This window comes from Diceros bicornis, chromosome 4 (assembly GCF_020826845.1).
Source record: "Diceros bicornis minor isolate mBicDic1 chromosome 4, mDicBic1.mat.cur, whole genome shotgun sequence".
NCBI classification, from domain to species: domain Eukaryota; kingdom Metazoa; phylum Chordata; class Mammalia; order Perissodactyla; family Rhinocerotidae; genus Diceros; species Diceros bicornis.
Window position 1 is genome coordinate 63,557,513 of NC_080743.1, and position 144,179 is coordinate 63,701,691.

Below are 144,179 nucleotides of genomic sequence, written 5' to 3' on the forward strand. Positions count from 1 at the left end.
CAAAATTTGAAATGGATCATCACTTGAAAGACACAATCTACCAAAACTCATACAAGAGGAAACAGATAATCTGAACAGGCCTGTATCTACTACAGAAATTAAAACAATAATTAATAACCTTCTAAAACAGAAAACACTAGGCCCAGATAAATTCACTGTTGAATTCTATCAAACATTTATGGAAGAAATTATGTCAGTTCTTTACAGGCTCTTCCAGAAAATAGAAGCAGAGGGAATACATTCCAACACATTCTTTGAGGTCAGCATTATCCTAAAATCAAAACTAGACAAAGACATTACAAAAAGGAAAACTATAGGCTAACATCTCTCATGAACATAGGTGCAAAAATCATCAACAAAATTTAACAAATTGAATCCAGCAAAGCATAAAAAGAATAATATACCACAACCCAGTGAGATTTATTCCAAGTATGCAAGAGTGGTTCAACATTCAAAAATCAATTAATGTGATTCACTGTCCATCAGGGAAGAAGCAGACAGCTGGAATACTAGGACCTCTACCCAGGGCACTTGTCCTCTCTAGTCCCATACCACCCATCCTGGTCCTGGTATGGCCCCAAATATGACATGGAGACCAGAATAGCTGGCTACACAAACAAACAAAAAAATCCCTTGTGAGTGGAGTCTCTTGGAGCAGCTTAGTGCAATCAAGCCTGTGGCCGCCCTACTTGGGCTGAGCTTTTGGTCAATGCGCTCCACCAGCCTGTGTCCCTCAGCCAGTTGCTCTCGGAAGCCCTGCCCCTGGTAGTTGTCAGAGTCTTCGTGGGTGAGGAGGCCATTGAGGTGCTGACTGAGGAGGATAGAGATGTCTTTTTCCCTTCCTGTAACTTCTGCCGCATCTGGGTCAGCTCTGGAGCATGATCTTGAATTAGGATATCATTATTTCCTAAGGCAGAACAGAAGAGAAAATTTAAAAATGCAAACAACTGAACAACAGATTATACAGGCTTTAGGGGCCAGCCCTGCGGCTTAGAGGTTAAGTGCCTGCGCTCTGCTACTGGCGGCCCAGGTTCGGATCTGGCGCGCACTGATGCACCGCTTGTCCGGCCATGCTGAGGCGGTTCCCACATACAGCAACTAAAAGCATGTGCAACTATGACATACAATTATCTACTGGGGCTTTGGGGAGAAAAAAGGAAAAGAAAAAAAAAAGGAAGAGGATTGGCAACAGATGTTAGTTCAGGGCCGGTATTCCTCAGCAAAATAAAAGAGGAGGATTGACATGGATGTTAGCTCAGGGCTGATCTTCCTCACAAAAAAAAAAAAAATTTCATAAAGACTTTAATGGAGATTTCTGTGAGAATATCCCCAAAGAGCCTTCAAAGTAGAATTCCGGCACATGTTTGGTGACCTGCCTGTGGCAAAGAGCAAGGAGAAGGTAAAACAAAGGTTTCCTCTGTATCAGAGAGTACTCCTGCATGATTCCTTGACATCCCATTCATCTTTTTCTTCTGTAAACAAAACCAAACGTCTTCCTAAACCTGCTACATAAAGATGTCCATTCAGTTCCTGACTTCAGCCATGTCCATTTCCATGTAAAAATACACATAGTGCATTACGGAGTGAAGGGATACAAAGCCAGACACAGCAATGTGAACATGTACAGCTGGTGTTAATCGGAAAGAACAAGAGAACGACAGAGCTGAGAAGATAGTTTTTTTTGTTTAATTAAAGTATAATCGACATACAATATCCTGTTTGTTTCAGGTGTACATCATAGTGATTCAAGATTTATATACATTATGAGATGATCACCATGCTAAGTCTAGTTACCGTCTGTCATCATACAAACTATTACAATATTATTGACTACATTCTCTTTGCTGTACATAACACCCCCTCGACTTATGTATTTTATAACTGAAAGTTTGTACTTCTTAATCCCCTTCACCCATTTCACCCACCCCCCAACTCCTCCCTCCTCTGGTAACCACCAGTTTGATTCCTGTATCTGTGAGCCTGTTTCTGTTTTGTTTGTTCATTTGTTTTGTTTTTTTAAATTCCACATACAAGTGGAGAAAAGGAACCCTCATACACTGTTGATGGGAATGTAAATTGGTACAGCGGCTACAGAAAGCAGTAGGGAGGTTCTTCAAAAAAAGATAGCATTTTTTTGAAAGAAAGGATGACAAGCCATAGTCAGTGAGGTGATTGTGATTAAAGGTAAATGAGGTGGTGATTGCACAACATTGTGAGTGTACTAAATGCCACTGAATTGTTCACTTGAATTTGGTGAATTTCACGTTATGTGAATTTCAGCTCAATAAATCATATTTTTGAAAAAAGAGTGAATGAGCTTCTGAATAATTGGAGTCCATAATTCACCAATTATTTTTCTCTAATTGTTTTATAAATATTTCTGCACATGTGCCTGCCATGTACATTTCTGCCTTCTACTGGCCCAAAGTTGCTCCTTGCCCCACTTCAGAGATTCCTACCCCCTTCCCCCCAGCCTCCCCACACACACTCCCCTTAGCTGAGCTTCTCAGCTAGCGCCCACTGCTCTGCCAGCTTCCCCTCCTCAAGATGCAGCTTCTCCCTCAGCACAGATTCAATGAGGTCTTGGTACTCTCCACACTGAGAAAAGACAGAGGGGCCTGCTCAGCGGAAAGCTGGCCATGCTGCTGTGGTCACCGTCTTCAAGGGAGGACGCAGGGTCCATCCCGGGACAGACATAACCCCAGCACCAGGCTCTACGCTGGGATTTCCACATCTTATTCCTCAGCCTCCCAACTACTACGCGGCATTTGGTTACTCCCCATTTTAGAGCTGAGGAAAGAGAAGCTCCAAGGCACAGAAAGTAACTAGACAGATTAACTGGTATTTGGCAAGGTCAGTATTCACATCCCCTGAGACTGACCCTGAGTCCTGGGCCACTTTACCAAGCCTTGCAGGCTCTTAAGGGAAACACTGAGCAGAGGCATGGAGTAGCGATTTCCTGTATGCTTGGGAAAGCCCCGGGGACTATACTGACTGTTGGTTCCCTTGAGCTCAGAATTTCAAGCACAAGTACCTCAAAGATAAAAAAATTTATGTGGATGCAATTCTGTAGAAAATAATGCATTAGACTATAAATTCCTGAAGGAAATATGCACGGATATTAATAAAGTTTGTGTTAAACTAAAAGTAGTAGAGGGAAGAATGAATAAATAGTGTTTATTCTGTGACAGGAACTGTTTTAAGAGCTTTACAGAAATCACTCGTGTGATTCATTGCAACCAGTCAAAGAAGTAGGTACTATGACAGCACTGTATTAACCGAGGAGGAATCTGAGGCTCAGAAAGATAAGCAGCTTGGATTGGAGCCCAGGAAGACTGGCCCAGAGTCTGTGCTCTTCACCACTGCACCATGTTACCTTGACACCCAGGCTTAAGTGATATCTTTCTTCATCATCTTCAAAATTTGTTTCCTACAGTTATGCTATGATTATATATGATTAAGTATATATATGATTATGTTATGATTATATAACTTAGTTTGTCCTTTCCTGAAATTTCATCTCTTCACGTTTTTAAATGGCAGGCTTCAATTTTTCCCTGTATCAGTCATTTTTAATCACCACCCCCACAGGGCTTATTGAAAAGCAATTGTAGGACATGACACAAATTCAGGCTCAGAATTGTCAAGACTCCTTCTAAACACTCCATTGTGCAGGTGCCCAGGTTCTCACAATGCCTTTCATCACTACAGCCCGCTCTTACTGAACAGGCAATCGAGCTTCCAATTTTGAGGCTGACCGGGGGAGGGAAGGGCCTGCCTCACACACTGGCTTGAGTTCTTCCTGGGGCTAGAGGTCTCCTCCACCTACCCTCATTCTCACTTTGGGCACATGTCTCACAGCCTAGACTCTCAAGGTCACCTGGACCTGCTGGCAGTCCTGCATCCCTGAGGGTTCACCAGCTGAGAGAGACAGAGGGGGTGGTACACAATCTCTGATTTTCACAGAAACAGCCTCAACCTCAACACAGGTGTCCGATGGCTTCCTTGGACTCAGGAAGAAGAGCCTGTGCCCTGGAAGCAGGGCTTCCCTCTCACCAGGCTGTTCTCTGTCTTGACGGAGTCACTCACAGATACCACAGTTTCAGTGAAGAGCAGCCTCATCTTTAAGCGCCTTTAAAGCAGGTCCTATCACCTGTTTTCCCCAGTGTGGACTATCACCCGCTTCCGTAGTGTAAGTAGCACAGTGCTTTGCCGCCGGGACCTCAGAGAAGCCTGAACTGATAGAGTTCACTAGTTCCAGACATTTAGGCCAACAAGGATGTGGGATCTGATACAGGACAGAAAGGATGCTGAGAGAAACAGTCTAGCCCTTTCCGGAGAGAAGCAGGCAATTGTGTGGCTGCACCAGCAATCGATGTCTGGAACTTTATTCTAATTCCATCCTATACCACACTGCAAACCTGAAAATGTTACTAAACTCTTTGTGCCTCAGTATCTCCATCCCCAGCAAACTGAGGGTAAAATACCCACTTCTACCTTTCCTGGATTTTGTCAGAATGAAATTTATTTGGACAAAGGGAATAGAAGATAAAGTCTGAAGAGTTTTTAGTTTCTTAGATGGAAGACAGTGATCAATCATCCCTTTGGTGACCATGGCCCTGAAGGACTTAGTGTATTTCTGCAGTTGGTTGGCCAGGGAGTAGGCAGTAGCTTGGGATACAAGGAATTTCTCTGTGAGGTCTTGGAAGTCCTGCTCGCTTTTTGCCAGCTGGGAACACAATTCCTGGTTGATTTCCAGGATTGTAATTTCTGCCCTCGGATCAGACAACGGGCTAAGACATACTGCCATGGTGACGTGTGGCAGAAGAGGTAGAGCCAGGGACTGGTAGAGAAATCCAAACACATAAGGTTAAAAGCAAGTGAAATCACATAGGTTCCATCAGGCCTGAGGGGTGATGATACAGGAATTCTTAACTTATTGTTGGAAACAACTTGATCAACACTTGAGAGTCTGTAACTGCAAAAACAAGGTTCAAGATGCCAGAGCTCAGAGCCCAAGTCACTGCCTGTAGCTCAGACTCAGACAAGAGTGATGATGGAGAGTAGACTCAGCGTGCCAATTGACGGTCTGGAGTCACAATAACAGAATTGGAAGGTGATGGGGTGTCATGGAATCTTAGGAGCCCCTGCCTTCCAGTTGCCTGGGCCACGCTGATACACAAGGCCACCTGGTTTCTTCTGAAGACCATTGAGCTGTCTACCCTTGTGCTGATACCACCGACCTATCTCTTTCCAAAAAATATCTAAGCATAATTCTCACTGCTCATTCTTGTGTCTATATAAAAACATCAAGGCAGAAATAGTTTCCTAACAGGTTTTATTTTTTTAAGCACTGTCATGAAGTCACCCCACCTTCTCTTTAAATTAAAACAGATCTTAAGGCTTTTCCACATGTGAAAGATGTCCAACTTCTAGATTCTCATGATGTTATTCTCTGGGTCTTCTCCAGTTTTTTCTACATCCATTTAAGTGTAGGACAAAAAGCAGAGTATAATACTAAGTGAATAATTAATTTTAATTGTTATTATTTATTTATTTTGTGAGCAGATCAGCCCTGTGCTAACATCTGCCAATAATCCTCTTTTTTTTGCTGAGGAAGACTCACCCTGAGCTAACATCCATGCCCATCTTCCTCCACTTTATATGGGACGCTGCCACAGCATGGCTTCCCAAGCAGTGCGTTGGTGCGTGCCAGGGATCTGAACCGGTGAACCCCGGGCAGCTGCAGTGGAGCACGCTCAGTTAACCACTTGCGCCACCGGGCTGGCCACAATAATTAATTTTTAAAAATGCTTTCTATCCCAACTCTCAATGTTCTTCTTGCTGCATCCCTGTGTTATGTTGGCTTCTTATCCCTCACTGGGGCAGCATGTTGGCTTTTCATCAAACTTAAGTGTGACATCCCTACCTCCTAAAAATCCTTCTCTATGTGTGGGTTCCTTTTTTGGTTGTTTTTTTTTTGTTGATGTTGTTTTTTTAATGTTACTATTAACAATTTACTATAATGTTACTATTGACAATTTCATAATTGTCACTTATGGATTTCATTCTAGTCCATCAAGAGCTCTTTCCAGCTGTCAAAACTTTATGTATATGTCCTTGCATACGTGTAGTGACCATCTATTTTGGAAAGACTTATAAACCTGGTGTTATCTTTTTATATTCATTCAATTCACTCACATATTGAACAGAATGGGATCAAGAGCAGGTTTTATGAAGCATTGCTTGACACAACTCTTTGAATTATCCTCATGCTATTGAGCTGTGGTTGTAGCCCACTAAGAGAACATGGCAAATTAAAGGTCAGGGGTCAGGCATGGTTGACGATCCACAGTGTATGTGTACAGTGGGATTCAGTGACAGAGAAGCTGGGATTGAGGAGAGAGGGACAGGCAGGGAGGGGAAAGTGATGCCCTGAAGGTCCTCCTCACTTTCTGGTATCTGTTGCCACCTGCGTCTTGTGAGCCTGAGACTTGGGAGACCCCCTCTGGCACTGGTCTCTTCAGTTTAGCTGCTGGACTTGCCTGAGCTGAGGGTGAGAGGGGTGTGACCACGTACCACTGAGCATTATGTCCAGGTCAAGGACAGAGGACTACATCAACCGCTTTTGAAACCCATCTTCTCCCCACCCCACGCCATCCTCCAACAACACTGTGTAATGATATTGGTGTGTGAGATCCATCCAAAGCTTTCAAGAAATCTATTTTCTGGTGTCTCTGGGACCTGACATTCTGTAGGAGAAGTAAAAATTTGTCAAATTCCTTCACTTTAAAAGTGATGAAACTGAAGGTTACAAAAGTTATGTAACTTACTTGAAGTCACACAGGGATGAGTTTTTTGCAGTGCTAATTATAGTAACCACAATGACAGTAATAGTTCATTGAGTGATATTGAGCCAGGTACTTTGTTAAGCACTGTACACTTATTATGGCATTTTATTTTCATCATAATCATTTGAAGTCATATCATTGTTCATTTAAAAAAAAGCAAAAAGACCTGAGGAAGAGGGACATTAAATAATTTATTTGACCAAATTAAAATAGAAAAAAATACTTTTTATTTATCAAAGCTAGTAAATGATAGCTTTGTGTTTTGGAACTGTAAGAGAAATCTGTTTTGTTTTTACCCTACATTTGTCCCATTCAGTACTGCTCCTTTTCTCTCTGTCACCTAGCTTTGCTTCTAGAGCCCTACTTTGTTCTACTAACCCATCTCTACACACGTCCAATAGCAGGAGTGATGGCTGGGCTCTTCCAGAGGCTCCCTGAAATGGTGATGGGTGTCAGGACGTCCGTTACAGTCTGGAGACAATAGCGACCCATGTTTGAGAATGGGTAGCTGCTTTCCCACCTCATTAGAGTCGGCATGATGTCAAATGACAGGAAGGGATAATTTCCCTTTAACTCCGGAGTCATGTCTAAGTGACTGTGATCTATTGGGCTGAACTGACCTGAACGTGAATGAACTTGCTAACTTTCTGATTTCTTGTTAAGTGGCTGGAATATTTATACGACTTTCTTACTTAAACATCTCTGTAGAAATTTGAATTAATGGCAGTATGATTTATTTTTTTAAGGTGAGAGGCTTGGAGAAGACTGGTCTCATCAGTGAGCAAAAAAGCATAAATTTAACTTCCATTCAAAGCAAGCTAGAATTTGAAAGTAGGGCTCTAACTGTTTTCAAGGTGAACTGGCAGGTGCCTCAGGCGTATGCCCCCAAGGGCTTGCGTCTCTGGTGTAAAATGAGTGAAGTTAAAATGGGGTCAGATGAGCCAGGTCCCCCTCAATTCTAGAGTTCTCCAACAGTTTCTCCTCTGCTTTAGAGACTGGATTGAAAATAACCTTGTTACTCTACTCTGTTCTACTTTTGTGTTTTGGGTAAAAGTTATACAGCCCAGTGTTTCCTACTCCCAAGGGGATAGTTTTCAGAAACACCTGGAAGAGTTAGTACAAATCAAGTTCATAGTCCTCATTTGTAGCAATTCTGATTCAGTGGGCTGAGCGGGGGCCTGGAATCTATTTGTTAAAGTTACTCAGACGTGCAGTCAGGTTGAGGACCTACTGATGTCATCAACCTTCTTCACAGTTTGGGGAATGATTATTTCATGTATATTATTACTTCTAATCATCACGATTGACTTGTGAGGAAAGCATTACCTTTCCCTGGTTTGCTGATGAAGAAACCAAGGCACAGACAGGGTTTGTAACTGGCCCCAGGTCCCCTTGTTGTAAGCGCTAGAGCCGGGTGTCAGGTAGAGTCCCCCTCCACCCCAAAGCCCCCTCCCACATTTTCCAATTCACTCTGCGTCAGGTCTTTCCAACCAGGTGCTTCCTGCCTATACCTCATTTCTACCAAAAACTTCCTGAATTTAGTGATTTCATCTGATAAATTTCTTCACAACAGGCTAAAAGCTTCGCATTCCGGCCACCAACTATTAATTTGAGACACATTGCTTCATGAAAATACAGGGCATGGAAATGTGCAGAGAATCATTGCCTTATTATCATTATTATTGTTATGGCATAATTTATATACCATAAAATTCACCATTTTGTATACAATTCAGTGACTTTTAGTTTATTTACAAGGTTGTGAAGCCATCACTACTATCAAATTTCCGAATATTTTCATTACCCTAGAAAGGAAACCCCGTCCCTATTGGCAGTCACTCCCTATTCCTCACCTTCTCCCAGCCCTTGGTAATATCTAATCTACTGTCTCTCTGTATGGATTTGCCTATTCTGGACATTTCTTCTAAATGGAGCCAAATAACATGTGGCCTTTGGTGTCTGGCTTCTTCACTAAGCACAATGTTTTCAAGGTTCATCCATGTTTTGGCAGGTATCAGTACTTTTTTCTTTTTATGCTTGAATAATATTTCATTTTATGACTATACTACAATTTGTTCATTCATCAGTTGATGGACATTTGTTGTTTCTACTTTTGGCTACTATGAATAATACTGCTGTGAATATTTGTGTACAAATTTGTTCATAACAATATGTTTTCAATTCTCTTGAGTATATATCTAGAAGTAGAATTGCTATATCAATATCAGCTCTATATATAACTTTGAAGAACTGACAAACTGTTTTCAAAAGCAATTGTACCATTTTACGTTCTCAGTGTATGAGGATTCCAATTTTTCCACATCCTCATCCACACTTGTGATTGCCCATATTTTTATTACAGTCATACTAGTGGGTGTGAAGGGGTAGCTCATTGTGGGTTTGATTTCCATTTTCTTGACTAATGATGTTGAGCATCTTTTCATGGACTTATTGGCCGTTTGTGCATCTTCTATGGAGAAATGTCCATTCAAATCCTTTTTCCATTGACATATTATATTGTCTTTTTACTGTTGAGTTGTGAGAGTTCATATATTCTGGATACCAGACATTTGTCAGATATGTTTCACAACTATTTTCTCCAATTCTGTGGGTTGTCTTTTCACTTCTTTTTTAGCATCCTTTGAAGCACAAAAGATCTTAATTTTGATGAAATCCAATTTATCTATTTATTTGTTGGTTGTTCTTGCTTTTGTTGTCATATCTAATCACTACCTAATCAAAGATCACGAAGATTTACACCTATGTTTTCTTCACCACATTGCTTTGAATAACTTTCCTAGGTTAGAGTAGGGGGACATCTTTGGATCTTGTTTCCTGTAAATTGATATATATCCCTCCTGACTGATATTCACAGGTCTGCCATCCACTTCAATGGAGCATCCATGTGCTGTTTCAGAGATCTGCGAAATGGTATTTATTAATATCCTGGCTTTGTTTCAGATGAGAGTCCTGGTCAGCTGGTTCAGCTTTTCCTTGACCTCTCCTGGTTTCAAAAATTGTTCAATATCTTTAGAGTTGAGCAGTTGGTTGAGTGTCTTTCTAAGGAAAGCTTGAGAGTCCAGGTTGTTCTAAAGCTAGTGGACTTCCTCTTTTCATTCCAGACAGAGAAGGCTGTGGGGGTTGGACCTAGTCAAGCCTTTGATCTCTGGTCTTAGGTGGAAACTAGCCCTGCTTCAGGGTTTGGAGATGGCTGTTCAAAGGCTCTTGTTCCTCTCCAATACTTTTTACATATACATAACTTCTTTCTAGAAACGGTGGAAAAATAGTTATTTTAGAACATCTTATCTGTTCTCTGCCAGTTGTTTTCTGGCTACAGATTTAAAGTGGGTAAAGGAGAACTCAGAGACAAATATGTTCTTAGTGTCTATTATTATTCAAGTGATTATATTTAATCCTAAGAACTATCTTATTAGTCAGGTTTTATCCTTTCATTATGAGAAAAAAAATTCAGAATAATTACAAAATTTCCCAAGATCACAAATCTAGTGAGGAGAGGATTGAACATTAGAAACCATTTCTGTCTGGCCTTCCAAGTCAAACTTGTCCCATTATATCAAACTGAATGACTGTACTTTTGGTAGAATAAGTCTCAGTATTTGTTGTTCTAGGGTGGTTATCCCAAAGTAGCAGAGGGTCATTTTAATATTATTTGAATTTTCAAATTTAACTATCTTTTTTCGTTAAAGTATACTTTTTAATGTTTGTTCTATTCCTGCTTTGGATTTCTTCTCAAGGGATTCTTAACTATCTCAAGGGATTCTTTATTAATTACATGTTGAATATCTGTTACCTATTTTCTATTATTTGTCACTGTTTTTAGTCTTTGTCTTTCCTTTGTCTTTTTTAATGATAATGCTTTTTTATTGAGGTATAATTTACCTAGAGCAAAACGCATAAAATTAAGGGTATAGCTCAATGAATTTAACATATGTATGCATTGCGTCATCACCACCCAGATCAAAATGTGGAACATTTTCCATCATCTTTAAAACTTCTGTTGTGCTACTTGCCAATCAATATCCATCCCCCAAAGGTAAACATATTCTGAATTCTCTCACCATAGATTAATTTTGCTCATTCTTGCACTTCATATAAATGGAATGATGTAGTATGTTCTCTTTTGCTCTGTCTTCTTTCACTCAATATCTGGTTTTGAGATTCAGTCTGAATTGGCTGTATGTCAGTAATTTGGTTTTTTTTATTGCCAAGAAATATTCTGTTTTATGACTATAGCACAGTTTGATTATCCATTTTTCTGTAACGGACAGATTTATTTAGAGTTATTATATACAAAGTAACTGTGAATATTCATGTCCACATTTTTTTGTGGAGATAGTGAATTGTTTCTCCTGGGTATATATACCTAGGAACACAATTGCTTGGTGGAAGGGAAGAAACTGACTTTTGCAAAGTAGTTGTATCATTTTACCTTTCCCCGCAAATACAGGCAAGCTCCTGTTTCTCTACATTCCCACACACTTAGTATTTTCAGTCTCTTCAATTTTAGCCATTTTGCAGGCTGTGTAGTGGTTTCCAACTTGGTTTTCAAAGCTTACTGGTCATTGGGGTGTCTTCTTTTGTGAAGTAACTTTTCTAATCTTCTGCTCATTAATAAACTAGGTGGTTTGTAATTTTCTTTCTGATTTGTATAAGTTCTTTATATATTTTGGATAAGTTCCTTCTCAAATACATGTACTGCAAGTAATTATTCCTGGTCTGTGCATTGCCTTTTCACTTTTTAAATAGTAATTTATGATAAGCTAAAGATTCAATATTTTATAAAATCCAGTTTAATCAATTTTTCATCTATGGTATGTGCCTTGGTGTTATGTCTAAGAAATCTTGGCCTAAGCCTTGGTCATGAAAATATTTCCATTTTTCTTTTGAAAGGTTTATAATTTTGATTTTCACATCTCCAATTAACTTCAACACATGGTGGGAAGTGTTTTTTTTTTTTTTTCAATTTTTTGTTTATTGCAGTAACATTGATTGATAACATTGTATAATTTCAGGTGTACATCATTATACTTCTATTTCTGCATAGATTACATCATGTTCACCACCAAAATACTAATTACAATGCATCACCACACACATGTGCCGAATTATCCCTTTCACCCTCCTCCCTCCCTGCTTCCCCTCTGGTATCCACCAATCCAATCTCTATCTCTATGTGTTTGTTTGTTGTTGTTATTATCTACTACTTAATGAGTGAGATCATTCGGTATTTGACCTTCTCCTTCTGTCTTATTTCACTTTGCATAATACCCTCAATGTCCATCCATGTTGCCAAAAATTGTTGGATTTCATCAATTCTTATGGCTGAGTAGTATTCCATTGTGTATATATACCACATCTTCCTTATCCATTCATCTCTTGATGGGCACTTAGGTTGCTTCCAATTCTTGGGTATTGTGAATAACACTGCAATGAACACAGGGGTGCATGTATCTTTACGCATTGGTGTTTTCAAGTTCTTTGGATAAATACCCAGCAGTGGAATAGCTGGATCATATGGTAGTTCTATCCTTGATTTTTTGAGGAATCTCCATACTGTTTTCCATAGTGGCTGCACCAGTTTGCACTCCCACCAGCAGTGTATGAGAGTTCCCGTCTCTCCACATCCTCTCCAACACTTGTTGTTTCCTGTCTTGTTAATTATAGCCGTTCTGATGGGCGTGAGGTGATATTTCATTGTAGTTTTGATTTGCATTTCCCTGATAGTTAATGATGTTGAACATCTTTTCATGTGCCTGTTGGCTATCTGTATATCTTCTTTGGAGAAATGTCTAATCAAGTCTTTTAACCATTTTTTAATTGGGTTGTTAGTTTTTTTGTTGTTGAGATGCATCAGTTCTATATATATATTGTGGAGATTAACACCTTATCAGAGGTATAGTTTGCAAATATCTTCTCCCAATTGTTAGGTTGTCTTTTGGTTTTGTTGATGGTTTAATTTGCTGTGCAGAAGCTTTTTAGTTTGATGTAGTCCCATTTGTTTATTTTTTCTATTGTTTCTCTTGCCCAGTCAGACATGGTGCTTGAAAATATGTTGCTAAGACCAATGTCGAAGAGCATACTGCCTATGTTTTCTTCTAAAAGGTTCATAGTTTCAGGTCTTACATTCAAGTCTTTAATCCATTTTGAGTTAATTTTTGTGTATGGTATATGGTAAGTGTCTACTTTCATTTTTTTGCATGTAACTGCCCAGTTTTCCCATCACCCTTTGTTGAAGAGACTTTCTTTTCTCCATTGTATGTTCTTGGCTCCTTTGTCGAAGATTAGCTGCCCATAGACATGTGGGTTTATGTCTAGGCTTTCCATTCTATTACATTGATCTGTGTGTCTGTTTTTGTGCCAGTAGCATGCTGTTTTGGTTATTATAGCTTTGTAGTATATTTTGAAATCAGGGAGTGTGATATCTCCAGGTTTGTTCTTTTTTCTCAGGATTCCTTTAGCTATTCGGGGTCTTTTGTTGTTCCATATAAATTTTAGGATGTTTGGATGACCTATCCATTGGTGTAAGTGGAGTGTTAAAGGCCGCTACTATTATTGTGTTACTGTCTATTTCTGTTTTCGTGTCTGTTAGAAATTGCTTTATATATTTAGATGCTCCTACATTGGGTGCATAGATATTTACAAGTGTTATATCCTCTTGTTGGATTGTTCCCTTGATCATTATGTAATGCCCTTCTTTGTCTCTTTTTACAGTTTTTGTTTTAAAGTCTATTTTGTCTGATATGACTATTGCTACCCCAGCTTTCTTTTCATTGCCATTTCCATGGAATTTCTTTTTCCATCACTTCAATTTCAGTTCATGAGTGTCGTTAGGTCTGAAGTGTGTCTCTTGTATGCAGCATAGAAATGCGTCTTGTTTTTTTATCCAATCAGCCACCCTATGCCTTTTAATTGGAGCATTTAGTCCATTGATGCTTAAATATGCTATTGATAAGTATGCACTTACTGCCATTTTTTAACTTTTTTTTTTCCTCAGTGTTTTAGTAGTCTTCTATACAGAATTGATGGTCTCTTTAGTTTGACCTCTGTCTGAAAGCTCTACTCTTTAACTCCCTTCCTCCCTCATTTTATGTTTTTGATATCATATCCGACCTCTTTTTTGTGCGATTGTATCCATTACCCTCTTATCATGGAACTAGATATTTTTTCTTATTTGCAGCCTTCTTTTTCCCCCTTAAATCAGTCCCTTTAACGTTTCTTGTAACACCGGTTTCTTGGGGACAAACTCCTTTAATTTTTGCTTGTCTGGGAAACTTTTTATCTCTCCTATTTTGAATGATAACCTTGCCAGGTAGAGTATTCTTGGCTGTAAGTTTTTTCCTTTTAGCACTTTAAATATATCATGCCACTTTCTTCTAGCCGGTAAGCTTTCTGCTGAGAAGTCTGCTGATAGCCTTACGGGGTTTCCTTTGTATGTAACTGTCTTTCTCTTGCAGCCTTTAGGATTCTCTCTTTATCTTTAATTCTGGACTTTTTGATTATGATGTGTCTTGGAGTGGGCCTCTTTGGGTTTATCTTGTTTGGTGCTCTCTGTGCTTCCTGTACCAGGATGTCTGTTTCCTTCCTGATGTTAGGGAACTTTTCATCTATTATTTCATCAAATAGATTCTCTGCCCCTTTGCCTCGCTCTTCTCCTTCTGGGACACCTATAACAAGGATGTTAGCATGCTTGATGTTGTCCCAGAGGTCCCTTAGACTGTCCTCACTCTTTTTAATTCTTTTTTCTTTTACCTGTTCAGCTTGGGTAATTTCTTCTAGTCTTTCATACAGCTTGCAGATCCATTCTTCTGTATCCTCTGCTCTGCTTTTGAGTCCCTCTAGTGAATTTTTCATTTCCAGTATTGTATTCTTCATTTCTGATTGGTTCTTCTCTATATCTTCCATTTCTTTGTTGACATTCTCACTGAGTTCATCTATTCTTCTCCCCAGATCAGTGAGCATCCTTAACACTCTTTGTTGGAACTCTCTGTCAGGTAGGTTGCTCAATTCTGTTTCTCTTATTTCCTTTTCTGAGCTTTTGTCCTCTTCCCTTACTTGGGATGTATTCCTTTGCCTTCTCATTTTGCTTCTTTCCCTGTGCTTGTGTCTGTGTATTAGGTAGGTCAGCTACGTCTCCTGCTCTTGGATAGGTAACCTTATATAAGTGATGCCTTAGGAGGCCTGCAGTGAGCTTTCCTCAGTTCCAAATGTTCCAGGAGTGACCCCTATGTGGGCTATGTCTGTCCTTCTGTTGTGGCATGTTTGCTCTCCCTGTAGGTGCCCAGAAAGGCTGAGTTATGCTCCTGGCCAGCTGTTGTAATGCTCAGCTGCTTGTAGTTGTTGTGGGCCCTTCAGTCTCTTTATTGTGTGTGGGGAGCCCCAGCACAATTGGCTGCAAGTTCTAATATTACATTTGTGTTGCAGTATGTCTTTTAAGTGAGTAGGCCCCCAGCGTGGCCGGTTGTTCGTCTCAGGGGCTTACAATTGCTATAAGCCTCCAGCCTTTAGTCTCTTGTCAGCTCTCTGAGGATTGCAGCTAGATGGGGCTGGCCTCAGGCATGAGAGCACCCAATTGTTTCAGGCTTTGGAAGGTGGGGCAAACCCCCTATGTGGGTCTTTGAGAAGCACAAGTCTTCTGTAGCTGAGAAGCCCCGCTGACCACAGGTCCACACGCACAGTCAATACAGTCTTGCCCCGTGTGCACACCCCGACCTCCTGAAGTGCACCCAGTTTCTCCACGTCAGGAGCCCCACTCACTCCAACACTGCCCCACAGTCTCCACCCACTCGTTGTGCACATCCTGCCCCACTGAAGTTGGTTCAGTTGCCAGGCTGCAGAGAATCCAGTCACCAATCTATGCAGGACCACAAGTTGCCTAAGGGCTTGTTGTTGGGTGAGGCCAGTCCCTAGGGTGGGCTGCTTGCTCTGGCTGAGCTGGATTAAATTGGTGCTCTAGTGGCTGGGGCAGACCCTGGGCTAGCAGGCCCCAGGGAGAACTCCAATGGCGTCTGTGTGAGCACACCCACACCAGGCCACTACCATGGCTGCTGCCAATGTCCCAGTCCCTGCAGAGGTCTCACCTCTCACTGCAATGCACTCAGAGCCTATCAGGTGAATCTCTTTTCCCCAAAGGGCTGTGCACCTTTCTTTATGGTGATTTTAGGTTGCTTTCTGAAACAGATGAGTTTGTGCATGGGCCCTTTAAGAGCTGGTTTTAATTTCTATGTGAACCAGCTTTTCTGGGGGTACTCCCCAACGTTTTAGTAGTGGGCAAAGTCAGATATTATGCCACTCATCTCGATTGTGCTGGGTCCACAAAATGCCCGCAGTGGGAGCACTCCCCTGCTCAGGGCCCTGCTCCTCCAGGGATGGCTGCAGACCTGTGGGCTGCTCCCGGGTGGCCACGAGGTGCTGCAGCTTGTGAAAGTGGAGTTTTTTCTCTCCAGAAGGGAGTTTCTGCCTCTTCCACCTCGATTAGGATGGTCCTTTGTTGCAGGAGTTCCTCTTATCCAGTTTTCAGTTCTATTTCGGGGTAATTTTTCCACGAGCAGTTGTAAATTGGCTGTGTCCGCAGGAGGAGTTGAGTTCAGAGTCTGCTTACATTGCCATCTTGACTTCTCGTCCTCTCTCTTCACAAGTGGTTTTTAATATTAAGTTATTTTTTAACAAATATTCATTCATTCTAACACCTTTTACAGAAAAGTCTTTCATTACCCCAGTTAAATATATTGTTGACTTTATTTTTAAAAATTCAAATAATTGTATATATGTGTGGGTAAATTTTTACTCTCTACTCTTTCATATTGATATATTTAGGTTATGTTTACTTACACCAATACAATAATGTCTTAATTACTGTAGCTTTAAAGTGAGTTTTGAAATCTGGTAGAATGTATCCTCCAACTTAATTCTTCTTCAAGGTCATCTTGGCTATTCCAGGTACTTTGATTTCCATCTATTTTAGAATTTTAGAATTAGCTTGTAAGTGTCCCCCAAAAAATACTGTTTCAATATTAATTGGAACAATGTTGATTTGATGTTCTAACAGTATTGAATCTTCCAATCTATGAATTTGATATATATTTTTCTATTTTATCGAGGTCTTCTTTAATTTCTCTCTGCGATAGTTTTCAGGGGTCTTCATTACATGTGTTCTTAAGCATTTAATGATTGTGGATGTTAATCTCTATTGTGTTTTATTGAATTTCACTTTTTAAGTATTCACTGCTAAAATGGAGAAATACAATAGATTATTATATGAATGCTATTGAGGTATAGTTTAGGTACAATAGACTGCACCACTTTAAAGTATGCAATTAAATGCATTTTGACAGATGTAGACGCTAATGAAACTACTGCTACAATCAAGACACAGGGCATTTTTATTATCCCACCACTTTCCTTGTGCCCCTTTGCAGTCCATCAGTCCCTCAACCCTCAGCCCCAGGCAACCACTGTCATTAGAGATGGGTTTGCATTTTTAACAACTTTGTATAAAAGGAACCATACATGTACTCTTTTGTGTCTGCATTCCTTCATGCAGCACAATGATTTTAAAATCCATCCACATTACTACATGCATCAACAGTTCATTCCTTTTTATTGCTAAGTAGTATACTTTTGTATGGCTATACCATATCTATTTATACATTCCCTCGGACATTAATAGATATCTGTGTAGTTTCCAGGTTTTGGCTATTATGAATAAAGCTATTATGAATTTTCACAACCAGATCGTTGTGTGGCTAGATTGTGTAAATATCTAGGAGTGAAATGCCTGTTCATATGATTGGTATATTTTTGTAATTCTGCTTTTCAAAGTGGTTGTACTATTTTTCATTCCCACAAGTGTAAGAGACTTTTAGAAGTTTTACATCATCATCGCATTTGGTATTTTCAGTCTTTTTAATTTTAGCAGTGGTAATGGACATGTAATGGTAACTCACTGTGGTATTATTTAATTTCCCTGATGACTGAGTTGAACATCTTTTCATGTGCTTTTTGGTCATTTATGTATCTTCTTTAGTGAAGTATTTCCTTAAGTCTTTTGACTAATCATTTTATTGTATTGTCTTATAAGACTCTATGATATATTCTAGAGACAATCTTTTGTTGGAGATAAATATAATTTCTCCTATTCAGTGACGTGTCTTTATGTCCTCTTAATAGTATCTTTTTTGGATATTTATGTATATGGATATGTAAATACATATATGATTATTGTTTATAAATATATTTCATTGTTATGTATTTATTTACATATATAGATATAATGGATATCCTCTATAAGAAATCATTGTCTAAGTTAAGGATGCAAAAGTTATTTTCCTATGTTTTCCTTTGAGGAGTTTTATAGTTGTAGCTTTTATATTTATGTCTATTATCCATTTTTAGCTATATTTGAGTATGATCTGAGATAAAGGTTGATATTTTTACATAAGGATATATAGTTTTTCTATCACCATTTGCTGAAAATAATTGACTATCCTTTGAATTGCCTTGGTACCTTTGTTGAAAATCAATTGACCACGTGGGTGTGGATCTATTTCTGAACTCTTCCTCTGTTCCATTTATTATATGCTATTTTTTTTGCCAATACCACACTATCTTGACTTCTCTACTTTTATAGGAGTTCTGAATATGAGCAATGCAACTCGTCCACCTTGATTCTTCTTTTGTAAAATTGCTTTGATAATTCAAGATCATTTTCATTTCCACATAAATTTTAGAATCAGCTTGTAAATGTCTATCATTTCTGCTGGAATTTTTTTTTTCTTTTTGTGAGGAAGATCGGCCCTGAGCTAACATCTGCCAACCCTGAGCTAACATCTGCCAATCCTCCTCTTTTTGCTGAGGAAGACCAGCCCTGGGCTAACATCCATGCCCATCTTCCTCTACTTTATATGGGATGCCGCCACAGCATGGCTTGCCAAGCGGTGCGTCGGTCTGCACCCAGGATCTGAACCGGCGAACCACGGGCCGCCACAGCAGAGCGCGCGCACTTAACCACTTGTGCCATTGGGCCGGCCCCTCTGCTGGAATTTGATTGGGATTGAATTAGATCTGTTGATCAATTTGGGAAGAAATGACATCTAAACCACCCTGAGTCTTTCAATCTACAGCAAGTTTTATCTCTCTGTTTATTTAGTTCTTTAATTTCTCAAAGTAAGGTTCTATTGTTTTCAGTGTACTGTTCTTATGCACATTTTCTGAAATTTGTCCCCCATATCACGTTTTTAGATGCTATTTTAAATGAAATTGTATTTTTATTTTGCCTTCCAAATGTCCGTTGCTACTACACAGAAATACAATAGATTTTTTATATTGATCTTATAGTCTAAAATCTTGCCAAACTCGCTTATTAGTTTTAGTAGATTTTTATGCAGATTTCTTAGGCTTTTTAAGATACACAATCACGTATTCTGTGAATAAAAATAGTTTCAATTCTCCTTTCCAATCGGTATGTTTTTATTTATTTTTATTGTCTTATTTCACTGATTAAGATCTCCAATGTAATGTGGATTAGCAGACTTTCTTGTTTTTTTCCCCTATCTCAATAGAAAAGCATTAAATAACTGATCATTGAGTATTATATTATCTGTAGATTTTTCATATATGCTCTAATGTAGATTTAAAAAGTTGCCTTTTATTCTTAGTAGGGAATTTTGTGTCTTTTTTTCCTCATGAAAAGGTCTTCATTTTGTTAAATACTTTTTCTACATATATTGAGTTGATGATATGATGTCTCCTTTATTCTGCTAACATGAAGAATTATACTGTTTATATTTTAAATATGAAAGAATATTTATTGAATTTATGGTTATTAAGGGTAATTTCTTTCATTTTAAATTGTTTTAACTGCTATATTGAGGTATAATTTACATGCAGTAAATTACAAGTAATTAAAGAATACAATTTAATCACATTTGACATATATTTATATACATCCGAATAAAGATAGTGGATATACCACCTCCAAAAGTTTCTTAGTGTTCCTTGTAACCCCTTCTTTGCACCCTTTTCCCATCCCAGGCAACCACTGATTTGCTTTCTGTCACCACAGATTATTTGCATTTTCTAAGGCTTAATACAAGGGGACGTATATAGTATTTATATTATTTTCATTTATCTTTTTTCACTTAGCGCAATTATTTGAGATTCATCCATATTGTTGTATGTACCAATAGTTCGTTCCTTTTTATTGCTGAGCAGTGTTCCATGGCATGGATATACTAAATTTCTTTTATTTATTCACCCCTGGACAGATTTGAGGGCTTTTTACGGTATTAAAAATAAATCTTCTATGAGCAGATTTTAATAGGCATATCCTTTCTTTGCATTTGGATAGAATGGCTGTATCATATGGTAGCTACTTTATAAGTTCAAATTTTTGAGAAATTGTCAAACTGCTTTCTAAAGTGGTTATACAATTTCACATTCCCTTCATCACCATATGAGAGTTCCAGTTCCTACGTGTAGAGCCACCAGAATCTAGGGAGAGGCAAAGAAGCCTTCTACCCTAGAGCCTTCTGAAGGAGCATGGCCCTGACAACACCTTGGTTTCAGACTTCTAGGCTCCAGGACTGTATGAGATGAAATTTCTGTTGTTTTAAGTTTGTGGTGATTTGTTATGGCAGCCCTAGGAAACTAATACACTACACATTTTTAACAATACTTGGAATGGAGCGTTTTCAGTTTTAGCCATTTTAATTGGTATGAAGAGCTATCTCACTGTGGTTTAAATTTACATTTGCCTAATGACTGATGATTTTCAGCATCTTGTCATGTTCCTATGTGCCTTCCATATATCTTCCTTGCTGAAGTGTCTATACAAATCTTTTATCCAATTTAATATTTGTTTGTTTGTCTTCTTATTCTTCAGTTTTATGAATTTCAGTATAGTTTGGGTATAAGCCCTCTATCAGATATGTGATTTACAAATATTTTCTACTAACTGTGTCTTGACCTTTTATTCTCTTACCAGTGTCCTTCGAAGAGCAAAAGTCTTCAGTTTTTATGGGTCCAATTTATCAACGTATTCTTTTGTTGATTATGTTTTTGGTATCAATCTAAGAAATCTTTATCAGATCACAAATATTTTCTTTTATGTTTTCTTTTAGAATTTTTACAGTTTTAAGGTTTACATGTAGGTCTATTATCTATTTTGAGTTAATTTAGTATATGGCTTGAGATATGAATTCTGTTTATTTAACTATTTTTATGTGGATATAGATATCCATTAGTTGAAGAGGTTGAAAAAGATCATCCTTCACCATTTGTTGAAAACACTGTCTTTTCTTCGTTGCATTGCCTTTTTGAATTTGTCAAAAATCAGTCCATCTCTCTGCTTTTTCTCTTGATTTTGCTACTATCTAAAAAGGATCTGTGAAAGGAAACACAGGGAGGGGGCCCATGTCAAGAATTTGTGACACTCATCTATGACAGTTGGCAGCTGGGACACTCTCTGGAGGAGATTCTCCAGGTGCTTTTTGACCTGACCCTTCAGGAGGTAGAAAGGCAGATGCTTTCATCACACGTTATCATGGTCTTCCCTTTCCCCAAGAGGAGACTATTTTGTCTACTGTTGATGCTCTAACTTACAGAGAACCCAGGCTGAGCTGGGAACAGAAATATTTAAGCTCTCTTCTGTAAGGAATGTATACCCTTCCTCTGTATCCCCAAGTGTAATTAACACAATGCTTTACCCACAGAGGCTCAGTAAATGCATTCATGGAGCTCAACTAATTTAGAATCCAAGTTATCTAGATAAGCAGAGATGTTATATTTTATAGAAATTGATATGATAAATAGAGGAGTGAAACAGGGAGTGTTAGTTTATTCTCTTTCTAAAAGAATAAAAGCCATTGGGTTTATCAACCACTTAAATATCAGAAAGCCAGGATTTTAGTCCTGGACCTCCCTACATTCTCACTGCAAACTTGGGAGTTGTTTTGCTTCTTTTTTACTTTAGTTATTTGATCTAAAATTTGAGGATAAAATACCAAGTTCTAAAATTCTAGGAACATGGCTTATATTTAAATTATTTTTGATGTGGGGAGAGAATCTTGAAGTCTGGAAAGTATTTAACTTAGATGAACCTGTAAGACTGGTTATCAGAGGGGAATGGGGGTCAGGGGAGGGAAAAATGGGTAAAGGGGGTCATTTGTATGGTGATGGATGGAAACTAGCCTTTTGGTAGTGAACACAATGTAATATATAGAGAAGTCTAATTATAATGATGTACACCTGAAATCTATATGTTCTAAACCAATGTTACCTCAATAAAAAATAAGAAGAAAAAAAGACATATTAAACTTGCCGCTTTATTTCTCCAGCTGGTCAGGACATAATAGCTGCTGACACATCAGCAGTTTCCTCTGGAGACCTTGGCAGTGTTGAGGGCTTGGAGCCAGCATGGAGCCCAAGTGTTGGCTGTACTCTGAGAGGCTGCAGTCTGGCTGAGGTTCCAGGGTCATTGGGCCAGGACAGGTCATCCAGCTGTTGGGAAAAGCAGAAGGGGAACCAGGACAACCACTGAGGTCATCCCTGGCCAGCAATGGCCAGTTCCTCCAATGAACCCACCACCACTACACTTCTCATAACTTCCTGGTTACTAGACTGAGAGCTCTCTGAAAGTTGGGATAATATTTTATTCATCTCTGTATTCACGACCCTAGCACCGAGTCAAGCACTTGAGGAGGCTCTCAGTGACATTTGTTCGACGAATTGAATAAAAGTGGCTGCAAAGCTCCAGTCATCTCAACTACATTCCTGTCCCAAATATCCCGTGATGGATGCTCTGCTTTCTCCCAGGATATAGCAAATCTGCTTCCTTAGACTGGGGTCCGCCCTACCCTCCCCATGTCCTAGGACACCCACCTGTGGTCAGCTCTGATGAAGAAGGGACTATTCTCAAGGATTCCTCACAACAGTTCACCCTGTCATTAGGAAGAGATGTCCTCGGCCTACTCTCCCATCCTCTGGGCTGCCACAATACTCCAGTTTGGGAGACCTACCACATTTTGTTGAAACTGTCTATTTATATTCTTCCTGTCACTCCTTTGATTTCCTCCGGGAAATATTGTCGTCTGAGCCCCAGATCCCCCAGCCTCAACCTTGGAGCTCCAAGTTCACTGTGGAGTAAGTTACTCTCCCAGTCCTCACCGCTCAGCTCAGGCTGCTCCTTGAGGAGTGGATGATGCTGTACTCATTCCTCAGTTTCCCTTGATTTGCTGAACTCAACTTGTCTTTATTCTCACCTCCTTTGTCAGCCACCTGCTCCACGAGTACCTTGCTCTTCTTTGGGTTGTTCTCATCCTCCAAACTTCTGATATTCTTTCTTCCATCTGCTCCCTCAGTTCTGTGTTTTCAGGGTGTGGGCTCAGCTCAGGCTCCCACAGGAGACACACAGAGAAGGGACCAAGGCCTGGTCTCACCTGCAGTTCCTAGGGCACATTTAATATGCATCTCAGTCCCACATGCACCCAGAGAAAAGTGAGCAAGAAAGGACTTTGGAGAATTTGCACAACAATGTTATCTTACTGATGGGGAAACTGAGGCCCAGAGAGACTAGGAGATTTTCCTACAATCCCTCACCATTTGATGGCAGCAGAGCCCCCACACAAGCCTTGGCCACAATCTTCCCTGTCCAAAGCAACTAACACACCCTCCAGGAACCCACATCTGAATTTCAGGGGACAAAGGATCAAGCATCAGGATTTCCACTGTTCAATCTAAAATATCTTAAGGACCTTTCTGGGGACAAATCTTTTATCACAGTTTTGTGATCCTATTATTTATACTGAGTCAGTTATCAAACCTGGCTGACACAATGGGGCCAAGGAACACGTAAGTATTAAATAAAATTTATCACAGCCAAAATTAAAATGTATTTATGTGATTATCTGTAAAATATCCGGCTCTGGTGCCAGAAGCTCATCTTCCTGAGAGCGTACACTCAGTCTGCCTGTTCACCCCATGTCCCCAGGGCCTCCACAAGAACATGCCAGATAAAACAGTCAGTAAATACTTGTCAAGTACATAAGTAACAGTTACCAAGAATAACTAACTTGTACTTGTCTTTTACTCCTAACCACGTTCCTAGTCAAATCTTATCCCAGGTCTGCGCTGAAGCAATAAAAGCACAGATTTAGGAAAAGCAGTCAAAGATTCAAATACCAACTCCACCATGGACCAAGTATGCTTTAGTGGATGATTTCATTACCTGCTTTGAGCATGTTTATCTCATGTGTAAGAGAGAAGAATGTCTAAGGTAAAATAGAGAAGCAGCATTGACCACTAGAGTGTTGGATCATTAAATGTGATATCAGGCAGCAGACAGGGCTCCAATCCCTGGGCACCAGCTGCAGAGCTAAAGAACACCTACTTCAGAGTCAATGCGGTGCTTGTCAAAATCCTCTGGGGATAAGGCCCAAGAAACTGCATTTCAGACTGAAATTCCAAGGAGATTCTCATGCAAGGAAAAGCCCCAACTTAAAAAAAAATGAAAAAACTCCTAAGATGGAGACTTCGAGAGCCCAAGTAGTAATAAGAACAACTCAGCTTTGAGACAAGCAAGTCCCTTGTCCAAGCTGGCCTTTCAATGGGAAATGTCCCCTTTCCAGGAAGAGTTCCCACCTGACGTGGGACACAAAGAGGACCCTGCCTCCCCAGCCTGCGCTTTCAGTACCTCCCTTGTCCTCTAGGTTTTCTCCTCTGCTCTAATCACCAGGGGGTCTTAGCCCTCAGAGGGGTCATTTCTTTAGGAAGACCTCTACTGTTTTATTCTCCTCTTGGAGAAAGAGATGGCAGAGATCAGCTCTGGGGTTCCACAGTTCTAGGCTTTCTCCTAAGCCACCTAAGTGAGCTGAAAGGTCATGACTGACAGAAATCAGGTCCTCAAAGAGGATCCCAGAGGAGCATGGGATCACGAGGGCAGCCCCTCATGGGGCACAGTCAGAAAAACAAGACGGTCAATATCAGACCTATTCGAGCGGGGAGGGCACACCACCACTTCTGTGAGCAGAGAACCTGGCCACGTCATTCCAGACTCCTGATCCACAGAACTGTGAGGCAACAAACGTGTGCTGTTCTAAACCACTGGTTTCGCAATCTGTTAATATGCAGCAATAGGAAACTAATTCAGATGCTCATCTCTACTCTAATGGATTATTTAATTTTCAGAAACATGTAGACTATTCTCTGTAATGCAAAAACATCAAAGAACCACAGTAAAGATCTTGTGTGTGTGTAAATCTTGTGCTCCTTCATGTGGCTGTTCCTGAGCCCTTGTAATGTGAAGGACACTATGGAGGGCATTTCAGGCACTGGAGGAATGTCTCTTAATGTTACCAACCAAACCTCTAAAAGAACAGAGTCTTTGATAAAAGAAAGTTGCTGAAAAATACGGCTGCCTTGATGTTTTTCTCTGCACGTGCAAGACTGAACAGGGAGAAATTCTCAGATTTGAGAAAGTGTTTGGAAGGATCAGCACAGGGAAGCCAAAATCTGAAAGGGGCTGAGAAGGATGGTCTCCTTCACGGGAGACCTTCACAGAGGAGCTAAGCAGCCTTGGAGCTCTGCTATCGGGAGCCTTGTTGTTTGTGGTCAGCAACTCTGAGGTTATGGTGGTCTGATAAATCTTCCTGACTTATAGGTGACTTTATTTTAGGGGACCTTATTTCAACGAGAAGAGAAGCATCACAGCCTCCTCACCTCCAGCATAACTAAAAACACCTTTGTTTTCAATAAGTTGATTTATTGTTGTTTTATTTCTCCTCTCACCCACTTTGGGCCCCTCCACCTCCTCCTCATGGCTCTATCTCTCCTTATCTCTCACCCACAGTCCTCTCCAGCTCCCACATGGCTGAGGAAGCAGTTATCCGGATGCCATACAGTGGGGCTGACTCTTCACTTAGGAGCTGCCTTTGTGGGGCCATGTTCGGATGGGGCCTCTTTAGTGACCTGACCTCTTTCAACTGTTATTTCACTTCAGCTCATCCACATGGATTTGGAGAAAAGTGGGTCATTGATAAGACGCCTAATGCATCTCTTCCTCTCTCTTCTCATAGAAGAGGCAGTAACTGTGCTCTTCAAGAAAATATTCTCCCCTGAGCACTGAGGGTATCCAACAGTAAGAGGAAAAGTGATAAACCAAAGCTGAACTGAAAGAGCTAAAGTCTCAGATGGTGGAATCTACTCTGGACCCTCCAGGTAGGACCCCTTCCCTGGGGTCATATGGGAAATGTATGTTTAACTTTATAAGAAACTGCCAAATCTTATCCAGAGGGGCTGTACCATTATGCATTCTCACCAGCAGTGTATAAGCATTCCCGTTGTTCCACATCCTGGCTACTCGGTGTTGTCGGTATTTTTCGGGGTTAGGCCTTCAACATATGAATTTGTTGAGGGAGGGACACAAAATTTCAGTCCATAACATTCTGCCCCGGCCCCCTAAAATTTATGTTCTTCTACTGTGAAAAATACATTCATTCCATCTCAACAGCCCTAAAGATCTAAACTCATTCCAGTATCAACTCTAAAGTCTAAAGACCAAAGTCTCGTCTGAGTATCATTTAAATCATGTATGAGTGAGACTAGAAGTACAATTCATCCTGAGGCACAGTTCCTCCCCCTGTGAACCTGTGAAACTAAAGTTATGTGCTTACAAAATACAATGATGGGACAGGCATAGGATAGACATACATATTTCAAAAGGGAGAGACTGAAAATAAACATCTGTGATGCTTTGAAAGATTGGAATGTCATTAAGATTCATAGAGCACCACACCCAACAACTTCAGAACACTCATTCTTTTCAAGTTTATATGGGACATTCACTGAGATAGACTATAGGCTCCACTGTAAATAGTGTCTCAAAAATATCAAAGAATAGGACTCAGAGTATATTCTTTGACCATAAGAGAATTAAACTAGAAATTATAATAAAAAGATATCTGAAAGATTCTCAAGTGTTTTGAAGTTAAGCAATATGTTTATTAAAAACCTACAGGTGAAAGGAGAATTTACATCAGAAATTAGAAACTATTTTGAACTGAGAGATAACTGAAACGTAACGTATCAAAATTGATAGGATGAGGCTGAAGAAGTCCTTAGAGGAATATTCCTTTCTCTAAGTGCTTATATTAGAAAAGAAGAAAAGAATTAAATCAATATTTGAGCTACCACTTTGAGAAGATCGGAAAAGAAAAGTGAAATATGCCAAAATAAGTACGAGGAAGTAAATAATAAAGCAAGGCATTGAAATAAAGTAAAAAACAAAAAATCAATAAAGAAAATCAACAAAAGCAAAAGTGAATCTTTAAAAAGATTGATAAATTTGATATACCTCTAGCAACACTAATCAGACAAAAAAAGAAAAAAAAAGAGAGGTAGGAAGGGAGGAAAGGACAGTGGGAGACAGACAGAAATTAACAATATCAGGAAATAGAAACAGGATATTACAGCCCTCAAACCACAGAGGATTATTTCGGGCCTTGAAACCTAAGCAAGGAACTCTTGCTAATGTTTGCCCTTTGATTTCAAAACTCATTGGAGTCAATGACTCCTTTTTACCTTCATTTTTCTCCCTTTTTGAACTTGAATGTCTATAATTTTTATCCAGTGCCTCTCCCACCAATTATATGTTGAGAACAGATCTCAGATTGGAGAGGAATTGTGCCCAAGAGTTGTACTTAATGCTTTACCTTCGGGAGTCTCATCAACATCTCATATGATTTAGTGATGAGATCTTTGGACTTTGAACTGATGCTGTCATGTGATGAGACTTTGGGAACCTTAAGAAAGTGTGAATATATTTTGTATGTGGGATCTTTGGGGGCCAAAGGGCACACTGTGGTAGGCAGAATTTCTGAAATGTCCTCCCAAGTATGTCTCACCCTCATCCCAGAACCTGTGAAGAAATTGAGGCATCACCCCTGTGATTATGATGTTATACATCAAAGTTGACTTTAAGAAGGGGAGATTGTCTGGGTGGGCCAGATCTAAGTACATGAGTCTTTTAATGCAAAGAGCTTTCTCCGGATGGTAGGAGAAGACAAAGTAAGAGAGATGTGAAGCATGAGAAAGACTCAATGCACCGTTACACTGCTGCTGATTTGAGGATGGAGAAGGCCACTTGAGAAAGAATGCGGTCTGTCTGGAGAAGCAGAGAATGGCTCTTGGCTTACAGCCAGCAAGGAAACAGGGACTTCAGTCCTTCTACTATAAGGAACTGAAGTCTGCCAATGCAGGAATGACCTTGGAAAAGGACTCTGAGTCTAGATGAGGGATGTAGCCAGCTAACATCTGGATTTCCACCTTGTGAAACACTTAGCAGAGAACCCAGGCATGGCATCCCAGATTCTGACCTACAGAGTCCAAGGCAATACATGGGCATTATTTTAAACTACTACATGTGTGGTAATTTCTACAGCAGTAGAAAACTAACACAGAAGCCTATTTCTATGCTGCTGAGTTTTTTTCTTGTCAGATACACATAATCTGATGTCTACAGGAGAAAAATATCATACAACTTGCAAGGAAAGTTCTGCATACACACTCATGTGACTTGCCCCAAGCCCTTGCATGTTGAGGAAAACCATGAAAGGTATTTCAGACACTCAAGGAGTGTCTCTTCAACCAATTATCTGAAAAAATAAAAAATGTACAATGCTTAACTCTAAATTAAAATTATCTGAGAATTCTCCATCTATTTCTATTTCCTATTTCAAATTTATACTATTTCCTTGTACACTGGAGCTCACCTGACAAGATTTTAAAGCAAGCACCACTTACTGGCACATACAAAATTCTTCCAAAACAACAAAAACCACCAATGTTATTCAATTTCCCCGAATAAACTAAAGTCTCAACAATGCAAGCCCTCCTCTTATAGTCATGAAAAATATGGAAAAGTTTCATTGTTGAAAGTCCCAACCCAACCAAACTTTAAACTTGAAGGTTTTGCTTTCTGATTTTCATTTTTCTCGTGCCCCACAGGGCCTCACTCCACAGGGTGGATGGTTTCAGTTCACTGGCCTCTCTCTTGGAGGAAGTCAGGTTAACCAAACTTCAAGTGTCTCCTGTGAATCAGCCCCTCACTCACAAAATCCGGAACAACATGTGAAGCCCACCAGCAGTGGCATTCCCAGCAAGAGTGATGAGTTTGCAGTGTTATCGGCTGCCAGGTTATCCAAGAGAACAGAGAAGACAGAAATAGAAGAGAACAGAGAAAAAAACAGTCTGGTTTTAGCCTTTCCAGGATGCCAGTTAGTTGGGCTAATTGTCCAGATTGCAATTAAATGCAAAGTCCTTTGAGCAAATTTCCTAACAAGGGGTAATTGTTGGCAAAAATAAATGGCAGGTATTGGTACTATGAATGTTGGCAAGAGGTTGGAGAAACGAATATTCTCATAAATGGTGAGACTGTAACTTGGTACAACTTTGTTGCAGGACGCTGAGGAATGGCTTAGCATAATTAGAAATGCACAGGTAGGGCCGGCCCGTGGCTTAGCGGTTAAGTGCGTGTGCTCCGCTACTGGTGGCCCGGGTTCAGATCCTGGGCGCACACCGACGCACCGCTTCTCTGGCCATGCTGAGGCCACGTCCCACATACAGCAACTAGAAGGACGTGCAACTATGACATACATCTATCTACTGGGGCTTTGGGGAAAGAAAAAAGGAGGAGGATTGGCAATAGATGTTAGCTCAGAGTCCGTCTTCCTCAGCAAAAAGAGGAGGATTAGCATAGATGTTAGCTCAGGGCTGATCTTCCTCACACACAAAAAAAGAAATGCACAGGTACTTCAATCAGGCTATTCCTTTATGAGGAATTTATCCTAGAGAGAGTACAAGAGATGAGGGATATATGTTTAACCGTGTCCCCTCCAGCGTTATTTGTAACCATAAACATTGAAACCAATTTCATATCCATGAATTGGGAAACATTTCAATACATATTGGTCTGTCCACACCATAGAAGGATATGCAGTCATTTTAGAGAACAAGGGAGATAATGAAAATGCCAAGTAATGGACTGACAAGAGCTAATGCATATTGAGTACTTACTATGTGCTAGGCACTTGAACTTTGATAAGGTCAAATTTACCTGAGCCTTGTGATCCTGGAAAATAGAGCAGATTAAGAAATCTGCCCCTCTTTGTGTCCTGGAAGATGGCTAACTGCAAAGAACAACTCTTTCCCATATGACTTAGATAAGACTCGGATACCTTTCTTATTTACTTACAGCAAGGCCAGACACAGACCCTCCCAATTCTCATTCTTTGCCTCATACATAATTAGCTGAACTGCCTGAACCTACTGACCACCTAGAACAAAATGGTTGTTAATCCAGCTCTGTTTAAGTGTCTCTCCTTCCTCCAGGCCCTGGAACTTTGACTGGTCCTCAGCCTGATCTGAGAATGGGCTGACCTCAGGGTAACACATTCCTTGATCTGCTGTCCAGTCAAGCCACCTTTTCATCTCACTTCTCCACATTGGTTCTTCTCCCCTTGCTTATTCCTCCCTATAAAAGAAAAGATCTTTTAGCCTAACCCTTGAGACACTTACAGATCTTACAGTCAAGGCTAGACTATTTCTAATATACCTTGTTTGGTTAGATATGAGTGGCAAACCATATTAATTTTTACATAATTATAAGACTAAATGAAATTTTTAAAATTTCACCTGTAGACATGGAAAACACAATGGAACAAATGAACCTGTGTGTCCCTTTTATAGAATAACCATATATAAGAATAATTCCAAGAGACTTCAAAACACAATAATTTATCTATACCCAAAGATAGTAACAAATTAAAAAACCATTTTCCTCAATCATGTGGTTAGCAGTATTATTGCTATTGTCTTTATTGTTTTGTACATATAATGTGGGAAAAAGCAAATGAGTCTTTATGGGATATTCTAATTCTATTATTCCCCATGTCCTTAAAGATGAAAATGCTTGGTGTTAGAGTAAGGAGATTCAGATGAAAGATAGATGTTCAATAAAAACCCTGTAGTTCTGAATTTGAATTGACAGTGTTTGTGAATCTCTGTGAATACATGACTACATATGAATATGAATATGAATATGAATATGCCTTTCCGAGCTCTACTAGAAATTAATCAATTGCAATGAGTACCTGTGGGATACACATTTTGATCTGGGAATCCTGTTTCCCACAAAAAGAAACCAGAGATTCTTAAAGAAATGGCTGAGCTCAGGTCAGGGGCAGTAAGTATTCAAGATGAGACAGAAACATCTTGTCATACTGATATCAGGAAAGGTCTCAAAGACTATTACAGTCCCATCAAAAGGAATAAGGCACCAACTTGAATTCACATTCACCGCTGAAAGAGAGGATAATTGGAGCATCAGTGAGGACCATAGTCCAATGAGTTGAAATACTTCAATGTGTTTGAATCCCTGAGTTCATAGTAACACAGGAAAAAAAATAAAAAGAAAAGAAACTAATTGGTGAACAGTGAAGGATGCTACTGGACCAGCTCATTTAACTGCAGTTCTCTTTACAGACTGTACCACGTGGTAACTCAATAATATTTAGGGGAACTTTCTCTTTCTACAAGTGTTCCAGGTAATAATACATGATGAGGGACTATCATCATTTTACTCCACATAATCAATTAATGATCTGGGTCTTGAACATAAAGGGCTACTAAGATCATTAGAAGAAACACACAGGGCCGGCCCCGTGGCTTAGCAGTTAAGTGTGTGCGCTCCACTACGGGCGACCTGGGTTCAGATCCCGGGTGCGCACCGACGCACCGCTTCTCCGGCCATGCTGAGGCCGCGTCCCACGTACAGCAACTAGAAGCATGTGCGACTATGACATACAACTACCTACTGGAGCTTTGGGGGAAAAAAAAGGAAGAGGATTGGCAATAGATGTTAGCTCTGAGCCAGTCTTCCTCAGCAAAAAAAGATTAGCACGGATGTTAGCTCAGGGCTGATCTTCCTCACAAAAAAAAAAAAGAAGAAGAAACACACAGGACATCATGTGCCTCCTGAGGGAAGAGCACACACCATTTTTGAGGAAGTCTTGCCAACATATCAAACATGGACCTGATCAGCCTCTACATCAGCCAGGTCCAATACAGTAGCCACTAGAAACATGTGGCTATTGAATATTTGGATTGTGGCTGGTGGTACAGAGGAACTGAACTTTAATTTTATTTTATTTATAACTCATTTAAATGTAAACTTAAAGGCTGAAGACATGCAAAATATTTTTTTATTAAACAGAACTTTACAACATTGGTAGAACTATTTCCCTTAACTGTAGTAATGTAAAAGATTAGTATTTTGTACTGTTGTGTGCTTACACATTTTAGTTTCCAATGTGGCTACTAAAATTTTAGATTACGGATATGGTTTCCATTTTCTTTGTATTAGACAGCACTGCTGTAGATTCTGCCACCCACTGAGAGGAAGTGTGGAGGGCAGAAGAATGTGTTAAAGTAAAGTATACCCGGGTACAAAACCAGCCAAATTCAGACTGTGGGGATGCTACAGAACAAGCAACTCAGTTTCGTCACAGATAATTGACAAAAAAATAGAGAATAAGAGTGAAGGCAAGAGAGGTAAAGGAAAAAACTGAGGGAGAACCTGTATATGCAAGAGACTTAAAGACATATTCAAGTGATTATAACTTTTGGACTTTATTTGGATCCTGATTCAAAGGAACCAACTTAAAAACAATAATGGGAAATCTGAACACTCTCTATTTTATAGTAAAGATTTTAAATGAGTTTATGAATTATTATAAGGTTATTGTGATAATACCTTCACAAAGAGTCATCATTTAGGGAAACATACTGTCATAATTACAGATAAAACATGATATCTGGGATTTGCTTTAAATAATATAGGAAAAAAGTGAGTGTGATTATGTTAAAACAAGTTCAGTCATAAATTGATCATTATTGAAGCTGGTCAATGAAGATAGGGATGTTGTGTTATATAATTCTATTTTTGTGTACTATTGAAATTCTGCATTTGAAACAGTATGATACAGAGTACAGGCCCACCTAGGATAATGGCAGCTGAATTTCTCAACAAATATTTCAAAGGGCTAGGGATTCACATAGTTGTAAAGAAAACACCCAATTCTTTCCTCCTGTATTTTTCTTTCCTGTGTGTCTCTTTTATTCCTTCTACAGAATACTTCACTTCTGACACTTCTGGGCGCCAAATATGTGGTTTTTGTTTATCCCACACAAAGCAATTCTCCACGACACCAGCTGGCTATCCTACAACTTAACTCCATTCTGACACTATCTACCTGGATATTGTGTCAGATCCCACACGTTAAGGGCTCAGTCCCACAAGCGTGTTCCCAGCCCACTTCAGATGCCAATCACATATAATAGGTCCCCAGGTTTCCCACAACTTCCATCTGACTTGCCTACAAATTGGAAGTTACCACAACTTCCTCCTCAGGTTCAATTAACCAATGATAAGCCAGATGAAGACATACATAGGGTGAGGTCTGGAAGCGTCCCGGGCATAAGAGCTTCTGTCTCCGTGGAGTTAGGGTGCGTCAACCTCCCAATGTAGATGTGTTCACCAACCTGGAAGCTCCATAAACCCCCTATTGTTGGGATTTTATAGAGGCTTCTTCATGTAGGCATGATCAATTATAAACTCCATTTTCAGCCCCTTTCCTCTCTCTGGAGGGTGAGGTATAGAGCTAAAAATTCCAAGCCTCTAACCACAGCTTCAACTTTCTGGTGACCAGCTCCTATCCAGAAGCCCGCCCACAGTCAACTCAATAGAACAAAAGATATTCCCAGTGCTCGTATCACTCAGGAATTTACAAGGTTTTTAGGAGCCTTGTGTCAGAGACAGCGTCAAAGACCAAATATTAGAACAAGAGATGCTCCTAGGGTTCTTATGACAAATTACAAGGGTTTCAGTAACTCTGTGCCAGGAAACAAGGGCAGATAATATTTTCTATCATCTCACAAGAGTTAAAAACATCACTTATAACTCTGCTCCCAAACAAGAAGGGGCCAGAGAACACTATGGACTCCAATTGGTTTGTATTGAGCCAAAACAGGGAGCCACACAAAAAACCTACACACAAGTGTTTATAGCAGGTTTATTGGTAATTGCCAAAACCTGGAAGTAACCAAGATGTCACTTTATAGGTGAATAGATAAACAAACTGTGGTAAACTCATATGATGGAATATTAATCAGCAATAGAAAGAAATGAGCTATCAAATCATGAAAAGACATGAAGGAATCTTAAATGTATATTACTAAGTGAAAGAAGCCAATATGAAAAGACTACATACTATATGATTTCAACTTTATTGATGTTCTGGAAAAGGCAAAACTATAGAGAGAGTAATAGGACCAGTAGTTGCTAGGGGGTCAGGGGGAGGGGAAGAGGAAGAATAAGTGGAGCACAGAGGAGTTCAGGACAGTGAACCTACTCAGAATGATACCATAATGGTGGACACATGTTGTTACACATTTCTCAAAAACCCTAGAGGGTACAACACCAAGAGTGAACTGTAATGTAAACTATGGACTGTAGTTAAAAACAATGTATCAGTATTGGCTCATCAATTATAACAAATGTAGCACACTAATATAAGATGTTAATAACAATTGGGGAGACTGGGAGGTTGGGGGGCATATGGGCATCCTCTGTACTTTCTCCTTATTTTTCTGTAAATCTAAAACCGTTCTTTTCAAACAGTTTGATATTTTTGAGTCTCCTATTTAGGGTCAATTTATGTCAGGTAAAAATTAGCCTTGACTCTAGAGCTAATGTATCTTTATGTTTAAGCCTTAACCAAATGAGAGACCAAGATCTCTACCAAAGGCTCTGTATATTTAATAAAGCCTATCTAGCCTGGCTAGCAAGAAATCAAACAACTCTCATCTCTGTATGAGCTCGGAAAATTCTTCATCTAAAAGCTACCTAATAATGGTTCTTTCCTGAGAAGCTTTTCTTTGGCCATCCTTGTGCAGTTTCTACTGTGGATATACAGAGTGATATTAAGCCAAAGACTGAAGAACACCACACAGATTTCTGGAGCTGTTTCTGCATAGCTCGCTCATCTATGGCACTCTGCTCTGCAAATTCTAGCCACCTCAGCCTATCTGAACTTTAATCTCTCATTCCTCTATACAGCAAGATTACCAAATTTTGTTTGGGTTCCCTCTACCTGCACCAGTCTTAAAATAGACTGCTCTCAAAAATCTGCAGCAGTCATAGGTCTCACTCAACTGTCTCCCTTCTCTTAGGTATTTCAGTCCTGCACTATCTGTTGTTCAATGCCTAAAAATCTTTGTTTCCAAAATTTTGTCCAGTTTTCTAAGTTTTTGTTTAACAGTATGTAGGTAATTATTGACTCTGTTACTAAGACATGGTCAAAAGCAGAAATAGTACTTTAGATTTTACTTAGATTTTTGGTCAGTCTCTCTTTGTTACGTTGCTGATTATGGTCTTGACTCCCCCTGAGTTTCTTTGAGGTAGGAATTATCACGATAGCATTAATGTAGTCTGAATGCTTGTTAAATTCAATCCCATTTCACTAGATTATAGCAATATGCCTGTGAATTCAAATATCCCTATGGTGATACATTGAATGCATACTGATTCTCACTCTACAAGAGTGCAAATAGTACCCAACTAGACTACAAAACTGAGATTTATTTATTTAGTGCAAAGAGTTCCTTATAAACTCTGCTGCTGAACATAGTTAGCTTGGAAGGGACATGTGTTCCAGCCCAAACACTTGAGGATATTTGACATCCATATCCCTCCCGTACATCCATATCTCTCCACCCCAGATCACAGGACCTCTCTCCTTTCCTATTAAGGTCTCAATTTTAGCATAGTAGATTTGCTAGGTCTCTGAAGTAAACCTCCTTTATAACTCTGACATTCACACCATTAGGTCTTCAGCATTAGATTTTCAGCAGTCTGCTCTTCAGTTGCAGGAGATGAGAGTTTCTTTCAGTGGTGGATGTGGAGCTCTTTTGCCTTCCACACAGTACCCTGACTTGACAGTTGGCTGACCTGTGCCTCTTTTTCTTCCTTAAGGAAGTTAAATACAACCATTCAATTCTTATGAGTATTAATGCCCCCATATCTCTCAAATGCTAAAGTGATTGTGTATGTCAGTGTGTCTACCTTCATCTATATTCTATCCTTCTTCACTTGGTAATTTTTATGCTATAGCATACCAAAGTTTGTCATCACTCCACTTCTCACCTGCAATGGAGTTCTTGTTTCCGTCTGGCAAGAAGGAGATCTAATTCCAATATCCTATCTATAGTCTACTTCTGGTACCAACCATCTTAGTTTGATATCCAATAGAAACAGACCCTTAGATAAGAGAGTGTAAGAAGTGTATTTGGGGATTGGTCCCACGAAGCACTGGTAGGAGAGTGGGGAAGTGAGATAAGGAGGGGAAGGAAGTCAATAAAGGATGTCTTATTGAGCAGATTACCAGTGTAGGCAACTCAAGCCTACTGGGGATATGTAGGAGACAATGTCAAACCTACCTCAGAGTTATACAGTTTGAGTTATTTTAGCTCCAATTACCATCAAGCAGTTACCAAGCATTGCTCCTTGGGCATTAATTCCTTGGCACTTTCAGCACGTTCCAGGCATAAGCCAAGCAAGAGAATGTCCACATACAGTAGGATGTCTTCGGCATGAACTAGAATGTTAAGTATTACCTCTGTCTAGCCACTACATAAAGCCAAAGTTTCCTGGATGTTATTGGTAGTCTCTTGAGGATTAAAAAAATGTGGTTCCTCTGATTGCTTCAGTTATACCAGATGTGGTAAAGGCTATACGCAACATGCCACAGGCCAAGGGAGACTAATAGACTCTTATTGACCTACCTGTTCTGAAAAGGCAATACTGGATGGAAACTAGAATATAAGTATCTTTCTTTACCTTTGGTTGGGATAATTCTAAGGTATTTTCTACATTGTCTCCAAGAGTTCACCAGTGGCCTACAGTGACTCCTGCATGAAAATCAATCCCTTTTAAGCATCCCTTGTTTCCTTGTTTCACATCTCTACTCCCTACCAGTACTTCCTGAAATCAACTCCTGGCAAAAAACTTACTCTCAAATTCTTTTCTTAAGATCTGCTCCCTAGGGAACCCAATGTAGAACAATTTCAAGCAACAAATTCAATTGTATAATTGATATTCTGCAGATTTCACTCATGAAAGTAGAAACTCAGCCTCTCTGCAATTATGTAGATAAGAATGGGCCTCAAAGTTTTGCTAGGCCCTCAACTTACTCTTAGGGGTTTCTGGGATATTCTTGAAGAAAAGACATGGGCCATTTGGGCTCCTACAGAATTCATACGTCTTCTGCAACGATTTAAGTCCACCACCCAGTTCTCCTTAGCTGTGAGCAATACAGAGGGGTGGAATATCATGAAACCTAATCTTAAGGTTAATATAATTTGCACAAAAATATGTCCCAAGTAATCTACCTATGTCATGCCCAGCTACATAAACGTTACATAAAAACAGGTTGTTTCTGGAATGCATAGCATAAGAATAAATTTATAATAGATCTACTCCTCTACAAGAGGTACAGCAGAGTACTAGTAGAGAGAGGTGCCTCCATGGAGATCTCCATCAGGCATGGCTACTCTGTTTAGTAGGGAGAATTTACTGCCTGACCCACATATCCTTCAAGATTTCTCTCTGCTAGTTTACCATAAAGGCAACCTGAATCTTATGCAATGGCTACAAGGACTTTCTGATCTTTCCTTGATGTGATGATCTCCCTCCAGCTACCTATATTTGTAACATAAAACAACAAAGAAGGAGCTCTTTGATTTTATTTATCTGTGTGGCTGAAATTTTAAGTTAACAGGAAGTAAAGTGTTAAGAGTTGACCTATTAACAGAACAGACTAAGAACTTTAGCACAGTGTGAGGTGAGCAGCACTCATCAAGCATGTGAACCCAGACTGTGCCACTGTTTTGAATCCACCCTTCTCATAACTTCTTTCAGTTCAATTTGGGACCAGATTGCCAGATCCTGCTGTTAGTCTATAAAGAGATATTTTAAATATAGTTTTCTGCTCTAACAAAATAAGACCACAAATATCCCTAAAGCTCTAAAATAATAATGATAGTAAAAATAATAATAATAATAGTAATAAACTTAAGGACCAATCTACTGTGGAGAAAAGTTTCAGGGTTTCAAAAAGGTAAGGACTATGAGAAGTTTTATAGAAAATGTTTTGGAAACCTAGTTGGTACACAGAATGTTAGGAGAAAAGAACCAGTTATGGAGTTTTTTGATGGGAAAAAGGGCTGGTATTGACTATATATATTTTATGAAAGTGAATACTCTGGTAGCCTAATCTCAAACGTTATCTGTCTGAAAGGATAGTGTCCATCTTTATTTCACTGCAAATGAAACCTGAACAAAAGGATGTGCATATTGTCTTTAATAAGACTAAAAATAAATTGTACAAAAATAAATTATATAGGAGTTGGTTCAGACTGAACCTAGAAGGGGTTCAAATTTTTCCATGTATGTTGGATGTCATGATTTGATAGTCAAGAGATGATTTTGGTTTTTCAGGCTGGAGAATGAGGAAAGAACTTGCGGGCTGGGGAAGTTTCTGTGTCAAAAAAAAAGAAAAGGGCATGGGAAATATTTACAATACCATATGAAGGAAAAAACGCATCAGGATACCAGCTGTATCATGCAGTATGATGCAAATTCCCTCCCTCTATGCATGTGTACATGTACACATACACATACACACAATTCCTAATTGAAAAATTCTTGATCAATTTAGATTTGTAAGAAAAATGACCACTATATTTTTGCATATCTTGGTTTAATTTATATTTAAAGTTCAATTCTACTCTAGGTGACAGAAACTTAATTTCCGACATTATTAGCATCTCTACTGCTTTTCCAAGGGTCATGGCTTATTTCTTGGAATGTCAAGTATGAAAGAAAACAAGGAGAAATTGTTAGATCCTGATGACACCTATTCTTTAAATTTTTGTGGATATTTGTTTTGTAACATAGTATATAATCACTATTTCTAAATGTTCCAGTGTATTTGAGAAGTATGTGTATATGCTGATTATTGGGTTCAGAATTCCATACAACTCCATTTGATCAAGCTTGCCAATTGTACTGTTCAGATTGTCCTCATATTTTCGGACTTTAGACTGCTAGATTTTTGCGTGTAGCAGGTGTGCTAAAATCTCTAATCTCTTTGATGGCAGTTTTGTCAATTTCTCCTTGCAGTTCTATAAAGTTTTGTCTTCTATATGCTGAAGCTATTTTATCAGATTCAGAGATATTTATAATCATTCTTTCTCCTTTGTGAATGGAAATTTTCATCATTATAGTGACAATCCCTATCTCTAAAAATATTTTTTACTTCTTAAAGTCTATTTTGTCTGGTATTCTTTGGTTATTATTTGCATGCTGTAACTTTTCCTATTTTTTTAACTTTTGCTTTCCTTATGCTTCAGATAGATCTCTTTTATACAATATTATAAGGAACATATAGCTAAATTATTTTAGAAAATCAATCATACAATATCTGTCTTTTTACTGGTGAGTTTAGTTTACTTACATATAGTACAGTATTTAATAAATAGGACCATATTCTAACATGTCATTTTTTATTTTAATTTGAACAAATTTTCTCTATTTTCATTTACACCTTTTTTGCTCTTTTAAAATTGATTTCTATATTTTTCTTCTAATAAATCAGGAACTTTAGCTGGTTCTCATTTCCCCTGGTCTTGCTCTGTCCCTCTCCTACTGTGTTAGCATAATCTAGAATTTTGCTTCTGTGCTACCATGGTTTTCCTTCTTCATTTTCTTTCTTTGGCCTTAATCTCATTTATTATTTTTAACTTTATTAAGTTTTTTGATCATGCTTAGCCCTCACAGGATTGTGATATTGCCTGGATTTGCTTCTCTTCTTACTTGAGTACCTTCTCTAACAGTAGGTCTCTATATTTCAAACTTTCAGAATCCTTGAATGCTTGAGAACAAATGAATTATACCCTACATATGAACGACAATTTAGCCTTATACAAAATTTTACGTTCAAAATTATTTTGCTTCAGTACACAATATCTTAACTAAAACACTTGGGACCTAATAGATTCTGAAAATCAGAATCATTCTGATTTAGGAAGGCAAAATGTGCATATACCATATTTATGTAAAATACTCAGCTAGACCTTGACCAACACTTCGCAATTTAAAGGCAAAATTTCTGCAACATATAATTTCACACTAAATGGCATAAATAGTGGCTATAAATAGCCTGGCATCAATTCAGTTCAGACTTGACAGCCAAATAAGTTTTGACTGAAACATTCTTAAAAAGAATAAAATTTAGAGCTTTGGGGATTTGGAATTATGTGCAATTATTTGCATTCCTGTGCCTTAAAATATTATTCCAGTGTCCGGAATTCTGCTGTCCATCTGAGTCTGAGTTCTTTCATTTGTGATCGTTCTTTCTCTCTGGAAGCTTTTAGAAAGGTCTCTTTGTTGTTGATATCCCTTTAACTCTCTCATAACATGTGTAGAAGGGGGAATTTCTTTCTCCACCTTATTTGGCACACTTCATACCTTTTGATCTGAGGTAATTCTTTTCTCTTTAATTCTGAAAGATTTATCTATATCATTTATTAAAATATGCTTTCCCTCTCCTCCCCTGCATTTTTCTTTTCTGCTAGGATTACTACTATTTGGATGATGGCAATTCTATACTTATCTTTTAAGCTTTCTTTCATATTTTCTTTTTTTCTGTTTTGCCACTTTATTCTGGGAGAGTTACTCAATCTGATCCTCTTACTAAGTAAGAAATGCATGAATCTTGTGCATTCCATCATTAATCCCATGTCTTGGGTTCTTTATTTCGACTCCTATATTTTAATTACTGAATACTTCCACTTGATTATATTATGATTTCTTATCCTTGTTTCAGTTGCTAATTAAGTATATTTGGCTTGCTTATTTTAAAATCATGGTCCATCTATTATAACATTCTGGTTTAAATGGTATATGTTGTTGGGTGTGCTGTTTTACTTTCAAAGCAGTTTTTGAGGCATTTTTTTTGAGACAACTATACTCATCAGGCATCTAATTAGCTTTTCCTGTGATCTCATTCACCCATGGAGGAATCTACTACTTTGCTTGGTCTTGTAGAGAGAAAGGCCAAAGTCAAAATTTGAAGTTGGGTCAATGCCATACATTAAGGAAGAGGAGCCCAGGAGTAAGGGGTCCAAAACTCTCAGAACTACACAGTCCCATGAAACTACAGTTGACCCCTCCACGTCAGACAAATCAGTGGTCATAGTTTAAAGTTTAAATTCTTTAAGAGAATTATCTTTAGGAGAAGTCAGCCTCCCTTGGAAGTAATGCACCAGAACCAGAATAAGTCACACCTATTTTGTCTGCTGCTTATCCCAACCTGTCCTCTGCTCTGTCCTGATTCGATCCAGACACCAGCATCTGGTTCTCTAAAGTGGTTACCTGTACATATAGGAAATGCAAAAGCAAAGATTGCCCCAAGGTAACATGAGGGACAGGCAAGAGCAGAATTTAAATCACTTTTCTTTATTTTCTAAAAGAAGCCCCCAGATGTCCTCTGCCCCAGGCTGCAGCCTCTACCACCATCTCAAGATAAGCTTTGTTACAGATAGGGGTTTCTCAAAAATTTTTGCTTGTTTGTTATATCTAAAAATCCAAATTTTGCTCTATAGTTTCTCCAAGTTTTATCTGAGGAGTCTCAGGGGCAGAGTTAGCAGCCTGTGTCTGTTTGCCATCTTGGTCCAGGTGACCACAGATGAAGCCCTTGTACAGTCATTGCCACCTCAAGCTCATTGTCTCTTTGCTACTTCAATGACATGTGGCTATCTCAAGACATCTCTACTTTTCCAATGCATATGAGCTTGGAAAGACCTATGCAACACCTTCTAAGACCCTGCCTGCCTAAACATGCCACAAGGCAATTTTAGGGCTATTGAGTTGTGTTTTTTTGCCTTATATTTTTATTGGTCATTTAAGTAGGTAGAAGATATATTTAAAATTATTATTCTAATCTTGCTAAAGTGACTTTATGGAAATACTATCATCCACAGGCCTTATGTTGAGCAATGAACCCAATTTCCCCAAGAAGGCAAACTGAGAGGCTTATTGTTTGCCTTATCGTTGAGGAGGAGGTGAGTGATAACTAAGTGAGTACAGAAATCAATTTGGCCAACTTAGGCTCCCACACTGAAAGATTTTGTGCTGGCCCTTAGGGATAAGGAGATGGAGAAAGATTTTTAATATGAGCATGCTCAACACACTCCCTGCTTCCATTTTCTTCTCTGAGACTGTGGGCCTCACCCATATAGCTTTTTCCCTGGGCCTAACATGGACTTGAAAGGGCCTGAATACTGTTTCTTGGTATAATTGCTCTTCTACTTGCTCTTATCTTTCTTCGTAGAAGACTTCCCCCATCCGCTAGACTGATTTGTTAGGGCATCAACTTGGTGAAGACTCTTCCCTGAGGAAGTTCAATGACTTGGTGAATTTGTACTGAGATTACTGCAGATCATGCAGATTTATGGAGATATCTTTTCCCCTTATTAAGAGTTGTCTCATTTCCCACTCTGAGCTTTCTGTGTAATGGTTCAAATCATCAATTCTTTGGCCACTGCCTAAGGTCAGGAAAAATGCATGTTTCTTTTTTTTGCATTTCTTTGGTCCATTTATTAAAATTCTATCTGTACAGTACTTTGAATTATTGAGCAATGTTCTGAATTGCCTTTTTGGATGATAGTAATTTGTGTGTTATCTGCTAGAGTACCAACAGAGATTATCCCTCTACGCAAATTGATTATAAGAAGAGGGCAGAAAAATGTCCTGAATCATGCTCATTCTTGCCGTTTATCTTCTACTCCCTTATCTCTGGATTGGGCCCTCTCCGATCTGCCCTAAAGTTTCTCTCTCTCCATTACTTTAATACCAGCCCTGCGAGTCCACAGGAGCAGCAACTTAAAGCCATGTCCTCCTGGCTTTATATTGGCTTACTTCTGCTTTCAGCAATAAGGAGCTATTCAAATAGGTTACACATCCAGACTTCCACTATCTGCCCCATGACCCAAGTTTGGATTAAAACAATCAACTTTCTTCTTCTCTTTACACAGCCTGAGATGACTGACCAACATAGGCTGTCTTTCAGGAGGTTTTTTCCAATCATAGCTTTACCCTGCTTGTAGACCAGCTGGGGCTTACCACTGTAATGTCTGCTGATTGGTGTCCTTTATTTGACATCTCAGCCCTTATGGTCCTTTGGAGTGCATCCACTGTCCTTCACAGAAATAACACTGCAGAACAAAAGGTTTATCAGGCCTTCTACTCTATCAGCAGTTCAATGCTCTTCCAGAATTTGCAAGGATTCAATACTGACATGATATAAGCTCACAATCCACATGTGTTTACCCATGAACTATGCAACAAAATATGAGTAATCATGAATTTAGTCATCTTGGTAATGTAGCCTAGTCATAGTCAAGAGGGCAACTAATGCCAAACTTTTTCAATGTATTTGAGGAAGGAGCCATATATTCATAATGACCTTCTACCTCTGTCAGGCCCCAAGTTTGTCAACAATTAATAACTGCATGAATGCTTCAGGTACAATTTAAACCAAAAGTGATTTCTTAGCAGACCTGCTCCCACCCAGGAGGTGCAGTCAAGTACTGGTAGGGATAGATACCTCTACCGAGATCTCCTCCTGCCACTGCCACTCTGAGAACAGGGAAGGAAGAAGTAGCTGGATGACTCAAATCACCCTTTGAGCATTTTACCCTCATTCAAGGGGCATTTAAGCCCCTGGATGAGTAAGTTCAGATATTGGAATTCCTTTCAGTTACGGACATGTTACAAAAGAACAAGAGAACAACTCTACTATGTTTTTTCATTGTGACTCAGATATTTACAGGAAAGAAACAGTTCAGTTCCCTGGCTAAGGGTATCAAAATCTCTGAACATTGATGGGCTGAGTCTTAGAGTTCTTTCATAACTTCCCTTTCCCTGGGGCATAGCACAGTATGAGGAAGTTTTTAAGTGACCCAAATCATAGCCTATTTTCCTTGTTATCTTTCAAAATACTCCATTTTCTTAGTCTTTCACAAGATTATAACATCCTACAGTTCAGTCTCTGGGTGATTTCACTAATTTATCTTCCTATTAGTACAAAACAAACAGTTATTCCTGCATTTCTGAAAAAAATCTCAAAATCTAGACTACTGTGGAACACATTCCCAGTGGAGTGAGACTTGTGGGGATTTCCACAAGAAAGGTTTGGGTACCTCATTGGTAACCACAAGATCACAGGGGAATTTTCTCTTAACTGGGGCATTTTCTTTCTGTTTCTTTTTTAATCCACTTTCTTTAACATAGGGCTTAAACTTCAAAAGAGCATTTCACCCGATCTATCTAAAAATAACTCGGATAATTACTCAAATGAACACACTGAGAATTTGCTACAATTAATCTTTTGCTAAAAGTGATACTTTATAAACTTCACATTGTCTCTGGCCACTGAAAGTTTTCTGTCTGTGTCATTCTGGAGGAGGGAGAGAGGTGTACAGCGTCCACAACAACAAACAGTTGGATTCATTGTTGCTTTTTTGTACTTCTCTTTGCTGGCTAATCTATTAAAATTTCTTCGACACACCCTGCTCCCTTCTTCTTCAGGGTTTTCATCGTGCTTCCTCTATCTGGAAATCTCTTAAGTTGACCAAACCTATCAATCCTCTGGGTCCCAGTGTTATTGTCTTCTCCTCAGGAAATTCTCTCTTAGATCTCGTCTCAGGCAAGAATAAGCCCCTTTTGTGTTTGCTTTTGTAGGACTGTGTTTTTTTTTTCTTTTCTACCACTTACAACAACTATAGTTAGTGGGTGTTTGTCTTTTCACCCAGACTATAAGTTTCAAGAATAGGAGTACCCTGTCTGCCTTTTAAACCACTATACCACAGTGGTTAGTTCAGTACCTGCTTCATAGCAGGCTATGAATAAATACTTTTACGCAATGACCTAATGAATACCAAGTACTAAGATAAGAATCTCACAGTGTCTAAGTGAAGCATAAATGAAAGTCATCTAATCTAGGTAAGGGAGTGGCATGTAAATTGTGCTTGAAAGGCTGTCCAGCCACAATACACACACATACACACACACACACACACACACACACACACAGTGGTGGGAAAGGGAGGCGAGTCGAGGAGTTGGTGGAAATCCAAGCCGAAGACAGATCACTCATCAAGACTGGAATGAAAGGAAGTCAGACGTGTTTTATAATTTCATGTTTTTGTTACTTCTTATTAGATAATATAACTCTGAAATCTGAACTTTCCAGTGTCTTATTATATTCCACTAATATCAGAGCAAGTCTAATAACTCATTCAAATATCTATGACACAGTCTAAAATAAAGTATCTTTTTTCCTTAATACATGATGAAAGGAAAAGTTATATAAACAAACACATGGATAAAGAGAATAGATGAGCGGTTACCAGAGGGGAAAGGGGTGGGGGTAGGGCGAAAGGGGTAAAGGGGCACATATGTATGGTGACAGACAGAAACTAGACAATTGATGGTGAGCACGATGCAGTCTATACAGAAACTGATATATAATAATGTACACCTGAAATTACACAATGTTATAAACCAATATGACCTCAATAAAATAATTTTTTAAAAAAAGCCAAAGGGCACAGAGGAGCTTGTAAAGGGAGGCCCCGACTGCCCTCTCCACTGACTCCCCCCCCAAAAAAAAAAATTACGGTGGGCCAGAGAGGCAAAACCACATCAACTACAATTTGTTCTTTCCTTTTTTCTCTCTTTCTTACTTTCTTTCGACATAATTAATACATGATTCTTGCAGATAACAAACCCCTTAAGCCAAAAATAATTAAATTTACATTACCTAAAATTCCAGCATCCACAATGTGCCACATTTTTCTACAAACCCTTTCAGATTTTCTCCTATGTTATATAAATACATAATTTTTCTGAAAATGGTATTGTACAATAATTAATACTCTATAGTCCATTTTATTTTTGACCTATTATGACCAGCCTTCTGGGGCCAGCCTCATGGCATAGCAGTTAAGTGCGCATGCTTCGCTGCTGGCTGTCGGGGTTCGGATCCTGGGTGGGCACCAATGCGCCGCTTGTCAGGCCATGCTGTGGTGGCGTCCCATGTAAAGTGGAGGAAGACAGGCACGGATGTTAGCCCAGGGCCAGTCTTCCTCAGCAAAAAGAGGAGGATTGGCATGGATGTTAGCTCAGGGCTGATCTTCCTCACAAAAATAAAAAAATTAAAACAATATGACCAGCCTTCCAACTCCATAAATATAGAAAAAAGTAATTAATGAGTAGAAAATGCTCAACAATATGGATGTGCTAAAATTTATTAAAAAAAAAAAATCGGAGACTGGCCTGGTGGTGCAGCAGTTAAGTGCGTCCACTCTGCTTCGTTGGCCCGAGGGTTCACAGGTTTGGATCCCACGAGCGCACTGACACACTGCTTGTCAAGCCATGCTGTGGCAGCATCCCATATAAAGTAGAGGAATTTGGGCATGGATGTTAGCCCAGGGTCAGTCTTCCTCAGCAAAAAGAGGAGGATTGGCATTGGATGTTAGCTCAGGGCTGATTTTCCTCACAAAACAAAAAAAAAAAAATTCCACAGTATGACTTTCCAATATCTCCTATTACAACTATTTCTGCAATGAACATACCTGTGTTCCCCATTGCTCTATTGTGTCCCTGCAAGCAGCTGCAGGATTTCCTTCTTATGGGTCCTGTACCTTTTTGTCAAGTTGTATTCCACTGTTACTGTTGTTATTCTCATGTATAACTCTATTATCATTGATTAACTTGCTTGAGGAAAAGTGCTTTTCTGTGTTATGGTAAATTAGTCACATTGATAAGAAGTCAGATACAAGTACGGATGAATCACCCACATGTGGTCACCATGTGTAGTATCCCAGCTCAGACTTGTTTCTATGAAGCTCATGGCTCACACTTTGCCTCCCACATATTAGGCAATGTTCTCTCCAAAAAGTGTTCTGATGCAACTTATATGACCAGAGGACACTGTAGAGAGAAGAGAATGGAAATAAACCAACTTGCTCCCAGGTTTTCTGTTAGCATGCTAGCTCCCAGAGCCTTGAGATTGAAAAATGCTAACTATTCATGTTCAAGCCCATGGCTTTAGCCAGAGACCCCTGAGACTGTTTACATTAAAGGATTTTGGAGAAGGGAGTTCCTACTAACACCTGTCTTCCTCACTTCTTGTAACCCAGCACTATTTCTTGATAACAATGGGTACCATGATCTGGACACTCAAAATGGCCCTAGGTACACAAGTTACAACCGAAAACTCTTGATGTTTGTGGTTTGTGGTGGTCACCATTCTCCATTTTCACTACTATTCAAGATATTTTCCTCACTGTTTTTTATTTTCTTTGGTCATTTAAGTAGTTAAAAGATACATTTGAATTTATTATTTGTTCTAATTTTTCCTTTAAGTCATTTTATAATAATGTTATCATTATCACTGGTTTACGTTGCTCTTGCTAAGGATTATGCTTTACTTCAAAAGATTATCCCATTTAAAGGAATCTGACTTTTACCCTTGTTGTCTCCTTCTCCAACTAAATTACACCGGTTTAAAATATATATATTTATGAATACATTATTGCTATTATTATTTTAAACAAACTGTTATCTGTTCAATCAATTAAGAACAAAAAAATAAAAGTTTTTTTTTTTTAACTTTACTTATTCCTTCTTTGATGATCTTCCTTTCCTCATGTAGATTTGAGTTTCTGACCAATATCATCATCTTTCTGTCCGAAGAACTTACTTTAACATTTATTTTTGCAAGGCAAGTCTGCTGGCAACAAAGTCCTCAGTTTTTGGTTGTCTGACAAAGTCTTTATTTCTCCCTTACTTTTGAAGGGTCATTTTGCACCTTACAGAATTCTAGTTGATGGTTTTTTTTCTCTAAAAGCTAAATATTTTACTCCACTCTCTTCTTGCTTGCATGGTTTCTGAGGAAAAGTCACATGTAAGTCTTATCTTTGTTCCTCTATAAGTAAAGTATTTTTTCCTCTGGCTTCTTTCAAGATTTTTCTTTATCTTTGATTTTCTGTAGTTTGAAGATGATATGCCTACGTGTAGTTCTTTTTCAGCATTTATCCTGTTTCATGTTCTCTGAGCTTCCTGGATCTGTGTTTTGGTGTCTGACATTTATTTTGGGAAATTCTCTGTCATTATTGTTTCAAATATTTCTTCTGTTCCTTTCTCTCTTGTTTTCAGTCTGATATTCCCATTACATTTACGTTACAACTTTTTTAGTTGTCCCATAGTGTTTTGTTTGTATATTCTGTTCTATTTTTTTCAGTCTTTGTTTTTTTTTCTTTTCAGTCTTGGAGGTTTCTATTGAGATATCCTCAAGCTCAGAGAGTCTTTCGTCAGCCATGTCCAGTCTACTATTAAACCCATCAAAGGCTTTCTTTCTTTCTGTTATAGTGTTTTTAATCTCTAGAATTTCTTTTTGTCTGTGTTAAGATTTCTATCTCTCTGCTTCCATTGCCCATCTGTTCTTGCATGCTGTCTACTTTACCCATTAGACCCCTTAGCATATTAACCATAGTTGTTTTAAATTTCTAGTCTGATTATTCCAACATCCCTATCAAGTCTGGTTCTGATGCTTGCTCTGTCTCTTCAAATTGTGTTTTTTGCATTTTTGTATCCCTTGTAATTTTTTCTTGATAGCAAGATATGGTGTGCCAGGCAAAAAGAACTGTAGTAAATAAGCTCTCAGTAATGTGGTGGTGAGGCATAGTGGGTGGGGAAGCATTCCATAGTTCTAGGATTAGGTCTCAGTCTTTTAGCGAGCCTTTGACACTGGATTGTGAACTTCACAAGTGTTTCTCAGTGTTTTCTCCCTGCTTAGGGGAGAAAGGATGGCTAGAGTGGGCTGGAGTTAGATATTCTCTGAGTAACAAATTTCCCTTGAGGATAGGCCTTTTTAAAAAGAACAGAGTGCTCTGGTATATTTCAAAATGTTTCCTTTTACCTTCTCCCTGCCTGAAACATGAAGTTTCTCCAGTATTTACTTTAAGAACCAGGTCAAGCTCCTGGAGGCATATCTCACGTAATTGTGGGAACCCCTTCCCCATGACTGGGTTCCCCTGGAGATTTGAACTCTCAGAGTTGTCCACATGGAGCATGCAGCAATTGGTCAATTACAATTCAGGTTTTCTACTCCATCGGTGTTTCTTATAGTGGTTTCCACTCCTGAGTCACTACTCCATTAAGCTGTGACTCCTTGTTTTCCGTATTTCTGTCTCTCCAATCTTGGGGCAGCAGTTTGCCCTGTGTTCTCATCTCTTACAAATGCTAGAAAACTTGTTGATATTCAGGCTGTTCAGCTTTTCACTGGAATAGTGACTTCCAAACTCCTTACATGCAGAAGCAGAAACCTGTAATCCCAATCATTTTATTTTCATTTAAATAACATATTCCCAACCATACGTGGATTGTGGTTGTGACATTATCAGAGTAAGAAATGGATTGGCTACTATTCCTGGGATGGAAATGCATCCAACAGTTATGAATATGATTTGAACATTAGTGCTATCTACTCCCATTAGTTAGGGCAAGGCTTTTAACTCCATTAAACCATCTACATGTTGCTCTCAATTCAGCAACTTCTTTTTTGTGTGTATGTGTATGAGGCAGATCAGCCCTGAGCTAACATCCATGCTAATCCTCCTCTTTTTGCTGAGGAAGACCGGCTTTGAGCTAACATCTATTGACAATCCTCCTCCTATTTTTCCCCCCAAAGCCCCAGTAGATAGTTGTATGTCATAGTTGCACATCCTTCTAGTTGCTGTATGTGGGACACGGTCTCAGCATGGCCGGAGAAGCGGTGCGTCGGTGCACGCCCAGGATCCGAACCAGGACCCCCAGTAGCGGAGAGTGCACACTCAACTGCCAAGCCACGGGGCCGGCCCCTCAGTCACTTCTTATATGACCAAAAGCTTCATATCCCCATTATATTTGTCTTCTAGGATGGCCCCTTAATTTTATCTCTATTATTTCCTTACACTCTTTTTAAGAGACTATATTTAGAAACGCAATTCTAGAATTGATGAGAGATAGCCTTGCTGAGCAAGAAACTGAAGAGTTTTAGCTGGAGGACTAAAGTCTGGGAAAGGAACAGATATTGGAGAAGACTCAGTACATTAAGAAGGTAGATAGAGGAATTCGTTACTAAAAGCATAGATGTTATGCAGATTCCTCATAGTTTACTGAGTGAATAATTGTAGCAGATATCTATTCTTCTTGCATAAACCTCCCCCCAAAGGATATCTGACATCTTTCTATACAAGAACTTTAACAAGCTCAGCCACCCTGGAGGTGGAAGCAGCAGAAAATAGGAAGATAACTCATTGTTCCAGAAATGTCAAGCAAAGAAAAACCTTGTGCAAGAGAAGCTTGAAAGTCGTTTCCTAAAAGGAGGGCTCTGTAAGAAGATGTAGCCTAAGGTACATGTGTAACTGTATTTGTAATAGCTACCCTGTATTTACACTTTCACAAGCATCTTTCTTATATGTGGCAGTTACTGACCATGTTCTCAAAAAACGCATGTGAATTTTATGTTGTAGAAACAATGAATAGGAAGGCCACAATCTATAAAATTAAGGATAATATACTAAATGTGAATATAGTGTGAAATGAAAAATGACACAATATCATATGTGTAAAAGGAGATAAACTTTGATTCTTCTGCTTTCAACTGAGAACAACAGACCAACGGTCAAAGCTGACATCTGAAATTCAGTTTCATCCAGGTGGGAGATGGATAGACAAATATTAGTTTTTCAGAGAGGAAAATAATATGGTTTAGGCTTTGTGAAAGATTCCTGATTTTCACATACATAATACACTAGGAGTCATGAGAATTCAAACAATGCCCTTGTACTTATATTTTAAGTGGAAGATTAAAAAAACAAATTAAGAAAATCACATCCATATAGACTTCAAAAGATGTGAAACCTGTGTTAAATGTGAAAAAATTTGTAGAAATTAGCAGGGCAGGGAATTAATGTCACCTACTGTTCAAGACCTGGTTTGAATCTTGGCTTTAGCTCATTAGCTGCATGATATTGGAGCAATAGCTTAAATGGGTTTTTCTGAAATACAGGAACTCTCTATCTTATAGAGATGATTTGAAAAGTAAATGAGAATGCATAGACATTATTTATTGCAGTTCTGGCACCTTATGAGGAATCAGTCTACAGTGGATAGCATTATTCTTTTCAAGGTAAAGAAACTGAGAGTCTAAGCAGAGGAAATTTCTCATGTAAATACTCAAAAGTGTGAAACAGCCTAATGAGCTGTATACAGATTAAATTTTGGTAGATAGAGAAGTGTGCAGGAAAATGAGGCTAGAGAGGAATAAATGGAGCCAGATAATGAGTGACCTTCAGTTGTAAATACAGAAAATGAAAACTTCGGTGTGAAAAACACCCATAAATTGAAAGATTTTCTGTTGCTGAATGCCAGATCACTTTTACATTTTTTATGTATATATTTTTTTTTCTGGCATTATATGGAAGAGTACACTGAGTAACAGTTTTCTTGGTTTAATTGCTGTTGCTTAGATTAGAATGCAAAGTTGGTTGACTTAGAAACAGGCAATTTAAGTGCATGTGAATGTGCCTGAATATGTCAGTATTTGGACTTGCATTATTTTCATTCACATTTAGTTTTGATTTGTGTTGTCAAGAACTCCATAGGAGACAAATCTGCTTGGCTCTACATAGCGTCACACTCCCTTTCTATTGCACAAAGGAATGCATACACCACACATCCAGAGCTCCAATTCTCAGTGATTCAGGAAAGATGGGAGCTATATAGAGGTGGCCCATTCATTGGCTGAGTCTATGGTTACAGCTATGTGGATGAGACAACATGAGGCCTATGAGACAGCAGTTGCTACTGTTAGCAATTTCACCTCACTCTGGTGGGACTCTGACCCACATTTGGAGGAGCTCTGAGGAGGGGCCCACAGGTGGGCCTTGTACCTACAATCTATCTGCTCCTCATAGAGCTCTTTCCTGTTCAGTGTCAAGGATTTGAAACAAAACTGAAGCTGAGCATTCAACAGCACAAGTTTTTATTCAGTGGTCAAAGAATGGAGAAGTGGGAACCATGTTCACAAATCAACTTCTAGGCTCTTTGGGCAAGTAAGCAGCTGTTATAAGGGGACAAAGTAATGAAGGGGAGGAATATTCATGGTGTTTGGGGAACAGGGCAGGCTTTTCAGGAGAACAAGTGTGCCACCTCCTGTCTTTCTTTAGTCACATCCTGCCGTTGCCATGGCAATTGTAAACTGTCATGGCACTAGTGGGTGTATTAGGTACCATGGTAATGTATTACAATGAGCGTATAATGAGCTGTGGGGTCTATGCCAGGGCGAATCAGACTGCCATGTTGCCTGATAAAGGTAAATATATAGCCAAATGCAGAATACTCAAATATTGTAATACGGTGGTGTGTTAACCACTTAATTATAGCATAAAGGTTAAAGAACCAGAGTAATAAAAATAACTATAGCTACTGTAGTTTGTTGATAAATACACAATAAAAAAAAGAGGTAAATTGTGACTGATTAAAAACATCAAAGAGGGGGAGTAAAAAGGAAGAGTTTTGTATGCAATTGAAGGTAAGTTGTTATCAACATAAAATCCACTGTTATATCTATACGATGTTTTACGTAAGCCTTGTGGTAAGCACAAAGCAAAACCAATAGTAGATTCACAAAAGATAAAGAGAAGGAATTGAACTTACTGATATAGAAAATCACCAGTTCACAAAGGAAGGAAGCAATAGAGGAAGAAAGGAACAAGGGAACAAGACAGCCTGAAAATAATAAGATGGCATTAGTAAGTCTTTACCTATCAATAATCAATCTAAAAGTAAGTTGATTGATTTCCCCAATCAAAAGACACAGAGTAGCTGAATGGATAAAAAGAAAAACAAGACCAAACTATACACTGTCTTCAAGAGACTCACTCAGCTTTAGTGAAACACGTAGGCTCCAAGTGAAAGAATGTAAAAAGATAAGCCATGCAAGGGGAAACCAAAAGAAAGCATAGCTATATCTAGATCAGATAAAATAGACGTTAAGTAAAAAATGTTAACAAGAGACAAAGGAGATCATTATATAATGACGAAAGGGTCAATTCATCAAGAAGATATAACAATCATAAATATATACACACCCAACGTCAGAGCACCTAAATATATTAAGCAAATCTGAAGGAAGATATAGACAACAATACATTAATAGAAGGGGATTAAATACCCACTTTCAACAACAGGTAGCTCATCAGAGAGAAAAGCAATAAGGAAACATCAGACTTGAACTGTACTTTAGACCAATTGGACCTAAAACATATATATAGGACATTTCAACCGACAGCAGCAGTGTACACATTCTTCTCAAGCTCACACAGAACATTCTCCAGAACAGATTATGTTAAAGGCCACAAAACAAGTCTTAGCAGATTTAAGGAGATTGAAATCATACCAAGTATCTTTTCCAATCACAATGGTATGAAGCTAGACATCAATAACAGGAGGAAAGCTGGAAAAGTCACACATATGTGGAAGTTAAACAACACACTCCCAAACAACCAATGAGATCAAAGAAGAAATCAAAAGGAAAATAAAAAAAAAGATCTTAAAACAAAAACAAAAAAAAACGAAACACAATAAACCAAAATCTATGGGATGTTGCAAAAGCAGTTCTAAGAGGGAAATTTATAGAGATAAATGCCTATATTAAGAAAAAAAGAAAGATTTAAATACAATCTAACTTTACAACTTACAGATCTAGAAAAAGAAGAAGAACAAACTAAGCCCAAAGTTAGCAGAAGGAAGGAAATGAAGATCCAAGCAGAAATATGAAATAGAGAATAGGAAAATAATAAAAAAGATCAACTTAACTAAGAGTTGGTTTTTTGAAAAGATAAAAAAATGAAAAACTTTTAGCGTCTCTAAGTAAGAAAGAGAAGACTCAAATAAATAAAATCAGAAATGAAAGAAGAGACAATACAGCTGATACCATAAAAATACATAGGACCATAAGAGACTACAATGAACAATTATATGCTGAAAAATTGGATAAGCTAGAAATTTATCAAATAGAAATATTGGATTTAGATATAGAAAAATTCCTAGAAACATACTACTTACCAAGACTGAATCATGAAGAAATAGAAAATCTGAATAGATCAATAATGGGTAGGGAGATTGAATCTATAATCAAAAATCTCCCAACAAAGAAAAGCCCAGGACCAGATGGTTTCACTGGTGAATTCTATTAAACATTTAAAGAAGAATTTAATGCAAATTCTTCTTAAACTCTTCCAAAAATTGAAGAGGAGAGAAAACTCCCAAACTCATTTTGTGAGGCCAGCATTACCCTGATACCAAAGCCATGTAAAGACAGTACAAGAAAAGAAAACTACAGGACAATATCCCCTATGAATAAAGATGCAAAAATTCTCGACAAAATATTAACAAACTGAACTCAACAGCACGTTTTAGGATCATACGCCATGATCAAGCAGGATTTAACTCCAGGATTCAAGGATGGTTAACATACACAAATCAATAAATGTGATACACCACTTTAACAGAATGAAAAATTAAAAGTGGTATGATCATGTCAATAGATGCAAAAAAAGCATTTGACAAAATTTAACATCCTTTCATGATAAAAAACAGCCAATAAATTTGGTATAGAAGGAACATACCCCAACATAATAAAGACCATAAATGACAAACTCATGGTTAACATCATACTCAATGGTGAAAAGTTGAAAGCATTTCCTGTAAGATCAGGAAAAAGACAAGGGTGCCCACTCTTTTGCAATATAGTACTGGAAATCCTAGCCAGAGCAATCAGGCCATAACAAAGAAATAAAAGATATCCAAACTGGAAAGGAAAAAGTAAAATTGTCTTTGTTTGCAAGTGATTTGGTTTTATACATAGAAAATCCTAAAAATCCTCAAAAGAACTGTAAGAATTAATCAACAAATTCAATAAAGTTGCAGGATACAAAAACCAACATACAGAAATCAGTTGCATTTCTGTACTCTAACAGCAAAATATCCGAAAAAGAAATTTTTAAAAAATCCCATTCACAATAGCATCAAAAAAATAAAATATTTAGGAATAAATTTAACCAAGGAGGTGAAAGTTCTGTACACTGAAAACTATAAGATTTTGCTGAAATAAATTGAAGACACAAACACATGGAAAAATATTCTGTGTTCATGGATCAGAATAATAAATATTGTTAATATGTCCATACTACCCTAAGTCATCAATAGATTCAATACAATCTCTACCAAAATTCCTATGGCATTTTTCACAGATATAGAAAAAACAATCCTAAAATTTGTCTGGAACCACAAATGACTCCAAACAGCCAAAGTAATCTTGAGGAAGAAGAAAAAATCTGGAGGGATCACACTTCTTGATATCAAACTATGCTACAAAGTTATCATAGTCAAAAGAGTATGGTATTGACATAAAAATAGACACATAGACAAATGGAACAGAAGCAAGAGCCCAGAAATAAACCCCTGCATATATGGTTAACTAGTATTTGACAAGGGAGCCAAGAATACTCAATGAGGAAAGGGTAATTTCTTCAATAAATGATGTTGAGAAAACTGGATCACCACATACAGAAGAATGAAATTGGACCCCTATATTATACCTTTTACAAAAACGAACTCTAAATGAGTTAAAGATCAAAACTTAAGATCCAAAACCATAAATCTCTGAAACACAGGGAAAAGATCCTTGACCTTGGTCTTGGCAACCATTTTTTGGATAAGATACCTAAAGCACAAGCAATAAAAGCAAAAATCAATAAGTAAGACTACATCAAACTAAAAAGCTTCTGCACAGCAAAAGAAACAATCAACAAAACAAAAAAGCAGTCTATGAGATGGGAGAAAATATTTGTAAACCATATATCTGATAAGGGGTTAATATCCAAAATATAAACAGATTCATACAACTCAATAACAAAAACAGACAATCTAATAAAAAGTAGGCAGAGAAACTGAATATATTTTTTTCCCAAAGAAGACGTACAAATGGCCAACAGGTACGTGAAAAGATGCTCAGTATCATTAATCATCAGGGAAATGCAAATCAAAACTACTATGAGATATCATCTCACTCCTGTTTGAATGGCCGTTATCAAAAAGACAAGAGATAACAAATGTTGGAGAGGATGTGGAGAAAAGGGAACCCTTGTATACTGTTGGTGGGAATGTAAATTGGTGCAGCCACTGTGGAAAACAGTATGGAGATTCCTCAAAAATTAAAAATAGAACTATAGTATGATCCAACAACTCCACTTCTGGGTATATATCCACAGGAAATGAAAACATGATATCAAAGAGACATATTTACACCTCCGTGTTTATTGCAACATTATTCACAATAGCCAAGATATGAAAACAACCTAAGTGCATACACACACACACACACAGGAATATTATTCAGCCAAGAGAAAGAAGGAAATCTTGCCATTTGCGGCAACATGGACAGACCTATAGGATATTATGCTGAGTAAAATAATTCCAACAGAGAAAGTCGAACACTGTATGATCTCACTTGTATGTAGAATCTGAAAAAGCCAAACTCACAGAACAGAGAGTAAATTGGTGGTTGCCAGGGCCTGGAGGGTGGGGAAAACGGGGGGATATTGGTAAAAACCTCCAGGTACAAGATGAATAAGTTCTGCAGATCTAAGGCATAGCACCGTGATTACAGTTAACAATATTGTATCATATATTTGAAAGTTGTTAGGAAAGTAGATCTTAAATGTACTCATCACAAGAAAGAAATGGCAATTTTTTGACATGATGGAGGTGTTAGCTAAGGTTATGGTGGTGATCATTTTGCAATACATAAGTGTATCAAATCAACAAATTGTAGACCTTAAACTTACACAATTTTATATGTCAATTATACCTTAATAAAGCTGGAAAAGAAAAACAATTTAGGTACAAGAGAGCAAACAGTGCTGGGAGACATTGAAGGTTACTAAAGTAGAGACATATATTTACTACTCTTGCCATCCAGCTTGACACCAGAAAGATTGAATTTTAGGAGTAAGGGCCAAGCACTAGAGTGGAGACTATTATAAAACCCATCCTAACAAAGCCTAAAACCACACCCTGATATGAGTCAGAGAAAAGTAAAAATCCTGACAACAAGAGAAGCTTGGAAAATATCTTGACCAATTTATCAGAAAGTCATAAGAATTCCATAAATGCACCTAATTACAGAGCTTCAATATTATAAAGCAAAAACTAACAGCATTGAATGTAGTGTAAGACAAATCAACCATCATAATTAGATATTTAAATAATTGGATATTTAAAATCTCCTATTCAATAATGATAGATAGAAGAAGAAGAAAAAAATCAGAAAGGATACTAAAATATTTTAAAACCACATTCAACCACTGTGATCTAATTTTCTCTTAAAGAACACCATAAAAACTATTGAAGACTACACATTGTCTTTGAGTGTTCATGGAATGCTCACCAAAATAAAACATAAGCAGGCACTTACAGTTAGTCACAGTAAAATTCACATCTGAAATCTTAGAGTATGTTTCTTGACCACAACAGGACTAAATCAGAAACCAACAATAAGATATCTAGAAAATTCTCAAATATCTCAAAATTATATAGCACATTTTAAAATACGCCATTAGTTAATACATGCCAAGGAATATTAGGGACAATAAAAATACATCCCATGAAACCTAGGCAACAAAGCAAAAGTAGTACTTACAGGAAAAAATTCTTAATATAAAAGTGTTTATATTAAAAAAGAAGAAAATTTTAATGTAATTGTTGTAAATTTACATCTTACAACACTGAAAAAAAAAGAAAGCAAAGCAAACAATAAATAGTGTAGAGAAATAACAAAGCTATAGGGGCTGGCCCAGTGGCGCAGCGGTTAAGTGTGCACGCTCCACTGCAGTGGCCCCGGGTTCACATGTTCGGATCCCGGGAGTGCACCAATGCACTGCTTGTCAAGCCATGCTGTGGTGGCAAACCATATAAAATAGAGGAAGATGGGCACGGATGTTAGCCCAGAGCCAATCTTCCTCAGCAAAAAAAGAGGAAGATTGGCATTGGATGTTAGTTCAGGGCTAGTCTTCCTCACACAAAAAAATAAATAAAATAAATAAAATAAAAAGAAATAACAGAGCTATAAGCAGAAAACAATGCACAAATTGATCTTAGGTGGTGTAAAACACAGATAGACAGACAAAGCAAACAAACAGTAATCAGTATGCAGCCAAACAGTAAAACTGACAAAAACAAAGAAAATGAATACAGCCAAATGTTGGTTCTTATAAGAGACTAATTCAGGTGGCTGATAATTTGGTAAATGCATAAATTCACTTGGCCAGCTCGGGCTCTCTCACTCTCAGGTTTGCTGGCCCTTAGGTGTGGGAGGTGAAGAGTTTTCATTTGACTATACCCAACACACTTGTCTTGTCCATTTTCTTCTCTGAGACTACAGATCTTACCCCTATACCTTTATCCCAAGGTCTGATGTAGAATTTTAAGGACTTGACTGTTATTTCTTGGTGTAATTGCTCTTCTACTTGCTCTAACTCCTCTCCTTAGGAGACCACTGATGTTGGCTACACATAGGACACCAACCTGGTGTGGACTCTTCACTGAAGATTTTGAGTGATCTTCTGGAATAGTACTTGAGATGACAGGATATCCTGTAGATTTTTCCAGACATTTTTCCCCATGTTAAGAGCTCTCTCATTTCCCGCTTGGCTCTTTTCCCAGTTGGCTCATTTTATTATAACAATGAAGCCTCACAAATTCTCAAAGAACAGTGTTCCTTAACACTGTTGAGTGCCTCATAAATCACTTTATATCTCTATGATGGCCCAAATCACCAACTGTTTGGCCACTAAGAGTCAGGAAAAGGACCATTTATTGTTTTCTATTTCTTTGGTCTATCTTTTAAAATTCCAACTGCACAACATAGATTTAGGAGCATTGTTCCAACTTCTCTTTATTTGTGCCAGTAATGTATGTATTTTCTGCTGTAGAAACAACAGGGGGTATCATCCATATAAGTTAGTTTCCAGTAGAAGAAGAGGAAAATGTCCTGACTCATAGACATTTCTGTCATGTGACTGCTGCCTCTTGGTCTCTGGATGGGACCCTCTGACCGTCCTAATGTCCCTCTGTACCCTTTACGTTAAGACAGCTCAATGTATCCACATAAGCAGCGCTAAGGTCTGTAACAAAGAACTGTGAAAATTCATCATTTTTTGTGGCACTCATGCCAGATCCTCCTTGATTTTCCTTGACTTACTCCAGCACATTCAGACACTTTTCAAATCCAGACTTCAACTCTCTCCTCCACAAACCTAGTTTGAATTAACCTTATCAGTTTTCTTCTCCCTTCAGATAACCTCGACTCATCTACCAAATGCAACAGGTCTTTGGATTCCTTTTCATTTCATGGCCTTGTTCTTCAGATCAGATAGTGAGTTACCACAATACTATATTCTGATGGGTTCCATTTAGTTGACATCTCAGGGTTACAATTCTCTAAATTGTATCCATTGTACTATATAGACAAAAAAATTGTAGAGAAAGTATTTTTTAGGTCCTCAACCCTTCTAGAAGCTCAGTGCTCTTCCAGAATTTGAAGGATTCATTGACGTGATGATATGAACTCATTACTCACTTGTGTTTATCTGTGAATAATTCTGAGTCGAGAGTAATCATGAAATTGAATCATAGAAGTAATGGACTGTAATCATAGGCAAGAGGTTAACTAGTGCAAAATGCATTTCCAAATACTCTAGGAAGAACTTACATGTGAATAATGATTTTACGCCTGTGGTACGTCAACTGTTAGCAACTTGGTAATGTATCACACACTATTGAAAACACAAGCAACTTCACAATCTTTCTCCATCCACGAGGTGTGGTCAGGTACTGGTAGTGATAGACGTCTCTTCCAAGATCTCCTCCTGTCATGTGCCATGTGTGAACAGGAAAGGAGGAAGAAGTGGCTGTGATGTGGGACCGCTGAGTCACGAGTCGAAAAAGAATTTTCAGACACGAGCCGCTCCTTTGTTCATGCACCTTTATTTTGTTGTCAGCATGGGGACAGGACCCATGGGCAGTAAAGAGCTGCAGTGCAAGAGTCTGTGCGGTGCCATTATATATCATTTTTAGCTATTTTACTATTCTATAGAAAGGTCAAAAAGGAAAGTATTAGGTGGTCTGGTTAGCCTCAGAGATTAGGGCATGGAGGAGATGAATGAGATTTGTCCTTACATTCCAAGGTAAAGTTTGCCTCAAGGAATACATAGGCAGGAGAGTAAAGTCATTGCTCACCTCCTGAAGGTAAATTTCTTTGCTCCTAGCCAGAGGCGATTGAGTAATGCAAGACTGAACGAAGTCTCATGGAAAGAATTGGAAATTGTAAAACAAGTCATAAACAAGGTTTCGACCCCGTCAGCTGGGTGACTTGCCTTTCCACTTTGAAATCTGAGACTCATTTAAGGGGCTTTGGTGTCTACTGACCCACATTTAAGTCCACTGGAAAGAAAGTTCTAATATCATAACTCCTTTCAGACCGTTGTAAATAAATAAATAAATAAATAAATAAATAAATAAATAACTAAATAACTTAGCTCTGATTTTTCACTGTGACTAAGATGTTTACATCAAGAAAACTATTCAGTTTCTCTGACAAAGGAAATAGAAAGCTAAGACCGTTAATGGGAGGAGTCTCAAAACTGTTTCATAACTTCTTTGTCTCTGGGGATGTAGCACAGGCTGAGGTAGCCAGCAGCACTAGTGAAGTTACTAAGTGACTCTAACCAGTGCAATTTTTCCGTGTTATCTTCGAAAAATCTTCGCTTTCTTGGCATTTCAGAAGATTGTAACATCCTGCAGTTCAGTTTCTGAGAGCTTTACTGATTTTTCTTCCCCCTCAAACAAAACAAATACCAGCTGCCACATTTCTGAAGAAGATCTCCAGATCTGGACTACTGTGGAAGAATTATCAGTGAGGTGAGTCCTGTTAGGATTTTTGTAGAGGAGATCTGGCTACCTCGTTGATATCCACAAGATCACAGGAGGAGAATTCGTTTTTGAGTCTTTTGAGTAGGGCTGAGAGGAGTAAGGCTGGTATTTACATATTTAGAAAAGAGAAAACCACAGCAGCTTGATTCTAATCCTTCACTTACCTAGGAAGGTAATAGATATCATTCATACCAACACAACTGAGGTCTAAACAAAGCAAAATGCATTTTAACTATTGCAGATTTTAAAATTCATTTTCCAGGTGTTTATAGCATTAGTTAATATTTAGAAGAGGGCTTTGGTTTCCTACATGGAAGGTGTGCAGGAAACAAGTGTTTGTGGTAGAGGCCGGGGTAAAAGACAAAATAATGGCATGAAAAAAAATATTATGCAATAATATTAAGTAAAAAACACATTTAGATGTAAAACTATATTATATAACATTATTCCAATTTTACAAAACATGAGAAAAAGTACACATGAAATAAAAAATTTCTCAGTTTCACAAACACAGCTACTCAAATACATGGTGTCTTGATATATTCATAAGTACTTTATCTTCATTCTACACCAAGTTTTAGAGGCAATATTTCAGTTCTTTTGGGACTAATTCCCTGCTTTCCTCAAAGTCAGAGGTAAACTTTGGTGATAAGAGTTTGTAAGAAAGAGGCAGTTGGAGACCATTAAATCTATACCTACCTTTTGGAATGCTTTAGTCTTTCTGAGGAGCCTGGTACATAAACATTTCCTGTTTTTAAGAGGAACGTAAAGTTTGAAATATTGGTTTCTGAATTCTCTAAATGTTAGATAAAGCCTTTTATTGAAGCTTAATTGTATTGGTCAGTTTTTCTAAATATTTTCCTGATTTTTTTCTTTGCTTCATTCGGTAATTAAAATATGCTAAAATCTCAAACTACAATCATAGAATCAAATAGTTCTTTTAATTTCTAATATAAATATTATATACGTGTGTATATATAGTGAAAGGGATATACTACATAATACTATTTATAATATACTATTTATAATAATATAAAGAAATGTGAATTAATACATAATATACTTATTACTTTTAGATAAATACATAATTAAAACTGTTACAGTTAAATTTTTTCTGGAACTTAAATCTTTTATCATTGTGTAGTGAAATTCCAGTTCTGATGAAAGTGTTGGGGAAGAGGGAGAATCCCCCTCCGCCCTTTCGCTTAAGGTTCTTATGGCTGGCCAAATAATTTAAAGACAGGTTAGCAGGAGAAAATGAAACAAAGTTTAATAACATGTATAAGTGGGAGAAACCAGGGAAACTGAGTTTCTCCACAAAATGGCGGAGGTTCTCATCTTAAATACTATCATCAGCTAAAGACAAAGGAGGATGTTGGGGGTGGGGGGAGTCAGTTATGGGAGATTACCAGAAAAGCACAGGAAACAAGAGTAAAGTTATTACACAGATTTAAGGCCTCACCTTCCACATTCTTGAGTTTCTAGAGATGATTTCATCCCCCCTCCTCCCAGTACAGAGAGGGAGATACTTTTACAAATGGAGATTTCCCTTATAAATGTAAATGTTTTGGTAAACAGAACTTTGAGAAGAATGGGCTCAGCAAGAACCCTCCCACTCTGTCACTTTTAGGAGGAAGTTTCGGGGAAGGTTTAAGTTTCTTTCAGAGAAAATAATCAAGGTAAAGAGATATTGTTTCAGGGTGGCCAACTTTGATCTCCCACAAAAGTCTTTGTCTTAAGGTCTACTTAAAGCTACACTAATACAAATACACTGCTTTCTTTGAATTAATGTTTGCACGATAAAACTTTTTGCAACTATTTTTTTTAAACCTTTAGATGATCTTTTGTCAACAACACATAGGTAGATTTTTTAAAACCCAGTTTGAAAACTTTGTCTTTTAATGGGTTCAGCATTATGTACATTAGGTGAAATGCTGTATTTTGACTAGTTTGTAACACTATTTGTAATACTTATGCCATGCTTCCTTTGTCTTCTTCTTGTCAATAGTTTTAAATTTGTATCTCTAACTTCTTAAGAACAAGCAACTTAGTGAATACTCATATCCTCTTTTCTCCCTTCCTTCACCCCACCATGTTGATCTACTTTCAGTTTCATTTCTCTTCTGCCGTTTATTTTTAAAACATTAAAAGACTTAATCAAGGTCTTGTTCACGCCTACTTTTTTGCCTGCAGCATTTTGTTTACCTGATTTTGTAGCCGGAAAAACCCGGGACCCTGTCACTGTGGCCGGAATCAATGAACACAATGACCAGGGATCGAGGAAAAGAAAAATGGTTTAATTTTGCCAGCAAAATGAGGCTGCTGTGGGCTCATGCCCCAAAATCTACAGCCCTCCTGAAGCATTAGGAGTCGGAGTTTTTAAAGGAAAGTCTGTGGGAAAGAATGTATCCTTGGGACTGTGATTATTTGTTGGAGGAGGGATCCCAGCCCTCTGGCGCCAAGCTGGCTGTTCTATCTATCTACAGCAGGAGATTTAGGGCTCCATGAATCAGTCTTCTCACATCACCCGAAATTTGGCCTTGGCGAGTGGACTGCAAGCGCTACCAATTAACAAGTACAAAGTTTACAAGGTTTTAGGTAGGGGAGGGGGAGCTGTGGCTTTGCAGTTCGGTGTCCTTCTGTCAGCCTGCGTTTAGCTGAGTTAGGGAAGCTGCAGGGGTCCTCTGTTTGTCTGTCCCTGTGATGAATGATGGATTAGGCGCCAGGAACCAGGAGTTGGGGAGCTTCAGCTTCTTGATAATTTCGAGATACCAGTCTCCCTGTAACAAACCTTAAGAACTGGTAATTCGCCTGAGTTTCAGTTTGTAGCCACCTGGGCTTTTAACAATTTATTACCTCCATTTGTCTCCTGGAATTCCTGGACACAAAGGATAAAACAACCAATATCTACAAGTGAATGTAACTTAGAAAAGCAGGGAAGGGGGAATGAGTGCTTTTTGGTTTTAACCCCATATATGCTGGGTTCAATGCAGGGGAACAGATATCAGGGCCGGCATCAATTGCTTTATTTTCTTGTTGAATACTATTTCCAGAAGAGTGCTTGGTAGGTGTCTTTGTGTTACAAATCTTCTGATTGTTAACTGTGTTGGAAAATATTGAAGATTCATCTATAAGCCATTACATTTAAAATGCTGTTTCGCTGGATAAAAAATCCCTGTTTCAAAATTATTTTTTCTTCAATTTAGGTTGATAACATCTTTCTGAAACCCTTGGGATCACATAGGATTTGGAATTCAGAATTTGAGTGACTTAAGAAAGGCTATTCAAGGCACTCACTATATATAGCATATTACATAGATTGCCCAGTTGGGTGTAGGTCCTGACTCATCTTAAATGCACTAATATTTCAGGAGAAAGACAATATGAACATTCACACTAAAGGAGAATTTTTAAAAAATTGTACATAGACTCCTGCCGTCTCATATCATCTTTTTTTCCTAATAAATTTTGTCACCAAATTCACACACACACGCACACACACACCTTTTGGTTTCACAATTTTAGGAGGTTTTGAAAGTGCAGATATGGATTTGGGGCAAACACTATACAAAATTACTCCATGTAGTTTTGTTGTTGAGAATTTGATTTTGAACTTTTGTAAGTAAGCTACTATTTTTTTCTGGAAGTGTCAAATTTTTCTTGTTTTGGATATTCTTCAGTTTCTCTACATTGTGTCTTGGTGTGGGTTTTTCCCTCACTTTCTTATTTAGCATTCTATTGGCCTGATCAATCTGAGGATGCTCCTGTTACTTTAATTCCAAGAAGTTTATCTCATTATTTCTTCAAATATTTCCTCCTTTTCACTTTAGTTTTCACTCTTTTTGCAACTAATAACATGTGGATGTTGACACTTTATCCTGGATTTTGACATGTCTTACATTTTGTTTTCTATTTTCTATTTGTTAGTTCAAACCTATCTCCTTGTGGGATGCATTTCAATCCAATTTTACAAATCAATAATTTAGATTCTAATTGTGTCCATTGAACTATATTGCCAAACTATTATGTTCTAGGAGCCAAATCCCCTGAACTCTAAAGTTTAAGCTCTTAACACCAATATTCTGCTTCCTGAGTCAATGCATTGACAGAAGATATTGGAGAAAAAATGATAGAAGTGTCATTTTTCACAGTGATTCTCATAAGCTATATTCAGAGTTTAGGACATTATACATAAAAATATGGTATGTAAGCGTTTCCATATGATTGGATACATGCTGAGTACATCTGCATATTTGCATAATTTGGCAGACTTCTAAATTAAATTTGATTAGTCTCATGAAGACCCTGTATTCTCTAGATCTACTTTTTAAGAAGAAAGGTAGGAAGTATATTCCATAAGAGATTGGAAGGAGAAGATATGCATAGTTCTTGAGCTTTAAGATGAAATATGGAAAGTGAGAGAAGAAAGAGACAGATTATTCAAGTCTTTCCAAGCCAGGTTAAGGATCAAGGAATTTCTCCTAAAGAAACTGGGGAACTATTGAATGCTTTCAAGCAGTGCAGAAATGTGGTTTATAGAAAGATAACTGGATCTATGAAAATAACTAATTAGAGAAATTAAGCCTGGAAGGAGGAAATTCAAGCAACTGTTAAACAATCCCAGACAATATGATATGATCCTACGCTAGGGAGCAGGTAGAAGTCTAGCAAAGTGACAGTGATATGGGCACATAGGACACAAAGAACATGGTCCAACCACAGGGAGAGATGATGCTAATTAGAGCTGACTAGGGAAGAGCCAAGTGGACTAGGGCAGGTACAGCATGGAACTGTATTGCTGTTGCAGAAGGATATTCACATAAGGTGAGGGGCTGCAGCCCATTTTGCACATAGGTCACTTCAGGCATAGTGGGTATGGGAAGTCAGGAAACAACAACAGACGTTAATGGCCAGGCTCTAGCACTAATCAAGGAAAGGAAGAGGAACCAGGGACTTTGATACTATACAGGTCATATTATAAACACTACAACAATGACTTATTTCCAGGGCTTTTTCTTTCTTTCTTTCTTTCTTTCTTTCTTTCTTTTTTGTGAGGATGATCAGCCCTGAGCTAACATCTGCCAATCCTCCTCTTTATTTTTGCTGAGGGAGATTGGCCCTGGGCTAACATCCGTGCCCATCTTCCTCTACTTTATATGGGGCACCGCCACAGCATGGCTTGACAAGTGGTACGGTGGTGCGCGCCTCGGATCCGAACCCGTGAACCCCGGCCGCCACATCGGAGCGCACGTACTTAACCGCCTCGCCACCGGGCCGGCCCTTCCAGGCCTTTTTCCACCACACCTACTCCTGACTCAATTCAACTATCATCATTAATAATGCTTTACGCCTTCCTAGTACAGAATTTCTCAACAAATTTTCTAAATGTCACATCTGGTAATTAAGTTCCTCTTTGTCACACACATCCATGGATAACACTTGGACATGGGCCACTCATACACATAAACATTAACAGTCTTTTAAATTGTCTGCATAAATGTGTAACACTGTGTGTTATTTTTCTCTTGTAGGCTCATCCATAACTTGAGAGATGGTGAATGAATACCAGAAAATTGTTCTTCTGAAGGGATTAGAGCCCATCAGTGGATATCATTTTAGCATTATTAAATCTTTACTGGCCGATGATTTACAACTGACTGCGAAATCTCAAAATGAATATACTAAAATTGAGATTGCTAACTTAATGGCAGAAAAGTACCAGGGACCCGCCTGTGTTGACAAACTAATACAATTGTACAAAGACATAGCAGAACTTAAAAGTGTTGTTAAAAGTCTCAGAAATGAAAAGTTAAAAGGTAATGAGGAAGAACTCCTCAATCTCACTCTCTCTGCACCATCCTCAACCTTGACTAGAACCCTGACTTAGTCATAGTTGAAACAACCCTTTCCTAGCTTAGGACTCAGTAGCCACGACTGTGTTAGTACTGCAGAAGCCAACAAGTTGACACGTTAGGGCATCTCCTTTCCTATAAAGGGGATTGATGTATGTTGGAGGGTGTATCTGGGGTGAGGATAAAGAACAACAGACAGAGGGAGATGACAAGAGGCTGAGGCTTCTAGTATGTTAGAAATGCTAGAAAATGACAAAAGAATAATTTAAGAGTTGCGGTTCATTTAAAAACGTTTACATTTAACCAATTAATGTGCCTGTTCTATTAAGCGCATTTGCTCCACGATCATCATCTCCTCTAGAAACAAAAACACAGCAGTACTTAACATAAAAACCTACCTCTCAGAGATGTGAAGAACATACCCTCTTGTAAAATCACTGGGCAAAAACAAATATTTTTAAAATTCAAATGCCAATATTACCATTTTATCACATTATGAATCCATATCATATTTCCTTTCAGCAGTTTCTGTAATTTTAATAGATCTTTTAAAGAACATGATCAACCAGTCAGCATCATGAAAATCTTAGATTTTTTAAAAGGAAATGATAAGGAAACAGAGTTGGGAGAGAGTTTGAATGAGGTACATGGGATCCAGAGGATGAGAAGGACAGGCTCACTGCACAAGGAGTGAGTACGAAAAATACTAAAGAAGCATGAGACAGTCTTCCTGCCCATGTTGTTACTTTTGGTCCCCTTGTGCCAGGCTGGCTAATGCAGTCAGGGTAGACAAAAGCATACCTAGACCCACAAGCAGGAGCTTGGAGTAAATAACATTGAAACTGCTTCAGCTGTCTTAGACCAGACGCTCTGGGTTTATTGTGTCCTTGTTTTTGCTTCAGTGGCAACGAAAGAGAGAAAAAAAGTGGCAGCGAAAGAGAAAAAAAAAGTGGCAACTCTATTGAAAAGGAAAAATCAGGAAGCAGCAGGTCCTGACATACCTGCACCCACTACAAGTAGCAATCTGCCATTTAAAAGAGCAAAGATGACTCCTGTGACTCAGGTAAGTTTGAGGAAGAGAAGCAGGATGGAAGTCCCATGGAAGGAACTCTGCTATGGCACTTGGTTCTTTATTAATGTTCCAGCAGTTCAAATTTACCAAATTCAGGAATTATGGGGCATCTACTTTGTGCCAGGCAAAGAGCAAGGCACTATAGAGCTGTAGTAAAAATTTCTATGACATAAATATGATGACATAATCCCCATTATAAAGATAAGTTAACAATCAGATTGGAAATTCATCTTGCCTATGCTTTCACAAACCTAGATTTTCTAATTCCAAGACCAGTGCTCTTCCCATCACAAAACAGTGGTGATTAGAGAAGTAATGTCTCTTTAAATCAGCCATCCCTTTTTTAATGCTGCCATCTATGCCCACTCTTACCTACTGGCCATCTCTTTGGTAATGGATTGGAACTCCCCGGAATTTCCAAGGACATCACATTCCATATAAATAGAACAGACTACAAAGTAATGAAAATATGTTCTGCTTCTTTTAATACTGAAAACCATTAACAGGAAAATTAAACTCCTTTCAGAAAAGAAAAAACACTGGAACAAAAAAGAATAAGGTGTCCCAGGAGCAGATTCAGCCTCTCTGTCCTTCAGTAGCCAGCTCATCTGCAACCATGGGCATGCCACCACCTTTCCAGAGCTCATCATGGACTCTACCCTCCACATTCTTAACTGAGGTATGCACTTCCTGTTTCTCTTTTCCAAGTTTACTTCAACCCAGTAACAGGGCATTCCACAGTTACTATTGCTATTCTCATGTATAACTCTTCTTACTGATTGGCTAGCTTTGGCAAAGTTGTTTGCTATGGTATATTGGTCACATTGATGAGAAGCCACATCCAGGTAAGTCCAATCACTCACAGGTGATTACCATGTGTAATATCTCAGGTCTCACCACTCTAAGTACATATTTTATTTTTTTTAGTCATTTAAATGGATAGAGGATATATTTTAATTTATTATTCTACTTTAATCTATCCCTTAGATACTTCATAACAATGCCCTCATCATCCACAGCTCTATGTTGTTCTCACTAGGGATCATGCCTTAATTCAGAAAGATTATTCTGTTTAAATGAGTGTTTTCTAACTTCCATGCCATTGTCTGCTACTTATACTTTGGCCGGCTAAGCTATACCAGTTCATTAGCCTTTCCTTTTTGCTAAACAATTCCTTTCTAGCCTGGTCCCAGCTCCAAATATCTGTGAAGGTTGTTGTGGCCCAATGTTGTGATTGGGGTTTCATTCATGAGAAAATAACTTCGTATTCTATGCTCAAACTTGTAAGTTCATTTTCCTGTTTCTGTCCAACACAGGACCAGATAAAGCAAGGCCAACGTCAGGTAGCTGCCAGAAGAAGTGTTCCTCCAAAGGGCCCAATGACAGTGATGGTACTGAAAGCAACAGAGCCATTCGAATATGAGTCCCCAGAAAGGGGAAAAAACACAATGTTTCATGCTACTGTGGCTACTGTGAGTCAATTTTTCCAAGTGAAGGTTTTAAACATCAACCTAAAAGAGAAATTCAGAAAAAAGAACATCATTACCATATCAGATTACTTTGAAGACAAAGGAATCCTGGAGATAAATGAAGCATCATCTGTGTCTGAAGCTAGTATTGATCAAAAGATTGAGGTCCCTAACAGCATTATCAAAAGAGCAAATGAAACTCCCAAGATTGATAGTCTTTACAAGCAAGCATCGGGAACATTTGTGTATGGGTTGTTTGCATTACATCAGGTAATCCTTTAAAATTGTTTTTCATTTTCTCCACCAACACCTGAAAGTAAGCCTCCTCACTTGCCAAGCTCTGGTTACTGACTGAATATTGGAACCCAGGACTCTATCTTGACTAGAGATAGGTGGTCAAGTATCCACACAACAAGAAATGGGACTAGGTGACCTATTACCATTCTTCAACCCAAGATATCCCCATACAAGTTCTTTGAAAAAGATTTGCTAAGAAATTTTGTCATCATTATGATTATCTATACTCAGCCATCATAAACAAGGACAGTGCAGGGTCTAGATCAATATGCACATGCTAATAATTTTATTTCTGAGCTCCACCACAACTGTATAAATCATTATTTTCTTTTTACCTTGAAGAATAGATTGCCCTACCAAGGTTGAATTACAGTTGTGCCATATATTCAGAGTAATAAATAGATGGGCTTGTATTCTCCTGAATGCGTTTACATTCAAAAGTTAGGCAAATGACATAAACATTCAATGCTGTCTCCTCTATCTTACTCATTTAATCAATTATTTGTGAACAGTTTACTGAAGACTGAGAAATATTGTATTGCATGATATTTGGAAGATATGACAATCTAATTCCCTTATTTATCAGGGAAAAAAAAAAAAGGCATAGAGAGTTTTACTGATGTATCAATGACCAAATTCAGAGTACTAGTTAGTATGATGAATTCAATGCATTCAATTTTACAATTTTGTAAAAATTTCAAAATTTACAAATTGCTTTGAACTCACCTAATATTATTTATGATTGCTTCATAACCCTATATACCTGTCTTCTAGGATAACCTCTCAATTTACCTCCATTACTTTCTTACACTGTCTTTAAGAGATCATGCTTATAAATGCAACTATAGAATTGATGATTAATAGCTTAAATGAGTGAAACACAATTAAGTGAAACACTTCATTAGAATATGAACCACGGGACTTATGTCAATGGGGATAAGATATTGGAGAAGAGTAAATGGAGAAGGTTGAAAAAAGAATTAGTGAGTTTCTAGAACCTTACTTGTTATATAGAGTCTTTATAATCTACTGAAGGAATAGCGGGAGTCAACGTCCATTCATTTCTGCATAAGGATGGGAACCCAGGAAGTCTACCCAGGATTTCTGATTCCTCTGATTCCAGTTTTAAGGAATCAAAGCTGCCTTTGAGTTAGAAGCCATAGAAAATAGGAAGAAAACTCATTCTTCCAGAATTGTCAGATAGAAAACATCTGGAACAAGAAAGGCAAAAATAAAAAAGCAGAACAATAAAAGCAAAGTTTCCTGAGAAAACTTTGCCAAAGCCATATGTATATCTGGTCTATAATTGCTTTTATATATGTTTTGTATTTACAGTGTCACAAGGGTCTTTCTCATACCTCTGAAAGTTATTATGTTTTCCGAAACTGAATGTTAAATTTCTATTACAGAAAAAAGTGCTTAAGAAGAACACAATCTATGAAATACAGGATAATACAGGAACGATGGATGTAGTGGGAAATGGAAAATGGCACAATATCAAGTGTGAGGAAGGAGATAAACTTCGACTCTTCTGCTTTCAACTGAGAAAAATTGACCAGAAGCTGAAATTGACATGTGGAGATCACAGTTTCATTCAGGTGGGAACTGGATAGAGGAATATTGCCATTTTCCAAAAAGGCAAATAATTTTGTTTAGGTTTTGAGAGTACCAGATTCCTGTCTTTTGAACACAGAAAGTCTAGCAGGTGAGAGGAGAACACAAACAGTTCGCTTGCATTCATTTGTAAGTGAAGAACTTTTTTTTTTTTTATAATTTTATTTATTTATTTTTCCCCCAAAGCCCCACTAGATAGTTGTATGTCATAGCTGCACATCCTTCTAGTTGCTGTATGTGGGACGTGGCCTCAGCATGGCCGGAGAAGCGGTGCGTCGGTGCGCGCCAGGGATCCGAACCCCGGGCCGCCAGCAGCGGAGTGCGCGCACTTAACCGCTAAGCCACAGGGCTGGCCCTAGTGAAGAACTTTTAAAAAGATACGAGAAAATGACCTTCATACAAACTTCAAAAGGACATGACACTTGTGCCAAATAATAAAATATTCGAGGAAATTAGGAGGAAAGGGAAATAATTTCCCCCAGTGGTCAAGAGCAGGGCTTTGAGTAGGACAGATCTGATTTGAATCCTGGGTTCAGCCCTCACTAGTTGTCTGTTATTGAGGAAGTACTTTAATTGGTCCTCTAAAATGATTAAAGTCTCTATCTCACAGGGTTGATTTAAAAGTAAAGTGAGACGCACATACATTATCTCACTGCCTGACACAAAATGAGAAATTAATCTACAATAGACGTTATTTTTCTTAGCAAAATAAAGACACTGGAATGTGTTCTAGGCAAAGGGAATGACACATGTATATTTTGAAAAGTGTGAAGTAGCATAATGAGTTCAGTCAACTGAAATTCAGTAGATGTGGAAGACTGTGGGAAGATGAGGTCAGAAGGTTAAAAGAAGAAAAAAGGGCCAGATAGTGTAGCCTTTGTCAGAAACAAATAAATAAATAATTCAATGTGACAATAGGTAACAAGTTGAAAGACTGTATGCAGAGGGATCACTTTGACATCTTAGCAAAAATATTTTAGTAACTATCTGGAGGAATGCATTACAAAGAAGCTAGGTTTGGAGAATATCAATTCTCCACAGGAATATCAATTAGAAACAGAAGCATTTATCAGTTTAAAGATAATTGTTAAAGTTATAGGTTAGAATGACATTGCCTAAAAGAAATAATAATATAACGTATATTTATACTAATAGAAAACACTTAGCACTCACAACATGCTGGAATTGAGACAATGAGAATATATTCGTTATTTCCATTTCAGTGATATAGATACTCATGCTCATTAAAGAGTAAGTAATTTGCCCTAATTGACACAGCCAGTAAATTGTGGAACTAAGATTTGTATCCTGGCCTGGGCTTTCTAGCTCCTGAGTCAGATTCTTGGGCAAGCTGAATGAGAAGATCAGACAGATAAGAGTGAAGCCTTGGGAAAAACTGGTATTTGAGAGTGGTCTGAGGTAAAAGATACCACAAATGAGAATGAAAAGAAGTGAACAGAGAGATCAAAGGTAAAATGGAAAAATGTGTATAATAAGCATCAGAAAGAAGTTTAATGAGGAAGAGGGTCAACAGAGCTCATGCCAGACACAAATGACTAAGTGGTCCCAGGATCTTAAATAACTGTACCTTAGAGCAAAATGTACCATACTGGGAAATGCACGTCCTGGACCACAGGAAAAAGATATGGTTGACTGTCCGTGACATCACACTCTCTGTCTCATATACATAGGAACACACACACACACAAACATGAACAGAGGTCCACCATGGGATTCTTGATACACAAATCAAAGTTAAATTAAGTGCAAATAATTAAATTAGAAATACTGATATGTTCACACATATAGACATGTACATGCACATCAGTTGTTCCACTTCCCAGATCCCCTAACACAAGAATCCCTGTCTTCTACCTCTAATCCTGAGCAATTGCACTGAGAAAGATATTTAACTTATGTTGCGTCCTCTCATTTTTCTGCCCCAATGAGTACTCCCCTCAATGCTTAGCACTGGGTGAACCAGCACTTTCGTTTCTGTTATGCTTCCTCCTTACCACCCTTGTGGATCTCCTACCCTGTTCAAATGTACCCATGCTGGACATCAGGAAATATGTTTTCAGGCTCCAGATGATGGGGAGAGGGAGATGGGAGACTCAAAAGATACTAGAACACAAGAGGAGATGGGAGAGAGAGAATGAACAGCCTTTGAGAGAGAACAAGGATGATTGACTCATGAGTAGGAGACACAGTGTGGCTGAAGAGAGAAAAATAAGCAAAGCTTCATGTCCACTGCTAGGATCTCATTGTGTCTTTCTTCTCTCTCCTTCAAGGTCATCAAGACTAAGAAAAGAAAGAATGAGGAACCTAGAGTGGAGAACCCCCCTCCAAATCCATTTTATGGCTTTGATAGTGGTATTGTTAAAGTTGAGACTTACTTTTAAACAATAGATTCAGTAGAAATAGCCCAGCACATTAAGAGATTTTTATATCTGAGTTATGGATTAGGTAACTTTTATAAAATTTACTTATTATATTTCTCTGTATTTTCTAAGAATATCACATTTTGCATCTAAAATGTTCATAATGTAAAAAAAATAAAATTTCCTTTTTTAAAAGCCATCGCTCTCCAAAAGTGCTGCATATGGTCTTTTTAATCCATAAATGAGTTGTTTGAGAGTGGTCTATTTGTGCACAGGAGGCACACAGGGTGGGGCACACAGGTCCTCACCAACATTGGGATCTACCAGTGATTTCCAGAAAACAAGGCCCTCACCATGGCCATGTCTAAGGTTAGGCAGGTTGGTCTCACAGCCCACATTCAAACCAAAAAGCCCTGTGCCCTGGGGAAAGTGTATTTGGTCCAGAAAAAAGAATTACTTTTTGTAATTATATCCCCCAGAAGGGGAATATTTGGATAACTGGTTCTCTTCAGGAAGCACCATCATTGATTTACACAAATGTACCAATATATGCAAGAAGCTCCCCTACTCCTAGCTGCTGTGGAATATCTAGTCCCATTCATCTGATTTGTAGATACATACTACTATTAGTTTTCCAACTATATTTTCTTATTCTCACGTTTTAAATATGTGGATTCCAGAGAAAAGTTACCCAAGTAGAGACATGCAAAGACAAAAAGTAATGAATAGTGAATTAAATCTACTCTAAGTGACAGTAAATATCACCTAAAGAAATTAAATATCTAAAATCAATATGTACAATATAACCGTTGGCTTCTGCTCCTAGTGATGGTAGAGTAGTCTGCCACCATAAGCAACAATATAACTCAATAAAATAACATGGGGTGACATTTCCCAGGCTTTGGACAAGAGGCAGCATCAAGATAGATCCCTGATAGAAGGCAACTCAGAAGGCGGTCTTTATAATTGCCCCAGATCTCTACCTAGGAGGATTTCTTGACTGCAGGCTATTGAGCAGGTGTCAAAGCAGAGCATGACAATCACACTGGGCCAAAAGGGGTAAACATCAGTTTTCATGGCACCTAAATAGCTGGATCTGGAGAGAAGGGAGCTATACAAGGGGGCCCTATTCATTGGCTGAGTCCTGGGTTGCACATACAGAAGGTGAGATAAAATGAGGTCTACCACAGAGTAGCTGCTATGGGGTTGAGAACAGAACAGAGGTACAAGAAAGTAAACAGTGCTGGCAACGTTGGATGTTGCTAGAATAGAGACACATCTCTAGCACCTGGGCATCAAACTAACAAAACAGAGAGGTTGCACATGAGGAGGAAACATCACACAATAGACTAAGGACAACTCTAGACTCATCCTAACAAAGCCACATTCTCTTTATCCATTCATCCATGGATGGACACTTATATTGCTTTAAACTTTGGCTACTGCGAATAATACTGCAATGAACACGAGGGAGCTGATATTTCTTTGAGATAGTGATTTCATCTCTTTCCAATATATACCCATAAGTGGGGTTACAGGATCATACTGTAGTTCTATTTTTAACTTTTTGACGAAGCTCCATACTGTTTTCCATAGTGGTTGCGCCAATTTAAATTCCCACCAACAGTGCACTTTTCTCCAAATCCTCCCCAACACTTATTATCTCTTATCTGTTTGACAATGGCCATTCTAAGAGCTGTGAGGTGATATCTCATTTTGGTTTTGATTTGCATTTCCCTGATGATTAGTGATGTTCAGCGCCTTTTCATATGTCAACATTGTAGGCCTTCTTTGGAAGAATGTCTATTCAAGTCTGTTGCCCCTTTTTAAACTGGATTGTTTGTTTGTTTGCTATTGAGTTGTATAAGGTCCTTAGATATTTCGGATATTAACTTTTTTTCAGAGAGATGATTTGCAAATATTTTCTCATTCCAGAGGTTGCCTTTTCATTTTCTTGATTGTGTCTTTTTCTGTGCAGAAGCTTTTTGGTTTGATGTAGTCCCATTTGTTGATTTGTGCTTTAGCTGCTTGTGTTTTTGGTGTGATATACAGTAAACCATCGTGAAGACCGATGTCAAGGAGCTTTTTCCCTATGTTTTCTACTAACAGTTTACTGTTTCAAGTTTTACCTTTAAATCTTTAATCTATTTCAAGCAAATTTTTGTGATGTAAGATAGGGGTCCAATTTCATGCTTTTGCATGTGATTATCTGGTTTTCCCAACACCATATATTGAAGAGACTATCATTTCTTTGTTGAGTATTCTTGGCTCCCTAGTCAAATATTAGTTGCCTCTGTATGAATAGGTTTGTTTCTGGGTTCTAAATTCTGTTCCATTGTTCTCTGTATCTGTTTTTACACCAGTACTATGCTGTTTTGGTCACTACTGTTTTGTAATATAGCTTGAAATTAGGAAGCATGATGTCTCTAGTTTTGTCCTTTCTCAAGATTGCTTTGGCTATTCAGAGTCTTTTGTGGTTCCATTTCCATATAAATTTTAGATTTTTTTTTTCTATATTTGTGAAAAATGTCATTGGAGTTTTGATAGGAATTGCACTGAATCTATGGATGACTTTGTGTAGAATGGACATTTTAAGAATACTAATTATTCTGCTCCAGGAACACAGCATATCTTTCCATTTTTTCATGTCTTCTTCAATTTATTTCACCAATGCCTTATAGCTTTCAGTGTACATATTTTTCACCTTCTTGGTTAAATTTATTCATAAGTATTTTATTGTTTTATGATACTTTTGTAAATGGAATTGTTTTCTTTGTGTCTTTTTCAGATAGTTTGTTGTTAGTGTATAGAAATGCAACTGATTTTTGTATATTGATTTGTGTGTCCTGCAACTTTACTGAATGTGCTTATTACTACTAACAGATTTTTGGGGAAGTCTTTAGTATTTTCTATATATAAGATCATATCATCCACAAATAGAGACAATTTTACTTCTTCCTTTCTGATTAATATGCATTTTATTCTTTTTCTTGCCTAATTGCTGTGGTGAGGAGTTCCAATACTATATTCAATGGGAGTGGTGAGGGTGGACACCCTTGTCTTGTTCCTGATCATAGAGCAAAAACTTTCAAACTTTCACCATTGAGTATGGTGAATACTCATACTAGCTAGCTGTGGGCTCGTCATATATCGCCTTTATTATGTTGAGGTATGTGCCTTCTATATCCAATTTATTGAGAGTTTTTATCATGTAAGGACATTAAATTATGTCAAATGCTTTTTCTGCATCTATTGACATGATTTTTATTTTTCATTCTATTAATGTGGTTTATAATATTTATTGATATGCATATGTTAAACCACCTTACATCCTAGGGATAAATGCCACTTGATCATTGTTTATGAATCTGTTAATGTGCTGTTGAATTCATTTTGCTAGTATGTTTTTGAGAACTTTTGTATTTATATTTATATAACTTTCTTTTCTTTCAGTGTCCTTATCTGGCTTTGATATCAGAGTAATGCTGGCATTGTAAAATAAGTTTGGTAGTGTTTTGTTCTCTTTAAAGTTTTTGGAAGAGTTTGAGAAGGATTGGTGTTAATTCTTCTTTAAATATTTTGTAGAATTCACCAGTGAAACCATCTGGTCCTGGGCTTTTTTTTTTTGTTGGGAAAAAGCAAAAATTGATTGATTACTGATCCAATCTCCTTACTATTTACTGATCTGTTCATATTTTCTATTTCTTCATGATTCAATCTTGATAAGTTGTATGTTTCTAGGAATTTGTCTATTTCTTCTAGGTTATCCAATTTGTTGGCATATAATTGTTCATAGTAGTCTCTTGAGCCTTTGTATTTCTGTGGTATAAGTTGTAATGTCTCCTTTTCCATTTATAATTTTATTTATTTGAATTTTCTCCTTTTCTTTTCTAAGTTAGTACAGCTAAAGGTTTGCCAATTTTATCTTTTCAAAAAATCAACTCAATATTGTTGATCTTTTTTTTTATTTTCCTGTTCTCTATTTCATTTATTTCTGCTCTGATCTTTGTTATTTCCTTCGTTCTGCTAACTTTAGACTTGATTTGTTCTTCTTTTTCTAGTTCATTGAAGTATAAATTTAGGTTGTTTATTTGAGATCTTTCTTTTGTCTTTTTTTTTTAATAAAAGTGTCTGAGTTTTGACAATATTTTATTTGATTAACCAAAAAAACAGCTGGTTAGTTTGCCATAAAAGTTAGTCATATCTGACATTAGCACATGAATTTATTTTTGTTGTAATCTCAAAACTAACATTAGCACACAGCTTTTTTCTTAATGCAGTTGTTTATCACCTTAACCTTCCCTCTTAGAATTGATTTTGCTATATCCCATAAGTTTTGGAATGTTGTTTCCACTTTCATTTGTTTCAAGATATTTTTTGACTTCTTTGAGCCATTGGTTGTTCAGGAGTGTCTTGTTTAATTTCCACATATTTGTGAAAATTCCAGTTTTCCTCTTGTTATTTATTTCGATTTTCATACTATTGTGCTTGGAAAACATATTTGGTATGATTTCAATCTTCTTAAATTTGCTAAGACTTGTTTTGTGACCCAACATATGATCTAGCTTGGTGAAATTTTCATGTGCACTTGAGAAAAATCTGAACTATTCTGCTGTTGGATGGAATGTTTTATACATGTCTATTAGGTCCATTTGGTCTAAAGTATAGTTCTTGTACAATACTCGCTTATTGATTTTGTGTCTAGATGATCTATCCATTGTTTAAAGTGGGGTATTGAATATGCTACTAATATTATTTGTTGTCTATTTGTCCCTTCAGATCTGTTAATATTTGCTTAATATATTTAAGTGCTCTGATGTTAGGTACATTTATACTTATAATTGTTATATCCTCTTGAAAACTTGAGCCCTTTATCATTTTACAATGACTTTCTTTGTCTCTTATTATAATTTTTGACTCAAAATTTGTTTTCTCTGGTATAAATATAGCTACCTCTGCTCTCTTTTGGTTTCCATTTACATGGAATATCTTTTTCCATCCCTTCACTTTGAACCAATGTGTGTCCTTAAAGATGAAGTGAGTCTATTGTAGGCAGCATATAGTTGGGTCTTATTTTTTTATCCATTCAGCCACTTTATGCTTTTTGATAGGATAACTTAATCCACTTATTTTTAAAGTAATTATTGAGAGATAAGGACTTACTACTGCCTTGTTATTGTTTTCTGGCAGTTTTGTAGTTCCTTCATGCCTTTATTCTTTTTTTTTCTGTCTTTCTTTGTGAATTGATGATTTTCTGTACTGGTATGCTTTCATTCCCTTCTCTTAGTATTTTGGGTATCTACTGTAGATTTTTGCTTTGTGGTTACTACGAGGCTTACATAAAACTTCTTACAGTATAACAATCTTTTTTAAGCTGATAACAAGTTAATTTTGATTGCATACAAAAACTCTGTGCTTTTACTCTCTCACTTTTTATGCTTTTGATTTCTCAATTTACCACTTTTTATGTTGTGCATTCATTAACAAATTATTGTAGCTATAGTTTTTAACATTTTTGTCCTTTAACCTTTATACTAGAGTTAAATGACTAGCACACCATTATATTACAGTATTAGAGTATTAACACACCACTACATTATAGTATTAGAGTATTCTGAAATCAACTACATAATTTTCTTTACCAGTATGTTTTATGTTTTCATGTTATTAATTTAGCATTCATTTATTTCAGCTTGAAGAACTCTTTTCAGCATTTCTATAAGGCAGGTATAATGGTAATGAGCTCTCTCAGCTTTTGTTTGTTTGGAAAAGTGTTTATCTCTCCTTCATTTCTGAAGAACAACTTTACCAAGTAAAGTATTCTTGGTTGACGGTTTTATTCTTTAAGTACTTTGAATATATTACCCCATCATCTCCTGGCCTGTAAACTTTCTGCTGAGAAATCCACTGATAGCCTTATGAGGTTCCCTTGTATATTGGAGTTTGGTGGTGACCCTCCCTGACCTCCCTAAAGTCCCTCTCCACCCTTAACACCAGCCCGTTGCATCCACATAACAGCACTAAAGTCTGTCAAAAAGAATCATGAAAACTCACAGGATTTTGTGGCATTTACGCCAGATCCTCCTTGATTTTCACTGACTCCCTCATGCTTGGGTGGAGTTAAACCACTTCCAAATTCATACTTCTGCTTCTCTTCTGTGTCACTAGTTGGAATTAACTCAATCTGTTTTCTTGTCCCTTCAGATGACCTCTGATAATCCACATATTTAGCAGTTATTTTGGGACCCTATTTCCAGTCATGGTTTCATCCTTCTTGTAGATCAGATAATAGGTTACCAAATACCTACTCCTGATGGTTCCATTTATTTCACGTCTCAGCAGGACAATTCAGCAGAGTGCATCCATTATTTCTAACGGAAAAAAAAATGCAGGAAAAAGTATTTATCAGGCCCTCAACTGTTCAAGAGGCTCAGTTCTCTTTCAGAATTTGAAGCTGTCATTGTTGTAGTCGTATGAGCCCATTTGTGTTTTCTGTGCATAATTTAGAAAGGCAAGGATAATAATAAAATTCAATCATTGAAATAATGGATTTTAGTCATAGGCAAGAAGATAACCAGTGAAAAATTTATTTATAAATACTCTAGGAAGGAGTCTCATATTTATTATGATTCTCCTCTATTAGGTTCCAGGAATATCAACTATTAATAACTATGTGAATGTGTCACATATTATTGAAACCATAGGCAACTTCACAGCAGACCTTCCTCTGTCTAGGAGGTACACTCAAGTACTGGTAGGGATAGATACCTCTTCTAACATATCCTCCTGCCACGGCCACCCTGAGAACAATGAAGAGGGGAGAAGTAGTTGGGTGACTCACCTTTCCATTTGAGTGTCATTTAAGAAGCTTTGGTGTCTACTGATCCACACTTAAGTTCACGGGATAAGAAAGTCCTAATGTTGGAAATTCTTTCAACTATGTATGTGTTATAAAACACCAAAAGAGGATATCTCTGCTACTATTCTTCATTTTGAATAAAATATTTACAGGAAGGAAACTTGTGCAGTTTCCATGACTAACAGTTTCAAAAGTTATGTATATTGATGGGTGGAGTCTCAAAATCCCCTCATAACTTCACAACCTCTTTCTCTCTGGGAGGAAGGCAAATGGGGGAGAAACTATCTCATGGCACATGACATAGTAACTAGCACTTGTCAACTTTTTAGATGACTCAAACTAGTACCATTTTTCATTGTAATCTTTCAAAATATTTCATTTTCTTATCCTTTCACAAGATTGCAACATTCTGCAGTTCCGTCTCCAGAGAGTTTTACTACAGTGATTCCTGTATTTCTGAATAATATATTAAGATCTAGACTACGGTGGAAAAAGTTCCAGTGAGGTAAGACCTGTGGGTATTTCTGTAGTGAAAGATCTGGGTACCTAATTAGTAATCACGTGTTCACAGGGACATTTTCTCTTCAATAAGATATTTTCGTATTGTTCTTTTGCTCCATTTTCTTTAATACGTATTATTGTGCTTAAACCTCAAAATAGCATCTAATTTCATCTTCCAAAAAAAACCAACTACAATTATTTAATCAGATGCATATATTGAAAATTAACTACATTTTAATCTTCTATTTCTGCAAAGGATATTTAGGGAATTTGACGTTATTTCTGGCCTCAAGAAGTTTTCCGTCTTCTGTTTTCTTGGAGGAGGGAGAGAAATATGTAGCATCTATAAGAATACAAGAGAATACAGCAATGGGTTCATTGTCTACTGATTGAGTCTCTTTCACACTTCTTTCCTTTGCTTCCTACCCAAAGTTTCTTCAATACATTGTGCTTCTTTCTACTTCAGGATTTTCACAAACCTAACTTGGTCAAAACTTTTCATCTTCTGGGTCCCTATTTAATGTATCCTTCTCAGGAAATCCTCCTTTAGATCCCCTCTTAGGCTAGGAGAAGTCTTCTGGTGTTTAATTGTATAGGATCTTGTTTTTTCTTTTCTACCACGTACTACAACTGTAACTGATATTTGTCATTTCACCTACACTATAAGTTTCAAGAGTAGGAGTACCCTTTCTGCCTTTTAAACCACTTTATCCAAGTTACTAGTGCAGGACCTGCTTCATAGTATGCTCTCAATAAATACAATTGCCCAATAAAAAAATGAATACCAAGTACCAAGATAAGAATTTCACAGGGTCCAATGAAGCTTAAATAAGCTTATATAAGGGTCATCTAACCCAGGCAAAAAGGCAATATATAAATAAAAAAGCATGTCCAACCACACACACATACACACGACAGTCGTGGAAAATGGAGAAGAGTTTAAGGTTTTAGGGAAATCCAGGCAGAAGGAAAATCACACACCAACACCTGGAAATGAGATAGAGCAAGCTGCATTTTATAATTGCATGTTTTTATTAGTTATGATTGTACTGTTCTGAAATCTGGATTTGCCAGACTCTTATTATATCTCACAAATATGAAGGCTAGTCTAATAAATCATTGAAATATGTACCAATGACTCCTAGTGTAAAAAAGGAGAGTATTTTTTTTTCTTCGTACACAATGAAGGGGAAAATATTATGGTGGGTCAGAGTGGCAAAACACTACATCATTTACGATTTTTTAATCTTTCCTTCTCTCATTTTCTCTTTCTTCCCTGTTATGTAATTAATACATGATTATTTTAGGAAAAAATGATTAAATGCAGACAACAAATCACTGAAACAAAATATAACTAAATTTAAATTACCTGAAATTCCAACATCCAAATTATACCATGTGTATACCTTTCTAGATTTTCATACATAATTTTCCTGAAAATAGTATCTGACATTAATTAATATTTTGCAACCTATGTTATAGGTTATACATATAAATTTTCTATATCCTCTACTATGATTATCTCTGTAATGAACGTACTTATATCCTCCATTGTCCTATTATGTCACTCCAAGTAGTTGTATAATTTCTTTCATGTGGATCCTGTACCTTTCTTGTCAGGTTGTATTCCATGTTACTATTGTTACTTTCATATATAATTCTATTATCACTGATTAATTTGATTGAGGAATGTGCTTTCCTGTATTATGTTAGATTGGTCACATGGATGAGAAGTCAGATACAAAGGAAGGCTTGCCCTGTGTACTATTCCAGCTCACACCAGTCTAAGTAGTTGTGGTCTGAGGAGGGAGCCAGCTTGGCTCTCTGGTCTTATTTCTATGAAGCCTATGGCCTATCCTTGCCTCTCGCACATCCTCCTACAGATTAGCAAACTTTCTCTCCATTAGGTGTTCTGATGCAACTCATATGATCCCAAGCCACTATGGAGAGAAGGGAGTGGAGATAAACCAGTCTGCTCCCAGGTTTTCTGTTAGCATGCTGGCCTCTAGAGACTTGACATTGAGAAGTGCCGTGTATTCATGTTGAAGGCCGTTGCTCTAACAATAGTGCCCTGAGATTGTTTGCATTAAAGGACTTAAGGAGGTCTACCAGCACATGTCTTTCTCACTTCCATAACACAGCGCTATTTCTTGGGAATGGGGACTATGAGTTGGACACTCAAAATGGCCCAGTGTACACTAGTTACAACTGAAAGTTGATGCTTGTGCCTTATGGTGATCATCAGTCTGCATTTTCAATGCTATTCAAGATGAGTTTTGTGGGGTTGTTTTTTACTATTTTTCTTTTCTTTGGTCCATTTAAGTGGTTAAAGGTATATTTGAATTTATTATTTTATTAACTAAAGAGCAAACAAAATTTCCAGGATCAATATTCTTTACAAATAAGCTTCAGGAACAACTGTGAATGGGTTGTTCAAGTTATATAAGGCAAGCCTTCAAATTCTTGTTCAACTTTCTTTTCTAACACATGGAATTAAAAGTCTTGACTTGCCAAATTAAGCTTTGTCTGGTGACTGAATACAAAACACAGGACTATCTTAACTATTAATGGTTGGGTGAAGTCTTCCCACAGGATACAGGATTAGGTGCCCTATTAGTATACATTCTTTCAAGATATCTCCCTGAAAGTTCTGTAGAAAAAGATTCATTAGGCAAGCTCGACATTTAATCACTATGATTATCTGTTTTTTGCTATAATGATCAATGACATGAGGAAAACAATCGATATTCATTTATGTGAGATAGAATCTTCTTAAGCCCCAACTGAACTATATCAATAATCATTCTATTTTCATTTGAATAACACATTCCCAAGCAAGATGGATTCTGCTTGTGACATTTCATCAGAATAAGAACAGATTGGCTGCTATTCCCTGGGATGGAAATACGTTTAACGGTTAAGCATATGATTTAAACTTTCAGTGCTGTATACTCTGTCTGATTATAGTTAGAGAGAATATTTCAACTCCATAAAACTATCTCCATGCTGCTATCATCTCAGTTAATTCTTATATGACCAAGGCTTCATAACCCCATTATACTTGTCTCCTAAGATAGTCCCTTAATTTTACCTTTATTACTTTGTGTGAACTCTCTTAAACAGATAATTCTTATAAACATAATTATATGATTGATGAGTAATAGCCTCCCTAATGTCCATCTCTACCCTTAATCTTAAGACTAGGTCAATACACCCCCATAGCTAGTACTAAAGTCTGTAATAAAAAACTGTGAAATTCCACAGGTGTATTTATGGCACTTGTGGCAGATCCTCCTTGGTTTTCTCTACTTATTCTTGCTTTTGTCAAATTATATAGATGGTTTCTCAATTCAGACTTCAACTTCTCCTCTATCACCCTAGTTTAGATTTGCCCAATAAGTTTTCTTTCCCTTTGAAGAGACCTCATATCATGTACCAGATTTAGCTGGACTTTAAGATCCTTCTTCCAGTCATGGCTTGATTCTTCGTGAAGATCAGATAGTGGGTCACTACAACACCATCTGCTGATTGGTTCCATTTATTTGACACCTCCAGATTCTCCAGAATGTTTCCAGTGTCATTAAAAGAAAAAAAAAAAAAAAACCACAATGCAGGAAAAAGTATTTATTAGGACCTCAACCCTCTTAGAGGCTTAGTGTTTTTCAGAATTTGAAGGCTTCATTATTGTAACTACATAAGCCAATTATGCACTTGTGTTTTCTGTGTATAATTGAGAATGGTAAGGGTAACAATGAAATTCAATCATTGAAGTAATGGACTCTAGGCATAGACGAGAAGATAGCTAGTGCACAATTCATTTACAAATGCTCTAGGAAGGATTCACATAATTATAATGATTTTGCCAACTATGCGAATGTGTTACATACTGTTGAAACCACAAGCATCTGCACAGCAGAACTTTTCCCGTGCAGGAGGTATGCTCAAGTACTGGTAATGATAGCTGTCTCTACTAAGATCTTCTCCTGCCACTGAGACTCTGAACAGGAAAGGAGGGAAAAGTGGCTGGCTGACTCCCCTTTCTCCCTTTGAAATTTGAGCTTCATTTAAGGGGAATTGGTGTCTACTGGTCCATATATTTAAGTCTGCTGGATAAGAAAGTTCTAATGTTTTAACTCCTTTCAGCTATAGACAATTTTTAACAAAAAATTTTAAGAGCAAAACTTATCTCTAATTTTTCATTATGACTAAAATGTTTATGGAAAGGAACTGTTCAGTTTCTGTGGCTAAGGAAATCAAAAGCTATGAACATTGATGGGAGGAGTCTCAAAATTATTTTATAAATACCTAACTTCTCCTTTCCTGAAGGATAGCAGTGTAAGATAGCCAGCACTAACCAAATTAAGTGAATCTAGCCAGTACCTTTTTTTCTAGTTATCCTTCAAAATACTTCATTTTCCTCTGCCCTTCTTGAGACTTTTAACGTCCTGCATTTCAGAGTCTGAAATCGTCACTGATTTTTCTTCGTACTGATATAAACAAGCAGTGATTCTTACATTTCCTGGTGAAGATCTGAAGATCTACATACCAGAGTAGAAGTTTCACATTAGGTGAGTACTATGAGGTTTTCTGAACAGACAGATCCCAGTACTTAGTTTGTAACCACAAGATCACAAAAGGAGAATTAGTCTTGGCTCTTCCAGGATGAGGGAAGTGGGGTAAGGGCAGTAGGGCTGTATTCAGAAAAGTGAAAACCACTGTAGCTTGAATCTAATCCTTCACCTACCTGGGAAGATGATTGACATCATTTATTCTACTACAACTGAGGCCTGAACAAAGCAAAATGCATTTTGACTATTGCGGATTTTGAAATTCATTCTACACGTGTTTATAACATGAGTTAATTTTTAGAAGTAGGCTTTGGTTTTCTTGCCTGTAGGGTACACAGGAAACTTGGTGGGTGTGGTGAGAGCCTGGGTAAAAGACAAGACGGTGGTTTGAAAAAAAGTATCATGAAATAATATTAAGTAAAAAGCACATTTGGATATAAAGTTGTATTATATGGTGTTATCACAGTTTTATAAAACGAGAACAAACACATACACATGGTAGAAAATATCTAAGTTTCACACAGTTACTCGAATACGTCTTAATATTTTTATAAGTATGCTTAATTTTTACTCCATTCTACACCATGTGTCAGAGCTAGTATTTCAGTTATTTTGGGACTCCCTCTGCTTTCCTCAAAGTCAGAGATAAACATCAGTGGTGAGAGTTTGTAGGAAAGGAGTAGCTGGAGTCAAATCTATACCTGTGTTTTGGAAGGCTTTACTCTTTCTGTAGAGCCTGGTGCACAAACCTTTCACATGTGCTTGAGAGGAAAGTGAAGAATTAAATGTGGGTTTCGGAATTTTCTAAATATTAGATAAAGTTTTTCATTTAACCTTGTTAGCTATGATGGTCAATTTTTCTAAATTTTTTCTATATTTTGTTTGTTTGGTTAAGTGAGAAATGCTAAAATCGTGAACTATAAGGATGAAATTGTCAAATTTTCCATTCAGTTTTCCCAATTTCTAATATAAGTATTGGAAGGATATACATATGTATATTTATATATATACACACATATATGTACTATATATATACATACATATGTAAATATACATATATATATACACACACAGTCACGTGTCACTTAACAACAGGGATACATTCTGAGAAATGCATTGTTAGGTGATTCATCATGGTGCGAACATCATAGAGGGTACTTACACAAACCTAGATGGTGTAGCTTACTACACATCTAGTCTGTGTGGTGCTAATCTTATGGGACCACCATCATATATGTGCAGTCTGTCATTGACCAAAACGTTATTAGGCAGCATGTACTGTATGTATAAAGAGATATAGAGAAATATACTACATAATACATAATATTATTTTTAGTAACTAGAAAGAATATAAAGTAGTAAAACATAATATATATTTATTGATATTAGGAAACACATAATTAGAACTGTTGTATGTTCTTGGGTCTTAAACCTTTTATCATCATGTAACCATAGGGAAGGAAAAATAATTTTCCGTCTATCGTAGGTTCTCGGCTGAGACTCTCCTGTAATAAAAAGACAGATTAACAACAGTCTGGGGTCTGGGCTTCAAAGGAAAAGAAGGCAATTCACAGGAAGATGAGAAGGGCAGATGTTTGGTACACAAATGCTTGCCCTGCCATGCAGATAAGTTTCTCAGATGAAAATGTTATCTCTGGTAATAGCACTCTTTCTGGTACAAGCCTCTTTTCTAAATTCTTTTAGGCGGTTAAGGGGGAAGTACAAAGCTTTTCCTAAGTTGGCAGAGTCTTGATTGCCTTCAGCTCCACATGCCAAAGTGACATATTTTGAGGTGGTACATTCTGCTACCCTTCAAAAATGAAACTTCAGTCCTTTGTCTTATGGTCTATTTAAAGCTAACTAATTGGGATAAAAGTCTCTAAATTACAGTTTGCGTGATAAAATCTTTCCAACTTTTTTTCAACGTTTAAATGAACTTTTGTCAGCAACATATAGGTAGATTAAAAAAAAAGAAATTTTGCCTCTTGAGGGGTTCACCCTGTACGATGTTCTGTTGAATGCTATATTTTGGCTAGTTTCCACCATCTTTGTTTCAATTTGTAGCACTTATTCTAGGCTTCCTTCTCCTTCTTTGTCAATATTTTTAAATGTGTATTTCTATTGTCCTTTTAAGGACAAGTAACTTAGTAAACTCATATCCTCTTTTCTCACTACCTGCCACACATCATGTGAATCTGCTTCCTGTTTTGTTTCTCTTTGGTAAAGGCTTGACTTCTTTTTAAGACATTGACAGACCTAATTAAGTTAGTTGTTCACTCATCCTTTATCGTGAAGTATTTCTTGACTTTATTTATTTGTTTTCTTATTGAACACTATACCTAAAAGAGTGTTTTCATGGGTGTCTTTGTTTTTGAAGTCTTCTGATTATTAATTATGTCAGTTAATATCACAGAATTGTTTTTTAGGTCCTTACATTAAAATGCAACTTTGCCTAGATATGACCTTCTAGTTTCAAAATGATTTTTCCTTTGAGATCAGTTGGCAACACCTGTCTGAAACTCTTGAAGTCACATTGGGTTTGGAATTTAGAATTTGAGTGACTTAAGAAAGGCTATTTAATGCACACACCACACATGGTGTAGGGTCTAGGTAATGCCTCCCAAATCAAATATACAGATACTTCTGCACAAAACATACAACATTCACACTCAAGTGGGATTTTAAAAAGATTATACATGGACTCCTCAGATCAGTTTTTATTTTGCTAATAAATTTTGCTACCAAATTCACACACTCACATGCAAACATACACAAACTTTTTGGTTTCAAAAGTTTTTTTTGTTTCAAAAATTCAGATAGGGTAGTTAGGACAAGTCATGCTGAAAATTACCCCATTGTCCTCCTACATGCAGTTTTGCTGTTGCAAATCTGATTCTTCAGCCTTTGTATCTCAGGAAGCTTTTAGAATTTTTGCTTTGTTGTCAAGATTCTTTGGTGTCTCTACATTATGTCTTGGTATGAGTTTTTCTTTAACTCTCCCACTTGGCACTCCGTTGGCCTGATCAATTTGAGGACATTTGTGTTATTTTAATTCCAAGAAGTTTATCCCATTATTCCTTCAAATATGTCCTCCTTTCCATTTTGGTTTTCTCTCCTTTTGCAATGAATAATGTGTGGATATTGATTGACACTTTAACCCATACTCTGACATCTCTTACATTTTCTTTTATATTTTCTGTTTCTTAATTCCACCCTATCTCCTTGTGAGACAGTTATCAATCTGATTTTACCAGCACTTGTAGGGGAGGAAGAAATATTCCTCTACCTTTCTAGATTCTTCTGGCTGGTCTAAGAATTAAATTGACATGAGACATAATAACAAGAGGAAATCAAACAAGTTTAATAACATGTGCACATGAGAGAAACCCAGGAAAAATGAGTAACTTGCCAAAATGGCCAAAGCCATCATCTTAAATATCATCTTCAGCTAAAGACAAAAGAGGATGTTAGGGGTAGTGGTTTGAGACTTCAAAGGGGAGGAAGGCAATTCACATGGAGATGGAAAAGTAAGTGTTTGATAAGCAAATGTTTGCCATGCCTTGCAGAGACAATGGGACATGGAGAGGACTTTGATCAAATGGGCTTTGCTAGATTCCTCCCTGTCTACCACACTTAGTTCACGTTGTACTGTAATCACCTATGGTGATGGCTCCTTCCTGAAGTAGGCCTTCTATCTTAAATTCTTTTAGGCAGTTAGGGGAAAGGTCAAAGTTTCTTCCTGAGTTTTTTGTTCTTAAAAATAATAAAGCCAAAGAGACATATTTTGGGGTGGCAAATTCTGCTCCCCTACACACTCATTTATTTTCTAGGTATTCCCATTATAGCCAAAATATTAAGTTCCATAACCAGGTATTCTGAATTCCAAAGCCTAAGCTCTTAGCACTCATATTCTGCTTCTTGAGTCATTGTGTTGAGGGCAGATATTGGGAAGAAAAATGCCATATTGATAGAAATGTCATTTTTCACAAACAGTGAATTTGTGAAATTATATTTGGAGTTTAGGACACTATGTGTAAAAATACTCAGTGCAAGGGTTTTCATTTGACTGGTGACAGGCTGAATATATCTCCATTATTTGCATAATTTGGCAGAATCTTAAATTAAATTTGATTGGTTTAATGCAGGCCATTGATTCTCTAGTTCTACCTTTCAAGAAGAAAGGTAGGAGGTTCTTTTTGGACAAAGGGCCTGAAAAAGCAGGGTGTGCTATATTTCTGGAGCTTAAATATGAGAAATGGTAAGTAGAAGTGAAAAAGAGACAAATTATTCAAGGTCTCCAAGATAGTCTAAGGAGAAAGGAAATTTTCCTAAAGAAAATGGGGAACTATTGAAGGAAAAAGATAACTAGCTCTTAAAAAAGAACTGATTAGAGAAATTAAGCCTGGAGGGAGAAAAATCAAGCAACTGTTAAAATAATTCTATCCAATAAATGCCATGATTTTGCACCAGGGAGCAGGTAGATGCCCAGCAAAAGGACCAGGATATGGGCACATGGGACACAGAGGACATGGTCAAACACAAAGTTTATTCATTTGGTAGGGCTGCCATAACAAAGTTCCACAGACTGAGTGACTTAAACATCAGAATATCATTATCTCACTGTTCTGGAGGCTGGAAGTATAAGGTCAAGTGGTCAGCAGGATTGATTTCTTTTAAAGCCTCTCCCCTTGGCTTGCAGATGGCTGCCATCTTGCTGCCTCTTCACATGTCCTTCCTCTGTGTGTGTCTGTGTCCTAATCTCCTCTTTTTATAAAGATGACTGTTATATTGGATTAGGGTCCACTCTAGTGACCTCATTTAACCTTAATTACTTCTTTAAAGACCCTATCTCCAAATACAGTCAGTCTGAAGTGGTGAGAGTTAGGACTTCAACATATGAATTTTGAAGGTATGCATTTTGGACAATAACACCAAAGGAGAGTGCATGCTAATGAGACCAAATTAGGAAAGAGCCAAATTGACAATGGTCAATATCCCAGCATGGAACTGTAGTGCTGTGGCTGAAGATTATTCATATAAAGTGAGAGGCTTCAGCCAATTTTGTACATAGGCTACTTTAGTCATAGTAGATGGGAAGAGTCAGGAACCAATAGGCAGAATTCAGGGATAGACTGCAGCCCTAATAAGGATGGGAGGAGGAACCAGGGACTCAGACACTATACGGCCCATACTCTAAATACTGCAATGATTGCCTATTTCCAGACCTCCTTCCATGATATCCACCCCTGACTTAACTCAAATATCATCATTAATAAGGAAGAATTTCTTAGATGTTCCTATTGTAGTAATTTTCAACCCATTCTTCACAGTGACATGTCTAGTAATTATAGTCCCTCTTTGTCACACACCCCCATGGACAGCTCTTTCATATGGGCCACTCTCTCACATAGACACAACCAATCTTTTAAATTGTCTGTATAAATGTGTCATGTCATGTTTCTCTTGTAGGCTCATCCATAATTTGAGACATGGTGAATGAGTATAAGAAAATAGTTCTGCTGAAAGGATTAGAGCACATCGATCATTATTATTTTAACATAGTCAAGTCCTTATTGGCCCATGATTTGGGACTGACTACAAAAATGCAAGATGAATATAACAGAATTAAGATTGCTGATCTGAAGAAAAGTTCCGAGGTGCTGCCTGTGTGGACAAACAAATAAAATTGTTCAAAGACATAGCAGAATTTAAAGGCCTTGTTAAAAAACTCAGAAAGGAGAAGCAAAAAGGTAATAAGGAAGATCCCAAGCAGGACTGTCCTGCCCTGACCCTTCGCAATCTTGAGTAGAGCGAAGTGAGAAGGTAAAAGGAAATAAGGAATACCCCCTCACTGGCACTCTGCCCATACACTTCCCAAGCTTGAATAGAACCCTTCTTGGTCATAGATGATACATCTCTTTCCCTAGTTATGACTCAGTAGTCATGATAATCGTAGTACCTCACATGTCAACAAGTTGATCACTTAGGACATCTCCTTTCTAATGGGGATTGATATATGTTGGAGGGAATATTTGGGATGCAGAGAAAAAACAAAAGCAAGAGGGAATTGAGGAGATACTGAGACTTCTAGTACATGAAAAACATGAGAAAATGACAAGCAAAATTGCAAAAATTGTTTTTTCTATTTAAAATATTTACATCTAACCAATCAATGCATTTGGTCTATTAAGACTATTTTCTCCGTCGTTACTCTTTATGGTAAAAAAGATGAGGCAGTACTTAAATGAAATCTTCCCCCTCAAAGATGTGAAGAAATTCTTCTTTTGTAAAATCACTGGGTTAAAAAAACAAAAAGATTTTGTAAATGCAAAAGCAAATAACATTGCCTTGTTACCTCACAAATCCAGAGCATATTTCTTTTCGCTGGTTTCTGCACTTTGAACAGATCTTTTACAGATGGTGACCCACCAGGCAGTATTAAGAAAATCTTGGATTTTTAAAAGGAAATGATAGAACAGAATAGGAAAAGGGTTTGACGGAGGTGCATGGGAATCCAGATGATGAAAGGATGTACTCACTGCACATGGGACCAGTATGGAAACCACTGAAGAACATGAGACAGTGCCCCTGCCTGTGTTGTTACAATTGGTCCCCTTGCAGCCCCACTGGCTAATAAATGTCTGAGTAGACAAAACCATACCTAGACCCACAAGCAGAGGCTGAGAAGAAATAACATTGAAACTGCTTCAGCGCTCTGAGACCAGCTGCTCTGGGTTTACATTTCCTCCTTTTTCTGCATCAGTTGAGAATATTAAATCCACTCCATCAAAAGGAACAACTCCAGTGAAAAAGAGGAAGCAAGAAGAAGCAGGTCCTGCTACACCTCCACCCACCATGAATAGCGCTCTGACATCTGAAAGAGCAGAGGAGACTCCTGTGGCTCAGGTATGCTTGAAAGAAAGACACAGGCTTGAAGTTCCACAGAAGGAACTCTGCTAAGACACGTCCACTCATTCTCCCCATTAGACACTTGGTTCTTCATTAGTTTCCCATCAAGGTCAGATATACCAAATAAATAATAATTGGTCATCTTCTTTGTGAAAGACAATGAGCTTTAAAAACACAATGTGAATATATATGACATAATTCTAATAATATAATATGAATGACATAATCTCTTCTACAGGGATGTGTTAACCGGAGAAACAGATGAGAAAATGTTCTGCCCATGTTTACAAAAACCCGGTTTCTCTAATTCTGATAGTCACATCCTACCAGAGAGGTTCTTAGAGGAGTGATGTGTATAATTTTCTATTCTCTCTTATATCTAAAAACATTTTCAGCTATAAGTAAATTGACCACTCAGTAATGAAAACATGCCCTGCTTCATTTGATACAAAAACCATTAACAGGAAAATGAAACTATTTTCAGAAAAAGAAAAAGACAACCACAGAAAATACGGCAACCAAAAGGAATAAGGTATCCCAGGAGCACACTGAGCCTCTCTGTTCTGCAGGAGCTGGCACATCTGAAACCACGGGCCGTCTCCTGCCACCTCAGATCTCATCTTCAGCTCCATCCTTCACTTTCTTAACCGAAGTACTTTCTTCCTGTTTCCCTTTTCCTTCATTTTCTTCAACCCAAAATATAGGAATGAGACCTTGAAATTCTGATCTCATCCCCTACTTAAAAATAGCTCCTATGATTAATCAGTTAATAAAATATGTATATTGAGAATTCACTACATTTTAACCTTTTGCTTCCACAAGGGATACTTGGTGAACTTGACGTTATCTCTGACCACAGTTAGGTATCTCTCTTGTGCTGTTCTGGGAGGGGGAGATAGAGATGTAGAGTCCAGAATAGTCCAGGTGAATACAGCAGTGTGTTCACTGCCTACTGTTCAAGTCTCTTTCACACTTCTTCCCTTTGCTCACTAATCTGTTAAAGTCTCTTCAACACACCATGCTCCTTTCTTCTTCAGGATTTTCACACAGCATTTTTCCTCTACCTGGACATCTCTTAACTGACCAAACTTATCTACCCCCTGGATCTCAATATTGATATCCTACTCTCAGGGAGTCCTCATTTAGACCCCAGCAGCCTAAGTGAAATCATTATGAAGTTCTCTTTGGTAGGACCTTATTTCTTTCTTTTTCCATCACTTATGACAACTAGACTTAATACATGTTTGTCTACCCCACCTTACTCTGACTTCCAAATTGACAGCTACTTTGTCAGATGTGTGGAACTCCTGTAACCCAGAGCCTAGTTCAGTACTTTCCTCATAGAAAACTCTCAATAAATACATTTACTCAATGGAAAAACGAAAATTGAGTACTAAAATATGAATCAGCACAGCTAATGAAAACAAATGAGTGTCATCTAATCCAGTCAAAGAAGTGATATCTATTGTGAGTCCTAAAGGGTATAAAAAACAAACAGAAGTAGTGGAATAGGGAGGGAAGTTGAGGAGTTTGGGAAAATCTAGGCAGAAGGAAGAACATACACCAAGACCTGGAAATGAAAGGAAGTGGCTGCAATCTATAATCAGATGTTTCTTATAATACTTACTAAACTGTACTCTTCTCAAAATTGGACTGGCTAGCGTTTTGCAATGTTCCTCATTCGTCATAGACAGTCTAATAACCAATTGAAACTCCAATGAGCTTTATTCCAAAAATGAGGGTTTTATATTTCCTTTATAAACAATAAAGAAGATTAGACTATGATGGGCCACTAGTGGTGAAATCACAGCACCAGCCATAATTTGATCATACCTTGTTATTTTTTCCTTATACAAGATTTTTCTTAATACAAGGTTATTTCATAAAACAAAATAGAAAATGCAGACAACCAGCAAATCAAGCTAAAAATAATTAAAGTTCCCTGAAATTCCAACTTCCAGATTATACCACATTTTCCTCTCTACGCTTTCAGATTTTCTCCTATGTAAGTATATACACAATTTTCTGAAAATGGTATTGTATAATGATTAATATGCTGTAACCTATTTTTTATTTTGCATGTTATGACCATTCTTTCAAGTCCATAGAGATAAAAATAATTATTTAATGGGTATAAAATTTAGTATATCAATTGTATTGATATACTAAAGTTTATTTAAAAAGATAGTTGTGTATATTGACTTTCCAATATCTCCTATTAAAAATGTCTTTGCAATGAACATATTTTTACTTGTCTCTCATTGTCCTATTATATCTCTCTAAGTAGTTGTATAATTTTCTTCACGTGGGGCCTGTATTCATGTGGTTCCTTGCCAGGTTTCATATCACTGTTACCATTGTTATTTTCATGTGTGTGTCTTCTGTTACTGATTAACTTCATCGGGGAAAGGATTTTCCAATGTCAGGCTGAATTAGTCACATTAATGAAAAGTAAGATCCAAGTAAAGTACAATCACCCGCAGATGATCACTGCATGTAATATCCTGTGTCAGACCACTCCAGGGTCTGCTGATTTGTGAGTGAGGCTAGGAAGGCTCCATGTACTGGTTCCACTGTAGCCCATGGCACACTCATGCCTCTAGCACTTCCTCTCATTGATTAGGCATCCTACCCTCCATTTAAAGTGTTCTGCTGAAATTCAAGGAATCCAGGACACTAAAGAGAAAGAACATTAAAGATAAATCGCTCTGATCTCTGGTTTTCTGTTAGCATGCAAAGCATAATAGCAAAAGAGCTGTGGATGCTGAAAGCATTGGCATGAAATAAATTTAAGAAAATTTTAGAATAAACTAATGAATTTCTAGTCTTTCTCTTACCAGATTAAAGGACCAGAGAGTGTAAGAATAGAGAAAGTAAAATTGACTGGCACTGATATGGAAAATAGAGCCTATCACAAACTACAGATATCAAGAGTTTTCAGTTATTACAGTGTAGACAGAGCCATTTTGAGAGTACAACTAAAAATGCTTCTATCCAAGATGCAATACTGTTACAACAGGTGAGAAAATACAGAGGTGGAATCCCCCAAAAGCCCCTTATCTAAATAGGTTCAGGCTAGAGGCACTCTGGTGAATACTGTTTCCACCACCACAGCATTTCTCAATGTCAGGGCTCAAGGAGACAGCATTTTCCATTGACTTTAATCGCAGAGCATAAGACCTCCTAAGGGATCTCCTGTATTCCAAATGTACTCTTCCTTACCTCCATCATGGAGTAGTAGTCCAATTTCCCCTCGGTAGTCAGGGTCAATCACCTCAGCCAACACTGTGACTCCTTTCTGTGCCTGTTCCTTCAGAGGCGTGAAGAGCCCAAAGTGGCCAGGTGGCTGTCTTAAATTCCAGTTCAATGGAATCATTGTTATGTCTCTTGGTGAAAGCATTCCTCCTTATGTAATTAAGACCTCTAGGCCAGCAGAGCATGAGTTCATGGGGACAGAAAGCAAAAATTTTGCTAGCGCATCATCAGCAGTAATAGTGAATGGTGCAACTCCCACTTCCTCTCCTTGATTCCTGAACCTGTGATCCTGGCTCCTAAAGAACCTATAAAGTGAGTTCCTTGATGGGAAGCCATGCTGTATGGAATACCTTGACTGTGGCTAAGGCATTATGTAAATCCACAATGGTAGTTTGGGCAGAAGCATTGCATGCATGTGATATTGCATGCAGGGAAGGCAAACTCACATCCAGAATAAGTGGTATTATGGTAAGAACATAACGCTACCCCTTCCATGATTAAAGCGGCTCAGTGTAATCAACCTGCCATCAGGTAGATGGTTGATCACCTTGGGGAATGGTGCCAATACTGAAATCACTCAGTGTTGGTCTCTGCTGCTCACAGACTGGGCACACAGCAGTGGCTGTGCCAGGTCACCCTTAGTGAGTGGAAGGCCATGTTGCTGAGCCCATGTATAACCTCCGCCCCTGCCACCATGGCCATTTTGTTCACGAGCCTATTGGGCAATGACAGAGGTGGCTGGGGAAAGAGGCTGGCTGATAACCACAGAACAGGTCACCCTATACACTTGATTATAAAAGTCCTCTTCTGCTAAGGTCATCCTTTAGTAAGCATTCATATGGGATACAAATATTTTTTCCCATTTAGGGAGATCTACCTACATACCTCTTCCCCAGATGTCCTTGTCACCAATTTTCTGATCATATTCCTTCCAAGTTCCTGATAATCAATCAAACCATTGGTCATAGCCCATGAATTTGTATATAAAAATGCCTGACTCATTTCTCCTTCCGAGAAAAATAAACAACTAGGTGAACTGTATGAAGTTTTGCGCATAAGGAGGATTTCCCCTCACCACTATCTTTAAGGGACATCTGATAGAGGTTCTATAGTGCTATAGACTCAGAATAGGTCCAATTCTGAGTGGTTCCTGAATATTATGCAGAACCATCCATAAACCAGGTCAGAATTTTCCCTTCTTCTGTCAACCGATCATGATGAACTTCCCATGAGAACACAGGTGCAGACAGGGAGAGAGAAGGTAGTGTAGCAGGAGTGGAGACCTCAGGCATTTAGGCCACTTCATCAGGTAATTTACTTGCATATTCAAGGCCTAATGGGACTTGGGTCTAGTTATAAGTCTAGAAGCAAAGAAGGATGGTGGGGTGAGTCCTGAGGAGAATCAGTAGTGTCTTGCAAGGCAACTGCGTCAGGGGAAGCCATTGCAGTTTTTTTCAGCAAAGCAGGGCTAATCTCAGATGAGGAGGAGTGGCTGCTTTTACTGACAAAGAAGACTTATCAGAATTTAAGGGCTTAATGTCTCCAGCTTCATCAGGATCTTCCCATTTGTCTCCATTCCAATTTTCGGAATCTCGTTCTTTACTAATCAATGCCCTCACTAGGTATCCTGTAAGGTTGGGAATTCAGTTTGCATTGCCCTTCAGTCATTCACAGGATGAGATAACCCTACATTTGGTTATCAGCAATCTCAGTTCCACAGCTACAGGAGATAAGTGTCTCTTTCAAGACAGAGATAGAAGCTTTCAGGTCATTTATGCAGCACTTGAGATGGGAATTCAAATTCCTGACCTCATCCTTTTCTTTCTCCACTTTGTCAAGTGAAATCAGGAGCAAGAAGCCAGTCTCACTCTACTTGTTAGTTTGACAAAAATGTTCAAAAATGTCATATAAATTATCACCTAGAACTGTGTCTCATAAGTATTTGATCATGAGTATTCAATGATGATATTTTGCATATCTCTATTACCACATTATGCCATGAACTATTCACACTCTTTACTATTGCAAATAGAATTATTAACACCTTTACATCAAATAAAATTGGAGAACCAATTTCAGAAACCCCATCCAAAAATAATTCAGAAAGCTCGTCCTTAAATATCTGTTCCTCTAGAACCATTATGTAGGAAAAATAATAGTCTACTTTCCTTCAAACAATGGAAGACACAATCACACAAACTTATGACTCCAGAAGAATGAAGTTCCTCCCGGGAGCAGAGTCAGCCTCCACTAACTCCAGCAATCAATGCATTTTCAGTTAGGTCATCCTCGACAAACTCCATCTAGCGGTTCCCTAAACAAAGTACCATTATTCTGTCCCTATTCCTTACACCTGCCTAAAATCTAATTACAGGTGCCATCGAATCTTGAAAGGGTTTCTCATCTAATCTCTGACTAAATACAATTTGTTTGCCACATCTCTTATTGATTTATCAAGAATATAATTGGACACACCACCAGATTCTAAGTCTTTTGCTATTTACAAGGTATACATTCTTTAAATCATTCCTGATCTCAAGATGATTCTTGTCATTTTTTGGTCCAAGAACTAACCAAAAAAAGCCAGACAAGTAGAGAGGACTATGAACAGGCTACATCTGTTCATCCCTTATATTCCAGTTTCCATTCACACCTTTCACCTTTGCTCACTAACCGTATGTCACCATTTATTTTCAATATTCCATTCTCCTTCCGATATCATGTGTTTTGACATGTACTATTTTCCTTTTGTTTGAAATCTATTTCTCCTGTCTGTTTATTGCTCCAATATTTTCCGATGCTAACCTAATCCTTTCTTAGGGCAAGGTCTCCTCCTAGAATGCTCCCTCCTAGAATAGATCACATCTTCCTACTGTTCCCTTTCACAGGTCCCTATATTTTCCTTTATAGAATTTGTCATAGCTGTAATAAGTCTATATTTTTTGTTCCTACTAGAAATAAATTCAGATTATCGGCACCTGTTCAAGGGGAACAGAAAACAGGTTGGAATATTGAGTTCATATCATGTGCATTAAATCCTATCCTAGCCTGCCTTTTGCTTGGCCATGATGTCACCTGTGCAGTTACCTCTACCCAGGGCACAGAAGCCTATATCTGCAGTGAACTAGCAGGCAACTTGAGAGAAAGGCAAGAGGGTCCTTAAGTCACTATTCCAGGTTCTTGCCCAACCCCCAAGCCACACTCTGACCCAGGCTGCAGCCTCCACCACCACCCCATGCATACCATGCTTCCTATATACTGGGTTTCTTAATTTTTAAATGTTTATTGTTGTTCTTTTTGTTAGATCCAAAAGTCCATATTTCTCTTGGTAGTTTTAAAGGTTTTACTTTTGGAGTAGAACAAGCATTCTGTGTCTTCACCATCTTGGCACAGGTGGCCATTGGTGGAGCCCATGTCTAGGCACTACCAATTCAGATGCCACTTCACTGACTTTTGTGAGTATCTTAGGACAACTCAACTTTTCTCATGCATACTGGCTTGGAAGGGTCTGTGTGACCCTTGCTAAGATCCCACTTGCCTAAATGGGTGACTCTGCCATTTCTTCATCCACAGTAATGTTTCTGTTTTACCTGAACCCCTTGAGTACAGGAATCCTAAGGAGAATGATATGCCTCCATGGTCTCGTGCATGTAAACACACCATACTCTCATTTCTTCTTTGGTGTCCACCCACTTTCAGAGGAAGCCTACAAAATAATCCTGGCACACACTCTGTATGATCTACCAGGTGAGCAGGAAATTCTTGCTCTTATTCTTCATGACTTCTGCCAAAGATTTTGTCTACGATATGGATGCTTTATGCTTTTGGATTCAAAACCAGAAACAGACCATTAGTATCTTTAATTTCTTCTATCGCGTCTCCCTTCAAACAAAGAGCATAGAAGGGCATAAGTGAACATAGAATGAGCAATGGTAGTCTAGAAAGAATTACACTGAGGGAGAAAACCCAGTTACCATTTAAAAATATTACCCAACAAAACATTAGCTTTTAGATATCTAAATTCTACTGTTGCGATGGAAGCATTATTTAATTCATTTTTAAAAGAAAATAGTCAAGATGCTTCTGTCAAGGGGCTTACATTACTACATATGGCAGACATAAATAGAGATGTTTCTTTTATAAGGTGCTTCCCATAAGTCCTCAACCTGGGGTTTCCATCAACAGGGTCATCATAAAGCATAAAACATCTGTACATAAGAGAAGACACACAAACTCATAACATATTGTGGAATAATGACATTTGCATTTATTGAGCATTTACTGGGGAGCAGGACTCTAAAACTTGCATTCTTTATGTACATCATCTCATTTTTTTCTTTATTACATGTCCCCATGAGCATGATATTGTTACTGCCATTTCACATATGAGAATACCGAGGCTTGTAAAGTTTAAAAGTCTTCCTCAAGATCACAAACTTAGTGAATGTTAGAGCCAGGATTCAAATCCAGCTTAACTCTAAAACATGAGCATTTAAGAGGCATATAATACTTCCAGCATCAGAGTACAGTTGTTACAATGACTATAATTTATTTTGAAAAATTTCACAATACAGCAATGTTTTTTTGTTTGTTTGTTTGTCTGCTTGTTTTCATTATCTCAGCTTTTGTAAGTTTTCTAATGAGGAATGAAGTGCTTGGTATGGTAAAAGGATATTTTAGTCACTCCCTCGGCAGGAACTTTAAGCAGCTCTCTTCTCCACCTCTCTGTCAACAGGTGGCATTTTATGAATTAGATTACTGAATGCTAGAAATGGTAAACTCAGAGGCAAATTAACATCAAAATATGAATGTTAGAAAAGAGTTTTTATTAATGATGTTGAAGATAATCAAGACATATGATTTTGCTTATATGTGGTATAAAAATTAAGGTAATGGTAATGCTTAGGTGTGTTGGGGCTCAGGGAAGGCCACCCCAAAATATCCCACAATAGCATATTGATTATTTTGAATTAAAGTTACTTGAGAAGCAAAAAGGGCTTTCTGACCCTGCTGTCTCTGTCCTCCCTGAAAGCAGGAAATGAATCTCCTGTGAGAAAGGTTCTCTCCCTGTATCCTTATCACCAGAGCTAGAGAAGTCAGGGCTGAGAAGCTTGCGTAAACAAACCTTGATAATCTACTACCTCAAGCCTAAACTCTGCTTAAATTTCTCACTATTACATACCTCACATCTAAGTTTCTTTGTCTTATCATTCCTCACACATTTCTTGTTTCTTTGTGTAAAAGATAGATATACTGCCTGCTTTATTCACTCTCCGATCATCATTTCTCTATGATCTCCAGAACGTACATAATAAATGTAACAACTGTCTGTCTGATGCACACTAGAAGGAGAGCAGAATCCTGCCTCTGGAACTGTGGCTTTAGGAGAATTCATCTGATGAGGTGAAGATCAGAGCACCACAAAAAATGGCGAGCTGTATTTTCTGAAGCCTGAAGAGCAGGGCATAGAACCTAATTTGAGTACTTGGTTGATGTGAAAGGCTTAGTTAATAAACATCCAGAAGTACGGAACATTGTGTTTTAAGACTTGTTTCCTTACTAAAGAATAACCCCAAGGGTTGTGTTTGACCGAGTGGCTCAGGCCAGATTTCAGCTTAGGCAGAGCCAGGATTCCATCGGAGAACAATAAAATTTCAATCATCTGATCTTTTCACTTGTTAGAGTGAAGTGTTTAATATTGGGTGGGGTGGGAGCAGTAGAGATGGTGAGGGTATCTGAATGTGTGCTATTATTTCTGAGAAAATCAGCAGAATGAATGTCCTGTTTTAAAAAGTAAGAATGAAATTAAAATATATTGTTTTGTCTGATTTTGAAAACAACTAACCAGAAAAAAAGAACAAACATCTATTTTTCTTCAGAAAAGGAACGACATAACCACCAAAACTGATGACATCATGAGGACGCAGGTATCCCAGGAACAGAGTCAGCTTCCAGAACCTTCAGGGACCAGCACATGCCCAACTGAGAACTTTCCCCAGACTCCTCAGATGCCTCTACCAACCCCATCCAGCAGTTCCTTAACCAAGGTACCAGGTTCCTGTTCCCTATATTTCCCTCCCTATGATATAATAACAGAGATCAACAGAACCTTGAAAGAGCTATTCACTAACCTCCAACTATATACAATTCTATATTTATTTAAATCACTCATTTATTTATCAAGTGTATATTTTGAGATGCTTACCTATATGCGAATTCCGACTCTTCCTCTGCCACCATCTGCATTAGGTAGTCTATGACCTCATGGGCAGCTAATCATCCCTATTCTGTACTGAGTATAATTAGTCATTTGTTTGTTTTTTGTTTCCCTCAATATGCAGTAAAAGACACAGCCTAGGGTGAAATAGGGTGGGGAAATATAGAGCCAACCCAAGCACTATCACCAATTCTTTCTCTTTCATTTTTATTGCGTAAATAATATCATCTTAGAAAATTTAGGAAATGTAGATGCATAGACAAAAATAATTAAATTTTAACTATCAGAAATCTATACTCTATCAAATGCCACATTTTGGTAAAGTCTTTCTGATTTTTGTTATACATATATATATATATATACAAAGAGTATCATTTTGTTCCAGGTTGGATCACATTACACATATTTTTCTATAACTCAGGTTTTTTTTTCACTTACTATATCTTGAAATGTTATTTCAATCAACAGTACAGATTTAAATTATTATTTAAATATACAAGAATAATTGCATGGCTATTTAATAAATTAGAAAAATAATCTTGTATCATTTGACTTTAGGTTATTTCTAGTATTCCCTATACCCTGCAATGAACATAATAAGAACGTGTGTCCATCAGGTCTTCTTTCATGACCCTCAGAGTAAATACATAATTTCCTCCTTAAGTCCTGTGCACTTCTCGTCAGGGTGCTGCTGTTGTTATTATTGTGAGGTTTCTTGTTACTGACTAGTTTGCACTGGGAATGAACTTCGTGATGTTAGGGTGAAATGGCCACATTGATGGGAAGTCAATCAGAGTTAAGCCTCATCACCCAATGGACTGTAATTTCCCAGGTCAGACCACAAGAAGCACTGCTGGTCTGTGGAGGCAGCTAGTCTGTTTCTATGTGCTGTTCCCTAGGACTGCCATGCCCATCCTTGCTTTCATATTTCCTCTTACAGATCAGTAGTCTCTCTTCCAATTCAAAGTGATCTCCTGAAACTCAGAAATGGTGCAGATCACTGAGTGATTTCTCCAGGAGGTCAGCGAAAATCCCCTAATATCTGGCTTCTCCATTGACATGCTTCTCCTAAAGTAGAAGCTTCTCCTAATGGAGCCCCTTCTCCTAAAGGGCTTCTCCTAAGCCTCTATCCAGGATACCTGCCATTATTTCAACAGGAGAAGATGGAGGAGGAAAAATAATTTCCCCTTTACCCTTCTGACTTCTTGACTGAGACTCCTGTAGTAAAGGACAGATTAACAAGAGAAAAACAAGCAGAAGTTTATTAACATGTATACCATGTATACATGAGAGATACCCAGGATTAATGAGTAACTCCTTGAGGTGGCCTCAGCCATCAGCTCAAATATCATCTTCAGCTAAAGTCAAAAAAAAAGAAAGATGGGAGAAGGCCAGTTATGAGGAGGTTACCAGGGAAAAGCAGGATAAAGAAGGGTAATATTTGTTATTCTGATTTAAGTCAGTTTCTCTTCCATTGATAAGATTCTTTTGTCATTTATTTAGAATCATCCTTCTCTTCCTGGTACAGAGGGAGACACCCTTACAAATGAAGCTTTCCTTTATAGCTGTAAATTTCCCTTATAAAGGGACAAATTCTATGCTGTTTTTAGAGCTTCTCTTGTGTCTGTTGGTTTTCAAAATAATCCTGTGCTGAGAAGGTATGTTTTGGGGTGGCTGATTCCACTACTCTTCAAAAGTGTCTATCCAGGACATCTCTAAATTAGGGAAGTTCCTGGGGTTCTTCCAGGGACTGTCTTCCTAACCCCTTTCAACACAGTACTGTTTTCTTGGAAATGGGCTCCCTTTAAATTGCCACGTCTACTGGGATTAATTCCAGATGAAATCAATGGTTTCTGACTGGAGCCATTCTTGATGCTCAGTGATATTATGGATGACTTATTTTCTTCCCTGTTTATATCTTACTTTGCTCACTAAAATGAGTTGACGGGATAAATTAAGACTATTTTTTCATCTTTATCCCTGTTCGTAATCACTACACAACAACATTGCTATTGCTCACTGCCCCTATACTCTACGTAGCTCTTCCTAGGATAAATACTTTTCCTGTTGAATTAATCCTTCTTAAATAAAAATATACTTCCTACAAAAGTAATAAAACAATGACGATAAGAAATAATATTGCTGTTTAAATCTTCTCCATTTTTTCCATTAGCTAAATTATGCCATGTCAGCCATATTTGTTTAGTTTTATTCCAAGTTCACCCAATTAGGGTGTTCATTGAGGCTCAACGTCAAGCCTGAGAAGGTTCTCACTAGAGAGTAAGTCTTTATTTCCTTTCTAAATTGTGCCTGGTTTTGGTGTGTACTTCTAAGTAGAAACCAAGATTGAAGGCTGTACCTAAAGAAGCTTCAAGGGAAGAAGGTTTCCAGAGGGGCCCCAAAGAAGTGATGGTACTGAAAGCAACAGAACAATTTGCATATGCCGTCAGCGAAGGAGAGAGAAAGACGTTTCATGCCACAGTGGCTACTGAGAGCGAATTCTTCCAAGTGAAGGTTTTCGCTGTCAGCCTGAAGGGGAAGTTCATCCCAAAGAAAGTCATCGCCATATCAGATTATATTGGGTGCAATGGGTTCCTGGAGGTCTACAATGCCTCATCTGTGTCTGATGTTAATGCTGACCGAAAGATGGAGGTCTCAAAGAGATTAAAAATTCAAATGCAACTCCTAAAATCATTCATCTGTACTCGTAAGCTCCAGGAACATTTGTGAATGGAGTGTATCAGGTGCATAAGGTAAGCCCACACTACTATTTTGTAATATTTCTCTCACAACCTCAGAGTTTGAGTCTTAACTTGCCATTTTGAGTTTGGTTAAAGTCCTAAACACAGGAACTCAAAGTCCCCCTGACTACTTCAGCGTATGGGAGAGACAATCTCTGAACATTCCTCTTCCCAAGGTAACAACATGCAAGTTCTTTAGAAAGAGATTCCTCGGAAACCTTGGCATTTTATCAGCTATGATGACCCATTAACAGCTGCCCTGGTCCAGAACAGTGCAGAGTTTATGTCAATAGACATATCTTTCTGATTTTGTTTCTTTGAGTTCTGCCTCATCTGTTTCAGTGATAGATTAACTTAATTGTGAATAAACAATTGCCCTCTCAAGCTTGGATTCCAGTTGTGACAACCAGACTAAGACATCAATAGACTACTCTGCCCTAGAATGCAGCTGTTTCCAACAGACAGCTAAAATGTCCTTTCCTCTTCACATTCATTCATCAAAAAATTGTTGAGCAACTGACTTTGGCATTAACTAATAAGAGAGATATAGATGTTGAAAAGAATAGAGTAATCATGTAGTTTAACACTTCAATTTATAAACATGGACAATAAAATGTAGAATTTTTGTGAATTCTTATAATCAGTGTAGGTATTTCAACCCAAAACATCATAGAAATACTAAGCTTAGCTGACCTAAGTTTTTATATGAAACATTGTTTCATACTCCATTATACATGTCTTCTAGGGTGGCTCTTTACTTTTACTCCTGTTGTTTTGTGTACTTTCTGTTTAAATGACTGTGCACACCTATGCGTTTATATAATTAATGAGTAAAGTAAGTGAGATAGAAACAAGAATAATGGGACTAGATGATCTAGATTCAAGATTTGGGCAGATTGGAAAAGAATGAATAAATAGAGAAGATAGAAGAAAGAATTACATGTTGATATAACAATCTACTTAATTAGGACTTGCAACACTCTTTCTCAAACTCATAATGAAGCATAAATGGCCTTCCTTCTCTATTCTCAGACAGGTGCCAAGAAACCTGTAAAAGTTATCAGACCCCAATGCAGTCATGTGTTACTTAAAGATGGGGATACATTCTGAGAAAGCGTCCTTAGGCAATTTTGTTGATGTGGGAATATCATAGAGTGTGCTTACACAAACCTAGATGGTATAGCTAGGCTTTGTGGTAAATCTTATTGGACCACCGTCTTTGACGGAAACGTCATTATGCAGCACATGACTATATATCCAAGTTTCTTAAGAAATGTCAGCTGTTCTGAGGTGGAAGCAGGAAAAATCAGGAAAGTAATCAATTCTTTCAGAAGAACCCAGCAGACAAAACCTAAAAGAAGGAAACCTAGACAGAGGATTCAAAAGGGAGAATTCTCTGAATAAGATGTGTTAAGCTATTTGGTACCTGTAATTCTGGACCTATAGCTCATAGTAACAAGTCAGACAAAAGTTTCATTAACATTCTATATTTCTCATAGATGTGGATATTCCTGATCCAGTTCTCAGAGGATGAATGTCATTTTTCTTTTGCAGAAAACAGTTAAGAATCAATTCATTTATTATGAAATAAAAGATAATACAGGGAAGATGGAAGTCGTGATGTATGGATGACTGGCCCAAATCAACTGTGAGGAAGGAGATAAACTTCAATTCGTCTGCTTTGAATTGGCATTAAGCGAAAATAAGAGGAAGCTGAGATCTGTAATTCACAGTTTCATCAAGGTGGGAACTTCTGGGAAACATCATTCTTCCAAAGTAGCAGACTTTAAAAAGAACAGACTGCTGCTATTACACAAAGAGTTGAGCATGTGGAAAACTGATCCTTTTACTTTAGTGAGTGTAAACATTCTTTCTTTCCATCAGTCTTTCTGTTTTAAAGAAGGATATTTTTAATCATATTAAAGAGAGAAACTTCAGATAGGCATTCAAAGAATATTATACCTATGATAAATATATAGAATTGGTTGCATTTATCAAAGCAGAGAGATTATTTAGCAACTTTGGGCTTCTTTAAGGCAGATTTGTTTCAAATACTGGTTCTGTGATTTGCTAGTTGACTAATGAACTTAAACATTAGGAACCTCAAGTTAGTCAATTATAAAATGGGGGAAATATCTTCAATCTCAGAGGATGGTTAATAGAGATCATACCAGATTAAATGATCAAGGATGCCCCTGAGTGTCTCAGAAGACAAAATTACCTGTGTTTTGTGAGATACACATGCTGATCAATAACAAACAGAGGTGGTTAGTTCTATATGATAAGGTACATACTCCTTATCACACTCATGTGGATACATCCATGTGGGATTCTTGGGACACTAACAAAGGCTAATACTGGAATGCAAACAGATCAAGTACAAAGGCTGACATGTCCAGGTGCTCGGAAATGCACTTGATCTTAGATCTTTCCAGTTCTCACGACCATCAATCAAACATTCCAACCCTTCCCTCACAACATTGCACCAGAAATATCTTTTGCAACTTCCTCCCACTTTTCTTCTCAGTGAGAACTTTCCCCTCAACTCTTGACATTGAGTACACCTGCTCCTTCCTCTCCCCTTTATTCCCCACAGCTCCTGCTTGTCCACATGTACTCATGCTGGGTGTGAGTGAATATCTCATTTCCGGGTCCCAACCAAGAGGAGGGGGTAATGATTCAAATAGACGGGACATCATTAAAGGAGATAGATGAGAGTGAGAGAAAAGCCTTTTAGAAAGGAAGAGAGAAAGGGATACAGCCTGTGGCAAAGAAACACAGTGTGAGTGAAGGGAGAACTGTATGATCAGGTGCATCTCAACTGGTCTATCTTTATCTCTTTCTTCTTCAAGGTCATCAAGGCCAGGAAAAGCAAGAAACAACTGCTCAATCCTGATTCATATATGAAAACCTCTCTAGAGTTCTCCTTCTAAAAACCTGGATGCCATTAATAATGATGTTTATGGAGACAAGATCTAAACACAGAAAAAAATATATGTATATACATGGTTGAAATACAGCGATATACATACCAGCTATTAAGTCTTGGGAATGGTGTGTTACAGGTGCTTGTTACTTTCTTTTTTATATTTTTCTCTACCAGCTCAACGCCATAATTTACATCTATAAAATTCATAATTTAAAAAAAAATAATAAACATTTTTTTTTTTTCCCTAAAGGAGTGTTTCTCCAGGAGTCTAATTCATTGGTGAATTGCTTAAAAGTAAATGGTCTGTGGCCTACAAATCAGGGTGGGGCACACAGGCCCCAAGAAATATTTGGATTTATACTTTGGGTGTTATCTTCACAGGGTAAGGTTCTGGTCAAAAATGGACAGGTTGAACAGGCTCTGCTCTGCTCAAAGAAACCCAGCGAGAGGGCAGACAGGGGCTGAAATCCACTTTGTGCTTCAATTGCCCAGCCCTGTGTCCTAGGAGGGGTGGCTTTAGCCCAGAACAATGAATATCTTTTCAGAATTGATCTCTTGGAGCAGGCATAGCTAGTTAATTTGTCTGCCAAATGAGGCAGCTTCTGGTGATTTGCACAAAGACACTAGTATATGTTGAAAGCAGTTCTAGCCCTGTCTGATGTGAAATAACCAGTTCCATTCACTAAGTAGAGTACCAACAGCTCAGTAGTTCTCCAAAAATATTTCCTGGTTCTCACATTTCACATATTTGGATTCCATCAGGAAGTCGCGCCAAGCAAAGACCTGCATTAGGCAAACGCTGAGGAATAATTAATTCACTTTAGGGTACAATGGCAGAAATTAGATATCTAAAACTGTAATTTATAGTATATTTAATAATCACATATTCGATACCTGGTGTTTTGCAATTATTTTGTATCACTTAATCTTCACACTAGCTCCAGAGGGTTGATAGGGCTCTCCTTTTTACTTTCCTAATGAGAAAAACAAGTAACAGAGAAGCAAAATCTGTTTCCTAATGATACTTAGATTGTAAATTAAAGTCCTTCATTTAGAATCTAGGCTACTATTTTGATTTGGGGTAAATGTGTTATGGGGAGGGGAATGTGGATGAGGTGGAAGCAGTGAAGGATAGATCGGAAATCTCCCACTGTAAGGTCCAAGGCTATTTATGCACAATTAATCTAAGGAAAAAAAGCATTAAATTTCTGTCTTTATGGTTGGGGCCAAAGATCCAAGGAATAATAATGAGTTGCTTTCCCTTGCACTGCCTCCTTTCTGATTATGTGTCTTATATTATGGTAGGGTTAGATGCCAAGAATAAAATTTAGACCTTTTTTTATTTTCTTGCCCAATATCATTCTAATAACATTCATATATATATATATATATACACATTTTTTTCAAGATAATGTTGGGAAACCAGGTTTTGAAGGAACTTTAGAAGTTACTAGATCTAGTTTTCTCGTTGCAGATGAGACAGATTGAGTGAAGCGCTCAAGATCAGAACATCACTCAGCTAGTTAGGGAACAGATTCCATCCTGAGATGTCACAGACTGCTAAAACTTCCTCCAAATAAAATTTGACTTATGAACACTGAGGAAAACAACTGCTTCATACACAAATGACATCTGCATTCTGAGTTATTCTAAAACATCATATTCTTATCACTTTATGTAAACTTCCTGTATTTGGCTATTCTTGAATATGTAGATGATGGTAATTAGGAATTAGAGAATGAGTCATTTCATGGACCTGTCCAATCAATGTCTTTGCTACCCCTAATGTCACGGCGATTCTCCTTTGAACTTGTAACTTCCAAGGACGTTGTGTCTCTAAATGAGAGAAGCAAGAAATGACCCTCTATCCTAAAAAGTTTGCCTCTTTGATTTTGTTTTCACTTAAATAGCTTCATCTTCATTCTATAATGCCATGACCCTACTCATCTTATATTTTTGCACCTTGCCACATATTGGAGCTCCTCCTTGGGACCAACATCAAGTAAGTAAAAAGCTGGGGCTTCCCCTAGATTTGAAGTGTGTAGACAAAAGAGAAGGTCACAACAGCACATAAAAATTCTTACCTGCCATCATAGACACCTTAGAGATATAGTTTGTACCAAGTGGTTTTAAGGTATGCAAGAGGCAGAGAGCTATCTCTGAGAAGATCTCTAGAGCATCATAGTATGACTATGATTAGAAGAGGCATACCCAACTGTATTGGCAAGATTCTTTCTCTCAAGTTGCATGATGATATATGAATTACTTTTTATATATCTTACATATACTATAATATTCATGATTAATTTAAAAAGCCACTTTAAAATTTATGTCCACTCCTCCATAAAATAAATGACTATATTCTTACTGTAAAAAAATTCAAATACTTTAAAAACCTTGTTGAAAACCAAAGCAATCATACCTTCATACCCAAAGAAAATCACCACCTTTGTTTTACTGTGCTTGCTTCCAGATCTTTTATCATTCATTTGTAGGTGATTATGTACACAAGGAAATGCAATTTTAATACAGAAATTGTGATTAGTATGCCTCAGTTCCCTCATTTGTAAAAATAGGGCTAATAATAGTACTTATGTAATAGGGCTGTCATGGACATTGTAAAGGAGGGAGAAATATTCCTCTACCCTTCTAGGTTCTTCTGGCTGGTCTAAGAATTAAATTGACATGAAACAGAAAAACAGGGGAAAATTAAACAAGTTTAATAACATGTATACATAGGAGAGACCCAGCAAAACTGAGTAAATTTGCAAAAGGCTGAAGCCACCACCTTAAATACTATCTTCAGCTAAAGACAAAGGAATATGTCAAGGGTAGTGGTTTGGGACTTCAAAGGGGAGGAAGGCAATTTACACAGAGAGGGAAAAGCAAATGTTTGGTAAACAAATGTTTGCCATGTCATGCAGAGATAATAGAGAGGACTTTTAGACCAAATGGGCCTTGCTAGGTTCCTCCCTGTCTACCACACATAGTTCATATGTACTATAGTTATCTGTGGGGATAGCTCTTTCCTCAAATTCTTTTAGGCAGTTAGGGGAAAGATCAAAGTTTCTTCCTGAGTCTTTTGTTCTTTTTTATTTATTTATTTATTAATTGCAGTAACATTGGTTTATGACATTGTATAAATTTCAGGTGTACATCATTATACTTCTATTTCTGCATAGATTACATCATGTTCACCACCCAGATACTAATTACAACCCATCCCCACACACATGTACTGAAATATTCCTTTCACCCTCCTCCCTTTCCCCTTTTGCTCTGGTAACCACCAATCCAGTCTCTGTCTCTACGTGCTTGTTTGTTTTTGTTATTATCTACTACTTAATGAGTGAGATCATACGGTATGTGACCTTCTCCCTTTGACTTATTTCACTTTGCCTGATATCCTCAATGTCCATCCATGTTGTCACAAATGGGTGGATTTCATCATTTGTTATGGCTGAGTAGTATTCCGTTGTGTATATATACCACATCTTCTTTACCCATTCGTCCCTTGATGGGCACTTAGGTTGCTTCCACGTCTTGGCTATTGTGAATAATGCTGCAATGAACACAGGGATGCATGTATCTTTACGCATTGGTGTTTTCAATATTGGATAAATATCCAGCAGTGGAATAGCTGGATCATATGGTAGTTCTATCCTTAATTTTTTGAGGAATCTCCATACCGCCTTCCACAGTGGCTGCACCAGTTTGCACTCCCAGCAGCAGTGTATGAGAGTTCCCTTCTCTCCACGTCCTCTCCAACACTTGTCGTTTCCTGTCTTGTTAATTACAGCCATTCTGATGGGTGTGAGGTGATATCTCATTGTAGTTTTGATTTGCATTTCCCTGATAGTTAATGATGTTGAACATCTTTTCACGTGCCTGTTGGCCATCTGTATATCTTCTTTGGAGAAATGTTGGTTCATGTCTTTTGCCCATTTTTTAATGGGTTGCTGTTGAGATGCATGAGTTCTTTATATATTTTGGCGATTAACCCCTTATCAGATGTATGGTTTGCAAATATTGTCTCGCAATTTTTAGGTTTTCTTTTCGTTTTGTTGATGGTTTCTTTTGCTGTGCAGAAGCTTTCTAGTTTGATGTAGTCCCATTTGTTTATTTTTTCTATTGTTTCTCTTGCCCACTCAGACATGGTGCTTGAAAATATGTTGCTAAGACCGATGTTGAAGAGCATACTGCCTATGTTTTCCTCTAGAAGTTTCATAGTTTCAGGTCTTACATTCAAGTCTTTAATCCATTTTGAGTTAATTTTTGTGTATGGTGTAAGGTAATGGTCTACTTTCATTTTTTTGCATGTGTCTGTCCAGTTTTCTCAACACCATTTGTTGAAGAGACTTTCTTTTCTCCATTGCATGTTCTTGGCTCCTTTGTCGAAGATTAGCTGTCCATAGATATGTGGGTTTATTTCTGGGCTTTTGATTCTATTCCATTGATCTGTGTGTCTGTTTTTGTGCCAGTAGCATGCTGTTTTGGTTACTATAGCTTTGCAGTACATTTTGAAATCAGGGAGTGTGTTATCTCCGGCTTTGTTCTTTTTTCTCAGCATTCTTTTAGCTATTCGGGGTCTTTTGTTGTTCCATATAAATTTTAGGATTCTTTGTTCTATTTCTGTGAAAAGTGTTGTTGGAACTTTGACAGGAATTGCATTGAATCTATAGATGGCCTTAGGAAGTATGGACATCTTAACTATGTTAATTCTTCCAGTCCAAGAGCACAGAATATCTTTCCATTTCTTTGTGTCTTCTTCAATTTCTTTCAGCCATGATTTATAGATTTCAGTGTACAGATGTTTCACCTCTTTGGTTAAGTTTATTCCTAGATATTTTATTCTTTTTGTTGCAATTGTAATTGGGATTGTATTCTTAATTTCTCTTTCTACTACTTCGTTTTCAGTGTATAGAAATGCAAGTGATTTTTGTAAGTTGATTTTGTATCCTGCAACTTTACCGTATTCGTTTATTACTTCTAAAAGTTTTTTGGTGGATTCTTTAGGATTTTCTATATATAAAATCTTGTCATCCACAAATAGTGACAATTTAACTTCTTCCTTTCCAGTTTGGATCCCTTTTATTTCTTTTTCTTGCCTGATTGCTCTGGCTAGGACTTCTGGTACTATGTTAAATAGGAGTGGGGACAGTGGGCATCCTTGTCTTCTTTCTGTTCTTAGAGGGATGGCTTTCTGTTTTTCACCATTGGGGATGATATTAGCTGTGGGTTTGTCATATATGGCCTTTATTATGTTGAGGTACTTTCCTTCTATACCCATTTTATTCAGAGTTTTTATCATAAATGGATGCTGTATCTTGTCAAATGCTTTCTCTGCATCTATTGAGATGATCATGTGATTTTTATTCTTCATTTTATTAATGTGGTGTATCACATTGATTGATTTGCGAATGTTCAACCATCCCTGCATACCTGGAATAAATCCCACTTGAACATGGTGTATAATCTTTTTAATGTATTGTTGTGTGTGATTTGCTAGTATTTTGTTGAGGATTTTTACAATGATGTTCATCAGTGATATTGGCCTGTAATTTTCTTTTTTGTGCTGTCCTTGTCTGGTTTTGGTATCAGGGTAATGTCAGCTTCGTAGAATGAGTTAGGGAGCATCCCCCTCTCCTCAATTTTTTGGAAGAGTTTGAGAAGGATAGGTATTAAGTCTTCTTTGAACGTTTGGTAGAATTCACCAGGGAAGCCGCCTGGTCTTGGACTTTTATTTTTGGGGATGTTTTTGATTACTATTTTGATCTCCTTATTGGTGATTGGTCTATTCAAATTCTCTATTTCTTCTTGATCCAGTTTTGGAAGGTTGTATGATTCTAAGAATTTATCCATTTCTTCCAGATTGTCGAATTGGTTGGCATATCTTTTCATAGTATTCTCTCACAATCTTTTGTATTTCTGAGGTGTCTGTTGTAATTTCTCCTCTTTCATTTCTGATTTTACTTATTTGAGCCTTCTCTCTTATTTTATTGATGAGTCTAGCTAAAGTTTTGTCAATTTTGTTTATCTTTTCAATGAACCATCTCTTGGTTTTATTAATTTTTTCTGTTGTTTTTTTAGTCTCTTTTTCATTTATTTCTGCTCTCATTTTTATGATTTGCCTTCTTCTACTGATTTTGGGCTTTGTTTGTTCTTCTTTTTCCAGTTCCTTTAGGTGCATTGTTAGATTGTTTATTTGAGATTTTTGTTGTTTGTTGAGATAGGCCTGTACTGCTATAAACTTCCATCTGAGAACTGCTTTTGCTGTATCCCATAAATTCTGGCATGTCATATTTTCATTTTCATTTGTTTCCAGGTATTTTTTTGTTTCTCCTTTGATTTCTTCATTGACCCAATCTTTGTTCAGTATCATTTTGTTTCATCTCCACATATTTGTGGCTTTTCTGATTTTCTTCCTATAGTTGATTTCTAGTTTCATACCATTGTGGTCAGAAAAGATGCTTGATATTACTTCAATCTCCTTAATTTTTTGTAGACTTTTTTGTGGCCTAATATGTGATCAATCCTGGAGAATGTTCCATGTGCATTTGGAAAGAACGTGTATTCTTTGGTTTTTGGATGGACTGCCCTGTATATATCTACTAGGTCCATCTGTTCAAGTGTGTCATTTAAGGCCAATGTTTCTTCATTGATCTTCTGTTTGGATGATCTATCCATTGGTGTAAGTGAAGTGTTAAAGTCCCTTATTATTATTGTGTTACTGTCTATTTCTCATTTTATGTCTCTTAATAATTGTTTTATATATTTAGGTGCTCCTACGTTGGGTGCATAGATATTCACATGTGTTAAATCCTCTTGTTGGATTGTTCCCTTGATCATTATGAAATGCCCTTCTTTGTATCTTTTTACAGTTTTTGTTTTAAAGTCTATTTTGTCTGATATGACTATTGCTACCTCAGCTTTCTTTTCATTGCCATTTGCGTGGACTATCATTTTCCAACTCTTCACTTTCAGTTTGTGAGTGTCTTTAGGTCTGAAGTGTGTCTCTTGTATGCAGTATATATATTGGTCTTGTTTTTTAATCCAGTCAGCCACCCTATGCCTTTTAACTGGAACATTTAATCCATTGAATTTAAAGTAGCTATTGATAAGTATGTATTTACTGCCATTTATTAACTTTTTTTTTTCTCAGTGTTTTAGTAGTCCTCTATACAGGATTGTTCGTCTCTTTAGTTTGACCTTGGTCTCAAAGCTCTACTCTTTAACTCCCTTCCTCCCTCATTTTATGTTTTTGATATCATATCTAATCTCTTTTTTGTGCACTTGTATCCATTATCCTCTTATCATGGAACTAGATCATTTTTCTTATTTGTGGTCTTCTCTTTTCCCCTTAAATAAGTCCCTTTAATATTTCTTGTAACACTGTTTTCTTGGCGACAAACTCCTTTAATTTTTGCTTCTCTGGGAAACTTTTTATCTCTCCTTCCATTTTTAATGATAACCTTGTTGTGCGGAGTATTCTTGGCTGTAAGTTTTTTCATTTTAGCACTTTAAATATATCATGCCACTGTTTTCTAGCCTGTAAGGTTTCTGCTGAGAAGTCAGCTGATAGCCTTATGGGATTTCCTTTGTATGTAACTTGTCTTTCTCTTGTGGCTTTTAGGATGCTCTCTTTATCTTTAATTCTGGACATTTTGATTATGGTGTGTCTTGGTGTGGGCCTCTTTGAGTTTATCTTGTTTGGGGCTCTCTGTGCTTCCTGTACCAGGATGTCTGTTTCCTTCCTTAGGTTAGGGAAGTTTTCAGCTATTATTTCATCAAATAGATTCTCTGCCCCTTTGTCTTGCTCTTCTCCTTCTGGGACACCAATAACACAGATGTTAGCATGCTTGATGTTGTCCCAGAGGTCCCTTAGACTGTCCTCACACTTTTTAATTCTTTTTTCTTTTACCTGTTCAGCTTGGGTAATTTCTTGTAGTCTTTCATACAGCTTGCAGATCCTTTCTTCTGTATCCTCTACTCTGCTTTTGAGTCCCACTAGTGAATTTTTCATTTCCAGTATTGTATTCTTCATTTCTGATTGGTTCTTTTTTATGTTTTCCAGTTCTTTGTTGACATTCTCACTGAGTTCATCTATTCTTCTCCCCAGATCAGTGAGCATCCTTAACACTCTTGTTTGTACTCTCTGTCGGATAGGTTGCTCATTTCTGTTTCACTTAGTTTCTTTTCTGGGGTTTTGTCCTCTTCCCTTACTTGAAATATGTTCCTTTGCCTTCTCATTTTGCCTCTTTCCCTGTGCTTGTGTCTGTGTATTACGTAGGTCAGCTACGTCTCCTGCTCTTGGATAGGTGACATTATATCAGTGATGCCTTATGAGGCCTGCAGTGTACTTCCCTCAGTTCTGAATGTTCCAGGAGTGACCCCTATGTGGGCTATGTGTCCCCTTCTGTTGCGGCGTCTTTGCTTTCCTGTAGGCGCCCAGGGAGACTGAGTTATGCTCCTGGCCAGCTGTTGTAATGCTCAGCCGCTTATAGTTGTTGTGGGCTCTTCAGTCTCTTTATTGGGTTTGGGAAGCCCCAGCACAGTTGGCTGCAAGTTCTAATACCACATTTGTGTTACAGTATTTCTTTTAAGTGAGTAGGCCCCCAGTGGGGCAGGTTGTTTGTCTCAGGGGCTTACAGTTGCTATAAGCCTCCAGCCTTTAGGTCTCTTGTCAGCTTTCTGAGGATTGCAGCTGGGTGGGGCTGGCCTCAGGCAGGGGAGCACCCAATTGTTTCAGGCTTTTGAAGTGGGTGAAAACCCTCTATGTGGGTCTTTGAGAAGCACAAGTCTTCTGTAACTGACAAGTCCCACTGCCCACAGGTCCACACACACAGTCAACACAGTTCTGCCCCATGTGCACACCCCGACCTCCTGAAGTGGACCCAGTCTCTCCACCACAGGAGCCCCATTCACTCCACCACCACCCCACACTCTCCACCCGCTCCTTGTACATGCCCTGCCCCACTGAATTCGGCTCAGTTGCCAGGCTGCAGAGAATCCAGTCACCAATCTATGCAGGCCCACAAGTTGTCTGAGGGTTGTTTGGTGGGGCCAGTCCCTAGGGTGGGCTGCCTGCCCTGGCTGAACCAGATTAAATCGGTGCTCTAGTGGCTGGGGCAGACCCTGGGCTAGCAGGCCCCAGGGAGAACTCCAGTGGCGTCTGTGTCAGCATGCCCACACCAGGCCACAACAATGGCTGTCGCCAATGTCCCAGTCCCTGGAAAGGTCTCTCCTCTGACTGCAACACACTCAGAGCCTATCAGGTGAGTCTCTTTTCACCAAAACACTGTGCACCTTTCTTTCTGGTCATTTTAGGTTGCTTTCTGAAATGGGTGAGTTTGTGCCTGGGCCCTTTAAGAACCAGTTTTAATTTCTTTGTGAATCAACTATTCTGGGGGTACTCCCCAATGTTTTAGTAGCAGGCAAAGTCAGATATTATGCCACTTGTCTCGATTGTGCTGGGTCCACAAAGTGCCTACTGCAGCGGCGTTCCCTGCCTCAGGGCCGGCTCCTCCAGGCAGGGCTGCATATGTTTGGGCTGCTCCCAGGCGGCCGTGAAGCTGGCGGCTTGTGAAGGCAGCGTTTTTTCTCTCCAGCAGGGAGTTTCTGCCTCTTCCATCTCAATTAGGATTGTCCTTTTGTTGCAGGAGTTCCTCTTACCCAATTTTCAGTTCTGTCTCAGTGGTAATTTTTCCACAAGTAGTTGTAAATTGGCTGTGTCCACGGAAGGAGGTATGTTCAGAGTCTGCCCACGCTGCCATCCTGACTTTGGTGGCCTGAGTCTTTTGTTCTTAAAAATAATCAAGCCAGGGTCCGGAGCTGTGGCATAGTGGTTAAGTTCACGTGCTCCACTTCAGCAGCCCTGGGGTTCGCAGGTTTGAATTCTGGGCACAGACCTACACACCACTTATCAAGGAATGCTGTTGTGGCATCCCACATACAAAAATAGGGGATGATTGATTGGCAGAGCTGTTATCTCAGAGCTAATCTTCCTCAAACAAAAAGAGGAAGATGAGCAACAGGTATTAGCTCAGGGCCAATCTTCCTCACCACCAGAAAAGTAAAATAAAATAAAAAATAATCAAGCCAAAGAGACATATTCTGGGGTGGCAAATTCTGCTGCCTTGCGACATCAAGTAAGGCAATCTATATAAAGCACTTAGCAATTAGATAATGTTATCAGCAATAGAGAAAACAATTGTCATTATTATTTGTAACTTACATTTCTTACCTAACAATGTGTCTTCAAACTTTCTGATCAGAACATATAAATCTAGTTCATATTTTTGTTCTGTTTTGTTTTTTGTTTTTTTTTGGTGAGGAAGATCGGCCCTGAGCTAACATCTGCCAATCCTCCTCTTTTTTTGCTGAAGAAGACTGGCCCTGGGCTAACATCCATGCCCATCTTCCTCCACTTTATATGGGATGCCGCCACAGCAGGGCTTGACAAGTGGTGCGTTGGTGTGTGCCCGGGATCTGAACTGGTGAACCCCGGGCCGCCGCAGTGGAGCACTTAACCGCTTGCACCACCAGGCTGGCCCCTAGTTCATATTTTTTAAAACTATTATGTCATATTCAATAAAAAAATGTATCTTGATTTATTTAAATATTCTGTTACTGTTGGTCACTTCAATTGTTTTAAATTGCTCCTAGTTAAAAACAATGCTCATTTAATGTCTAGAAACCAACATATTTTGAGGTTCAATACCTATAAGTGGAATTTCTGGGTCAAAGGGTATTGACCAAATTGATGTATCGATTATTATGCCTGAGAAGATTGTTCTTAATAATCATTGTCAAATTCACAAACACTGGATACTATTAATGTAATGGGTAAGAAATATTCACTTCAAAAAAAATCTGTGATCTAGTTTTTGGGTCTTTTCTAACAGCTTTATTGACATAAAATTCACCCATTTAAAGTGTATAATTCAATAGTTTTTGGTATATTCACAGACATATGCACCATCACCATAGCCAATTTTAGAATATTTTTATCACCACACTCACAAAAAAAGACATATCTTTTAGCTATTACTATCCATCCCCTGTTTCCCCCACCCTAAGCAACCTCTAATCTGCTTTCTGTCTCTATAGATTTCCCTATATGGACCTTCATATGAGTGGATTCATATAGTATGTGATCTTTTGTGACTGTTTTCTTTCACTTAGCCTAATATTTCAAGGCTCATTCATGTCATCCCCCCTTTATACGAGGGGATGGAGAAAGGTTTTCCCATGTCAAAACTCTATTATTTTTTACAACAAATAGAAACAAGTGTTGAAGTGAAGAGTCCTGGGAATTAGTCCTTTTTATCTATACTTTTAATTTTTATCAAGGTAGTACAAGTGTACATGTTAAAAACCAAACAGAACATTATCAAGCTCCTCCTACTCGCACTGGATATTGTCCACATCCTTCCCCAGATTTGGGACGTTCTCAGCTATTGTTTCTTTGAATAAGCTCTCTTCTCCTTTCTCTCTCTCTTCTCCTTCTGGGATATCTGTGATCTTTATATTGCTTTTCCTAATTGAGTTGGATATTTCTCGAAGAATTTCTTCATTTTTAAAAAATCCTGGTAAGCAGAGGGCCTAGCTAAGGTTCACCTGAAGCCGGGTATCTGAGGGGCACTATAGATATTAAACCAATTTGCTGTTTTTCTTGTTTAACTTTAGGGGTGACTCAGGGGTCTAGAGGATGTGTGAGCTTGTTTGCAGGAAACAGAGAATGCCTTCGGGGAGGTTGCTATCACCAGATGGCCGATCACCAGATAGCCCGCCCTCAGCAGCTGTTGAAGCCCAGAAGTCAGATTGCCCAGAGGCTTATTGGGAGTCACCCCTTTGTTTCCCTGAAGCGCCTCCTGCCAAGTCCCTTAGCTTATAAAATGCCCCCGCTTTCTGTTCTAGGGGAGGTGGATTTGAGTGAACTCAGGCTCCCACCTACTCGTTTTGGCCAATTCGGATAAACTTTTCTCATCTCCAAGCACCGATGTCTCAGTGTTTGGCTTGCTGGGCATTGGGCCCACGAACTCAAGATGAAGAGGTTCGGTATCACACCTAGACTCCTAACTCACAGAAACTGTAAGATTAAAAAAAAGGGATATTCTTCTGAATATCTGTAGAAAGAGAGGTTGCTTCTCTCCTGAGAGGTTTATCCTCATCCTGGAATGGCCTTCATTGGCCCAGCTTGAGTCACGAGCCCAGGGGTCCTCTGATGATGTGGTCTGCCCAAGAATATCCTGGGACGATGAAAAGCTCATGTCCACTACAGGGATCATACCACACACCCAGTTTTGTTCCCTGCGTTTTTCTGGTTAACTTTATATCCATGCCAATGAATATGTTTACAACAACATCATTTATTTATTTATTTATTTTTAATTTTTTGTTTATTGCAGTAACATCGGTTTATAACATTGTAAAAATTTCAGGTGTACATCATTGTACTTCTATTTCTGCATAGATTACATCATGTTCACCACCAAAATACTAATTACAACCCATCACCACACATGTACCGAATTATCCCTTTCACCCTCCCCCCTCCCCCCTTCCCCTCTGGTAACCACCAATCCAATCTCTGTCCCTATGTGTTTGTTTATTACAACAACATCATTTAGAATGACTGCTTTGTAGCCCTATGAATGGATGCACCATTATTTATTTAAGTTCCCTGTTGTTGAACACTTAGATATTCCCAATTTTTCACTACAACCATCAGCACAGTATGCCTTTTAACTAAATCTTTGCAAACATCCACTAAACATTATTTCTAGATGTGGAACTGCTACATCAAAGGACATGCATGCTTTTAATGCTCTTGATTTTTTTTTATCAAATTGCCTTCACAAAATGTTGTAACAACTTATCCTCCCACCTACATGGTTTAAGATCGCTGAATTCCCCCACCTATATGCATACTGGATACTAACACTTTAAAAACAAAATCTTTGCCAAACAGACAAAATGATATTTCGTGGTTTCAATTTGCCTTTCTTTTACTGCTAGTGAGGCTCAATGAATTTCAATTCCTCCCGTACAAAGTGCATTTCCTGGTGGAGAAGTAAAATGTCCCTAAGAGTGAACCGGCTCGAGGTGCACAGCCCCCACTGCCTGAGAGGCACTAGCAAGTAACAAGAGCACTAATTGTAATAATAATTTAAATAATAGTAGCTACCATTATAGAGCCTTTACTATGATCAAGCGTTGTGCCCAACACTCTCCATTCATCGTCTGTTTAACCTCCTCAGACGTCATACGTAACCCCCGCCCCTTACGGCCCCCTCTTGTAGACTGAGAGCTTTGCTCAGACACCCACTTTCATGACTATAAAGTCTTGAAAGACTATAAAGGCTCATTCATGTCACAGTAAGAATTGGAACTGCATCCTTTGTTGAAATGTTTGTAAATATAAAATACATTGTTCCACAAGAGCATTGAATAGCAGTCATTACTGAGAAGTAATCCTAAGATGATTTTTAAAGATCTGTGGTATGTTTGGACTGGGAGGTGTCTTAGAGTCATTAGCCCCTGTTTTTACTGCGAGAAAACTTAGGAGCTGTTGGAGTTTGGGAGGAAAATAACTTTTCCTCCATGTTCTTAGGTTTAGTACCTGGAGCCTGTGAATTAAACTGACAAAAGACAAATTAACAGGAGACAAGGTACAATTTTTTACAGATGTTAATATTTTTACGTGCACGGAAGGTTCCCTTTGTGTGCATGGAATAATCCTTATGCCCTTCCCAAACTTCAGCCATGTAACTCTGGGCTTGATTGTTAATAGCCAAGGCTTAATTCTGTATTTATGTGTGAAATGGGTTGGAGGATGAGGTCTAATGGAAAATTCACTGGTTTAGAATGTAGAAAACCTAAGTTTTAGTCCAAGCTCTGCCGTTAACTTTGTTAGCTTAAACAAGTTCTTTAACTTCTCTGTGCTTGTTTCCTCATATCTAAAATGAAAATGTGTATGTTGTATTTCAAATCAGTGTTATGAAGATAAAATGAGATTATAGGTAGAAAGTACTTTGAAAAAGTGTTACTCAGATGTAAGGGTGTTATTAGCATAGTATTGGTTCATGGGATCCCTTCTCAGTCATCTTCCATCCAGCGGGGATGAAGGGACCCACATCCTGAATTTGGAGGTGGAATCTAGCTGATAGCTAAGGAGGCCAACTACTAGAGGCCAGGATGCTGGAGAGGCTGGCCGATGGGCATAGGTGCCGGCCAATAGCCCCGTGGAGAGTCTAATGAGGGGAAGAGTCATATTGCAGCCGCAGTCACGCACTGCATAACAATATTTCCTTCAATGATGGATGACATATATGATGGTGGTCCCATGAGATTTTAATGGAGCTGAAAAGTTCCTATTGCCTAGTGCCATCGTTGTCATAGTAACACCGTAGTGCAACACATAACTCACGTGTTTGTAGTGATGCTGGTGTAAACAAACCTACTACTCTGCCAGTCTTATAAAAGTAAATCACATACAATTATGTACAGTACATGATACTTGATAACGGTAATAAATGACTATGTTACTTGTTTATGTATTTACTACATTGTACTTTGTGTCATTATTTTAGAGTGTACTTTTCTACTTATAAAAAAAGTTTACGGTAAAAGAATGTGCCATATAACACTGCCAGCAGCCTCACACATCTCCTGTTTACTGCGTCTCTTGATTGCATCATTTTCTCTTGTGCTTGATTTAATGTCATGTTGTCTTGTTCATTATGTCCCCTAAGAGTACAAAATCCACTGCCTCTGTTACCAGTAAGAGGCCACCTGCATTCCTTGTCCCACGACCCCTTCCACTTTGCTTGTTTGTTTGGTTTTTGATTTTGTTTGGTGAGGAAGATTGGCTCTGAGCTAACGTCTGTTGCCAATCTTCCTCTTTTTGCCTGAGGAAGATTCACCCTGAGCTAACATCTGTGCCCATCTTCCTCTATTTTGTATTTGGGATGCTGATCCGGAATTGGGAATTCCGGCTCCATCTTTGCAGAACCTGGTGGTACCGATGCCCTGGCAGGTCCCAGTAGGAAAGGGTAAATGGAGAGGCCAGGACTGCAGCCATGTGGGAAGGGGCCTCCCTTGGCTGAGAGCATTCCCAGTTAGCCAGTCTCCACACCCTCAGGGAGCTCCACCACCACCGGGGCACAGTCCTCAGGCTCCGCCTCAAAGTCCCACCGGAACTTCTTGGTCAGGTGAGCTTGGAACTTTTCAGCCTTCTGCCACAGGGTGGCATCCACGGCAATGCTGCAGGCAGAGGAAAAGAAAACCTACAGAGAACAGAGCATAAGTCACTCCTGAGAACACAGAGGGAGAAAATATTTGCAAACTGTATATCTGAAAAGGGGTTAATCTCCAAGATATATAAAGAACTCATGCATCTCAACAACAAAAAAACTAACAACCCAATTAAAAAATGGGCACTCATATGGTATTTGACCTTCTCCCTCTGACTTATTGAACATTGAGGGTATTATGGAAGGTGAAATAAGTCAAAGGGAGAAGGTCAAATACCTTATGATTTCCCTCATTAAGTAGTAGATAATAACAACAACAAACAAACACATAGAAACAGAGTTTGGATTGGTGGTTACCAGAGGGGAAGGGGGGAGGAAAGATGGTGAAATGGATAATTCGGCACAAGTGTGTGGTGATGGGTTGCAGTTGGTATTTGGGTGGTGAACATGATGTAATCTATGCAGAAATAGAAGTAGAATGATGTACACCTCAAATTTATACAATGTTATAAACTCATGTAACTGCAATAAACAAAAAATTTAAAAACATAAAAATAAATTTAAAAAAAAATGGGCAAAAGACCTGAACAGACATTTCTCCAAAGAAGATATACAGATGGCCACTTCAAAATTACAGTAGTTATTAGACCTTCCACTAGATCTTGTTATTTAATGTCTTAATAAAGATGCACATTTATTACTATGCTACATTTAAGAAAATATTTTGATAACCAATTATATTGAAAAGCAAGTTTCTTTGTAATCCTTTGTATTTGGGATGGAGCCGGAATTCACAGCATGTATCACAACTTCGTTCTATCTTACAGCTGAATAATATTCTATTGTATGAATATACCACGTATTTGTCCATTGATGGACGTTTGGGTTGTTTCCACTGTTGAGGCCCAGAGAAGGCCACCTCAAAATATCCCACAATAGCATATTGATTATTTTGAATGCAAGTTACTTGAGAATCAAAAAGACCCTCCTGTCTCTGTCCTCCCTGAAAGCAGGAAACAAATCTCCCGTGAGAAAAATGCTCTCCCTACATCATTGTCACCAGAGCTAGGGAAGACAGGACCAAGAAGCCTGCGTAAACAAACCTTGCTAATTTATTACATCACGCCAAAACTCTGCTTAAATTCCTTACTATTACATACTTCAAATCCAAGTTTCTTTGTATTATCATTCCTCACAAATATACTGTTTCTTTGTGTAAAAGATAGATATACTGACTGCTTTGTTCACTGTCCGAGAGTCATTTCTCTACGATCGCCAATACATGTGTATTAAATTGGGTTTTTCTCCTGTTAATCCGGTCTTGTGTCAATTTTATTATTAGTCCAGCCATAAGAACATAAGAAGAGGAAGGGGGTAGGAGGATGGTGAAATGGGTAAAGGGGAAGATATGTATGGTGGCAGATATAAACTAGACTTTTGGTGGTGAACACAATGCAGTTTATACAGAAGCCAAAATATAATGATGTACACTGAAATTTACACAATATTATAAACCAATATGAGCTCAATAAAATAATAAAAAGTAAAAAAACGGAATTTGATATAAAATAAGTAAATACATGTGCACATACACACACATTACTAGACTTCTTTCTCTGTATAAATGCATATATAAATTTTATTAAAAACTGAAAGGTTAACACCCTTTGAATAAAAATAAATAAATAGAATATTACATAATTTAAAAAAACACACAGGAAGTGTAGAAAGGGGATTTTCCCCACCTTGACACCACATTTTCTTTGTTATGAATAATAGTTCTCTAAACATTTGTGTACAAGTTTCTTTCTGGACCACTGATTTCATTTACCTGTGTTATATACCTGGGCGTAGACTTGTTGGGTCATGTGGAGACTCTATGTTTCATTGTTTGGGGAACTGCCAAACAGTTTTTCAAAGTGGCTGAGTCTTTTCACATTCCCACCAGCAATGTAGGAAGGTTTCAATTTTTCCATATTCTCATCAACACTTGACACTACATGTTTGTTTGTTTTTCAGTTTTAGTCATCCTAGTGGGTGCAAATTGGTAACTCATTGTGGTTTTGATTTGAATTTCCCTGATGACTAGCGATGTCAAGCTGTTTTTTAAATAACTTATTGACTGTTCGTATATCTTCCTTGGAGAAATATCTATTCAAATCCTTTGCCTATTTTTAATCAGGTTACTTGTCTTTATTATTGAGTTGTATGAGTTCTTTATATATTCTGGATACAAGTGCCATATCAGTTTTATGATTTGCAAATATTTTCTCCCATTCTGCGGATTGTCTTTTCACTTTCTTGAAAATATCCTTTGATGTAGAAAGTTTTTAGTTTTAATGAAGTCCAATTTATTTATCTTTTTTTGTTTGTTGCTCAGGCTATTGGTGTCATATCTAAGAATACATTGCCAAATCCAAGACCATGAGGATTTATCCCTATGTATTCTTCTAAGAGTTTTATAATTTTGGCTCCTACATTTAAATCTTTTACCAATTTAAAATTAATTTTTGTATAAGTGTGAAGTAAGGGTCCAACTTCATTCTTTGCGTGTGATTATACAGGTCTCCCAGCATCATTTGTTGAAAAGACTATTTTTTCCCTGTTGGATGCTGCTATGAATTGAATTATGTCTCTCACAAAAGATGTTGAATTCCTAAGCCCCAGTACCTGTGAATGTGATCTTATTTGAAAATAGGGTCTTTGCAGACTATTGAATTAAGATGAGGCAGTAGGGAGGGCCCCAATTTAATACAACTGTGTCCTTATGAATAGAGAAAATTTCGACACAGAGACAGATATGCACACAGGAGGAACATCATGTGAACAGGAAAGCAGAGACAAGGGTGACGCATTTGCAAGCAAGCCAAGGAATTCCAAAGACTTCCAGCCAACCACCAGAACCTAGGGGAAAGACAGAACAGATTCTTCCTCACAGCTCTAAGAAAGAACCAACCTTGCCGACATCTTAAGCTTGAACTTATTAGCCTCCAGAATTGTGAGACAATACATTTCTACTGTTTAAGCCACCCAGTTTGTGTTACTTATACAGTAGATAATGTTGTTCTTAGTAAGGTAAAGAAATTAGAAATACTCATAGGTAAAGGAAATGTCACATGCAAATATTTAAAATTGTGCAACAATGTAAATAGTTTTGTACAACTGAAACTCTGGTATATATGAAAGGGTATCAAAGGGTTTGAGAGTAAGCTACCTTCCAAAACCAAGACAAAAATACTAAGGAATTAAAGTTCCAATCCATTTTGTCCTTATTGCTGAATAAATCTGAGTAGATTATAGATTTCAGTAATTTGCAGTAAGAATTCCTAAAATTAGGTATTTAAGATGGGTTGGAAGTTCACTATTTGCAAAGGTAAAGAATCTTATCTCCAATTCTAGTATAAAATAGTACAAGAAAAAGTCTTGAGAGCAAAAGGGGGAAGTCCTGGAATAAAGCAGAGTAAAGGCATTCTCATTCTGGCAAGGATGGTCAGAGAAGACTTTCTGGAAAGTGATCCATCTTAGATGAAATCATCAAACGAGGATGGAAGTAGCAGAGATAAAAGCAGAGGGTGGGAAGGTATGTCTTGTGCATTACAGCGAAGCTCAGAGAACAGTAACTGGGGTGAACCAGAAATTTCCTTTGTTCATATACTTTCCCTGTGCTGTGCCAGGAAGATGAGATTCATGGTGTCAGTTCTAGGCATGTACATAGACAGAACTGATCTACATCATCCTTGATGTTTTCATAGGGATTCACTCTCTTCTCCTGTCCCCACACTGAGTCTCATCTTTATTCTACTCAGAGTGGAGAGATCATCCTTAGAGCTACAGATGCCCTTTCCACCACTAGAATTGTTTGTATTTTATGGTATTATTTGGGGGTAAAAGAAAAAGTAAAGGAAGAGAAAACTGAGACACAGACTGCAAGTGCGAGGGAAGAAGAACTAGGTGGGAGAAGCATTCAAGTTGGAGAGGAAAGAACGCCACCTTATAATTTAACTGAATTCTCACTTGGTGCCTATGCTCCAAATTCCTCTCATCCCAAAATGTCTATCGAATTTCTTCTTCCTATAACCCTATAATATAACAATATAGTCACCTTCTATAGGTGAGTATGAAGAAAGACTATCTATGAATACAAAATAATACAGAAAACATAGGAGGAGGAGGGGAAGGAAGTTGGCACAATATCCAGTGTGAGAACATAGACAAGCACCAACTCTTCTGCTTTCAACTGAGAATAACAGACCAGAAATTGAAGCTTACATCTGAAATTCAGTTTCTTACAGGTGGGAGTTGGAGAAACAAACATTGTTTTTCCAAAGAGGCAAAAAATTCTGTTCAGGCTTTGGGAAGACTATGTTCCTGTGGTTTTGCATAAAGTCCAGCGAGAGCACAAGGCATGAGAATGCAAACAATGTACTACTGTTTTAAATGGGGAATTTAGTTAAGAGCTATTAAGAAGATGACAGTCTTATAGGTTTCAAAAGGATATGAAATCCTTCTGTTAAATGATGAGAGATTTGTAGAAATGAGCAGCATAGGGAAGTCCTTTTGCTTAGTGGTCAAGAGCAAGGGCTTTGGAGGAAAATAGAGCTGGTTTGAATCTGGCTTCATCATTCACCAGTTGTACATCATTGGGGAAGTAGCTTAAAAAGTCTTCTCTAAAATGGAGAAAGTCTCTACCTCATAGTTGATTTGAAAGTTAAGTGAGATAATACATATACATTACTTATCATAGTCCTGGCAGATCAAGAGAAATCAATATGCAGTAGGTAATATTGTTCTTAGTAAGGTAAAGAAATTGGAACTACTCATGGGTAGAGGAAATGTCACATGCAAATACTTAAAAGTGTGCAACAATGTAAATAGTTTTGTACAACTGAAACTCTGGTATATGTGAAAGGGCATGGGAAGATTAGGCTGGAGAAGTATCAAAGGGTTTGAGAGTAACCTACCTTATGTAAGAAACAGAGAAATTGAATCTTGATTGCCAAAAGTAAGTAAATAATTGAGAGGTCTTATGCAGAAAAATACTTGAGCATTGTTACAGTTTAGTAAAAAAATATTCTGGCAATTATCCTGAGGAATGTATTAGAGTGAGACCATGTTTGGAGGCAGGTAGATGTGGAAGCAGCACACTGGAAGCAGCAGTGTGGTGGAATCTACTCATTCCATGGCTATGAAGAACTAATTGTTAAATATTCAGGAATTTTCCGCACTGGTTGTTAACCATTGGGCATCACGAAATCAATCTAGGTAGTAGTATTTATACCAGGAAAATTGGCAAATGCTACTAAAATTAAAGAGCTGGTCTACCAGCATAGCACAGCAGGCAATTTTATAAATCACGATAAAGAAAGGGAAAGAGAAGGACATTTAGAATGATATTAAAGGTAGATCCTCAAGTGTTTGTGACAAATTCAGAGACAGTGGTGAGAAAAATAAGAAATTCAAAGAATATTCCCAGGTTGGTAACTAGATAAACGGATTATCATCCACTAAGACTGAGAATACAAGAGAATAAAATGGTTCAGGGAATAAAAATATGTGAACCAAAGTTGCAGATAATACAGTGAGAATGAGAAGAGTTGAACAGAGAATCAAAGGATAACCAGAAATGATACATAGCAAGCATCAAAAAGAAAGAGTTTAGTGAGGTGGAGGTTTAACATAGTTCATACCCAACACAAATGAACAAGGGGGTCCCTGAGGCTGGAATAACTGCATCTTAGAACCAAATGTACCTGTCTTTATTAAAATACACATCCTTGCACACATGATAAAGACGTGGTTGGAATTTCATGGCATCACACTCTCAATCTCATGCGCATAAGAACACATAGACGTGCACACACAGGCACACACACACAAAAAGGTCCTCTCTAGGATTCTTGATAATGCTAATCAAAGCTAATCTAAGCTTCTACCTTAGGAAACTACAAAAAGAAAAGCAAATTAAATCCAAATAAAACAGAAGAAAGGAAATAAAAATTAGAACAGAAATCAATATAGTTGATAACATAAAATCAAAGAATCAAATGCTGATTCTTTGAAAAGTTCAACAAAACTGATAAATTGCTAGCCAGGTTAACCAAGAAGAAAGGAGAGAAAACACAAACTACTAATCCAGAAATGACAGAGGGGCCAAACTGCTGATCTCAGTGACATTAAAGTGACATTAAAGGAATATTATGAAAAACTCTGTGTCCACAAATTTGATAACCTGGAAGATTCGGACTAATTGGTTCAAAGACACAATCTATGAAAACTCACACAAAAAGAAAGAAGTAATCTGAACAGGCTTGTCTTGTTTAAAGAAAGTGAATTAATAATTAATAACCTTCCAAACAGAAAACACCAAGTCTAGATCGTTTCAATGAAGAATTCTACAAACACTTAAGGAAGAAATTATACCAATACTCTACAATCTCTTCAAGAAAATTGAAGCAGAAGGAATACTTTCTACCTCAGTCAATGTGATCAGCATGACCTTCATATCAAAATCAGACAAAGAGATCACAAGAAAGGACAACTGCAGAACAGTATCTCTCATGTACATAGATGCAAAAATCCTCAACAAAATTTAGCAGATCAATGTAACAGTGTAAAAAAATAGTTATACACCATGATCAAGTAGGATTTATTCCCGGTATGAAAAGCTGGTTCAACATTCAAAGATCAACTAATGTAATCCATCACATCAACAGGCTAAAGAAGAAAAATCATATGTCATATCAATAGATGCAGAAGCATTCAAAAAATACAACAGCCATTCATGATAAAAGCTCTCAGTAAGCTAGGAATAGAGGGGAAATCCTTCAACTCGATAAACAACATCTACAGACAACATACAGTTAACATTATAATTAATGGGAGAAACCAGATGATTTCCTGCTAAGATCAGGAACAAGGTAGAATATCCCCTTTCACCACTCCTGTTCAACCTCATACTGGCAAAGATGTGGAGCAACGAGAACTCTCCTTCACTGCTGGTGGGAATGCAAAAGAGTACAGCCACTGTAGAAGACAGTTTGACAGTTTCACAAAACATACTCCTACTATACGATCCAGAAATCACGGTTCTTAGTATTTACCCAAATGAATTAAAAACTTACGTCCACAGAAAAACTTGCACATGAATGTTTATAGTAGGTTTGTTCATAGTTGCCAAAACCTGGAAGCAATCAAGATGTCCTTTAATAGGTGAATGGACAAACAAGCTGATGCATCCAGACAATCCAGGAATGGAAAAATCCAGACTTTTATTCAGCAATAAAAGTAAATAAGCTATGAAGCCATGAAAAGGCGTGAAGGAAAGTCAGATACATATTGCTGAGTAAGAGGAGGCAATCTGAAAAGTCTACACACTGTACAATTCCAACTATATGACACTTTGAGAAAGGTAAATCTATTGGAGACAGAGAAAGGTCAGTGGTTGCCAGCGGGGAGGAGGAAGGGAGGGGTTAAACAGGCAGATGGTGGGGGATTTTTAGGGCAATGAAAATATTCTGTATAATACTGTAATAATGGCTCGATAAATACGTATTTCTTTATATATGTATAAATACACACATGTATATAGTCATGTGCTGCATAATGATGTTTTCGTCAACAACAGACTGCATATACAACAGTGGTCCCATAAGATTAGAACCATATAGCCTAGGTGTGTAGTAGGCTACACCATCCAGGTTTGTGTAGGTACACTCTATGACGTTCGCATGATGGGAAATCATCTAATGACACATTTCTTAGAAAGTATCTCCATCGTTAAACAACACATGACTGTATAAACACACACACACAGAGACACATATCAGTTTTTGCCTAGTGTATTTTGATGTTCTGTTAAGTGCACACACATCAGGACTGTTACATCTTCATGAAGAATTGATCCCTTTATTATTACGTCATGACTCTCTTTAACCTCGATGTTTTCCTTGTTCTGAAGTCCACTTCATTGGAAATTAACATAGCTATTCTAGTTTTTTGGTTTTTATTAGTATTAGCAGTGCACATCTATCTCTACTCCTTTACTTTTAACCTTTCTGAGTCTTTATATTTAAAGTGGATTTCTTGTAGAAAATATAGAGTTGGGTCTTGCTATGTTTATGCATCTCAGTTAACTGATGTATTTATACCATTGACATTTAAAGTGATTATGGATAATGTTAGATTGATAGCTGCCATGGTTGTACGCTTTTCTATTTGTTGCATTTTTTCTTTGTCCCTTTGTTGCTGCCTTCTCTGGTTTTAACTGAGCATTTTATATGACATCATTTTTCTCCTTTCTTAGCATATCAATTATACTTGTTTTAAAATTTTTAGTAGTCGTTTGCAAGTTTCTAAAATACATTTTTAAGTAATCTAAGTCTACTTTCAAATAACACTATATTTTTTCATGTATAATGCAGTTACCTTGTAACAGAGCATTCCCAATTCTGCCCTCTCATCCTTTATAATAGTTGTGTCACTTGTTTACTTATCTATATGCTATAATCCCCAAATACATTGTTAACATTATTACTTTAAATAATTACCTTTTAGATCAATTAAAAATAAGAAAAGCAAAATATTTTATTTTATCTTCATTTATTTGTCTCTGATGGTCTTCCTTTCTTCATGGAGATCTGAGTTTCTGACCCATACCATCTTTCTTCTTCCTGCAGAACTTTTAACATTTTTTTCAGGGCAGGTCTGCTGACAATGAATTCCCTCAGTTTTTGTTTGGCTAAGTCTCTATTTCTCCTTCACTTTTGAAGGATAATGTTGCCAGATACAGAATTGGTGTGTTTTTTCTTCAAAATTTTAAATATTTTACTCCCACCTTCTTGCTTTCAACATTTCTAACAAGTCCATAGTATTCTTATCTTTGTCCTGTATAGGTAAGGTGTTCTATTTTCCTATGGGTTCTTTCAAGATTTTCTCTTTGTGTTTTGTTTTCTAGACTTTGAATATGACATGCTTAGATGTAAATGTTTTTGGCAGTTAATACGCTTGATGTTATTTGAGCTTCCTGTATCAGTGATTTTGTGTCTGACATCAATGTTGGAAATTTCTTGACTATTATTCCTTCAAATAGTTTTTCTGCTCCGGTGTCTCTTTGTTCACCTACTGGCTTTGCAATTATGCATATGCTATATCTTACGATATGTGCCACAGATATTGTATGTTTTGTTTTTTATTATTTTTTCACTTTGCATTTCAATTTGGGAAGTTTCAATTAACCTATCCTCAAGCTCACTGATTCCTCCATTAGTTTAATCTAGCCTACTGAATATTCATCTTTTCTGTTACAGTATTTTTGATTTGTTGAATTTCCCTTTGATTCTTTCTGAGAGTTTCCATCTCTCTGCTTACTTTACACATCTGTGCTTGGTGCTTTTATCTTTTCTGTTGGAGTCCTGCTATAGACTGAATTATGTCCTCTCAAAAGTCGTATGTTGATGCCCTAACAGGCAGTATTTAGAATGTGACTGTATTCGCCAATAGAGCCTTTAAAGAGGTGATTAAGGTTAAAGGAGGTGAATAGGTACAATCCAATCTGACTGGTTTCCTTATAGGTAGAGGAAATTGGGACACATAAAGAGAGACATCAGGAGTGCACGTGCCCAGAACAATGACCATGTGAAGAGGCAGCAAGAAGGTGGCCATATGCAAGCCAAGGAGCCAAGGAGAGAGGCTCAACAGAAAGCAAACCTGCCAACACCTGGACCTTGAACTTCAAGCCTCCAGAACTGGGAGAAAATATATGTCTGTTATTTAACTCACCCAGTGCGTGGAATTTTGTCATGGCTTCCCTAGCAAGCTGATACCAGCCCTTAACACACTAATCATAGTTATTTTAGATTCCTCGTCTGATAATTTCAACATCTGTGTCGCATCTGAATCTGGCTCTGATGTTTATTTTATCTCTTTAGACTCTGTTTTCCATTGTCTTTTGACACACATTGCACTTTTTTGTTAAAAGTTGGACGTGTTTTATGAGGTAATAGGAACTGAAGTAAATACACCTTTAGTATGAGATTGTATTTTAATGTGGCTCAGTGCTGGACTGTGTTTCATATTCACTCTAGCTGTTGGTGCCAGGGGCTCCAATTCCTATAGTTTCCTCTCTGTCTCCCCTCTTGTCTTTTGCCTTCCCTAAGACATTATCTGTGCAGCAAGACCGATAGAGAAGAATAGAGACAACATAACCGACCGATATAAGGAATGAAAAGATGTGACACTACAGACCATACAGATATTTAAAGGATAATAAAAGAACATTATGAACAACTTTATGCCAGTTAGTTTGGTTACTTAGACCAAATGGATAAAATTATTGGAATCACAACTTACCAAAACTGTCTCATAAAGAAATAGAACATCTGAATATCCCTATATCTATGAAAGAAATAAATTCAAAACCAAAAGTCTTTCCACGATAAAATCTCTGGGAACAGACACTTGGTGAATTCTATCAAACATCTAAGGAGGAAATATCAACAATCTAAAATACATTCTTTTAGAAATACCAATGGTATTGTTATACCAAAATCAGATAAAGATCACACAAAAAGCAAACTAAAGGCCAATGTCTCTTATGAAAATACATGTAAAAATACTTTTAAAATATTTAAAAATTAAACGTAGTACTATGTAATAAATGATAATGCATCATGAAACGGTGTGTTTTATCCCAGGGTACAAGATTGATTCAACACTTAAAACTCAATCACCCTTTCCATCTCCTTTGTGAGAAATCTATTTCCCCAAGAAAGAGTATTGTTCAGGTGACTGATGAGTCCTTGAATTCTTAAATCATCTTGGCCAGCCAGTGAGTCTCCCACACTAGTCGCATTTATTCTGGCCCTTAGGAATAAGCAGTTGGAGAAGGATTTTACTACGCTCCATGTATTAGTCTCCTCTGGCTGCCATAACAAATACCAGAGACTGGGTAAATTAAAAAACAGAAATTTATTTTCTCACAATCTGGAGGGTGAAAGTCCAAGATCAAAGTGTCAGAAGGTTTGGTTTCTCCTGAGGGCTCTCTACCTGGCTTGTAGATGACCACTTTCTTGCAGTTCTCTCACACGATCTTCATCTGTGGGTGCACATCCCTGCTATCTCTTTGTGTGCCAAAATCTCCTCTTTTTGGAAGGACACCAGTCACATTGAATTAGCATGCTGTCCTTATGACTTCATTTTAACTTAATTACCTCCTTAAAGATCTATCTCCAAATACAGTTATATTGGGGATTAGGTCTTCAACATATGAATTTTGGGGAACACAATTCCCTTTCCATGTCTTTCTCTGAGACCACAAATCTTATCACTAAGCCTTTTTCCACGGACCTAACATGGACTTATACAGGCCTGACTGTTATTCCTTGGCGTAATTATTCTTTTACTTACTCTTGCTTTTTTCCTTAGATGCTCTCTGCTTTCAGCTAGACTGATGGCTTAGGGCGTCATTTCTCCCATATGTCCTCTACGCTCTGATCTCTGGAATGGGGCTCTCTCTGACATTCCTAATGTTCCCCTCTCCCCATTACCTGAAGACCAGCTCCAAGCATCCACATAAACAGCAACCTAAAGCCTGTGCAAGAAAACAATGAGAACCCAAAGGTGTTTGTGGTCATCACTCCAGATACTCTTTGCTTTTTCCTGACTTATTCCTGCTGTGGTAGTTTTTCAGACAGTTGCAAATTCAGACCTCAGTTATCCCCTCCATACTCTAGATTGGATGAAAATAATCGCCTTTCTCTTTGGATGATCTCAGATCACCTATCAACATTAGCTGTTTTTTTGGGGGGGACCCTTTTCCAGTCATGGCCTCACCCTATTTGCAGTTCCACTGGCGGGTTACCACTGTAGTGTATGCTGGGTGGTGCCATTTATTTGACATCTCAGGGCTTAATGGACTTGGAGTGCATCCACTGTCCTTCACAAAGTTTTATCAGGCCCCTCTTATTCCAGAGTTTCAGTGTTCTTCCCAAATTTGCAAGGCTCAATGCTGTCATGACATGAACTCACTACTCACATGTGTTCATCCATGAATAATGCAGGATGTGTGAGTAATCATGAATTTAATCAGTGAGGTAAAGTAGCCAAGTCATAGTCAAGAGGGAAACTAGTGCCAAGTTCCTTTTTATATATTTGGCAAAGGATTGAAAATTTGTAATGACCTTATACTTCTGTCAAGCTCTAAGTGTGTCAATCAATAACAGGTGAATGCGTCATATACTATTTAAACTAATAACAATTTCACAGCAGACTCATCTCCATCCAAGAGGTGTAGTCAAGTACTAGTAGAGACAGATGCCTCTTCTAAGATCTCCTCCTGCCACTGCCACTCTAAGAACAGGAAAGGAGGGATAAGTGGCCAGGTGACTCACCTTACTCTCCTTTATTTCACCTTCATTCAAGGGTTATGTCCCACACGTAAGTCTGCCGGATAAAATGTTCTAATGTTGGAACTTCCCTTATCTACTGACATTTGTAACAAACACAACAAAACTTGAAGTATTACTTTGCTATAATTTTTCTTTTTGATTAAGGTATTGTCAGGGTGGGGGAAAAACCCCATTTCTACCATTTTTGTGTTCTTATGGCTGGACTAATAATAAAATTGACACAAGACCGGATTAACAGGAGAAAATACCACTTTAATACATATTTATTGGAGATTATAGAGCAATGATGATTGGAAATAACAAAGCAGGCAGTGTATAAATCTTTTACAGAAAGAAACGAGAAATTTGTAAGGAATGACAGGACAAAGAAACTTAAATTTGTGATACGTAATTAGCGAGGAATTTAAGCAGAGTTTGGACTTGAGGTAGTAGATTACCAAAGTTTGCTTACGCAGGTTTCTCGGCTCTGACTTCCCTAGCTCTGGTGATAGGATGCAGGGAGATCATCTTCCGTGTGGGAGATTCATTTCCTGCTTTCAAGGGGAACAGAGACAGGAGAGTCAGAGTGTCCTTTTTGCTTCTCAGGGGATTTTAATTCAAAATAATCAATATGCTATTGTGGAATATTTGGGGGTAGTTTTCCCTGGGCCCCAACAATATTTACAGGATGGAACTGTTCCTTTTCTCTGACTAATGAAATGGAAAGCTGAGAACATTGATGGGAGGAGTCTCAAAATTGTTTCATAACTTCTGGCTCTCGGGGAATAGCGCAGGATGAGGGAGCCAGCACTAGTCAAGTTTTCACTTGACTCTGACCAGTGCCTTTCGTTCTTGTTACCTTTCAAAATACTTCTTTTTCTTCTGCCTTTCAGGAGAATATAACATCCTGCAGTTCAGTCTCTGAGAGTTGACTGATTTATCTTCCTACTCAAACAAAACAAGAAGTGATTCTGCATCTCGGAAAAAGAAGTTAAGATCTGGACTACATTGGGAGAAATTTCCAGTGAGGTGAGACCTGTGGGGATTTCCATAGGGAGCTGTGGGTACCGGATTGGTAACCAAAAGATGAGAAGGGGAGCTTGAGTTATGAAGAATTTACGGAGAAAGTGCTGATTTCAACTATATTCAGAAAAGTGAAAACAGCAGTAGCTTGATTCTTGTCCTTTACTAACTAGGCAAATAATAGACATTTTTATTCCACCACAACTGAGGGAAATGCATTTTGACTATAGAAGATATTTAAACATATTCCCCAGGCGTTTATTGGCGTGAATTATATTTAGAGAGAGAGTTTGGGCTTTTTCTCATGGAAGATGTACAAGAAATTTGGTTGCTGTGGTGGGGGCCTGGGTAAAAGTCATGATAGGGGAATGACAAAAGTATCATAAAATAATATTAAACAAAAAATATATCTGTATATAAGGTTGTATTGTATGGTGTTATCCTACTTTTACACACACACACACACACACAGAGAACAAAAACAATTTCAGTTCCACAAACACGGTTAAACAAAAATATGGCTTCTTTACCTCTCTGTAAGACAGTTTAATTTTTATTTTCTACTACATTCTACACCACCTGTCAGAGTCACTATTTAAGTTTCTTTTAGGATGACTTTCTGCCTTCTTGAAAATTATTGATTTTTTTTTTTCTGGTGGCAAGGTATAGGGGAGAGACAGGGAGAGTTAATTACAAACGATGTCTGTTGCCTACTTTCAAAATTTTTCAAAGACTTTCTGTATGGCCTGGTACAATCATATTTCATATGTGCTTGACTAGAATGTGAAATGTTTCATGTTCAGAATTTTACATGTGTTAGATAAACTTTGTTTGTTAAGCCTATTAATTGTGTTGGTTAAATTTTCCAAATCTTCACTGCTTTTTTCTATCTCGTTCATGTAGTAGTTGAGAGTTACAGTGAAACTTCCTACCGTAAAATTGTGAGGTTTTTTCCTTGGAGATCTCTCAAATTTATATGTACATAAGGAGAATATAGAAGTGTCATAAATTGAACTGAAAACGGGAGAAACAAGACAAAACATTAATTAATCACATATATGTAAAGGGCCTAACTGGTGAAGCAAAAACTTCAGCCAAATGGAATTTAAGTAATCTGTCGATATACTTATTTATATACATACACATATATAATGTATATTTTATATAAAAGTGTTTATGTATAGATATGTAGATATATATATAAATTTGTGTGTATGGGTGTGTATATGAAGAAAAATATACTACCTAATGCTACAAATATAATTTTGTATTATAACATAAATTATGTTATAAAATATAATATTTAATATTCATAGTATTATGAAAGAATATCAAGAAATAAAAATAATATATATTTACTATTTGTAGGTAAATACACAATCAAAACTGTTTTATCTCCCTTAGAGTTGACCCTACTATCATTGTGTTGTGCTCTGATACTTTTTGTCTTCAGGTCTATTTAAAGCTGAACTAATATAATATAGTGATTTTCTTTCACTTACTTTTTGTATGATAAAATATTTTTCTTTTGTATTTCCACTTTTAAGTGATCTTTTGTTTACAATATATTTGCAGATTTCTTAAATACAGTTTGGCTGAAGTTGTTGCTTAACTGGTTAGGTCCTTTATGTATATGCTGATTATTGTGTGTTTTGTTTCGGCTATCTTCATTCCAATTTATGACACTTCCATATTCTCCTTTCTCATATATCTGTTTACTTATACTCTATCGTACCCTTTAAGACAAATACATTGGTGAACTGTCATTTTCTTTTTCTTGCCTCCCTTTGCCATGTTGATGTACTTCCTGGTTCTCTTCTCTTCAATCAGGATTTGTTTGTTTTTAAGACATGGGGTCATCTAATCAAATTCAATTTTCACTCTTACTTTTGGCTTGCAGTATTTCTTGACTTTGTATTATTTTCTTATTAAACATTACTTCCAGTAGATGTTTCTGTACGGGTCTTTGTCTTGCAAAATTACTGAGGCCTGGAATATCAGGGAATAGTATTTGAGGCTCTCATGTGCCTCATAGCATTTTGGCTAGATTAAAAATTCTACTTTCAAAATTAATTTTTCCCTCAAGATAGAGTGACAGTACCTCTTCTGACAGCCTTGGGCTAGATATGTTTTGAAACTCAGAATCTGGAGGCTCCAGAAAGGCTTTAATACATCTACTTAAAATACTACATTACTAGAAGCCCTGGTAGGATCTGGATCATTACTCTAAAATCAAATGCACTAAAATTTTGGTAACAAAACACATGCATATTCAAATTTAAGAGGAATGAATGAAGATTATGCATAGCCTCCTACTAACTCACATCTGGTTTTATTTTGCAAATAAATTATGTTGTCGCACTCGCCCAAAAAAACCATAAAAATTTTATTTAAAAAAATTTCTGGCCGGCCTCATGGTTTAGCGGTTAAGTGCGCCGTTCCACTCCTAGTGGCGCGGGTTCAGATCCGGGCACGCACCGACGTACCACTTGTCTGGCCTTGCTGAGGAGGCATCCCACGTACAGCAACTAGTAGGATGTGTAACTACGACATACAACTATCTACTGGGGCTTTGGGGAGAAAAAGAGAAAATAAAGGAGGAGGATTGGCAATAGATGTTAGCTCAGGGCCGGTCTTCCTCAGCAAAAAGAGGACGATTGACATGGATGTTAGCTCAGGGCTGATCTTCCTCACAAAAAAAAAAAAATTCATTTTTGAAATAGATATGGAATTTTGGACCAGTATTATAGAAAACTTACTCCACCGTCCCTCTGTAGGCAGATCTGCTGTTGAGATTAGTTTCAATTTGATCCTTGAATCTTTATAGTTCACCTGCTCTTTATTTCTGGAAGCTTTCAGAGTTTTCACTTTGTTTTTAATATTCTCACTAGAATGTGTCTTTGTGTGGATTCATCCTTCACTCTATGGGCCTGACCAACCCAAGGACACTCATGTTCTCTCAAGAACATGAGGAACAATTCACAGCCCCAGGAATTTGAACATCCCAATTATACAAAAAGTACACAACACCTGGTCTCTAAACTAAAAGAAACATGAATTTAAACTGAAAATTGGGATCCATAACAGGCACTCAGTGCCATCAAGGAAGTGCAGAAGGTGCTAAGGGGCCCAGAGGAGTGAAACTCAGTTCGAAATGGGAACTCAGGAAGCTTTCTGAAGGCAAAGCATCAGTTGAGTATGGAAGGCTGTAAGAAGGTAGTCAGAGGAAGAAAGGTGGGAAAGGTTTTCTAGGCAGCAAGAGGGGAATTAGCAAAGTCATGAAACATGAAAAGGCAAGGTGTGTTGTATATTTCTGGAGCATAAGACATAAGAAATACAAAAGCAGCTAAAGGAACAAAGATGCAGATTATTCAAGGCCTTCCAAGCCAGGCTAAGGAGCAAGACATTTTTCAAAAAGAAAATGGGGAATTATTGAGGGGTTTGAAGTGAGATAGAATTGTGGCTTTGTAGAGAGATATCCGGCTCTATGCAAAGAACTTATTAAAAAAATTAAGCTGGAAGGAGAAAAATCAAGCAATTATAGAAATAATTCCAGTCAATAAATACTATGATCATGCACTAGGGATCAGGTAGAAGTCCCAGAAAGAGACAATGATATGAGCACGTAGGACACAAAGAACATGGTCCAAGCCCCAGGGAGGGATGATGTTAATTAGAGGTGACTAAGGGGAAGCCAAGTGGACTAGGGCAGGTACCCAGCATGGTACTGTAATGCTGTGGCAGAAGGATATTCACATAAAGTGAAAGGCTGCAGCCCATTTTCCATTTGACTATGTGTCAAATGACTTCAGTCATAGTGGGTGTAGGAAGAGTCAGAAACCAAGAGGCAGACATGCGCAGATAGATTGTACCCCCAAAAAATGATGGGAGGAGGAACCAGGAACTTTGACACTACACAGTCAGTACTCTACACAATTGCCTATATCCAAACCTTCTTCTATCAGACCCACCTCCAACCCAACTCAATTGTCATCATAAAAAGGGAAGAATTTCTTAGAAGTTCCAAATTCAGCAGTGCTCAACCCATTTTCCACAATGACATCTGGTAATTAAGTCCTTCTTTGTCACATGCACCCATGGACAACACCTTCACATGGACCACTCACTCACATAGACATTGACCCTCTTTTAAATTGTCTGTATAAATGTGCAACACTGTGTGTTATATTTCTCTTGTAGGTTATCTTTAACTTGAGAGATGGAGACTGAATGCAAGAAAATTGTTCTGCTGAAAGGATTGGAGCCCATCAGTGATTATCATTTCAGAATGGTTAAGTCTTTATTGGCCAGTGATTTAAAACTGACTAGAAAAACTCAAAATGAACATAATAAAATTCAGATTGCTGATTTGATGGCAGAAAAGTTCCCAGGGACTGCCAGTGTTGACAAACTAATAGAACTGTACAAAGACATAGAAGAACTTAAAGATCGTGCCAAAACTCTTAAAAATGAAAAGTTAAAAGGTAATGTGTGAGAATCTTTCACTTTCACTCTCTCTGCACCATCCTCGATGTTGACTAGAACCTGGACTTGTCATAGTTGACACATCCCATTCCCAATTTAGGACTCAGTAGCCATGGCAATGTTAGTCCTGCAGAGGCCAAGTTGACAACTTAGGGCATCACCTTTCCTACAAAGAGGTTTAATGTATTTCAGAGGGTATATTTTGGGGGTGAGGGTAAAGTAATAAAGCAGGAGTTGAGGAGAAAGTCAGCCTTTCAGTATGTTAGAAAGGTTAGAAAATGACAAAACAAAATTTTAAAAAATGTGAGTTTTAAAATATTTACATCAATTAAAATACATGTTCTATTAAAATATTTACTCCACCATTATTAGTAACAAAAATCAGGTAGTACTAAAATAAAACCTACTTCTCAGAGATGTGAAAAACTTGTCTCTTATAAAACCACTGGATTATAAAAACGTATTTTAAAATGTCCAAGTCCAGCATAACCACTTTGTCACCTCACTAATTACATCATATTTCCTTTCTCTCATTTCACTAATTCAAACAGATGTTTTACAGAAGATGACTCACTATCAGCAACATGAAACCTTTAGATTCTTAAAAGTAAGGTATAGGGTAAGTGGTTGGAAAAGAGTTTGACTCAGGTACATAGGAGTCCAGAGGACAGGAAGGATATGCTCAATGCACATGAGATGAGAAAGCAAACCACTGAGGAAGCATTGAGACAGTCTTTGCGCCTGTGTTACCTCTGCTGGCCACCTGTGCCCAGCCTGACTAATGCAGTAGAGGCAGACACAAGCATACCTAGACCCACAAGCAGGAACTGAGAGGAAATAGTATTGAAAGGGCTTCAGCTGTCTCAGACCAGCTCCTTTGGATTTATTTTTCTCTCTTTTACTGCATCAGTTATAAGAAGATGGAAAGCAAGAGGAACAACTCCAGTGAAACAGAGCAAGAAGGATAAACTCAGTAGTGATGAATCTACTTCCACCACAAACAAAGGTTTTGGACCTGAATTAATCAACGATATGCCTATCTTGAAGGTAGGATGACCAAGGTCCCACTGAAGAGGTTTCTTCTACGGCTCTTCCATTTATTACCTTCCTATGAACACTTAGTTCTTTATTCCTTTCTCAACATGCAAGTAGAAGAATCAGAGAAAAAGGGATTCCAGGGGCAGAATGAAAATGAGGTTCAGAGTCAGTAAATTAATAGCTACTGGTCACCCATTATGTTTCAGAACTACTATGCACTTTACGTTATGTAATATAATTCCCTATGACGAAATATGAAATCATGACCCGTCTTTTAGATATGAACTAAAATGGCAATCAGATTAGGGAAACAGCTTGCCAAAGGTGACTGAGAGACTAAATTCAAACTTATATCTCTAAATCTAAGTTCGCTGCTCCTGTCATCACGACAGAGGTGACTAAAGGAGTGACAGGTATAAAATTTTCTCCACCCTTTGCATGAAGCAATCATATATGTGCACTGCTTACCTTCTGGCTACTTCTTCAGAAGATGGACTGTATGTAGCTCCCTGGAGTTCTCAAAGACATAAATTGCAGTTTATTAGAATGTAGTAATGAAAAGCTGATATGTTTAGTGGTAAATATGTGTTTCATCTAATATTGAAAACCATTAAGAAGGAAAAAAAAACGCTTTCAGAAAAACAAAACCACAAAAACTGATGAATCTAAATTGCAGCTACCCCAGGAACAGAGTCAGCTTTCAGAACCTTCGGTAACCAGCACACAGTCAGCTGAGAGCCTTCCCCAGACTCCTCAGATGCCTCCACCAGCCCCGTCCAGCAGTTCATCAACCAAGGTACGATCTTCCCATTCCCAATATTTGTCGCTCCCTACAACATATTACAGAGATCATCATGACCTTGAAAGAGTTTCTCAGTAATCCCTCACTAGATAGAATTTCTTTACATTGTAAAATGAGTCGTTGATATATCAATATAGTTATCGATATCTCAGTGTATTATAAGTCCATTGCTTCTGCAAGGTGTGTGTTTATGAAATAATTCTTGATCTCAAGAGGGTTACTGCCTTGTGTTGGTCCAGAAAGAGGGAATGGAGGGTGGCCAGACAATTATAGATGAAAAATAGAGTATGTTTATCGCCTACATTCTAATTTGCTTTCACTCTTTCTCCTTACCCATACCTCCAGATTAATTTTCAGTATTCTACGTTGCTTCACATGTCAGGAGTTTTGGCATATGCTGTTTCCATGATTTGGAATTCATTATTCCTGTCTCTTCACTGGCCTAAATATTTTCAACCTCAGGTTCCATCCTGAATCCCTTCCTCAGGCAAGTCCTCACTGATACTCACATTCCTAAAAAGAGGTCTTACCTTCACATGGCCCTTTACTATTCCTTTGTAGTACTTATCACAACTGTAATAAATCCTCATCTTTCTTCTCTACTAGACGATAAGCTCAGATTATAGGTACATTTTCCCAGGGGAAGACAAGACAGGGGTGGGAAATTGAGTACATATCTCATGCACCAAATCCTATCCCAACCTGCCTTTTGTTTTGCCCTGTGGTTGCATGCAACCTTGGGACAATGAAGCCTGTATCTGAGGTGAATGGGCAGGGAAGGATTGCCCCAAGACAACATAAAGGGTAGGCAAGAGCAGAATTTAAATCACTGTTATCTAATATAGTTTCTCATCCAAGATCCCTGCTGCCCTCTCACTCAGGGTACATCCTCACCACCACCCCACACATACCACTTGAAGAAAGACTTCTTTTATAAAGGCACTTTCAATTTTTGGTTTTGTTTTCTTGTTGTTAGTTCCAAGAATCCACATTTCTGCTGATAATCTCTCCCAAAAGATCAGAGAGATGGGTTTCTAGGAGCCTGAAGAGCAGATGTCAAGAACCTATTTGTATATTTGCTTGAACAGAAAGTCATAGTTAATAACCATCCATAAGTGCAGTCAACGTTGTACTGAGATTTGCATCCCTTATAACCTGGGAAGGTTACTTACCAAAACAACAACCCTTAGAGTTATGTGTGACCATGTTGGCTTAGGCCAGTGTACCGCATATGTAGAATCTGAGAATTTAGAATTCCATCCTAAACCAATGAAATTTCATCTGAGCTTTTAATATTTGCAGAGTGAAATCTTTAATCCTGGTTGAGGTGGGAGATAGCAGGTAGTACAGGTATCTGAACATGTGCTATTATTCCAGAGAAAAT

At 37.8% G+C, this 144,179-nt stretch overlaps 2 protein-coding genes and 2 long non-coding RNA genes across 5 annotated transcripts in view; 3 read left to right on the plus strand and 1 right to left on the minus strand.

Annotated features, from left to right (window-relative positions):
• Positions 1 to 22,183: 22,183 nt before the first annotated feature.
• Positions 22,184 to 62,009, minus strand: LOC131404629 (uncharacterized). Of its 2 annotated transcripts, XR_009219817.1 has the most exons (4): positions 61,843 to 62,009; positions 46,677 to 47,034; positions 23,129 to 23,305; positions 22,184 to 22,367 (listed from the first exon to the last, which is right to left on the minus strand). It is a non-coding gene; the product is annotated as an uncharacterized LOC131404629 (long non-coding RNA). The 2 variants fall into 2 exon arrangements; XR_009219816.1 differs by lacking the exon at positions 46,677 to 47,034 and having other exon boundaries at positions 61,843 to 62,003.
• On the plus strand, positions 60,851 to 107,955 carry LOC131404628 (myeloid cell nuclear differentiation antigen-like). Its single transcript, XM_058539540.1, is given in 10 exon segments — positions 60,851 to 61,131; positions 66,675 to 66,959; positions 67,898 to 68,058; positions 68,594 to 68,746; positions 69,384 to 69,806; positions 71,243 to 71,431; positions 104,475 to 104,805; positions 104,808 to 104,890; positions 106,433 to 106,732; positions 107,731 to 107,955. Coding segments are annotated over 9 exon segments (1,986 nt in total). The 5' UTR covers positions 60,851 to 61,131; positions 66,675 to 66,694; the 3' UTR covers positions 107,812 to 107,955.
• LOC131404631 (uncharacterized) lies at positions 80,876 to 85,756 on the plus strand. The gene is made up of 2 exons (XR_009219819.1): positions 80,876 to 81,192; positions 85,645 to 85,756. It is a non-coding gene; the product is annotated as an uncharacterized LOC131404631 (long non-coding RNA).
• A 32,734-nt stretch (positions 107,956 to 140,689) lies between the features above and the next one.
• Positions 140,690 to 144,179, plus strand: part of LOC131401460 (interferon-activable protein 203-like) — a 12,721-nt gene continuing 9,231 nt past the window's right edge. Inside the window, exons 1-3 of the mRNA XM_058536809.1 lie at positions 140,690 to 140,954; positions 141,866 to 142,002; positions 142,631 to 142,789. Coding sequence (XP_058392792.1) covers positions 140,690 to 140,954; positions 141,866 to 142,002; positions 142,631 to 142,789 — 561 coding nt within the window. The remainder of the gene's footprint in view (positions 140,955 to 141,865; positions 142,003 to 142,630; positions 142,790 to 144,179) is intronic.